Raw genomic sequence first — 125,284 nt, 5'->3', positions numbered from 1 at the left:
AACGGGGTGCTCCCACTTTTATTCAAGGTGCTTCCAGACACTTAACAATGGATCAAACGTTTCGGGACCGCATGGCCCTTCCTCAGTGATCAAGGGCCATGCGGTCCCGAAACGTTTGATCCATTGTTAAGTGTCTGGAAGCACCTTGAATAAAAGTGGGAGCACCCCGTTGAAATCAAATACAGGTATTGGCAATACTTTCTTTTCTGAAAACAATGACCACAGACTCCATATTCACAGGGGGGCAATGGTATTTTTATGAATGATCAGTTAGTGAAATGGAAAAGCATTGAAAGCAAAACATAAGGCTACATTTTACAATGTCATTTAGGGAAGTTTTTTTTGTTATGTTTTTTCAGTTGTAATGCCTCTAAGCACAAAGTGATGTCAGTACAAAATGGGGTAACTGATATGGGGAGGATGGAACCTCAATGCATTTTAACACATTAGTGAAGTATGGGAACACTGACTGCAACCAATGACTCATCTACATCATCCGTGCCCAACCTCAGCAAATCCCACCAATAGTGTATAAATCTAGTGGAAAAAGTTCCCAGAAGACAGTGGTGGGTGGACCAACGTCGTTAATGCCTGTGGATTGGGAAGAGATATTGGACAGGCAGGTGGGTGTACAATGTGAATGGCACATGAAAGCACTGGAGCACTTCCACACTCGCTGCTGCCACTTCTGAGCTTATGATTAAGGAATTGAGTCCTGAAACCCGTAAAGTGCACTACCTCTGTAGGATACTGCAATAAACCTGCCTCTCTTTTTATCAGAGCGCCGTCTCCTTCTTGGTTTTGGCAAAATATGTGCAGATCCCTTTTTGTTGGGTGCACATGGGTCAGGCTTGATGTATATACTACTACAGAAATTAACCCCAGCACTCCAATATATAGCCCCCTGGGAAAGACTATTTTGCACAACTTAACTGTAACATCTACTGTAGTTTAAAAAATAAAAAAAAAAGACACTTTTAGTTACAAAGTTTGTTCAAAGTATGCGTAAGCTGGCGCGCTCCGTGATATAATCACATCAATTATCGCCACTCGCCAAATATCACACCAAGACCCGGGTGCATCTCCCTGATATTTCCAAATAATTGTACAGATTAGAGACACTCACTCAAGTCGGTTCAAGAGGAACTGGAAGGCGTTGATGTGGGGGAACATGTGAAAATTTCAATAAATTCACTAGCGATTGTCCGTGAGTGCCTCCAATCTCTACAATTATACAATACACAAAAGCCATGAATATCTTGTAAATGATAGCCTTATAAACAGTGACTAGTGATGTCATCAGTTATAAACGGTGACTAGTGATGTCGTTTTTGTCACAGGACTCACTAAAACTTCATGACCTGTATAAAAGAATTCAGCCTAAAAGCATAGCCGCAAAAGGGGTACTTTTTTAGATTCTTTGAACATAGTAACACTTACAAATGACAAGCCTTGTATGTCTATAAAAAACCTGCCAAACGGCTAGTTAATTATACCAAATAATATCAAAATTTGTCCCAAATCAAGTGTTCTCCACTCCAGGACAGAGAAGGAGTCTCCACTTCCAAGTCCAAGTTAAATGGTTGCCACTGTAATGCTCCAACAAAAGAGGAAAAGGTAAAAAAGAAAAAAAAAAACATACTGAATCCAGGGATTCCAGGCTTTTCATAAAATGGATTTACTGTCATTTAGAATACTAATGAGTTTTTCATTGAGAAATATCTAATTAATTTCCTGCTTGAGGTATAGATAATATAGGGGATTTCTAAGATTTTCAATACAGGTATACAATCTTTTATCCAGAAAGCTACAAATTACATGAAGTTGTCTCCCATAGACTCCATTTTGATCAAATATTTTATTATATTTCCTTTTTCTCTATATAATTATATCTTACTTGATCCCAACATGTAATTAATCCTTACTGGTGAGACAACAATCATATTGGGTTTATTTATTGTTTTAGTAAGATTAAGACAAATTGTGTATCACCCCAAAATCTTGAGAATGCACCAGAATGGGGGACCTAATACCCATGCACAGTACCCTACACAATTATAGACTTTGAGGAGGACAGTGACATGTAGGAATTGCTGAATGAAAAGTGATTGAAAGTAATTGACTGCCCCGCCTCTAGATAGAGGACAGAGCAGTGGCGGTGCTGGTGCAGATCTCCTCTTCTCTTCCGGTCTGCGCACGGTGACATCATCACGCGACTGCGTGTCACCGTGGCGTCACTCGGTGAGGACGCGGCACCACTGCGCCAGCCTGATTTGGACTAGAGGGAGGGGAACTGGGGCGGCACAGTAACTGGGCCTAGGGGGGCAGGAAGGGTAAATCCGGCCCTGTTGACAGCGCAAATATTTAAACACCTTTATAACAGGTATGGATGTTTTAATGAAAAATAGAGTTTGGGTTTCATGTTTAATTTGCAATGGACTTTCCTTATACAGTTTTTTATGTGTAGGTGACAGATCCCCTTTAAGTGCTGTGTTTAGCTATTGGTACCCCCTATGTGGAGGCTCTACTTGGAAGTACACCTGTTTTTTATGCAACTAAAACTTGCCTCAAAGCCTAGAATTGAAAAATAAGTTCCTGATTTGAGGCCACTGAGAAGGTTTGCCATCAGGGGCGCACAGGGGTCACAGTTGTTTTGGGCCCGGAGGATTTCTGGGATTAAGTGGGGCCGGCCGCTCTGCAGAAGAAGCTGCTCCAGAGAAGAATGAAGAAGCCGAACCAGACAAGAACAAAGAAGCTGTGTCAGAAAAGAACAAAGAAAATTTGCTGTAGAAGAATGAGGAAGCCGCTCTGGAAAAGAACGAAGAAGCCACTTGTAGGCGGCCCTTGGCATATTTTTTTTAACTTGTAGGGATTATTTTTTAATGGGTAAGGGGCCCTGACACCAGTGTATTTTTTTCTAACTTGTAGGGATCCCTGGCACCATTTTAATTTGTAGGGGGCCTGAACGCCTTTTTTTTCATGGGTAGGGGGGCCCTGGCACCAATGCATTTTTTGTGGGGGGGGGGGGCTGGTATCATTTTTTCAACTTTTAGGGGACCCTGACCACCAGTGTTTTTTTAGAATGCGTAGGTGGGCCTGACACCAATTTGTTCTTTTTTAAATTGTAGGGGACCCAGGCGCCATAACTTGTAAGGGGCCCTGACCACCAATGTGTGTTTTTTAATGGGTAGGGGGGTCCTGGCATCAAAGTTTTTCTAATGTGTAGGGCGCCTTGACACCATTTTCTTTTAAGTTGTAGGGGGCCCTGACCACCAATTTTATTTTTATGTGTAGGGGGCTCTGATCACTGATGGCCCTTATTCAGACAAGCTATTTTTTGGCCACACGTCTGTGTCTTTATACACTGGGGGGCAGAACATTTTGTTGTGCAAGGCCCCATTAATTCTGATGGCAGCCCCCACAATGAGCAACATGTTGCCCACAAGCTATTGGTTGGGAATCGCTGTATTAACCAATGGACAACAGAAAACAGGTAGAGGATGTGCAGTCATTGAGTTCAAACATTTGTTTGTGTGAACACTTCATTGCGGATGTTTCATTTGTAACATTTTAACATTTTTGAACATATATTTGAGATGAGTGTGTATATAGATACAAAACAAAAAGCTGCCATAGCTATTATTCTACTCTCACGGATAAGAAGAATAATGTGAAGCAAACAATGGCTTGTTAATTGTGACCACTTTTAGACGGCTAAGGTTAATACCACATGGGCTGAGCCTTCATTTTTTACGATTATATCTGTGAAACAATGACCAGCTTTAGCAGGACTTGGATTTTTACTATTGCGTGTTATTTGCATATTTACCACTAGATGGAGCATGGGAGCATGTTTAGCAATGCAGGTGCCAGGGAGTTGTTATTGTGTTGCCTTCCCATAGTACTGTTGATCGGCTGCTGTGGGACCGAGGGGGACACCAGTCCAACTTGCAGTGCAGCAATATCTGCCATGAGGGTATGGTGACTGTGATCTATGAAGATATTGTCAATGCACTTGAATTAAAATGTTATTTTTGTTCACTATTTTCACTTTTGTATTCTTGCACAGTGTTTGGCCAACCTTGTCATCTAAAGTCATCTGCTAATATTTGCAATAACATATAGTGTAGAGCATCCTAACATGGTCCTTCTTATTTCTTCTAAAAATCTTAAAAATATGGTCTCCAGAATGCTTTTCAGTGAATTGCTGTTTAACAACTACACATTCAGTTGTGTTGGCCATTATTGCAGCATGCTCTGCTCTTTCAGTCAGGGCTAGAACTAGGGGTAGGCAGAAGAGGCACATTCCTAGGGCGCAGCAGCCTACCCCTGTTCTGAGCCCTTGTCCCCTTGCTGGTTTTAATCTGCACACTGGGTTGTCAATGTGCACGCTTACTCATATGTGCATTTGAGGTTGGCATAGGGTTGCCACCCGGCCGGTATTTTACCGGCCTAGCCAGTAAAACCCCTGCCAAGGCCGATATTACAAATTTTCCGGCACTGTAGTTGTCGGTAAATTTGTAATACCCTTAAAAAAAACATTGGCCCATCCCATCCCAATCCAGTCAAAACGTACCGTCTTCTGGCCATCGCCGCAACGTGGCTCCACCCATATTATGTCAAAGCACACCCCTTTTTTGGCATGGCAGGCCCCTTTTGTTCCCACCTCCACCACCGGGCGGTGAAAACTTTATGAGAAGGTGGCAACCCCAGGTGGGAAGGTCGGTGCGCATTAATGTGGCTAATCGTGCGTGCACAAGTGCATGAGGTGGCCGGTCAGGTTGCCTTGGGTGCTTTTTTATGACCATAATGTACAGCATTATCAATTTAACAGAGTTAGAATAAAAACTATTTTACTTCTGTTTATTTGTATTATTATGTTATTATTAAGTTAGAATTCCAATGCAAATTGGGTACTGACATTTCATGGCACCATGGGTATGAATGTTCATAGTATGAATGTTGTATTACAAATAATTCACTCTATCACATAAAATGTTATTCCTGTACCAACAGGTGTATTTTATTATCGGTAATCGTGTGTAGGCAGCCCCATCTCAGGTCATTGTACCTGATCCTGAGCTTTCAGAAAGAGCATTTCACAATGGAACTGCTTTCAAATAAGCTTTGTTTCTCCTATTCAATGTAACTGGAGTAGTCATGGGGCTTATATTTTTACTATTGAGTGCAATTTCCATATCTACAGCTTGTAATGCAGGTGTCAGGGAGCTTTTACCTTACCCATTGTTCCGTTGATAGGCTGCTAGGGGGAGAGGGACAGGGCGATATCACTCCAACTTGCAGTACAGCAGTAAAAAGTGACTGAAGTTTATCAGAGCACAAGTCACATAACTGAGGGCACCTAGGAGACTAACAACATGTCTAACTCCATGTCAGATTTCAAAATTAAATATAAAAATGCTCTGTTGAGTGTGCAGTATTCTGGTGGAGCAGCACTATTAACTGATGCGTTTTCATTTCCCATGATATAATCCCTTTAACAATGAATATCCCATCCCCTGACTGATTTCATTGCTTTACATCTGATCGACTGTAGGGAGGAATTGAGCAGAATCATCAGTGTAATAATAAGCAAACTATTTTATCAAATTGGCCAGAAAAAACTGTCAATATCTGCACGTGTATAGCTCCCCATAGACGCGACGATTCTTCTTGCCAAACGACCGATTTTAGGGAAGTCCGACCAATCCTTCGAAATTATCGTGTGGTTAGTGGGATTCGAACGATCGTACATCGTACGATTTTTTGGCCGACATCTGTCAGGAAATTGATCAGCCAGGTTAAAAAGTGCAATCTATTTATGTTTGCAGGGCCAAGCAGGCAGCTATCCTTTGTTTTCCTGGCAAATTGGTCTTTTTAGTTGATGGTCAATTCGTACGATCGTGGTCTCACAATGACGATCGGATCGTTTAAAAATCTCAACATCTATGGCCAGCTTATGGCAACCTTTAGTCTGTGTTGCAATCAGCTCCGCATTTTCTATCTTTGCCTACCATCTATGCACTGATATATAACTTTGAGGAATTAAAATGTGTTCTATATATTGCTTTTTGCAATAACCATGTAATAAGATCACGTTATGGTCACTATTACTCAGGGGTTCAACCACTTCTGGGTCATTCAAGATGACTAGATATAGCGTGGTTTCTGGTTGACTCCTCAACAACCTGTGACCTAAAACGGTCATGGGACAAGTTTATAAACTTGTTCCCATTAAAGGAGAACTAAAGAAGTAGGGTAGAAATGTTGTACATTATGTTTGGGCTTCTGTACCAGCCCAAGGCAATTACAGTCCTTGGCAGTATATGGCAGTATATAAACCAGCACAATTAGCATCAGAATTTAATAATCAGCCTTGTAGCATCAGCTTATATTACAGGCCAACCTCATTTTCTGCTGGATAATTTGCAACGACCCCTAAGCTTAGCTTCTCAACAGCCGCTCAGAGCCCACTGAACATGTGTGTTGCAGACACTCCTAACAAAATCCAAGATGGGAAATTGGCAGAAGGACGTTGAAGGCCTTGATCATTACTACTTCTATAGAGAACCTTTAAGTTGTTCAATAAGGTGAATATTTAAAATATGGCATTTCTAACCATTTTCATTTTTAGGGTTAGTTTTCTTTTAACTTTCCTGGAAATACTGCTGCTCCAGTGAATATCTGGGTCTTGAAATTCCCAAATATTAAGACTTGGCCAAAACAAGCAGCCGTTTCTAAAGATGCTGAGCCTCTTCCTCTTCCCTAGAGGAGGGGTCTATAATGTACCCCTACCATTGATTTGCCGAACTCTTTACAGTCTTTAAAAAAGCTCAACCAATAAGGCATCATCATTTCTGTGAGACTAAGTATATTTACTGCACTGACATGTGACTCATTCAGCCGTGCTTCTGCACTGCCAGTTCTCTCATTTTACCAGGCAGATTTCTTGCATTTGTAAATATGCATTTAATATTGGTACCAGCTTATATATAACTGAAGGAGTGCTGTGACTTGGGTTAGATGGACTTGGACTTCTCATTTCAACCACTAGGTGGGAGCATATTTAGCAATGCAGTTGTCAGGGAGCTGTTATCTGGATACTTTACCATTGTTCTGCTGAATTGCTGCTGGGGGGGTTGATATGATATCCCTCCAACTTGCAGAGCAGCTGTAAAGAGTGACTGAAGTTTATCAGAGCACAAGTCACGTCAGATTTTTAAATTAATATGTTTGTTCTTTTTAAAAATAGATTTCAATGCAGGATTCTGCTTGAGGATCGCTATTAACTGATGCATTTTGTAAGAAACATGTTTTCCCATGACAGAATGCCTTGAACTTCCCTTTAATTTCAGATTTATTTGCAGCAATATCAGCCATAACATAAAAAATCATATCATCATGAAAAGAACAGATCCGTTGTAACTTTTAGAAAGAACTGGCAGTCTAACACTCTAGTTAGGCAGGAACCTGGAGTTAGGGCTGCTGGCACGGGTCTGACTCTTCCATAAATTAGGAGAGCCCAGCAAGTCCCACATTTCACTGACGCCCTTTTGGGGCCCTGGAACTTTACGCTGTAGTTCTAGCTGGAACATTCCAACTTCATAGTTCAGAAGATCTAGGCGAGGTACAGACAAGGATCAGGCTAAGCAAGGTCAAAAACAGACATCGGTCGGGACAGGTAGTAAATGATAGTCACTGGACAGGCAGTATTAATAAAACAGGAATAACACAGTGAAGAGGCTTGGGCAGGATCAGAGACAACCAGAAGTCAGTTTGGGATAAGTAAGATTGACAGAAGGAGTTTTAATAGAGAATTCTGGGGCCAAAATGCTGGAGGAAATGAGCAAGAGGAAGGACAAAAATTAATTAAAAAATGGTCCCTACAGCTTCAGAATGATCCACTGTGCAGGTCATAATTGGTCCTATGCACAACATGTGGCAGTCACCTGACAGTTGCCCAGGAGAAGTGATGCAGTGTAATCCTGCTGGTAGAAAAACTCACCCTTGGGTAAGTAGAACTTGCATAAGGGACAGATTTGTCTTGTATTGAGATAGTGTTTTTCCTACCCATAGGAGAACATCTCTCTACAATAAGTGATCCCAATACATTTGCCTGAGGGAAAATGTATTTCCTCATCATCAATTCTTTTATTTTGCAGTAACTAGAAAGCCTGCCGTTTCCCTATATTTAGCCATGACAAAGAGCTATTTTATATATACACTTTTATATAATTGTGAATGTGAATAATTTTTGATCCCTTTATTTTTTCAGCAGAATTTTATAAGGCCCAATTAAAAAGGGAAAATGTTAGAGGTGGCAGATGACTTGGTTTGGATTGTTTGTAAGCCCAAAGTACTCAATAGATCAAGAAAAATGGGGGGAGGGGGGGATAAAAAAAAAAACCACAACATGCAGCAGTTGGGTGTCAGATGAATGATCCCATATATCTTATAGGGGGCTCCCTTTCCTAGCAAATGTGTTAGAGCTCACTCAAATATCCGATTCCCTCATTTCTCTAAAGGATAAACTGATACAGTATAAAATTATACACCATGAATATATAACCCCTATACGCCTTAAACAAATGGGCCGAATCCCTCTTGACAATTGTCCTAGGTGTCAGCAACCAGGCGCGGACTTCTTCCACCTAGTGTGGGAGTGCCAACATATTTTAAACTTCTGGACGCGAGTGGTAAATTATTTAGCAGACAACCTTGATTTCCCAAGGGTTATCTCTCCATCCGTTTGACTATTGGGGGTCTTAGAGGAACTAGTCCCAGCCAAATATCCCAGAATTGCCTACCGTATCCTCCTCTTTTACGCAAAGAAAACTGTAGCAATGCACTGGATGGGCAACTTCTCACCTTCTCTTAGAGCTTGGGTGCAATTGGTTAACAGTGTTTTACCCCTTTATAAACGTATCTATGAGTCCAAGGGCACCCAGACGAAATTTGACAACATATGGGGCCCGTGGGCTGACATAGATCCGAACCCCCCAGATTGAACCGTGGTTGGACAACCCTTCCAGGCAGAAACGGTGGAGGGTTAACTCACCCTGAGCTGCCCAAAAGATCACCTAGGCATTTTGATATAACAGTAGTCCATCTCTATCTAATAGCAATGCTTACCCTAGTATGCTCAGAGTCAACTTGTGTTTTACACCCACCTTTTGTACCTTATATGAATCAGTCTGCTTACCTCTTTGTAATGTATGTATGATCTATCTGTGTTCAAAAGGAAAAAAAAAACTTACCTTTTAAAAAAAAAATATCATTCCAGTACAAACAAAACAACTGCCTTTTGCACAAATTCTGCATGTAGAGAGACAGGATTTTAATAGAGTTAGCTCAAATACATCTTCTAGGCAAAAGGAGCCCCCCTATATGATATATTAGATCATTCATCTGACACCCAACTTCTGAATGACGACAGAATGAGGAGAAACAGATGATGAGAGAGGAATAGTGAAGATAAACTTGACTATTTCAGAAACAATACAGAATTTTTAATTGATTTTATTTAGAAAGTTTCTTATTCAGTATGCTGAAGCCAATATTAAATTATCCTTTTCGGGTAGTTCCCTTTTAAAATGATTTGATGTCAGCTCTTGTCTTAGCCTAGAAATGGACTGATGCGCAAATATCTATATAAGTTCCATTAGGATGTAACAATGAAGTTCTCTACCCTGACCAGTGCTGCTGAGAGAGAAATATACATTGAGAAAAGAACGTTGGACATTACTGGCAGACTATGGACTCCGAAAACAAGAGAAGTGCAATTTTTCTGCATCGTAAAAGAAAAGAAGAAAGTAATACCATGCCGGAGAGGTATTTATTAACCACAGATAAATAAATAAACAGGACTCAAATTAGTCTATGCCCTTATTTTATAACAATCATCAAAAGAAAACATATTAGAATGGTTTATCGAAGCACTAAAATAGAAACTTTAGAAAAACAACATTTTCTAACAAGAATGGAATGCCTCAGTAGCTTATAGTGCTGGCAGTAGAACTGTCCTAGTACTGCTGAATATTCAGGATGCAGGAGCAGTAATAGCGCCGATGGAAACTTGGCTGAAGTCTTGAAATCTGTAAACGTCGCACCTCCCACTAGTATGGCTTCTTTTGGCTTTGCACAATATCACAATAAAGAAACGTATACAGAATAATAGATCTAGATTATTAGTAAAGCAACTTAAATGCTCCATGTACAAAAATAAAAACGATGAAATGTGCCGTTTCAGACAAACACGCGTGCATCATTCTGCAAATAAAGGCATAATTTGGTTTGAACATGTACAATATCAGGGGATGAAGGAAATGATGAAATTCAAATGTTTTGGCTGGAGAATTTGAGGGGATTTACCCTTTATAGTAAGAGATTTGGCAATAACAATGCAAATGTCCTTATAGTATAAGGTAGGTCCGAGCAGCTTTTATAAATTAAGGGGTATATAATATATAATTATTAAATAAATAGAAATCAATCTCAAGTATACAGCACAGTATAATTTTACGTTACAGCAGTCCTTACACTTCAGCTCACGTTTGTACACACAAATAACAGTAAAAACATGGGAATATCAAGTCACAGCCCTTATAATAATCTGGCTGGGTCTTCGTTAAAACTAAAGTCACAGACTAACGACAGGTGATCGGAGGGATAATTGAAAGAAGGGAGCCTGTTGGGCCCAATCTGCTCTTCTGTTGGCAGACCTAAAGCATTATTTACCCTCAGGGCATGCTGGGAGTACCAGATGTAATCCAGAGTGTGGCATGACTCTCCTGTGGGGCGGATCTTCCAAGTAGTGTAGGGCGGTTCGGATTCTCCGTCTTCACTCAGTAACTTGTAAGCGCTGTTGAGGTTCAAGCTGGAGGAGGCAAATCTTTTGTATACTTCTTCTGTAGGCTCTGCATTGAAGTCTCCACAAATAATAAGTGGAACTGTGGCACCCTGGGTAATTGATTCTAGGTTGTGTAGCAGGTCAGTGCCTTGTGCCAGCCGAAACCTCTCCCATCCTGTCCGTGCCTTTAGATGAGTGACCGCAAAGCACAGTAGCCTTCCAGTTTCACAACACTGCAGGGTCTCAGCAATGGCCACCTGGTTGGTTTTTAAAGTTCTGGCTGACAGCCTGATTTTGGAACTGTTAACCAGTTGGAATCTATCCTGCAGGAAGAACAAGGCACAGCCATCAGGTCCATTGTTGTGCTCCACATCAAGACAAGGAGACCATGGTTTGGCTAAGAAAGTGCACTGGTAGCCCAATCTGCTCAGTATAGGCTGGAAGGTATCAAAGTAGTGATCTACCTCCTGGAGGCACAATACATCAGGTTGGTACATCAGGATTTCCTCAAGGATCAAGTATTTTCTTTCCTCCCACTTCAAGGCCTCCATAGGGCACATTATAAAGTTGTCTTTGCCTTCACCAAGAGCTTCAAAAGAAAAACCCAAATTAATTGGAATAAAAACTCGTATAACATAACATAAGTTTCAGATGTATATCTAGTAATAACCTCAGTGGATTATAGATGGGGAAAATGTTAGTCATTTCCACTATAGCAACATGCCAGTGATTGGAAACGGTCTCCCTTTCCTATTATCGGATGATTGTATTTTTGGATCAAGTGAGTCCCTATGAGAGCACAGAGAAACCTGAGACTATAAATTGGGTCTGTATTTTATATCTAGCGCTGTAGGTATGCCAGCCAACTCTCCCAATCAGGGTAAGTTCCACATAGGACGTATACAAGCATACAGACATGATGATAGTGGTCAGTAGCCAATCTAGAGGCTGCACCCTGCAGGCAATAGCACACAGGAGTAATGGAAGAATTGTTAGCCTGTGCGGCATAAAAATATGCCTGGAAATCTGGCAACTATTCTGTTTTCTGGGCCCAGATATAAATAATCATCCCACATCATTACCAGTGAAGAGTCTCACATCTCTTCACTCACCTACAGCTCACATATTTCTGTATTTATGTGCAGTGACTAATGAATTCTGCTCCCTCCTAGAGTGGCTGCTAGTTATTCTGTTCATTACCTTGTGCCAGAATGTTCCACTGCATCACTCTAAACGTCCGTGGCTGCTGGCTACTTGAGTCATTCCTTAGGCTCAAGAAGTCTCTTTGGACGCGGGCCGGACGCTCTTGCAGGGCCACTTGGCACTCTTCCAGAAGCTCCTTGGGATCAATTGGATCACACTGGTCATGCTCAGAGGTTTCTAATAACTCCTGGTGCTGGGACACAGTAGTACTACTGCTAAGCGTCTTGGCGAGAGCGCTGTACAGCCGGCTGGTGCTGTTTCCCATGGAACACACTGCAGAGGAAAAAAGTAATGGAACAGTTAAGGGCAGATTTATCAAGGGTCAAATTGAAAATTCTAATTTTCTGAATGTTTTATGGTCAAAACTGTCAAATTTGACTAGGGAGTTATTCAAATTCAATTAGTTTTTGTTTGTTTTTTTTTAAAAATTTTTTATTAGATTTTCATACTCTAGCACTTTAAAGGGGACCCGTCACCCAAAAAAATTGTTCAAAATCCTATTTTATCACATTAGTCAAGCAAAATTAACTTTAATCCACTTTATAAATTATTTCAGTCTGGGGATTCATAATTATAACAAGCAGGCAGGAGCCATTTTGTGGACACTGTTATTAAGACAAGTCTTGCATCATTTCAGAATCTTGTTTGTGCACCAGAATGGGGGATCTGATGTCCATCCCCATGCCCTGGCTACACAATTAAACGGTGAAGAGAACGGGGGAATGTGGGGAGCGTGACATCTAGGAAGTGCTGAATGGAAAGTGAAAGTCATTGCCTACGGCATAGAGGAGGGGCAGGCAATATTTGATTGACAGCTGAGATATTTAAAATGTACAACAGTTATGAATGCTTTAATAAAAAATAGGTTTAATTTGAAAAGGACTTTTATTATACAGCTTTTTGTGTCTGGGTGAAAGGTCCACTTTAAAAACTCGAATTACACTATTCGCCACCTAATACCTGACAAATTGCTGTTTAAGTCAATGGGAGAGGTCCAGGGATCAATTTAGAGTTGTTTGTGGCCTGACATTTGAGTTTTTTTCGGACAAAAAACTCAAATCGAGTTTCTAAAATTCAAATTGAATTTATTTCGAGTTTTTGGGTCGAGTTAATTCATGCAAGTTTAAAATATTTGATTTTATTAATAAATTTCGATTGGCAAAATTTTAAATTTATGGGAGTTTAGATACGTTTTTAAAAAAAACTCACATGAATTTGAAATTCGACCTTTGATAATGTCCCTTTTAATATGCTATTCACCGACTGTCATTACATGTCACATAATACGTATGGAGCCTATTGCATTGCTACCTCTAAAAGTATCACATAATGATTGAAGCAGGGAAAGAGAATTTGCCAATACTGTAGGTATTGGAGCCACTCGCCTATTTATACATTAGTATCATCATGGCAACAAGTTACACACTACTTTATATTTATTTAGAAGGAACAAAGTCTTATAATTTAACAAACAAAGATTACAGAATAATAATAGGATAAGAGGGCCCTGCTCAGAAGACTTTATAATCTAAAGGGGTTAATCCAATATGTAGCTAGAAACAGATTTTCTGCCGAAACATTATTCAGCTACCTGCCCCACACAAATAGAACTACTACTAGCCAGCAACACACAGCAGCTATTAATCTCCATGGAAAGCACAAGTCAATAAATGGGAGGTTCACCGTATCGTATTTGTCCATTCTTAGCAACTTTTCAATTATTTTGTTTGTGTACAAATAAAAAAAACTGGGTAAATAGATAGGCTGTGCAAAATAAAAAAAATGTTTCTAATATAGTTAGTTAGCCAAAAATGTAATGTATAAAGGCTGGCGTGACTGGATGTCTAACATAATAGCCAGAACACTACTTCCTGCTTTCAGCTCTCTTGTCTTCCCCTGATTGGTTACCAGGCAGTAAACAATCAATGACTTGAGGGTGGGGGCACATGAGTCATAACTGTTGCATTTGAATCTGAGCTGAATGTGGAAGATTAATTACAAACTCACTGAACAGATATGTACCATGTGGTCACTAACTAAGGTGGCCATACACGGGCCAATAAAAGCTGCCGGCAGACCGAGTTCCGACGGACCGCGGCTGCATCTGTTCGTTGATGCAGTCCCGCGATCCGACCACCCATTCCCATTCGTTAGGATCCGATCATTCGGGCTAGGGCCCACGATCGGATCAGCCTGATATTGCCCACCTCAAGGGGGGCATATCGGGGAGAGAGCTGCTCGTTTGGCGACATCACCAAACGAGCAGATCTCTCTGTGTATGGCCACCTTAACTCAGAGTTAGAGAGCTGCAAATCAGGAGTGATGTTCTGGCTATTATGTTAGACATCCAGTTACTCCAGCCTTTATACATTACATTTTCGCCTAACACCTATTTACACAGTTTTATTTTTACACTGAACGGTTCCTTTAAACTTCAACAGACATTGTCTCTTTTCATCTGCCATCATGGCTTCAAAAACACAGCCTTGATTCTGGGGTAACGGAGACTTTTGTGACCAGGTTATATTCCAAACTGGCCACACACCCATGAACAAATTTCTAGCCTTACCCTATGCCCAACCCTGAGTGTCTGCACTGAACAGTTTCTTGTGTGATACAGATGCAAAATAATTAGGGATGCGCCGAATCCACTATTTTGGATTTGGCTGAACCCCCGAATCCTTCGCAAAAGATTTGGCCGAATACCGAACCAAGTCTTCATTTGCATATGCAAATTAGGGATGAAAAGGGGGAAAACGTTTACTTTGTTTTGTGACAGTCACGCAATTTCCCTCTCTACCCCTAATTTGCATATGCAAATTAGGATTTGGTTCGGCAGGGTAGAACGATTCGGCCAAATCCGAATCCTGCTGCAAAAGGGCTATCCTGAAATGGATCCTGGATTCGGAGCATCCCTAAAAATAGTTGTAAGTACCATTGCACTAGTAACTCACAGTCTGCATGTGCTCCCAAACTGAAGGGTGAAGGGACAATTCGGCCCTTCGACCACATGGGAAGGTGGTTGTCATTTGGGGGGTACTATGGCAAATGGTTTGTCCCGAGGAATCTGCAGTTACCTCAGCACTGCTGGAGAGAGATTCCTGTTAAGTTCGTGAGCATTATGGCGATGTCTAAACTGCGGAGTGAGGATTCGTCTAAGATTTACGGATGGCTAGAGAATGAGGCGGGCCGTGAGGAGATTATGAAGGTGTTGCTTGCATGTCAGCGCGCTCTAGGAGTGGTTACCACAGAAGAGGCGGACGCGGAGACGGCGCAAGCAGCATCCCCTTCAGGAAGCGCAGTGTCAGTACTGACAGCAGCGTCTCTGAAGAAAAAAGCTGTTCATCGCAAGAGGCCTGCGTTACCTATTGGTGCGGGTAAGAAGAGACCGGCTAAGAAGGCTTCAGCAGGAGCAGCAACTAGAAGTGGCTGGCCATCGATGTCTCCTCCTGGGTTGCACAGCACAACTTTGAATAGTGCAGTCGTGACAGTGGGGGAGCAGGTTGTTCTTCCTTCCTATTCGGGCACTTCTGCAAGTGGCTTAATTGTATCTCCTAGTATCCCTTATCCCATTTTCCCTTCTGTATTTCCTACTACCACCATTGATGCTATTATGCCTTCCATGTCTCATGTTCCTTCTGCTTCTCATGTACCTTCCACTTCTCATGTATCAGCCAATGCTGATGCTATACAGCAGGTTGGCACTGTTCAGGCAGTTGAAGCTGCTAAACAATCTTCCTCATTATGAGCTGTGCCTATTGTTCATTCACAGGCTGAGAGCAGCTCTGCAGAGGGCACAAAAGATACAAGCATACTGCAGCTGTTAGGTAATATTAATGTTTCCTCCTTAAATGTTTTATTGAATGCACTTAAAAACTCTGGTACATTACAAAAAAGTGCAGGGGTTTCTGAAACAGCTTTTCATCAGGCTATAATTTGTCAAACTACTCCATTAAGGTTACACTTAAGTAGCTTGGTTAAGGAAAAGATAATTAGGGGTGAGTATGTTGATTTGTTATCATTGCTGCCAAGTGCTAAGGAATTCGTGCAAACTGAAAAAAAAGGAGACAGTGAGGAGGATAGGAGAAGGCCTGTGGCGAGGACATTTACAAACTGACTACAGGCGTTCTGTATCAATTGTAACATTTTGACAGAGAAATATCCAGGATTGGCTCCTAAATTGTTTAGACACCTCGATATAGTACTAGAGGCTTACAGAAGTTATGGCAGGGTGGCATGGTATATTTACGACGGTATATTTACGACGATCGCAAAAAATGGCAGTGCAGAAAACATTATCTTGGGGTCAAAAAGATGTTGATTTATGGATGGGCATGTTGATGCCCAGGCCATTGTCAAATTTTTCGAATCAAAAAAGTCAGATGAATGCTCAGGGTCAGAGTAATGCTCAGAATAAGTATAATACTTGCTGGGCATATAATGAGTCACATTGCAAATGGCAAGCATTATGTAGATTCAAACACGGATGTACTCAATGTGGAGGGGCTCACCCAGCATTTTGATGCATCAAGAAGTTTCAGGGTATCGGAAGAGGTGGAGCAAGAGACCAGCAAGGTAAACTCACACACCCCGGTGAAGCTACACGTAATGCTGCCTTATCTAAAGCTATATCCCAACCAACAGAAAACTCAACAAATATGGGAGGGATTTTATCAAGGTTTTGTTATACCCTCTGTTGATAATTCTGTTATGCTGCCATATCCTCATAATTTGAAATCTATTTATCAACCCACTGGAGGCAAGGAAAAAACTAGAAAAAGAGCTTTTATTTAATAGGATTTGTGGCCCATTTCCGTACCTTAATATGAGGATTTTACCTTTACGCTTAGTGCCTAAAGCTGGCCATAGACGCAAAGATCCGATCGTACGAATCAACGTACGATCGGACTTTCCCATCTCCCGACCCTCCACTAACCATTGAGATCAAAGTCTTTACCATTCCGATCAAATAAGAACAGATCACCCAATGTTCTGCCCCTGACAGCAATCGTACGATACTTATGTCTGACAACACTAGTGACAGTCTCCCTCTGAAAATCGTACGATCAGCAATACACGCAGAGATATTATCGGCAGCCGACAGAAATTTTCTAACCTGTCCGATCGACCAAACGACCGATCTCCGACGGACGAAAAATGTCGGGACTCTCCACACATGGTCCGAAAATCGTACGAATCCACGATTCGTACGATCGGATCTTTGCGTCTATGGCCAGCTTCAGAAAGAAAAAGGTTCTTTTCGTTTAATACATCATCTTTCTTATACCAAAGGCCTTTCAGTCAATGATGCTATAACACCTGAAATGTCGTCCGTTTCATATGAATCATTTGATGATGCAGTTGAATTGGTCAGACAGTGTGGCAAAGGTGCACTTTTAGTAAAAAGGGACATTGAATCAGCATTTCGTATTGCCGATTCATCCACAATGTTATAAATTACTAGGATTTCATTTTGAAGGTCAGTTCTTTTATGATACTTGTTTGCCAATGGGTTGTTCATTGTCATGCAATTATTTCGAGTTGTTTTCAAGTTTTTTGGAGTGGGTTGTGAAATTTGAATCGGGTAATAATTTTATCGTCCATTATTTAGATGATTTTTTGTTTGTGGGACCAAAAGGTACACAGACATGTTCAGAGAACTACCCGTCTCCAGATAAAGCATCAGGGGCCAATTAACAGTGAAAACTGTCCGGTAAATAATCATAACATCTGGACTATCATATTATCAATAATCATCACAAAATAAAGAAAAAAAGCATAAAGTGAAGCATAAAGGCAGATTATTTTAAGAACCATCTGCTACCCTCTTGATGTGCATTATTACTACTAATGATTTTTATTTAGTGATGAGCAACTGGCTGCCCAAAATATTGCTGAACTACAACTCCTAGAAGCATCTCACAGCAGCCTTGGTTTGATTAGCTTTTGTTAGAATGTTCACATTTTGCCATTTCCCTATCAAATACGAGTAAATGTATGTATGGGGTGGTGAAGAGTAAGCGGCAGAAAAATAACGAGCAGGGTATAGAAGATTTGCTTATGCAGCACAGTACAGTGACCAGAACATGTGTTCCTGTGAAAGACACCTATTATTAATAGAGCTCCTAACAGATTCTGCAAGTCTCAGAAGAGATGACTCAGGGATAAGTCAGCCTAGTTGCATGGCATTCAGAACAAGGTAACCGGAAACATGGTTTAAAATGTAAGCCTGGAGAACTGGTCAGCACTACAGCTCCACATAACAATGGATTTATAGTTTTGCCCCAGTTAAAGGCACAATAAGAATGATCAGACTCGTACCTCTGTCTGACAGGTATTCCTTCTCCAAGAAGCCCATTGTGTGTGTGAGCTGTGCATCCATTCTACCCGTGTCTCAGCTTATGCTTCTCTCACAGCCCTTCTGCTAAGGCTCATGCCTTTCTGCCAATATATAAACCTTATGACGACTAAGCCTGTCTGAACCCACGTACAGGGAGAGGAAGTTAAATATCTGAAGCCACGTCACGCCACAGTCAAGGGCATTAGGACATCTGTGAATGTAAATACCGCACATACTTGCTGCTTTCATCATACAACTTTAATGTCACACTAGAAAGGCAACTTACATTCACATGCCCATCTAATTCAGTCTTTTATTTACAATACACTTCCCAAGCAGCAGAATTCAAATGTTAAAAAAACAAGAAAAAAGAAATGAGTTTGGAGATGTTTGACATCTAAATATACACAAAGTACATATTTATTAGCAGCAGCATGTCTATTGCTTCTCCCCTCCTAGGAGATCTTCCACAGTATTTTCTACCTCCCCTGCTGTTTATTTCATCATACATTCCTGTATATGCGCCTTTCATAGAACACACTGTACAAACTTGAAAGGGCAGAACTAAAGCCACTTCCTGTTCTCAACGAGTGCTCACATACTAAGGTGATGGCTCTGCTATCTATGATGCGTGTGGGGACTTAAAGGAACAGTAACAAACCACAAAATTAAAGTGTTTTAAAGTAACGACAATATATTGTTCTATACACAACAAAATTGGGACTTCACCCCCTGCCCATGTGATTCAAATATACGCAATTAGAAGTAAATAACACCTGAGAAATATAGTAAAATAAAAGGCAATATTTATTCAACACGATGCCAAATATGATGTTCTGCACTGGTAAAATTGGTGCGTTTGCTTCAGAAACCATACTATGGTTTATATAAACCAGGGGTGTCCAAACTACGGCCCGCGGGCCAACTGCGGCCCGCGACTCATTTTTAATTGGCCCGCAGGCCGCAGCATTTCACACCACCCCCCTCCCCAGTCGGTGCAGTGGAAGTGGCCAGCGGTGAAGAGGAAGTCAGCTGCAGTACCAGAGAGGGAGCCGGAAGAGGAGCAGAACGTCGCAGCAGGTCACACGCGCACCTGCTGCACTTGAGAATACTTGCTGCCGACTGGGATTCGACCTCCTCCCCATTCCCACTGCAGCAGCCAGCCTCCGTGAGTTTTTAAAGCTCTCCGTTCTCTCTCCGTTACACACTAAACTTCTGTCACTCCCCCTCCCTCTCAGAAACTAAAGGTGGACTCCTTGATTGTGACTTACTTCCCTGCTGCCGCACATTCATTTCTATGTGATCACTGAGACACGTGAGAAGTGTTGAAAATGTGCTGCTGCAGCTTGATCCTGCTTATCTCTGATCACATAGAAATGAATGTGCGGCAGCAGGGAAGTAAGTCACAGTCAAGGAGTCCACCTTTAGTTTCTGAGAGGGAGGGGGGAGCTGGCAGCTCCAGAAGGAGAGGAGCTTGTGTGTAACGGAGACTAGAGTTGTAAAACTATCGAGGGGGGGGGGTTTGAGTCAGGGGATAGAAAGGGTTTTTTAGTAGTGTAGCTTTTTTTTCATGCCTGGTTTCTGAGAGGGAGGGGGAGTTACAGAAGGTGAGTGTGTAACAGAGAGAGAATGAACAGTTGAATAAAAAATTACAAGATTACAGAGAGTGGGTGGGGCTGGCTATCAGGCCTGGACTGGGAGTCAAAATAGGCCCTGCCATTCCAAGTACACAGATGCCCAAACATCCCCCTACCAGCCCAAATAGCCCCCTACCAGCCCACTATTTGGTAACTTTCTATGGAACCATATAGCAGCCCCTCTGGTATTTGCAGAACCCATAGATTGCCAGTCCGGGCCTGCTGGCTATGGGGAAAGAAGGAGATCAGTGCAGTAGGGCACTAACATATCATAGTAGCTTCACATTTAATTTTGCCTGGATCCAGCAGCTTCATGAAAATAAACTTAATGGTTCGAGTCAAAGAATGTCAGGCTAAACTGGCCGGCCCCCACACATTTTCACCTCATCAAATCTGGCCCTCGTTGTTAAAAGTTTGGACACCCCTGATATAAACCATATATATCAAGCAGCTGTGTAGCCATGGGGGCAGCCATTCAAGCACAGGATACACAGTAGATAACAGAATCCCATTGTACACTACAGAGCTTATCTGTTAACTGCGGTGTATCCTGTGCTTTTTCTCTTTTTCAGCTTCAAATGGCTGCCCCCATGGTTTCACAACAGCTTGTTAATGTAAATTAATGTTAATGTAAATTATAGTTAAGTTTCTGAAGTAAAGTGAGTCATATCAGTGACTTACACGGAAACTTTAGAAATCCGAAGCAATTCATATGCCATCTTTCACTCCTATTCTTGCCGACGGGAAGGCATTTTGGGGAGTTTAGTCGCCCGAAGAAGAAAAGATTTGTCGCTGGGTGACTAATCTCCCCGTCTGCCAGCACCTTATAAAGGGTGAAGACACACAAAGCTACTAGTAGCAGCTACTTGTCATGGCTACAAAACTCCAGAAAATATCCTGCCATAGACAATGCTGAGAATTGCCTCTACTAAAACACATGTAGAAACAGGCAATTTTTTTTTTTTAATAGCACAAGCTCCAATTTACACAAGGGTCATAAATTTTGCATCAGTTGCTCAGGTGAGTTTAGAAAAATTATGACTTGTTGCTGAAGTTCATTGGGTATATATCTCAAAAATGTAGAAGACCGCACTCATGTAGATAGGTGAAGAATGGCGGCACTCACAGGATTTTCAGGAGAAATAAAGAAAACCTTTTTATTTAACTCGACATTTCGATCCCTCACAGGGATCTTTCTCAAGAGTATACAAACACATATATATATATATATATATATATATATATATATATATATATATATATATATATATATATTATATATATATATATATATATATATATATATATATATATATATATATATATATATATATATATATATATATATATATATATATATATATATATATATATATATATATATATATATATATATATATATATATATATATATATATATATATATATATATATATATACACACACACACACACATATATACATATACACATATATATACATATACACATATATATACACACATATATATACATATATATACATATACATACATATACACATATATATACATATACACATATATATACATATACACATATATACACATATACACATATATATACATATACACATATATATACATATACACATATATATACATATACACATATATATACATATACACATATATATACATATACACATATATATATATACATATAAAGGGTAAGGGGGTAAGGCATTTTTCAGTAGCAGTATGCACAAAATGTCTCTGTCTTAAATATATTGATAATGGGTTGAGTGCAGAGGAATCTTGTATTTGTCTATATGTATTTTGTGGTCACACCCTCATTGCACCCCAGCCTAATGATTTTAAAAACTAGTGGTGAGCACAACTTTCCCTTGTTTGTTATAGTTCTACAAGAGCAGTGACCAGCTCCATGTTGTAGCTCCCACCCCCTCCAACTATAGTCAGGTGATCCCACTGGTGTCTAATAAAAGGGCAGCCAAGTTTGTGAGTTTTACTTTGAAAGCAGCTAGTAAGTTGCAGGTAAAACGCATTCATCCCTTTTATAAAATGTATAATGAAACCATAGAATTCTTAATGAATCAAATGAAAATTGAGCATAGGACTGGCCAGATATGGGATGACTTTGACGTAGTTGGCCAGCTTAAATATATTGCAATATATGGACAAACAATCCCTGTTTTGTTTAAAGGGTAAGGCATTTTTCAGTAGCAGTATGCACAAAATGTCTCTGTCTTAAATATATTCTAAGTGACCTTGGAGTTATATGAACTGCATGAAAGTACTTACGGTAGCCTGTGGCTTCTTGTTTGTATATGTTCATGGAAATCTTCAATGCCTTCTAATTTTATTTTATGGCAGGGGAAGTTCCCAATTTATAGATAATGTACAACCTCCTAAAAATGTTAAAGGGTCTTTGTGTTGATAAGGGTGATAGAAAAGGGACAAAGAAGAATATCACTTATGATTTTTAATGACAGCATCTGAAGATTGCTGTTGGGTGCCTGGCCACTAGTACAGGCCATTGTCTTGCCCCACACAAGGCTAATAAGCTGTTGAATAACTCCAGAGGGGCAGAGTCGGCAGTTATTTTCAGTCTATGGCCGGCTGAAGCTAAATAACCTGCTGACTTGTAGCGTCATGCTTAATTATAGATCACTGTATGAGTTACAAAGGTGACTTTGTACATAAACACAAAGCCCTTAAAGGAGAAGTAAAGCTTAAATAAAGAAGTAGGTAGAAATGCTATACATTATGTTTTGTGCTTCTGTACCAGCCCAAGGCAACCACAGGTCTTTAGCAGTAAAGATCTGTGTCTCCAAAGATGCCCCAGTAGCTCCCCATCTTCTTTTCTGCTGATTCACTGCACATGCTCTGTGCTGCTGTCACTTACTGAGCTTAGGGACCCACTCACAATATACAGTACACATAGAACATAAATGTCACAATATAAGGCTGATTAGTTATTAATACAAATAATTACTACATGGCAGCACAGAAACCAGTGCGACTAACATCAGAATTTAATAATCAGCCCTGTAGCATCAGCTTATATTACAGACAAACCTAACTTTCTGCTGGATAATTAGTGACGACCCCTAAACTTACCTTCTCAACAGCTGGTCAGAGCCCACTGAGCATGTGAGTGTCACACATACTTTCCAAGATGGTGACCCCCTGTGACAAGTTTGAAGTCTTGGATTATTGCTGCTATTGACAAGCTGAAACTTTAGGCTGGTGCAATAAATTAACTATATAAAATATGCCATTTTTAGCCACATTCAGTTTTAGGTTTTAGTTCTCCTTTAAGTTTTGCAAATGCTGTAAATGATCCTGGCTACATCCCTGGTACCTGAAATGAGGGGCCTGAATAATGTGTCTGGCACCAGAGAATGGCAACAAATAGCAATGGAAGTTATGAAGACGGCATGCAGATTAGTCAGTGATGCAGTTTTGCGATCACAATCAGGGAGAGGAATGTGTGTGCCAAAGATATTAGGAAGGCCGTGATCCCTACTAATAATATAGGAGACCTCTTCCAATATGGAGAATGTGCAGGCCCATGTACACACAGAGAGATAAGCTGCTTGTATAGAATAGGTTTCATTGCTCTATCAGACAAACAATTCATTAGCTTCCCACAGGAAACAACAAATAATGAAATGTCACATGGAGAGATTGCCTACATTATCTACCAGCACTCGCTTTGTTTACTACAAATTGTACATACAATATAAGCCTTACACAAGATCCATTTGTTGAACTGTAACACTCAGCACCACTGGACCATTCTCTGTTGCAATAGTGGGAGAGAGACAAAGGGCACACGTGCCTGTCCTAAACATAGCTAAATGGATTTATAAAAGCAAACAGTGCCCATGCTGCCCATCTCTTGCCCTTGGATCCGGAGTGAAGGACAGGGCATGGTTGTTATTAAGTATGTCTGATTGAAGCTCTGCAGGCATTAGAAGAAGCAGCGTGCAGACCTCTGTGCTGAATATATACACGGCCTCACCCACCAGCACTGCCCTCACGGGGTCCCCATGCAGGCTGCTAACATGCCAACATATAATGCCCACAGCTTGTGCTGGGATACCCACCTGTGAAAAGCAATTTATTCTGCCAGTCTACTGAACGCTGCTGTGTGGTAATGGGCATATCCATGAAATAGAAACTTCACGGTCACGTTAGTAGGATGGGCATGGGAATGTAGACAGCGGCACCTACTGGAATTACTGCACATTCTGCATAGTATCTGCCAAGCAGTAACTAAATTATACAGAACAGTCTCAGATATGTAACAAAGCGTTGCCTTTATAGCAATTAAAGGGGTGGTTCACCTTCAAACGACTAGTTGGGTTCAGATAGATCACCAGAAATAACGACTTTTGCCAATGACTTTCTATTTTCTATGTGTCACCGTTTTTCTAATATTGAAGTGTAAAGAGTCATGTTTCACCTTCTGGAGCAGCTGTGGGGGGGGGGGTCGCATAAATAATGGAAAGTAACTGAAAAAAGTCTTTATTTCTGGGGAACAATCTAAAAACAACTGAACTGAAAAAAGTGTTTGGAAGGCGAACAACACCTTTAAAGAAATGTAACATTAAAGGGATACTGTCATGGGAAAACATTTTTTTTTTTTTTTTTTAAAAAACACATCAGTTAATATAGTGCTGCTCCAGTAGAATTTTGCACTAAAATTCGTCTCTCAAGAGAGCAAACAAATACTTTTATATTTAATTTTGAAATCTGAAATGGGGCTAGACATATTGTCAGTTTCCCAGCTGCCCCAGTCATGTGACTTGTGCTCTGATAAACTTCAGTCACTCTTTATTGTAAATTGGAGTGATACCCCCCCCCCAGCAGCCTAACAACAGAACAATGGGAAGGTAACCAGATAACAGCTCAGTGAGCAGCCCATGGTTACTGTCATGTAGTTATGCTGATGGCCAGGCTTAATTCATGTGATGGATAGGCCTTGGATGACTGGCCAGGGATTGTCTGCCATTGTTGTTTGGTAATCCAGTGGTTATAATCATCAGATGATGGATAGAATATTATATATACACACACACACATTTTATAAAAATATATATATATATATATATATATATATATAATATATATATATATATATATATATATATATATATATATATATATATATATATATATATATATATATATATATATATATATATATATATATATATATATATATATATATATATATATATATATATATATCCAGGATTCGGCCGTATCCTTCTGCCCGGCCGAACCGAATCCGAATCCTAATTTGCATATGCAAATTAGGGGCAGGGAGGGAAATTGCGTGACTTTTTGTCAGAAAACAAGGAAGTAAAAAATGTTTTCCCCTTCCCACCCCTAATTTGCATATGCAAATTAGGGTTCGGATTGGTATTCGGTTCGGGGGTTCAGCCGAATCCAAAAAAGTGGATTCGGTGCATCCCTAATATATATATATATATATATATATATATATATATATATATATATATATATATATATATATATATATATATATATATATATATATATATATATATATATATATATATATATATATATATATATTGTACAGCATTCAAGAGAAAAGCATGTCTGTTTGTTATAGAATCATATGTATTTATCTGTAATCATAATGTGAACAAAGGCAGATATTCACAAACCTCTGGGTACACAGTCCATAACTCTCAAGGGGCAGATTTATCAAAATGTGAAAATAGAACTCGCATCAGAAAAACTCACTCACTTTCTAGTCATTCCTATGGGATTTTTATAGTTGTATTTATCAATGGAGTTCAACATTTGATAAATATTGCTTTTAAAAAATCCCATAGGAATGAATAGAAAGTGAGTTTTTCTGTTGCGAGTTCTATTCTCACATTTTGAAAAATCTGCCCTTAAATGTCAGGACAGAATATTCCTGATAAAGTAGATAGATAAACATAACTTTGCGCTCTAGTAAATGACAGTTGTGGTTGATTGTGACTCATATAAAACAAACACTTAAGATTGGAACTGAATACATTAACATTTACTAATAAACTGACTCACACACAGATCACCATTTCCGTCAGATCTTGCTTTGTTTGCCCCAGGCAGGCTGCTACTGCAAATGGCCACTAACACCCTGATAGTAATTACACATATTGATCAGAGACGGCAGCTCGGCACCAGCAAGGTTAAGCTATATAGAATTACAGAGAATGTATAGAATAGTTCAAAGAAAAGCAATGACAAGCAACAAGCAAACTGCCTACATCTGCTAAGTCCAACAGGTTAGCTGCCAAAGTCAGCAAAATGTAAAAGTTTATAGATGAACCCCTGATTTAAAGGGCACCTGTTGCCAAAAAATATTTTCCCCAACCAAAGGTGCGGGTTAATAGAGCCCACACTCCGGTTGGGGGTAAAAGTATTTTTTTTCTTAAACTGCTCCCGTCTGCACTAGAACACTGGCAGCCATGTTGCACAAAACGCGCATGCACACAACGAACAAGTTGCTCATTACGTTACCCTCCAACCGGAGTGTGGGCTCTATTAGCCGGCACCTTTGGTTGGGGATAATATTTTTTGGCAACAGGTGCCCTTTAAGGCACCTGTGGGGTATTAATAGTGGAACAGCACATTGCCAGCGAGTGAGTATCAGTCAAGAACACAGGAATCCGCAAGGAATGACTGTTAGACTCATGAACACACAAACACTGCTGCACAAATTCTTAGAAAACATAATGGGAATAGCTGTAGGTAACATTCTGTTATTTAGTGGATTCGTCATTGCTCGGTTGAATGGGATTGTAGCAAGTATTAAATACGAGAAGAAGTGGTTGGACTGGGTGCAGCATAAACAAAGAAGAACAAACTGTACGTGGGGACGAGGTAAAATGATCAACATTAGTGACACCAAGTACTTCAGGCATAGTACACGGTGTCCTTCATTTCAATGATGTAATAATAAATAACAGCTTCTTGCAGCCTGATCTGGAAGATTTACCAAACAGGCTGAGCAAAGGGTATCCAGAATAAATCTCAAGGGCATCCATTTTTTCCAAAGGATGCAGAGATGTAGGGTTGTGTTGGCACAAGAATATTGCAGCCCTTATATCTGTTCAGTTTAGCTTTAGGGTAGAGACAGACGTATAGATTCAGGGAGGTTTAGTTGCCCATCGACTAATAGCCTATTCTTCAGTCGAATAATCTCCCCGAAAAGCCTTCCCGCCGGCTACAATCTAAATCGCCGGCGGGATGGCACTCTGAGTACTTTGTTTTCTTAAGTCGCCCGAAGTTGCTTCACAAGGAAACTTCGGAAAGCCAAAGTGATCTGACTGTCACACCGCCGACGATTTACATTCTAGCTGGCGGGTAGGCAGTTCGGGAGATTAGTCGCCTAAAGAAGAAGCGATTTGTCACCAGGTGACTTATCTCCCGAAATAGCGTGTGCCCTGGTCCTAAAGGGGTAGTAACCCCAAATAGAGCATTGTGCATAATGACGGCTATGTGAAACACTGCAGGGGTCCTTTACCCAAATCTCCAAGATCACCACAGCGTGTCCTGCAAAACATGCAGTTTCATGTTTTGACATATCAGCCACAGTCGTATCAGGCACATCAGCCCCTTGCAACTACAATTACAATGGAATTCTGGAAAAAAAGCATGCTGAATATAAATGAGTCCATTTATCAGAAATCAGATATACTCCAGCCAAGACTTTGACTCACAGAATGTCACACAAGTGCTGTTAATAATATACACGTAAAAAACAGAAATCTGCAAGGTATTGTGGGCAATGGAGTTTGGCCAGAGGAGAGTTGAATGATGCAACAGTGCTCAGTACCTGTATTCAGAACAGACAGATACTGCTTTTAATAGCAGTTACATTCACAGATATCTTTTAAACTGTGTAATTAAAGCATACTAAGGAGCTTAGAATTACATTTGGTTTTTACTGTATTTAATATTTTTTATATTTTGGTTTACATCTACCTTAATCAAATACAAGGTTGAGCTGAAAAAGATGCTCAGATCAATGGTCAAATGTTTTCAAGAAAAGTCCAGTTGCTTTAGACTTAAAGGGATTCTGTCATGATTTTTATGACGTTGTTTTTATTTCTAAATGACACTGTTTATACTGCAAATAATTCACTCTACAGTATAAAATTTCATTCCTGAACCAGCAAGTGAATTTCTTTTTAGATGTAATATTGGTGTTTAGGCAGCCATCTCAGGTCATTTTGCCTGGTCATGTGCTTTCAGAAAAAGAGCCAGCACTAGGATGAAACTGCTTTCTGGCAGGTCCATTGGGACCTGGATTTTACTATTAAGTGTTGTTCTTAGATCTACCAAGGAGCGGCTATCTGGTTACCTTCCAATTGTTCTGTTGTTAGGCTGCTGGGGGAGGGGGGTGATATCACGCCAACTTGCAGAACAGCAGTAAAGAGTGACTGAAGTTTATCAGGGTACAAGTCACATGACTGGGGGCAGCTGGGAAATTGACAATATGTCTAGCCCCATGTCAGATTTTAAAATTAAATATTAAAAAATCTGTTTGCTCTTTTGAGAAACGGATTTCAGTGCAGCATTCTGCTGGAGCAGCACTATTAACTGATGCGTTTTGAAAAATTTTTCCCATGACAGTATCCCTTTAATCCTATTAAATGACCTGGATGAATGAGAATTTTCATAGACATATTGCTTTAAAAGCAGACTGTTTCTGCAAACACTTTGTGGGTTTATTGTGGGAATGATCCTGCTTGTAGTAGCTCCTCCAACTGCCCAGAACATATTGTGTATGAGCACCTGGGGACCCAGACAGCCAGACATATTGCCCAAGGGCCACACACAGGCACACCTAGGTCACTGCATGAATCAGCTGCTGCTACATAACATGGTCATTTCCTCTCTGTATTTAGTGTGGTAGAGTGACCAAAACAATGTGGGAAAATGTGTGTTTTACCTTTTAAGTTCTCCTTAGTGGGAGAGGTAGGCACCAGGAAGGGTGTTCATAAAGAGAGAATAGGTTCTCTCATTAAAGGTTTTGGCAGGCAGATTCTGGAAGCTGGAGTATTCTGGAAAGAACAGGCAAGCCAGGTACTCCGATCCAGAAGTCCAGCTCATGGATTAGAGCTCACCTTTCACAGGAAGGCTGTCCTGTGGAAAGGTATTTAGGTCTAGTGAGGCTGTTAGGAAACTCTCTCAGAGCAGGACACAGAGCAGGAAGGATACCTGCCTGTGTGAGGAACTCCCAGAGGGGCTGGGGGTGCCATTTGCTACTGCAAGGTACAGAGAGAGGAGACCAAGTGACAGTGTCTGTCTGTCTGACTGAGGAAAGCCAGGAGGCTGAGCAATCCCCCAGGAGATTCGTGAGTACAGGGGTGACCCTACTTATGTGTTTGCATACTGGTAGTCCACAAGGGGCCCAGTTTAGTAAGGGAACTCTTCATGTGTAAAGGTAGAGCCCAGTGGGCAGGATTTATTTTTATTATTTGTTTTGTATCCTGAAATGGTCACCCCTGTGTGTAAATAAACTGCCTTAAAGAGAAGAGAAGTGTCTGTCTTGGATCCCGCAGCTTACATATGGTGGAGGATGCGGGCAGAAGTTTGTTAGGAAAAGCAAACTTTGAAAATTTAAAGTGACAGACACCATCTTAAAGGCGAGGTTAAAGGTTCACCAAAAACAGTGAAGTTGGGAAACCGTGTACCGTGAGTTTAAAATACCCATATTGTGTGTTGCAGTTGCTGTGGGACTGTGTAAAGTGAACTTGGGCTAAAACAAGTGTGAAAGTCCTGGCAAAAGTGTGTTTGAATCATTGCTCTGTGGTTCAGAAGCTGCTGCTGAAAGTCTGCTCACATGTGCAAGTTAATTAAAGTGGCTAATTGTATATGCAGTGTTCACAGTGCAGAAATGGGCAAGAAAAGCAGAAAAGGTTCTGTGAAAGCAAAGTGTTTGCTGAATGTGTGTCCTAAACAAGAGGAAAGTTTGGGAAATCAAAGTTATGCTGCTGGAAAATGTTTAACACAAAATAATATGAATTGTGTGCCTAAACTTAAAAATGCTGTTGGTGTTAAACAAACATGGGGCATAGACTGTGCATTGCTTGGAGATGGCAATAAATGCGATTCATGCAAAATATCTCCGTGTCAAGGTGAAAATTGTGCAGCTAAAGTGGGTAGGTCACAGCCCAAGGAAATTAACACTAAAGCAAACTTCCAGGTGCACCAATGGTTAAATAGAGTGAAAACTGACAGTGAGAGTCAGAAGCTGCAGTGCCTTACTGAAATGGTTCAGTGGTTACAAGAAGGAACTGCAAAGTATTTACCAGAGTTTCCAATAAAGAGTGTTGTGTTTGCACTTATAAAACTGCTGGGAATGAAACATAATTTTGATATGATGAATTTTGCCTGCCAAGCATTAAAATGTGTTTTGGAAAAGTTGCCTGTCTCTTCTGAAGTAGTAGTTGATGCAGTTCCCATATTACTGGAAGAGGTACAATGTGTAAGAAACTTGGATGTGGTAGAACAAGCTTTTGCTATCCTTGAGATTATGTCTCATACACATGGCAGGGCCATATTACAGACTGGTGAACTGGGTGACTGTTTCTATGACTTAGAGTTCTTCAGCATCCAAGCACAGAGAAATGCTCTAGCCATGGCTGCCAAATGTTTACAGGAAATTCAGCCCAGTGAGTTTCATTGCATTGATAGAGCTTTGCCAGAGTTGTCACAAAGGTTAAGCCATCCTGACAAGGAGTCAACAGAAAGCATACTTCTGTGTTTCATGCACCTCACCAATAACTTTAAGTTTAACCAAGTGCTTTTGGAAAAAGTGTTGTGCCCTGAACTGGTAACCTACATCTTGCAATGTGATGGCAAGGAGAACAAGATGGTAGCATCCCTACTCCCACTGGTAAAGGTATTAGCAAATCATGAGAGTGAATCCTTGGAGGGGAGTGTGCCAGTTATAAAGAGAGAATGTGCTGTAGCCTCTCGGGAGGTTGATGCTTCTACTGCATACAAAGCAAAGGAGGTAAAGACGGCAGCTAGAGTGCAAGTGCCCACTAAAGCTGTTGTGGAAGAGGCTGAAAGGAGGGATCAGCCTGAACAGGTAAAATACATTGAAAAGTTGAAAATGATGTATGCTGAACTGGCCAAGGCTTTTAAAGAGAAAGAAAGACAGCTTGAACAGTGCCAAAGAGAGGGTGTCACACTTAAAGAAGTGCACTCTGTAAATGTCCTTGATCTGGAAAGAAAAATCCAGTCACTAAAGGGGAGCCTTGCTTCAGAGATTGAGAATAATGCCCTGGAGTCAGAGCGGAAAAATGGAGTTGTGACAGAGCTACAGAAGGAGGTCGCTGACCTAAAAATCAGGCTTGCAGAGGCCTCAAACCTTCACAAAGAGACTGCTGAGAGAGCACAAAAATATGAGCAAACGTGTACAGAATTAGCCCAGGCAAATGCAGCACTGCACACACAGGTAGTAAATTTGCAAAGGCAATGTACAGAATTGACTGATGCCAAGGACCTATTGGCTGACGGCGAAAAGAGTCTGCAGGAACAGTTGAGAAGAGACACTGCAGAAAGAGCAACATTGAAGTTAATGTTGGATGACCTTTCAGAGTCACACAGGTTGCTGGAGAAACAACTGTGTGATGTGCAAACCCAGAAAGAGGATCTGGAGCAATGCATACAAGCAAAGGCCAGAGCTATAGAGGAGCTTCAGGCCCACCTTAAAGTGAGTCAAGCTGAGAGTAAGTTTTTGAGGGATCAGAACTTTGAGTATAAAGCTGAGAGCGATTCTCTAATGCAAAGACTTTACACGTTGCAGGCGAAAGAACACCAAATCACATTACTCCAACAGAGGGAGTGTTTACAATGTAAAGTCCATCAGAAGGATGTGGAGATTCAATTGTTAAAGGAGAAGTTCCTACAGACCAAGTTGAAGGGTGCGTTTCAAGACCAAAATGGCTTGATGGTGAACAAGAAATCTGAAAGTGGAGTTACTCCTGGGATGAAAGAAGTTGTAAGCTTTACTGACCAACTGCAAGGGAGTGCAGTTGCACAATATCCTAAGCTTGAGGAAACAGGTGTGCCTAATTGTAAAGCCTTACATTCTGGTGAGCCAACAAAGCTATCTGCAGTTGGGTCCAATACACACCTGGAAAAGAGCCTTGATGTCAAGCTTGCAGAAGTGAAAATACCTGAAAGGAAAGTAGGGAAGGACTTTGGGACAGAAAGTCCAGTTTGTCATGTGGAGCCAGTCAGTGTGGCTGATGAAAATTGTATTGATGCTATAGTTCCGAACAGAACTGCTATTGAGAATTCAGCTGTTGATCCATGTTCTAGAACCCTGATGTCGGAGAGTACTAAGGAAGTACCTCATGCAAAAGAACAGTTTAGAGACTGTGTTTATGATGTGCTGACTAACAATATTTCTCCACAGGTTTCGGATCCAGTTGTGCTACAACAGAAAAGTATGGTAAATGTGTTACCTATGATGTTATTGCAAGGAGACTTTAAATTGCTGTGGGGGTCACTAAGTAGGAAAAAGGTACCCCTAGGACAGGTATCCCAAGCGGTAGGGATTCCAACAATGTCTTTAAGTCTCCTAAGCCAAAATGGAAGTGCTGATGACCAAATGAGGAGTAAAAAGGTTTTCGCTTCAAGTTCCACTTTAAGTAAGCAAATGTGTGTGGAACTAAGTTCAAAAGGTCAGAAAACCCCCACGATGGTCAAGTGCCTAGAGCAAGAGAGCAATGGGATGGCTTATTGTGCTCACCCCTACGGGCTGAAGCAGAGGGGGAGGATATGTGGTAGAGTGACCAAAACAATGTGGGAAAATGTGTGTTTTACCTTTTAAGTTCTCCTTAGTGGGAGAGGTAGGCACCAGGAAGGGTGTTCATAAAGAGAGAATAGGTTCTCTCATTAAAGGTTTTGGCAGGCAGATTCTGGAAGCTGGAGTATTCTGGAAAGAACAGGCAAGCCAGGTACTCCGATCCAGAAGTCCAGCTCATGGATTAGAGCTCACCTTTCACAGGAAGGCTGTCCTGTGGAAAGGTATTTAGGTCTAGTGAGGCTGTTAGGAAACTCTCTCAGAGCAGGACACAGAGCAGGAAGGATACCTGCCTGTGTGAGGAACTCCCAGAGGGGCTGGGGGTGCCATTTGCTACTGCAAGGTACAGAGAGAGGAGACCAAGTGACAGTGTCTGTCTGTCTGACTGAGGAAAGCCAGGAGGCTGAGCAATCCCCCAGGAGATTCGTGAGTACAGGGGTGACCCTACTTATGTGTTTGCATACTGGTAGTCCACAAGGGGCCCAGTTTAGTAAGGGAACTCTTCATGTGTAAAGGTAGAGCCCAGTGGGCAGGATTTATTTTTATTATTTGTTTTGTATCCTGAAATGGTCACCCCTGTGTGTAAATAAACTGCCTTAAAGAGAAGAGAAGTGTCTGTCTTGGATCCCGCAGCTTACATTAGCTATATGTCTCAAGGTGAGTATGTCGGTGAAAGATCCACTAGTTTTGTAACCTCACAAGAACTTACCAGATCGAAATCTGGCAGAAAATTTGGCAGAGAACAATTGGACAGGTTTAAAAATTCGGTGGGAACAAAGACCCCATAGGCTTGTTCATGCCATCCTCATTGTGACAATATGGCCCTAGGGTCCAACGACCTGATCAACACATCACTCCCCTCAAGGTGGACACATTAGTAAAAGATCCACTTATTTGGCGACTTTGCCAAGGGAGCAGATCTTTTTAGGTATGGCCAGCTTAAAAGTGTACAGCAAAATCAGATTGACGCTGATGATTCAGGCCCTTCAGACAAATCAGCCAGTTAATCGGCCAGTCCATGGGGCCCTCTCTATGGTATCTGTGTTTCCATATAAAGACACAAGGCTACAGGCTGAGTTATACAGGGAACTCTGAGTATCACTCATGTATTATAAGGGATAATGTACCCCCTACTGTAAATGATAAGGATATTAGAAGTCACTGATGGTTTCTGTTACCATATAAAGACACAAGGCTGCAGGCTGAGTTATACAGGGAACTCTGAGTATCACTCATGTATTATAAGGGATAATGTACCCCCTACTTTAAATAACAAGCATATCTATATATACATATATAAAATATGCGTGTGTATAAGTAAAACACCAGCACACATTTAAGTGTGGGCTGCTTTGATTTTTTTTTTTGCCTGGGCTGTTTTTTACTCCCAGTCCGGCCCTGCTTCTATGTGATCTGATTGTTTGGCTCCGGGGCCAACGATCGCATTAAGCGTGTCACTGACCTCACAAACGAGCGGATCTTACAGTGTATGGCTTTAAGGCGGCCATACTGGCACCAATATTATTGTACCAAACTAATTTTCATACAATATTTGGTGGGTGTATGTACAGAATTCTATTGTTTCTACCTCTAGATCTGATGATGCAGCTTCAGTGTATTGAAACGAACTATCTTTCCTGGAAGTAATTGTTATTTCTATAGCACCTTTAGTTTACAGGGGCCTCTGTGAATCTTTAGACAGACAGACAGACTACTAGGCAATGGCGTTACTTGTAGAAGAAAACGAGCAGGTTGGACTGTGATTATATGAGCCAACAAGTCAATGTGCACGTGACCTCACTCACCAGTTCTAGAGGCAGCTCTGGCCGCTGTCCCTGTTGTCGCACTTGCGGCTGCCGCTGCGGAACAGTTGTGTCCTCCTCCTCCTCCTCCTGCTGCTGCTGGGGCTTCTCCGATCCAGCCGGCAAGACTGTGGCAGCAGCTGAGGCCAAACACGGGCCCCTGTCCTGGAGTCGGAAGGGCTCTCCTCCTGACGGGCGAGTGTTGGCGCAGAGAAGATGCGCACGGAACTAGCACGTCTCCTAGCGCCGAAAACAGTCTGCTCGCCGGGCCTTGATACATCACGCGGTGCACTGGGTAGAGGGCGGATACCAAGGGTCTCACTATGCTGGTGCAGGATCTAAGAATAACGTGTTCAAATGGTAAGGGCAGCAAACAGCCCGGGATGGAAATAGCGTGCGAACTACAGATGTGGGACTTCTCTTCTCATACCGGCTGTTACATCAGCGCGCCAATGACGTCACCAATTCCAACCCTTGGGAAAGACGACTAGTGACACGGGGGTGTTTCTCTGTGACAGCGAGAACGAGTTACACAATTCACTCCCCTTCACCCCCTACACCCTACAGGTGGTACAGGCCAATATTGGGTTTCCCTTATCCGTAAGCACAATGGGATCACTGAAAGATATGAGAAGTGGGGGAAAGGTTAGAGCTATTTTAATGTGCGGGGAGTGGCGTCTAGAGCTGGTCTCACAGAGTGAATGGGAGTGGAAGATTAGCTTCGTTGTTGATAAATCTTATTATAAAATCACGTGCGTGACCACTTGTTTCTGTGCGGAGAAGAGGACTCATTACCTACCTGTCCTCTTGTGCCATGTCAACACACTCTCTCTTCTTCTTGCTTTCTTATATATTCTTATATACAGTAGAACCCCCATTTTATGTTTTTCAGGGGGCCAGGATAAAAGTGGTGTAAAATCCAGGAAAATGTAAAATTAGGGAAATGTATTATACACACTATATAGGTGGGACTACAAAACACAAAGTAAAATGAGGGAAAACTTGGATGTAAAATGGGGGTTCTACTGTATTCTCTCTTTAGGAGGCCTCATTTGATCATATTTAACATTATATCTTATAATATCAATTATATCACATGACATTAGATCTATTTATACATCTTTTGGTTAACCACTGACAGACCAGACCTCCAGGGCCATTTCAGTACTATATGTCTCCCAGCTGATGCCGACCCCAGTGCTGCCATCAGAAATCACAGGCCGTACTGCAAACATTTCTGCCCCCCCTCCCACACACACACCACAATAAAAAAAACCACTCAAACATGGTGCTAAAATCTTATTGATAACCAGGGTCCCCCCTACAAGTTAGGGTTAGGGGTTCCCCATAATAGTAAAAAAAAAAACAATTTGTGTTCAGGGGCCCCACAGAAAATGAAAACAAAAAAAAACTGGTGGCCAGCCCCCCCCCCCACTTACAAGGTGGCCAGGGACCTATAGAGTATTAAAATAATAAATTGGTGACTTTTGGGACTTCAGCTTCGGCTCCTTTCGCGGCTTCAGGTCTTTTCGTGGCTTCTCCATTCGCAGCTTCTATGTTTTGGGACTTTGGGTTCAGCTCACACGCTGTCAAGGGAGCCTGGTTAATTCAGAAAGGGCAGCACAGCCGGACCCCCCTTTAGGCTCGGTACCCCGTGCCCCCCTGATGACAGCCCTTGGTTACTTTTTAAGTCATTGGTGCAGATCAAGGCGGTACTGCATAGCTCTGTGCACTAGCAATGTGCCCTCCTCAGTTCCTAAAAATTTCACCTCTTAAAGGGCACCTGTTGGCAAAATATATTATCCCCAACCACAGGTGCGGGCTAATTGTGCCCACACTCCGGTTTAGGGGTAACTAGTTTTTATATTTAATTTGCCCCCACCAGCACTTAATGGTTCATGCACAAACCTTTTGTGCACATTGTCCCTCTTATTTGTGTCGTTATAAAACAACTTAGATTGTAAGCTCTATGGGACAGTCACCTCCTTCCTGCTATCTATCTTACCACAGAGTACTAAATCTCTGTACATATATTTATACTTATTTATTATAATGCTTGTCCTCCCTGTATGTACTTCTCTACACTGTAAAATTGTACAGCTCTGCTTACACATTTAGTGCTATACATACAATAAATGCATACAGACTGCTGTTTAGCCCCTGCCCTCAAGACAGTACTTGAGTTGTCTCTTATCACAGCCTTGGTGAGCTACAACTTCCCATACAGACATCACTCTATGTAGCAAAGGAGGGTTTTTCCACTTTCCTAAGTGACTGCTGCCTTTTCATAGATCATGCATAACACTGATTCACCAGATTCTTAAAACACCGTAAACCATTCTATTGTTGGAATTGTCAACAGGTTTCTTTAGGAAGTTCATTTCACAGCACATAATATATTTACTTGCATGGTGACTTGAACACAGGTAGGGCATTAGCCAGTGGTAGTACACATTCAGCAGGTGTCCAGTCCCTAGAGCAGGGGTCCCCAAACCTTTTTTACCTGTGAGCCACATTCAAAAATAAAGAGAGTTGGGGAGCAACACAGGCATGCAAAAACTTCCTGGGGTGCCAAAAAAGGGCTGTGATTGGTTATTTGGTAGCCCCTATGTGGACTGTCAACCTACAGCAGACTCTGTTTGGCAGTGCATTTAGTTTTTATGAAGTCAAAACTTGCCTCCAAGCCTGGAATTCAAAAAATATGCATCTGCTTTGGGGCCACTGGGAGCAACATCCTAAGGGTAATAAGGGTTGGTGAGCAACATGTTGCTCGTGAGCTACTGGTTGGGAATATTGAAAGTAATGGATAGCACACCCAGATGAAAAAAATTAAATGTATTACAAAAAGGAAAAAAAACAAACAATACAAAAATTCATATTTGGTGAACCCAACACATTTCACCCTTAATGGTCTTCCTCAGGGGAACAAATAATAAAAAAATCAAAAAAAGGCAGAACGAGTCTTACTGTCCATGCAGGTTATATAACCCATGTAGTTGGTTTCCTCGTAATTCAGCATCTGATGTCACTTCCGCTTCATTGGAAGGCAGGGAAACAACAAAACGTCATCTGGGTAAGCAAATTAGGCTCACCAAATATGATTTTTGTATTGTTTGTTATTTTTTCCTTTTTGTAATAAGTGTAATTCTTTTCAACTGGGTGTGCTATCCATTACTTTCAATATTCCCAACCAGTAGCTCACGAGCAACATGTTGCTCACCAACCCTTATTACCCTTAGGATGTTGCTCCCAGTGGCCCCAAAGCAGATGCATATTTTTTGAATTCCAGGCTTGGAGGCAAGTTTTGACTTCATAAAAACTAAATGCACTGCCAAACAGAGTCTGCTGTAGGTTGACAGTCCACATAGGGGCTACCAAATAACCAATCACAGCCCTTTTTTGGCGGTTTGATTTGGAGACCCTGATGGGGAGCCTCCTATGGATTAGCACCCCTTATCTTGCTTTTGAGGTTGTGTGCCTTCTCTCTTATTTTTCTACTGGTTGGGAATCACTGCCCTAGAGTATAAAGCCCTCCAATTGGTGCTCCTCTTGGGATCTCTCAGTCCCCAAGTGAACTAACCCTTTCTGCTCTCGACATTGGAGCCTCTGGCTGCTCTACTAATGACCCTAATCTTATCTTTCATTCACATTGTGAGCTATTGCAGGAACAAACACATATGCAGATTATCATCTCCTACTGAAGACTCTCACCTCGGGCACTTCAGATTTTCGGGTTCCTCTACCTTGAATGGAATTAGGGAATCGCAGAATACCCCTTGCCAATAAGAAACTATCAACTCCATAGAACATGCCTAACCTGTATATTCTAAGAGTCAATCCCTGGTCAGAGAAAATCTGTATGGGAGGACAGCCACCCCTGACATGTTTCTATTAAACAAAAACTATGATATACAGGGATGTTTCTTCCATGACAAAAACTGAAAGCTTAGAAGGTGGTTTAGCTAAATACCTTGTCCCCCAAGCCCCCAACTTTTTACTTTAAAAAAAATCCTATTCTGCCTATGAATCATAACCACACAATGCAAGGAACGTCCGCTACCCAGACCCAGAGTACATCCCTGCTCCTCATTATACATGAACAGCTCAAACACACAGACTTCATGAGCCGGAGATGCATTTTAACGGCTTGTTGAATGCATTGTAGGAGGATAAAAGCCTGTGTATTACCAATCATCTGTGCAATCCTCATGAGCATTTATTCAAGTGTTTCCAATTCACTGCAACTGCAATTCTCTAAATGCAATATACTGAATTTTCTAGTGTTTAATGCATGTTGAAATTATTATGGCAGTCAAATATAGTGAAAATAGTCAAGGCCGGCGTCACCTTCTCCCACGTGGCTCTTCCCCGCAGCTCACCGTTCCGTCCCCACTGCCTGACGCGTTTCGTGTTTTCGCCTCTGAGGAAGCTGATTGGACAGCGAAACGCGTCAGGCAGCGGGGATGGAATGGTAAGCTGCAGGGAAGAGCCACATGCCTAAAGGACTTGATGATCATCCAAATGGAAAAGCACATGGAATACCCTCTTTTAGTTGAAAGAGTGAACTTTTAAAGGGGAAGTAATATTGCACATTGCCTTTTCCCTATTCCAACACATGGTGTTAAGTGGATAATTTCTCAAAAAATACACTATATTCTGCTTTTTGTTATTTGTTTTCTCCGTTGCCAGAGGCTGGGAATCACTGCCCTAGAGAATATAAAGCCCTCCAATTGGTGCTCCAATTGTGAAGCAATATTACAGTTGAGCAGGATTTAACAGGACTAAGGGGACTAACTTTTTTTCCTCACTTCTATATATTTTTCCTGCACAGTGTTGCTGTTTTTATTTCGTTTTTAAGGCCCTAAATAGCATGTGGGCCATCCAATGCTTCAAAATTTCCATTGGCTGCATAGTCCAAAGCAAGTTTAGACAAACGCAGGCAGAACATTTACATAATTATTACACAATGGGTATTTACAGCCATTTGATTATTTTTCTAAAAATAAAAAATAAGACAACTGCTTTGTACGGTAGCTAGCTTGCAACCTCCTTAAAAAAAATGCAAGGAAAATGTACAATTAATGACAATACCAATATTTATTGAATAGAAAGAAAATACTTTTTGAGCAACAAACAATTTTCATGTTCAAAGCTTGTTCATGTACACCTAAAAATAAAAACACATATTATAAGCATTACCAAAGCAAGTCATTTATTACATAAATAATCAAAACTCTAACCATTTATTTAAGCAATGCTGATTTTACGTATCTGCTTCTAATCTATACTATGCAGAGCCAATATTTAGTGAGCTATAGCAGACAGAAAAGATGTCAGCACTAACTGCGTTTAATATTTTTTGTTGTTGTAGTTATTTCATTTTAGCAAACCTAATTAATTTGAATTCACATTCTGCAGCAGGTTTTTCTGGCATCGTCAGGAATGGGGGGGACACACGAACAGGCTGTCGGACAGATGTAAGCGAAGGTTTAAAGGGGTTGTTCACCTTCCAACACTTTTTTCAATTCTGTTGATTTCAGATTGTTCACAAGAAAAATACTTTTTTCAAATACTTTCTATTTCCAACCGTTTTTCTAATAATGAATCTAAACGTTAAAGGGGAACTCAACACAAACATAACTAAGCTTTTTGAAAAGAAACATAATTCAAGCAACTTTGCAATAAACATCAATAAAAAAATATGCAGATTTTCATGATTTTTAATGGTTTGGAACAGTTCCGTAAGCCTAGCCCCCTGCTCTCTTGCTGATCTGACTACTTTGCTGAGCTGACTGACTACTATTACTTTGTATCAACAGCCATCTGTCCTTAGCCTGCATCCTCCAAGCCCCACAATTCCCTGCACATGTGATTTCAATAAGGAACAGAACATCACAGTGCAATGCATTATGGGTTATGTAGTTCCTGCATGCTGTCTGTAAGCTGTGGAGAAGTTGTTACAATTTTTCATCATCAGTGTTTAGTCCCTCCTTCCCTGCCAGGATTTCACATGAGAGAAGAACTGTTAAACAGCTGGATTTCAGCATATGAAATGGCATTTATTCATATTTTCTGAGGAGACAGGTAACTGTGATGGGTATATTAGGGGTTTCAGTATTATGTGGCTTCTTTATTAAATTATGGTTTGAAAGCCGAGTTCCCCTTTAATTTTTCACCTTCTGAAGCAGCTCTGTGGGGGGGTGCTGAACCTGTAAACTGTTCTAAACGGCTACTAAGTTGACAGCTTTTAAGTTGATACATTTCTTATGTTTTTCCCTGCTGAGCAGAATCCCAGAGTTTCATTAAAGGCAGCTGTTAGAATTGATACAATAGTTGCTAATATTCCACAGATACAGCTAAGAAATGTATCAATTAAATGTAACAGTTCAGAATCTGCACATAGATCACACGCAGCCACACTGAAACACCAGAAACAGGAACATTCAACCTTCAATTTTGGAAAAACAGTAACAAATAAAAGATGGAAAGTCTTTATTTCTAGTGAATAATCTGGAAACAACTAAACTGAAATCATATTTGGAAGGTGAACAACCCCTTCAACTATCAGATCTTGTTCCTGTTACACTTTTGATCATGTCAAAAAGAAATTCTAGAATACCGTAATTTGATGTTTTATAATAGAAGAATCTACATAAGAATTAGGTTTATGAAAATACAGTTACTCCAGGGCACCAGTGCATGTGGTTTATAAGATGGCATTAAGATTTAAAGCAATTTAAAGTATGCTGTGGAATCAAATCACATATGAAGAAAAAAAATGAAACTATATAGGATATAAAGACAGATCTAAATTTTTTAGATGTCAGCAAAACAACGCTTATTGTGCAATATACTTCACCTACTATGTGGTAAGTTGTCATATTTGCTCACTGTAATCCATTTCTCTTTTTATACTCTGCAATATCTTCGTTACGCTGTTTGAAAAGCTGAAAAACATAGCAACACATTTCAGTAAAGATGGATTTTGACCTGTCTTAATCACAGCCATTAAGACACCTAAACACCATTACTAATGCTCTGATATATATCTTTGACTTATCTTTAGCATGCAAATAGTCACTTTGTTCTATGAAATCCCCCAAAGTGACAAAATAAATTGGCCATCTATCCCAACTAGGGCTTTAGCACATGGGCATATTTGGGGGGATTTAGTCGCCTCTTATTTGGGGCGACAATCTCCCGGAACTGCCTTCCGCCTGCTAAAATGAAAAATCGCCTGCGGCGAAGCACTCGTGGCGCTATATTTTTAATTTCAGCAGGTGGAAGGCAGTTCGGGGAGATTATCGCCACAAAGAAAAGGCGATTAATCGGCAGGTGACTAAAAATGTGATATTTTGTTCAAAAAAATGTTTCTGGGTGCAGGCACTTTGGGCAGAAGCTTTTACTCGGCTTGGTTTTCTTTGCAGGTTGACATCTGACTTGTCTGGCCCTAGCATAAGTGCCATGACAGATAGTATGGGTTCTCATATCTAACCAACATAGTAGAGAAGTTACATGTTCATAAAGTTGAGCCTTTTTGTTTAAATTAAACCTACCTTATCGCTTACTAATCCACAGGAAGGTAAGAAAAAAAAAAAAAAAAAACATTTTTCATTTTATGATGTACTTACAAGAGCCCATATAGCTGCAGTGCTTCCTAGTGCCAGGCCAACACGCAGCCAGTTTGGGCTGGATGTATCTGGTTTCCTTGCGGTGTACATTGAGCGACTACATACTGAAATAGAAATATATATGAATATGATAAATCTCTACAAGAACCATATATCAGCACATTTAGAGAAAACCTATTTGAATAAAAACAATGAATAGAAATATAGACCCCTGTAAGAACATTATTGTAACATTTATTAGATACAGAATTTATATGAGTGTGTGGTGGTAACTGATATAAATTTGTCCAAATACAAAGCATTTTGTACGTAATTAGGCTGCACAAGTTTAAAGGGGACCTGTCACCCAGACAGACATTCCAGTCTCTTATTCAAATCAGTGCATGGATTTGGACCCTGGCAACCAGATTGTCGAGACTGAAAACTGGAGAGCTGCTGAATAAAAAGCTAAAGAACGCAAAAACCACAAATAATAAAAAATGAAAACCATTTGCAAATTGTCTCAGAATATCACTCTCTACGTCGCAGTGAGCTCCAAGGAAATCTAGCAAAAGTCTCATATGAGCTATCAGGAAACCAACCTGAATGCCTGGCCCAGACTGGCAATCTGTGGGTTCTGGCAAATGCAAGAGGGGCTGCTATAAGGTGCCATAGACCGTCACTATTTAGTGGGCTGGTAAGGGCTGTTTGGTCCTCTGTGTACCTGAATTTCCAGGGCCTATTTTGATTCTCAGTCCAGACCTGCTGAGTGCCATTGCCCTAAAATCTCACATAACCTCTGCAGGTCTACTATGTGAATGACAAGTATGGCTTCAGCCTTACGGGTATCATGTTCTCACAACACTTCATCATAGTGTCTATGATGAAGTGTTGTTAGAACACGAAACGCGTAAGGCTGTAATCCACACATGTACTTCAATAAAGACCTGTTTTTACTACTACTGCCTGGAGGATTGCTCTTTGAGTGCCTACTAGGGTTGCCACCATTTTAAAAAAAAATTACCGGCCAGTGGTGGGGGTTAGAACTAAAGAGGCGGAGCCACTGGGGGGTCGAGCCACGTCGCCAGAAGACGAAGAAAATGTAAGTTTCCACTGGAGGGCAAGGGCTTTTGTTAAGGGTATTACAAATTACCAGCAGCTACATTGCCAGTAAATCTGTAATACCAGCCCCGGCAGGTGTTTCACAGGCTAGGCCGGTAAAATACCGGCCGGGTGGCAACCCTAATGCCTACCCTACAAACAATACGGTGATGTCCACTCCTTTATGCTGAAGGCTTCGGGCAGAGCTCCTGAACCTTTTTTTTTTTACATGGTGAGTCTCTTTAAAAAGAAATGTTTGTGAAGCATGGCTTCAGCTCAGGTCTGTATAGGTTGCACAACAGGACCAAGACATACATATAACTTGAGCTATTCAGAATTGCTCTAGCAAATGAATTTGTCCAATTTACACTGAATACACGAGCACTGGTGGGGCTGTTTGTTATTTCTAATAAAAGCACATGAACTTTAAGATAATAGGGCATCCGCCTGAGATTTCCCTCTCTCTAACCTGTATTTACATTCTGTCAGACCTGTATTATTATTATTGAATGTCAAGGGAAACTTGCCATGTCAAAAGGGTCACTCAGGCCTGAGCTGAAGGAAAGTGCTCTCAGCAACTCTACTCTGACTTTACTCTGTGTCATTCAATGATTCCATGGCAGTACAGTTATACAAGCAGCAATATCGTGAGTGTCAGTGACACATTTATACAAGGCAGACGCTTTCTAAAGAAGGTTATACATTTAAGCCATAACTCACGTGCTAAGGGCAGTCTCAAAGTCCCGGTTGCCCGTGACACCAACATGGCGGCTTAACCTAGGTCTAACTCGATCGATTTCTCTGCTCTCGCTTCACCGCTCAGGCTTCAGGCAAGACCAAGCAAGTACCGAACGACAAAGGCTTCCTGCCTCCGAGAAGAGGCGTGGTACCGGGTCAAGACGCACGCGCTACACTACCCCTGACCCGGGAAGCTGTCCCTCCTCCTTCCGCCATTTTGGCCTCTGCTTCTTGTCGGGTCTGTTCTGCTACCACGTGAACTGACCGGCCGGCGGTATTTTGACAGGCCTGGGCATAGGAAAGTCCGGAAGTAGACTGGCTCGCCCCTTCCATTGTGCTGCGCATACAGCAGCCGGCTACTAGCGTGTGTTCTGGGATAGTGACTGTTCATCCTTATCGCTCCCAGCGGCCCCAGGCAGCCGAAACACGGCACGCGGCCAGTGCCCATAAGAAGGGAGCGGGTGGTGTGAGGGAAGAGCAGCTCGTGCAGTGGGAGCGAGGATGCCGAGCGTCAGCCTCCCGCCTAAGGAGAACGCACTCTTCAAGCGCATACTGGTAAGAATGGGATAAACCACTGAATGGAGGGGGTCCTTCCTGCATGTAGCTTTTCTGAGTCTCTGATTTATTACTTTTTCACGGCTAACAGTGGGCTGGGAAAACCACCAAAGCACCCTGTGCTCCTACAGCACTTGTTGCTTGTTATTTTCAGCATCATCCAATATGAGGGTGTTAGTGGGTAGCAGGACCAGGGAGGCCTCTGCTTGGACACTCCCATACCAGGCCAAATGCCTGTGGAGAGAGCAGACACCCTGCTGCTTGGATTGTGAGCTGGAGGGACAAGTGAGTTTGTGGGGTGAAGGTATTGGCACAGAGCCTAGTGCATTTACCAGTTATATTGGCAACTGTAGTGGCTCCCTCATATGGTCTTGTTCCCCATCATAGTCATCCCTGCAGCACTACATTGCTCTATCTGTCAGGAAATTCCAGCCAGTGAGGCTGCGCATATGTCAATTCCATCACCCTGGTACCACTTGCTCTGTGTCCCATTGGATTGTGAGCCTAACAAATACAGGACAGAATCAACCAAATACAGGACAGAATCAACCAAATACAGGACAGAATCAACCAAATACAGGACAGAATCAATCAAATACAGGACAGAATCAATCCCTGAAGGCAACTCATTTTAACTGGAAAACTGCAATAAGTAGAGCAAAGGGGTTTATCCAGGCAATATTGTAATCTAAATGTGGAAGTGTATAGGATGAATATCTGTAAAATTGGGCAAAACCATAGATTATAGTTATACTGCAGGTAAGGGAGGGATAACTATCATTTTGGCGGTGATAGAAGCATGAACGCTATACATGGAGATGTAGTGAGGAGGTTTGATGATCAGACTTCTGTGGCAGCTGAAGACTATTTCTCAAAATCATGTATGGAAAGAGGCTGGCAAAATATTTTGTTGAAACAAGCCATTGATCTACATATGAACAGGAAAAAATACTGCCCAGTTGTCTGGTACAGGTTCAGGCAGCATGTCAGCATATTGCATATGGTGTTTCACTCATCTGACTAATCTGCAGTCCTGGCCCATGGCCAGTAGTTTCATTCACATAACTTTTCCCATAGTGACTAGTGGCATTCCTACAGAAAAATATGTACCTTCTCTCTTCGTTGTTTAAAGTGCTGGTGCACCTTGCAGTAAACTTTTGGATGTTATAGAATGGCCATTTTTTAAGTAGCTTTTTAATTGGTCTTCATTTTATTTATTTTTTTAAATTCTTCTTCTGACACTTTCCAGTTTTCGAAGGGGGGTCACTTATCCCATCTAAAAACCAAATGCTCTGTAAGGCTACAAAGTTAATTGTTATTGCTACTTTTTATTGCTCTTCTTTCTATTCACTCTCTCGTTCAAATCAGTGCATGGTTGCTAGGGTAATTTCAATCCCAAATAAATAACAATAACTCAAACAATAGAAAATGAAAAACAATTATAAACTGTCTTAAAATATTAGTCCAAATGAGCATATCAGGCAGCACTCCGGCCAGGTTTGAGGAGGTTTTATTGCAACATTTGAGGTAACAGCATCGCCTTACGCGTTTCGGGAAAGCATTCCCTTAATCATAGGCAAAATATTCTCTCATCATCATACTTAAAGGTGAACAATGCCTTTAACGAGACATTGTGGAACATCTTTTACCCCACATAAAGATACAGGAACACCAAAAAATAAGTGTTTTATATAATATACTGTTGTGCTGCACAGGTAAAACAGGTGCGTTTGCTTCAGAAACTCTACTATATTTTATATAAACAAGCTGCTGTGTAGTCATTGAAAGGTGAAAAAGGCACAGGGAACACAGCAGATAACAGATAAACGCTGTAGTATTCAATGGGATTCTTTAGAAATTCCCTGTTAAGTACTGTGTATCCTGTGCTTGAATGGCTGCCCCCATGGCTACACAGCAACTTATTTATATAAACTATAGTTGTGTTTCTGATGCAAATTCTCCAATTTTACTAGTGCAGGGCTATATTTTCATTCCTTTAAAAACTTTAATTTTATGGTGCTAGTGTTCCTTTAACAAAAATGTTTCATTTTGACTTACATTGAGTTTTACTAGCATTTTTTAAGTCATCCATTGCTTGATGTTTTGACCTTTCCTTTTCCTCTTTTTTTTGTATTTTGTGGGTGCCTCTCATTGTGTCTACTAAATAATGATGTAAATCAAGTGTCCAAATCGAACGATAATTTGATGTATTCTTCAGAATGAGGTCCAGTTCATCTTTTAATCTCTAGGAGTTTATGATCCAACTTGTCCAAATAAGTTCAATAAGTTCAGGGTTTGAGGCCATGATTATGCTTTGTGTGCAAGCCCTGACATTTAAAATTGTACTTATTTGCCTGCTATGTGGGCTACTTTGGGCCTTTTGCACCTTTCTCTAAATTAAATAGATCACTATTGGTACTTCAGAGTGTCATCCATTGATTTACATTGTTGCTTGATTATGCTTTATATTAGATTGAACAATGTTATTACAATTACTTTTTATTTTTTGCATTAAAGACCAGATTCAAATGTGGGATTTGGCAGGTTCCCAAAATTTGTGGTAGGTATTCCCTGGTGATATAGATGCACAGCATTTATATTGATTGTACTCCATAGGCAGTCATGCAGTTTTTATTCATGACCGGTACATACGCACTGTTGTGGGCTTTATCTCGCAATTTATTGTATGTGCACTGAATAAGGAAATTTCGGATTGTTGTTGGATTGTAAATGTTACGTAACTGTCACATTTATTTTGTATCAGAACCAGTTGCCTTCTTTTTACTGTAACCTAGCCTCAGACTACATTACATTGCTAATGCCATTTTAGGCCTAGTTAATCTGGTAGTATAGTTTTAAGCATATCCCAATCTCTCTTTATAGGGGTTGTTTGCCATATTTTGTACAGGATAATGTATTTAATTACTAACATAAAAGCATCTATAAATACATTTTTCCCTTGTTCATGGTCCTAATTGAAGGTATTGTATTCTTTAGCCTGTGTTCTATCTAATCACTTTTAGTGTTGGAAAAAGTGGAACTGTGTTGTTTTGCTAGTAATCTGATGAGCAAATCTAAGTACCCTGGCAGTAGCAAGCAGAATGCACTGCTGTGTATAGTTAGTTATTCTTTCAGCAGTGAGCTTGCCAGGTTTTGTTGTTGTCCACCCTGTTTGAACGTTGTTAGACAGCACTCCCTTATGCTTAGCCTTATCAAAGGGAATGCTAAAACCTGTCATATAGCTACCCATAAGCTATGAATGAATTGTTACTTTTCTAAGTAAACTTGTAATCTTATTTGCTGTTAAAGGGGTTGTTCACCTTCAAACAAATAGTTGGTTTCAGATAGATCACCAGAAATAACGACTTTTTCTAATTACTTTCTAACTTCTGTGTGACCGTTTTTCTAATATTAAAGTGTAATTCTTCACCTTCTAAAGCAGCTCTGGGAGGGGGGGGGTCTAAACTGTTCTAAATTGCTACATTTAGTTGATACATTGATCTCCCTGATAAGCAGAATCCCAGAGTTTCATTAAAGACAGCTGTTAGAAATGATACAATCGTTTCTAATACTCCAGAGATGCTGCTGAGAAATGTATCAACTAAATGTTGCAAAATTGTAACCGTTCAGAGTCTGCACCTGAATTACTGAGCTGTCAGACTCAAACACCAGAGATGAACATTCAACTTAAAACTTAGATTTTGGAAAAACTGTAAAACATATACTGTATAATGGAAAGTAATTGAAAAAAGTCTTTATTACTGGGGAACAATAGGAAAACAACTGAACTGAAAAAAGTGTTTGTAAGGCGAACAACCCCTTTAGGGTCAGGGCACAAAGACAGATTCAGGGAGATAAGTCGGCCGGCAACAAATCTCCTCTTCTTAGGGGCGACTAATTTCCCCAAACTGCCTTCCCGCTGGCTAAAATATAAATCGCCGGCGGGATGGCACTCGGAGTGATTTGTTTTCTGAATTTGCCTCGAAGTAGATCTAAAATCCCATGGAATGGCCAATATTCATTAGATGGACTGAATGCCTGATGGTGTGCGTCTCTGCCCTAAGAGAATCAAGTTAACATTGTGCTTTTTGTAAGCAGATTATGGTTTGTTGCCTAACAAGTTACACTGCTTTTTGACAAGTGAGGCTGTTCCCCATGCCTGGTATACCTACTTCGTTTATTAGCGCGCTGTGACTTGCACTAATGCCGCCTTTTCTCAACCTGTCAAAGATCTGCTCCACCCATGGGAAGCCTCATGAACAAGTCTGTCTCTAACATTTGCAGTGTCAGCAGTCTCTTCCGCTACACTTGATAGATTGGGTCCTAACGTTTGTCATTTTGCCTGTGCTGTTTTTGGCAGTGTTACTCCCACACATTGTGACTGATTACATGAATATTCTTTCCTTTAAATTATATAGACATGGCAGGTCGGTCCAAATGACCGATTACTAAAGCCAGAGCTTCTTGTGCTTTAAAATGAAGAGGAAATCTTTGCTACCAGTGTTCCTTTCCAAGAATACATTGTATAACAGGTCCAGCTCTCCTCAGTGTTGCGGCCTTAGCCAAAGAGTGCTTAGCAAATACTTGTATTGTTCAGTTATTTGTATTACCTATCCTTCAAAGATTTTTTTTTTGTTTGTTTTTAATAACTTCTCCATTTAGATAAGCCATTTGCCCTGTACTTGTAGGCATGTGTATCTTGAAAACTGAAGCCATAAGACATGCAGGGAATGCACATATTCTAAATGTATTCTTTAACGCTTAGCCGTATTTAGTACGCTAAACAACAATCCAGACGCTGCAAGTATACATGGCTGCACTGTAGAATATTTTTTGCTGTGTTGTAGTGTTTACGTTTGTGTATTTCTTTTAGTTACTAAATTTGTAGTTCAACTTATACTGAATTGTCATTTAACAGTGAACAGGTGTCTTGAGAAACCATTTTATGGAAGGATGCTCTAATGCTGAAAATCAACTCCTAAAGTTAGTCTTTGTATTCCAGCATTTCATATTCTCCCCTTAATCTGTTAGAACAGTGCTTCGTAACCTTTTTCTGCAGGGAATCCAAATTAAGAATTAACTATGGGACCCAAACACTTGGTTATGTTAATTTTAATAACTAGTTTAATAAAATTTTAATTACTATTATCTTTTACTGTGTTTAGCAGATCATGGTGACCTAACTAAACACCATGGAGACCCCTTTTTTTGCATCCCAACCCCTTTCAGAAAGAGCCACGACTGGGATGGAACTGCTTTCTGGCAGGCTGTTGTTTCTCCTACTCAATGTAACTGAATGTGTCGCAGTGGGACCTGGATTTTACTATTGAATGCTGTTCTTAGATCTACCAGGCAGCGTTCACTGTGCATGTCTCCGCTTCACAGATGGTACTTTTCCGAACTCCCTAGTTACCACTGACGCGTTTTGCCGTTTAGGCTTCCTCCAAGAGCGAAGAAGAATAGTCATACAGTGTACTCAACCTGTGAAATACCAACACTGAATAAAAAAATCTTATTAAATGCTGCCTTTAAATTAGAGGCTTTATTTTTATTTATTTTTTTTGCAGAGATGTTATGAACACAAGCAATATCGAAATGGGTTAAAGTTCTGCAAACAGATCCTCTCCAATCCCAAGTTTACAGAACATGGAGGTGAGATTCAGAAAATAACTTGTTTGTTATGGATTACAATTTTTTTTGGTGGCTCAAATAGAAATTGGGGATACCCAGGGGAAAAAAACGTTCATGTTTCTTACATTTCCTTGTCGTCCCTCAGAAGATTTAGACTTCAGAAGATTTCACACTACTGCATGTGTGGGAATCTAAGTTTGCTCTAGGGATGTCTGGAAACCGCAAGTACAATGGTGGTGCTGTCTTAGTTCAGAAATCATCATTTTGTTTTCGTTGAATGTTTATTATAAAGGGGACATAAAACGAATGCCGGCTAAGTATTGTGTTTTACCTTTGAAGAAGCATGCACAGCTTTATTCTGCTGCAGTGTTTTAAGTCAGAACCAACAGTGCACTAGAAGCTGAAAAGTACACTGAAAACAACACTGAAAAAAATTTAATGAATGCTAATTAGAATTCAATTCAGTTTCACTATTCAAAGTTTTATTTTTGCTCTACATCATCGAAGTAAGACATTTTGTAATTTACACCAATTAAAATGTTAATTATTTCCATTAGCTCTATGCACTGTGTATCTTGGGCAAAGTCTTCAACAGGCTGCTCATTGCCAGTACAGAGAGCTTATCCAGGTGATTGTCCTGGTGTTAGAGCAACATTTTGTTCTTGCCCCCCCCCCTGATTCTGACATGACAGAATCTATAGAATGCGGTTAAGAGACTCCGCTGTTGCATTTTTAGATGGCTAGGCCACTACAGACTGTTTGTCCTGGTGTTAGAGCAACATTTTGTTCTGGGCCCCCCCCCCTGATTCTGACATGACATAATCTATAGAATGCGGTTAAGAGACTCCGCTGTTTCATTTTTAGATGGCTAGGCCACTACAGACTGAAGCCATTTTATAAGATGGCCAGTCACGTACTAATAATATATAGGATAGGTATAGGATCCGTTATCCGGAAACCCGTTATCCAGAAAGCTCCGTATTACAGAAAGGCTGTCTCCCATAGACAAATGATTTCCTTTTTCTCTATAATAATAAAACAGTAGCTTGCACTTGATCCACTGGACGCAAAACAATCCTATTGCGTTTATTTAATGTTTACATGATTTTCTAGTAGACCGAAGGTATGAAGATTCAAATTATGGAAAGATCCGTTATGTGGAAAATACCAGGTCCCGAGCATTCTGGATAACAGGTCCCATACCTGTACAATAATTTGTTTGATTATAATGCCTTGCCAAGCCCAACCAATATGCATGTCTATGGATATTGGTCTGTTCTGGAATCAGGCAGGTTAGAAAGTTTCAGAACATTAGGAAGGCAGCAGTGACTTGTGTTGCCCTGGGTACACTCTTTGGAAATTTAGATATTGTTACAACTGAGACATTTCTTGTGCTGACAAAAGTACATTTGCAATGTCCATTTTCATGTGTGTGAACTTGAAAAAAATGCATGTTGACTACTCCTGTGCGACATGTTTGTTGCACATACAAATTGATCTATGGATGCTATAGACGACACCATAAAATATTTTGGAGTACTGCATATGGCCCATCATTTAGGTGACCCTCCCTTAATTTATGTTCCAACCATATGCAGTATGTGATTGGTGCTAATATTCTATAACTTAATTTTGATTATGTTGGTGGTTTTTAGATTTTTCTGCTTTTGTAACCCTTTCTTGTTTATCTGGTTTAGAGACCCTGGCTATGAAAGGATTGACTTTAAACTGCCTTGGGAAGAAAGAGGATGCCTATGACCTTGTTCGCAGGGGCCTGAGGAATGATCTGAAGAGCCATGTCTGTATCCTTTCACTGTGAAAACTGAATATTTTGGATTGGAGTTCGTTAATAAATTTTGACTGCTTAATTACAGTAGTTTTGTGTCTGCTTGGAGGAGGTAAGTCCACTACTGCCTCCTCTGATTACCAAGTTTTGGTTTTTAAACTCGTTTATATCCTTTTATTCTTTTGGCGCCTCTGTTCTTTTTATACAATACTAAGTCCACCCTGGGTGGAGGGTTGATACCCCTTTTCTATCTACAGAGAGCGACTTCTTAATCCTGAGTGGGGTCAGGACAATCTCCCCACCTGCCTTTAGGGTAGGGACACACTGGGCGATTTGGGGAGTTTTAGTCGCCTGGCGACTAATCGCCGCGACTTTTCTCCCCGAATGCCTCCCCTCGCTCTGCGCCTGGCTAAAATGAAAAATCGCCTGCGCTAATCACACGCGGCGATTCGTTTTCCGAAATCGCCCGAAGTTGCCTCACGAGGAAACTTCGGGCGACTTCGGAAAACGAATCGCCGCGTGTGATTAGCGCAGGCGATTTTTCATTCTAGCCAGGCGCAGAGCGAGGGGAGGCATTCGGGGAGAAAAGTCGCGGCGATTAGTCGCCAGGCGACTAAAACTCCCCAAATCGCCCAGTGTGTCCCTACCCTTACAGTGGTTGCCTATTGGTAACCCTGGTTTGTGAGTATATGTTATCTACTCTTATTTCATTATCCCTTACCAATACATATTACACTATTGGGGCTCTTGGTGTTCCTTTTGTTTACTGTGAAAACTGAGGCCCGAATCCTGTCATTCTGCTCTGGGAATTAGAGAGCAACATAGAGTATTTTTAAAAATCACCCCCATCATGTAGGCAGTGAATAATCACCTGGTAACGGATTTCAGTCTGGACTAAAAAACAATTACAGCTTTACTGGAGCTTTCCATACATCCGCTCTGGTTTCCGTCTATGATACGATTGTGCGTTGAATGTTTTTGACCTTCAAGATAACAGTAGGAAATGGGTAGACAATTACCCAATTCTTGAAACAGGGAATGATAAAATGCAGTTCCCTGTCTTTTCTGCATAACTGCTGATAGGCTGGCATCCTACATCACAAAATGTTGAGCGCTGCCAACTTCTGCGCAACCAGGGAAAGAAACCAACAGGAAGTGGAAATAACGGGAGACGTTGGCAAGGTTTTTGCAGAATATTTAAAAAGAAAAAAAAAAATGTAAACCCCCACCAAAAATAAAATTTTAGGATAATTTCAGTCTTTGCTCTTTCTTGCCTGCATATAAGCCAATGCCAATTGTGGCATTAGCCTAATGGCAAGTTAAAGTAAAAAATGTAATTTGTTAAATTCATGATATTACTGCATTAAACTCGGCGATTATAGCTTTGTAGTATGGAGATTGTCTTCTTTAGATCTCAAATTGAATTACCTCTCCCTTCAGTTTTTCCCCTTTTATTTGTTCTTTCTAACTCTGCAAATAACTGGCCGTGCTTTTGTGCTTCCAGGCTGTCTTATGTACACAGTCCATGTTGCCTGGCACCAATTAGCATTGCGTTCCTCAATTTGAAGGTGACTTTTTTTTTGTTTACATGAAATCCATAATCATTTAACTCTAACATGATTTTCTGTATCATGGAGGCAAGGTATTCTACATCCCAGCTTTAGTTAGAATATATGGGCAGCAGATTAATTATGTTGTCATTGCATGAAGACCGTTTCCCTTAATGTTATACAACTAACCAGTACTTCTGGAGAGAATGTTATGAATATATTTTATCCAAAGGCACTCCAATTCCTGTCTGATTTGATCTGTTTGGAATGTTAAGATGGAGCAGATTCCAGTTAGATGTGTTCGTAATTCTTTTTTCTTAAACATGCCAATATGGTCAGCTAATAATTTGCCATCATTTGAGTGAACATTAAAAAGCTAACCTGGGCTTTAGATGTAAGTCCAAAAATCTAAATGCTTTAGCACCCCGTGTGTTGTGTTTGCTTTGTGTTATAAGAAACAACTGTTACCACAAAGCCGTTATCCGCATTCAGTGTCTCAAAGGCCTCTTGGATGTTGGTCCCACTGGTCTCAAAACATTTATTTTATTTTTAAATTCCAGGCTTAGAGGGTAGTTTTGGTTGGTTAAACAGAGCCTTATGTAGTCTGTCAGTCCACATAGGGACTACCAATAGTCATCATCCCATAACTGGCACCACCGGGAACTTTTTTCATGCTTGTGTTGCTTCAACTTTTTTTTACATTTGATTGTGGCTCGTGGGATTCTTGCCATAAAGGCTGTCTATCAAAGGTTAAATGCTGTGATGGAACCTTTCCAACCAAATCTGCCCATTGTTGTCACCCTTAGGCTGTCTGCCATTGCAGAGAATGGCAAGTGTTTTTATGCTGCTATATAAGATATGACCTGGGTTCTGCCAATATCTGTGTGTAACTATAAAACTGGGTTAGTAATGTTATAGCAGTTATAGGACAGCCTTTAAAGGTTCGTTATTCTATTCAGGCTGAGGTTAAAAATGGAAATTATGAAAACCATTGTGTTTTTTTCTTTGCTGAGGCTAGCAATAAGTGTCTTTCAATCAAGCGGTTAAGGAAAAAGTCAAAATGCTTGATCAAATCTGTGTATCAATGACAAAAATTTTAAAGCCATTTCTGGGATTTAAAGACACTGATTTGATCAGGCATTTTGACTTTTTCCTTAACCACTTGATAAGGTATTGCCTTATAAACATTGGGTAAATTTGCATATCAACAGTAACCCATAGCAACCAATTAGTGACTGGATTTTTTTCAGGCAGCTACAAATTTATTAATGTAAGTAAACTTGTGATTGGCTGCCTTGGGTTAATAATAACAAATAGTTTACCCCAAAAATTCCCGGGGTCTCCTTCTTTGCCAGCTCCCAAAAAGACTCGTTCTCCTCCTAGTATAGTAAGCCATACTTCCTTCAAATAATATATTAATAATATTAGATAACTTCTTTCAGGTCAGCATATACGGTCCCACAATGTAGCTTAGAAAGTGGAGCACTAATATAGCATAAAATCCTTTTTATTACGTGCTATAAAACTTTTTAAAATACACTCACAATTGTAACAAGGATTCTAGCATTGCAAATTCCCCAGTTGATAATTCACCAACGCTCACAGCAGTCGACCATCCTTTTCCGGGTGCCTGGTGACGATGTCGGGTGCTCGCTCATTGCTACACCTGACGCGTTTGGTCGATGACCTTCCTCCGAGGCTTCAATAGCAATGTGCCAAAACCAACGTAATTTTCTTTTCCATTAGTCTGAGCTATTCTAGTGCTGATTTGAAGGAAGTTTGCCGTGGGTTATTGCCATGATGGAAAGAGGGAGCTTTGTCCCCTGCAGGACAGTCTTGACATCAAACTTGGTCTTTAAATTGCTTATGTACTATTTTACTGTTGTGAGCTTGCACACTCAAAAACAATTATTTGCATACTCTGGTTGTATTGTAAAATAAGTCTCTTTATAGATAGAATGCATTATTAATACAACATGCTCTATACAGTTAGTGTACATCAAAAACTTATCAAACCAATAATGATTTTTGAATACATACCACCAAATTGTAAGCAGAATGTACAAGCAATAGACAGAAGCAGACACCCTTGCCATAGAATAATTACTTCTGTTTCTGTAAATTGTTTGTCTCATAAGCTTCTGAGCTTCCTCTGAAAGGCATTTGAGGTATGGGATGCCTTGCACCACAGTCCTCTAAATCACACTGTATGTTGTGTTTATTTGAAGATGCTGTAAAAAATTAAATGGAGATATTACAGGGGCATTATTATTTTCACAGTTTTTCAAGTTTAATTACCTTGACATCCGTTTTATTAGGCTGGCATGTGTACGGTCTCTTGCAAAGATCAGACAAAAAGTATGATGAAGCCATTAAGTGTTACAGGAATGCACTAAAATGGGACAAGGACAATCTTCAGATCTTGAGAGACCTCTCCTTGCTGCAGATTCAGATGAGGGACCTGGAAGGTTACAGGGTATGTTTTGTTTGCTGGTAAATGTCATTTAGAGCATTATTAATGACCCCAATGTATTGTTTTCACTGGTGAGCCTTTGTCAGCATAAGGAAACCAAAACTTTAGTGTCTTTCGCGATGCACTAAGCATTTAATTCAATATCAACATTATGAAGTCCGAAGCGAAACTGTGACTATTTGTATAATTTCTTGTTTGTAATAATTGGAATAATTGTTCTTTTTTTTGACAATAGGAAACCAGGTACCAGTTACTGCAGCTGAGGCCTGCACAGAGAGCCTCTTGGATTGGATATGCAATTGCTTACCATTTGCTTGAGGATTATGAAATGGCTGCAAAAATACTGGAGGAGTTTCGTAAAACCCAGCAGGTAAGGTTACTTGTTTTGTGGCAAAACAAGCAAAAAAAAAAACAAAACATGAATGCCAGTATAGACTTACAAATAGCACAAATAAGCAGATATTTGTCTGTGTGCTGTAGTGCTTTTGAATCTGTGTAGTAAATTTTTAACACAAAGTAAAATTTCCAAGAATTAGAGTTAAACTTAAATGTTGGTTTCTAATGCTTTACCACACCTTAAGAATGACTGCGGTTCAGGAGATTGGTTTAATTAGCTTCTCGATCTCCGTTTACACCCCCACCTCAGGTGTATAATTATACCGAATATCTGGAGTTGCTGAGAGAAAAAACGATGACGCAGTACTAGCTGGTAATAAATGTATTTATTTACCACAACATGTTTCGGGCACAGGGCCCTTTATCAAGTGTAATAGTGTAACAGTGAAGACACACACATTTATACATGGTGTGAATAAGACCATCCCCTGAGGGGGTTGTGATAAGTCCATTATGGTCCATTAGTCCAGGGATCCCCAACCTTTTTTGGCCCGGGACCAAAAAAGTGCCAATTTTTTTCCAGGGGGGGCCCTAGTAGTGGAGAGGCAAGGGGTGGTTTGGGAGGGGTCGGCATCCAATCTGGGTGCGCTGGCATACAATTCGGCAGACCACGTTAATTGTTCGGCGGCCCAGTTCAGGACTGTCCGCGGCCCGGTGGTTGGGGACCCCTGCATTAGTCCATTACATCTATCTGTGTAAGTTCACAGTGCAGGAGTGGTAAAATTCAAAGTCTGTGTTTCCATCAATTAAAACCTGGGTATTGCCATTTACACACCTGAAAATAAACATCATTTGTTTGACTTACATATTTTTCCTTCTGTCCTACTTCAATGGACATTCTACAAATAGCCAGGTATATTTTTTACAAATAGCCAGTTATACAGTATGTAGTTGCCCATCTTACCATACGTAGTATTCGTGTTTAAAAAAAAAAGGCAAACTACTTATCTGAAAAAGGAAGCAAAAATAAACATCCGTTATGTTGCAAAGAAAAACTTTTGCTAGTAATAATATACTTTGTTGCAAAAACCCTTTGTTACAGATAACATTTTACACTCATTCATACATTGTGGGTGTAAAGGGTCTAGTCTTGTTATCCAGAACGCTTCTCTTTGTAGTAGATATTGTCTTGTATTACCTCCCCTTTGTGGGTGCTGGATAACTTCTAATACTGTTTTGCAACATTAAAATGTCTAGATACAGTAGTATCTGTGGGAGAACCTTGTTTGAAATTCCAGGTATTACCCCTGTGTTCTTTAATCCTGGTTTTTATGCTCCTGCTTGTTTGGCCAATATACCCTTTACCATATGGACATTTTAGTAAATATGTGACATTTTCTGTCACATGTGGCGTAATGTCTACATTTTATGGGGGTACCTTGTGTTTGATGTCTCATTAGTTCCCCTTTAATGATTGAGGAGCAGCAGATACACCCCATACATGCGAATATTCCTGTTTTGGGTTCACAGAGGAATTTTTGGGTACCTGGTTGTTTTGGGGTGGTACAGTTCTGCAGGACATAATTTATCCCTTATAGTTTTGCCATTAGTGTAGCTAAACAGTGGGGATGTGGCAATTTCCTGTTTCAATGTCTTATCTTGCAGATACTAGTGCCTTAAGGTGGCCATACAAGGGGCCGATGAAAGCTGCCGACAGACCGAGTCGGAAGCTTATTGGCCCGTGTATGGGGCCCCCTGACGGGCTTCCCTCTAGGTGGGCATATCGGGAAGAGATACGCTCGTTTGGTGACATCGCCAAACGAGCGGATCTTTCCGTTTATGGCCACCTTTAGATTTGTTTGCTTTGGCCGCAAAATTGGCAGTAGGCATTCTTTTTTCTCTTGCCTAGATTGGGGGACACAGGCACCATGGGGGATAAGGATCCTGTTGCTGGAGGATGGACACTAAACAGTTAACGAAGCTCCTCCTCCGGCACTGGGCTTTATCCCCTGCCTATTTCCTGCAACCTTCAGTTTTTCTTTAGTGTCCTCAGAAGGAGGACGGATACTCTGGCAGGGAGCAGTGGTATAGAGGCATTCATGTACCATGCCAGCTATGGGGGTCAGGGTTACCTTTCCAGAACCCCCCCAGCCGACATCACCCTATTTTTGAGGTTGATTTTATTTTATTTTGTGCCCCTTAGAGCCTTTCCGCTCCACGGAGGTCTGCAGGCTGAGGCTCCCCTCATTACCCTGTGACTACTGGATCCCGCTCTACGGAGGCCGCCCCAGTGGTCTGTTCAGGGTCAAGGCACCAGCATGGGGCACTATTCGGTTGGCGTGGAGGGGTAAGTAGCCTTGTCTCTTCCCCTTTCCCCACTTATATAATCTCCCTAAGGGCATCTCACTAGGTACGGCGTGATAGGTTTTCACCTTGTACAGCGGCAGCTTCAGCCCTTCCTAGGATCAGTGCGCTCTGCGGCCCAGTCCTTAAGGATGCGCGCTCTGGCGCGGCCGCCATGCGGTGCGGCTGCCATGCGGCGCGGCCGCCATCCGGCTCTTCCGGTGCGGCCGCCATCTTACTGAGGGCCGGGTCCTTAGGAGGAGGCGCGCGTCCGCCATTTTTCTTGTGGGCTACACACGCGGCAGCCTCTTCCGGTTCCTCCGACGTCATCGGCGGCCATCTTGCGCGCCTGTTCCACGCGCCACTCGATCCGGAGCCTTCCTACTGTCTCTGTGTGAGAGACTGCGGTTGCTTCAAACTGTAAGTTTTACTTACAATGCTTCCTTAACTCTTCTTTAGCTAGTGAGAGGCTTATCCTTTTCCCTTTCTTTTTCTGCAGATATCGTCACTGCTGCTAGAAAGGGGCCTTTTATTCCCTGCCTACTTCTAGGGTCATATCAGTCAGGGACTCCTCATTAAACATGGCTGACAAGGTGGACACTAGATCCACTCTTAGGCACAAACAGGCAGTTTCCTTTTTTGCATGCACTGGGTGTAAGGCCAAATTTTCAGGCGCTTCTGCTGAATCGTTGTGTGTATCTTGCCAAGAGGGTTTTATCCCTGCCATTTCCCAACCTAATGCCACCCTATCATCCGGAATAGCGGCAGCTTCGGCTAGCCAGGGTAGCTCGGATTCTGAGCTGGTGCGAGCGCTAACCTTATCGCTGGCAGGACTTCAGAACCTCGCCAGGATACCGGAGACCTTAGACAAGGTACTAGAACACCTATCTGGGCAACCACCCAAGATAGGAGCGCAGGCCCAGGCTGCCACTTCCAAGCGACAGCTTCCTTCCCCACCGGACTCCCCTGAGGAGCAGGAAGAATTTTCAGGAGAAGAGGGCCAGATTCTTTCAGGGGACGATTCTGATCAGGAACAGGATTCCCCTCGTTCCCATAAGGAGGTAGAAAACCTTATCCAGTCTGTTCTTCAGACTTTAAATATTGAGGACTCTGTGACTAATGCTGAACCAAGCAAAAATATCTTCAAAAGACAGAAGAAGTCTTCTACAGTCTTTCCAGCCTATGAACAGCTAGAAGACATTATCAAGGCACAATGGAAGACGCCAGATCGTAAGGTTCAACTCTCCAGGCGTTTCACTCAGTCTTACCCTTTTCCACAGGAGTGTATTGACCTCTGGTCCTCTCCTCCTACTGTAGACCCTCCTGTGTCCCGGCTGTCCAAGACCACAACCATTCCTGTGGCGGATGCAGCATCCTTTAAGGACCCCATTGATAGACGTCTAGAAGGTTTCTGCAAAGCCATCTTCTCAGCAGCAGGTGCGGCCCTACAACCCATCTTCGCAACTGCATGGGTGTCACGAGCAATGGAGGTCTGGGTCGAGCAAGTAGCACAGCTCATTGGCTCGGAGGACCCATCTACTGATCAGATCCTGTCCCAGATCGCTGACGCAAATGCCTACATCTGTGAGGCAGCACTAGATGCCGCTAAACTAATTGCTAGAGCCTCAGCTCAGTCCATTGCAGCTAGGCGTTTTCTATGGCTGAAGACATGGTCAGCAGATATTACGTCAAAAAGATCAGTCAGTCTTCCCTTCGGTGGAAAACAGCTCTTCGGGGCAGAGCTTGATAAAATAATATCTCAGGCTACTGGGGGTAAGAGCACCCTTCTTCCACAGAACCGACCCAAGCGTCCCACTTTCAAGAGGAGGCCATTTCTCCGGCCCTTTCGTCAAGGACAGGGGCAGAGACAGAGGTCACAGACAGATAAACATCAGTCGGCGGGTCGTTCCAGGTTTCAGTCCAAGCAAAGCTCCAGCTGGTCTGCAACTCGACATGCCAACAAGCCCTCTCAAGACAAGTCTTCCTCCGCATGAGGGGGTGCCCACCCCCGAGGGCATCCTCTTAGGCGGCCGCCTAAGACACTTTCGGGTGGTGTGGGAACAGCAGGTACAGGATCCCTGGGTGCAGAAGATTGTAGCCCAGGGTTACCTCATAGACTTTGTTCAGATTCCCCCACCACGGTTCTTCGTGTCCCGCCTGCCACCAAGGGAACCCAAGCGCTCTGCATATCGGTCTGTCGTTCACGACCTTGCAACCTCGGGGGTCATACAACACGTTCCTCCCCGCGACAGAGGTCGAGGCTTCTATTCCAACCTTTTTATTGTACCCAAAAAAGACGGTTCTTACCGTCCGGTACTGGACCTCAAGAGGGTGAACAGATACGTCCGCAAACAACATTTCAAGATGGAGTCGGTGCAATCAGTTCTTCTGTCCTTAGACAAAGGGGAGTTCATGGCGGTACTCGACATCAAGGACGCATACCTACACATACCTATTCATCCCAACCATTACAGATTCCTTCGTTTCTTTGCCGCAGGAGAACATTGGCAATTTGTGGCTCTCCCCTTCGGACTCTCCTCCGCTCCACGAGTCTTCACAAAGGTGATGGCTGCAGCCCTGACAGAACTGAGACTCCAGGGAGTGGGGGTCATTCCATACTTAGACGATCTTCTCATCAAGACCCCGTCTCTGTCCCAAACCTCAATCCACCTTCACAGGGTGATGACAACTCTATCCCAGCTGGGTTGGCTCATCAACCATCAGAAGTCAGTATTCACACCCTCACAAAGGACGGAATACCTTGGTCTAACTTTGGATACATCCAGGGGAAGGGCCTTCCTTCCCCCAGACAAGATAGCTTCCTTCCGCACTCGGCTCTTAGCCATTCAGAGGAACACTTCCATACCGTTACGGATCGCCATGAGAGCCCTGGGAACGATGGTAGCCTCTTTTCCAGCAGTGCCTTATGCTCAACTCCACACAAGACCGCTGCAGAGATTAATACTGCAGCACCAGAAGATGGTTCACGGGAACCTGGACCGCAGAATATTGGTGACAGGCCCAGTTCGAGATTCCATGTCATGGTGGCTTCGACCTCTGACACTACAGTCCGGGAAACTCTTCCCCAACCACTCGTGGACTGTAGTCACGACAGATGCCAGTCTCCAGGGCTGGGGAGGGGTCCTAGACAACCTCACTGTTCAGGGCAGGTGGAGCACAGAGGAAAGCTCCCTTCCCATCAACATCTTAGAACTCAGGGCCATACGGCATTCCCTATCCCATTGGACAACCTGCCTGAAGGGTCGGCCGATTCGAGTACAATCAGACAACATGACGGCAGTAGCCTACATCAATCATCAGGGAGGCACAAGAAGCCAAGCTGCCCTAGCAGAGGCTCGAGAGATTCTTCTGTGGGCAGAAAACAACGTACCAGCCATATCGGCGGTACACATTCCAGGTGTGGACAACTGGGCAGCAGACTTCCTCAGTCGAGAGACAGTGGACCAAGGAGAGTGGAGCCTTCATCCCGATGTGTTTCAGGAGATCGTGGCACGATGGGGTACGCCAGAGGTGGACCTGATGGCCTCTCACTACAACAACAAACTGCCAGGATACATGGCGAGAAGCAAGGACCCGTTCGCGATAGCAGTAGACGCGCTCGTGGCTCCATGGCCATTTCAAAGGGTGTACGTGTTTCCTCCCCTGGCCCTACTTCCGAGGGTCATCAGAAGGATAAAGGAACAAGCAGTAGAAGCGATCCTGGTAGCTCCCTTCTGGCCCCGAAGACCCTGGTTCGCAGAGCTCATGCTGCTAGCAGCAGAGGCTCCCTTCCAACTCCCAGTCAGAGAAGATCTGTTGTCACAAGGACCGCTGTTCCACCCGAATTCTCCACGGCTGGATTTAACGGCGTGGCTCTTGAAGCCCTCATCCTTTCCAACTCTGGGGTTCCCACGGAGGCCATACCTACATTAATGAAGGCCAGAAAGCCGGTGTCTGCTCGCATCTATCACAGGGTGTGGAAGACCTTCATTGCTTGGTGCGAGAACAACTCAGAGAACCCACAGGTCCTGCATGAGGGAAACATATTGCGGTTTCTACAAGAAGGCTTGAATAAGGGCCTGGCTCTTAGTTCTCTGAAGGTTCAGGTTTCGGCCCTATCCATCTTGTTCCAACATCAGTTGGCATTGCGACCTAACATTAAGACTTTCCTTCAAGGCGCCCTTCGGCAGGCCCCTCCATATCGTCGTCCTGTCTTTCCGTGGGATCTCAATTTGGTGCTATCTGCTCTGCAAGATCCTCCATTTGAACCTCTCCGGGAGATCCCTCTATCTACCTTAACCATAAAGACGGTGTTTCTGCTAGCAATCACCTCGGCCAGACGGGTGTCGGAACTGGCAGCCTTATCATGCAAGCCTCCCTTCACTGTATTCCATGAAGATAAGGTGGTGCTGCGACCAACTCCAGAGTTCCTTCCCAAGGTGGTGTCGGACTTTCATATTAATCAGGATATGGTGGTGCCGTCCTTTTGTCCACATCCCAAGTCGGCACTTGAGAAGAAGCTTCACACCCTAGATTTGGTGCGCACCTTGAGGGTTTACATCTCCGCGACTAAGAGTATCAGGAGAGTGGATACTCTGTTTGTCATTCCAGAGGGTCCTCGAAAGGGCCTCCGCCCTTCTAAGGCTACAATCTCAAGATGGATCAGGTCAGCCATCATCAGAGCCTATGCAGCTAAGAGTAGAACTCCGCCTGCCGGAATCCGGGCTCACTCCACCAGATCCCTCAGCACTTCTTGGGCGGTTCGCCACCAAGCTTCCGCTGAACAGGTTTGCAGGGCGGCAGTGTGGTCCTCCATTCACACCTTCTCCAAATTCTATAAGATACATTCCTTCGCTTCAGCAGAAGCAAGCTTTGGGAGAAGGGTACTTCAGGCTGTTGGTTCCTGAGCCCTGGGGATTCTAAGTCCCGCCCTCATGGGTAGCTTTGGGACGTCCCCATGGTGCCTGTGTCCCCCAATCTAGGCAAGCGAAAATTGGATTTTTGTACTTACCGTTAAATCCATTTCTCTTGTACTACATTGGGGGACACAGGCCTTCCCTCCCTGTATTTCAGATGTTTAATCATTTTGTAGTTATAGTTCAAGTTTAAGGGGGCGAGGTTTCTCCTCTGTTTGCAAGTTGACTTCTCCGGGTGGTCCTTCCTTCTTCGGCCAGAAAACTGAAGGTTGCAGGAAGTAGGCAGGGGATAAAGCCCAGTGCCGGAGGAGGAGCTTCGTTAACTGTTTAGTGTCCATCCTCCAGCAACAGGATCCTTATCCCCCATGGTGCCTGTGTCCCCCAATGTAGTACAAGAGAAATGGATTTAACGGTAAGTACAAAAATCCAATTTTTGTTTGTCCCCTTTGGTTTATATTTGAAAAGATCCTCCCTTTTAATTACTTTTGCTGCTTTTTCACTATTTTCAATCTTGAATTTATTGTAGCCCCTGGTTTGAAACCTTATCTTTAGGGTATTATCTGCTTTTGTATAGCTAGTTTCATTTGAAACGATTCTTCGAGCGCTTATAAATTGCCCTCATCGATTGCCCGGATTACGATTTGAGGGTGTAAACTGGATGCCAGTCTGTCTGTTTCTTTTCTAAACAGACTGGTGCTTAAGTTACCATTATTTATGTTAATGGCCACATCTAAGAAGTTAATGCTATTCCCTCCCACTTCTGTAGTGAATTGAATTGTGGGGTGGGCTTTGTTAGCGATATTAATCATTTCTTCAAATGTTGATAATGGGCCATCCCACATTACAAGGATGTCACCCACAAATCTGTGGTAACATATTATATGCTTTTTATAGGGACTTTCCAGGAACAATTCATTTTCTATATGGTGAACAAAAGATATTGGCAAACGAGGGAGCGACCGCAGCTCCCATCGATGTTCCCTGTTTTTTTGCAGTAATATGTTCCTGCTTATCTAAAGTAATTTTTCTTTACTACCATTGTGAGACAATCTACTATAAAATACAGAAGGTGGTGTATCTGTTTCTAAAAGGGCTTCTTCCACATACCGTATGCCTTTCTCCTTTGGGTTGGAGGTGTAAAGTCTTTGTATGTCTATATTGCACATGAATGTAATGGACTAATGGACCGTAATGGACTTTTCACAACCCCCTCAGGGGGCTAGTACTGGGTCATCTGCTTTTTTCTCAGCAACTCCAGATTTTCGGTTTCTAATGCTTTATTATGTTATAATTTGTTTTATCCTTCCTTTTCAGACTTCTCCAGACAAAGTGGATTATGAATACAGTGAACTTCTTCTTTATCAGAATCAAGTTCTCAGAGAGGCAGAGCTCTATAAAGAGGCTCTGGATCATCTTTGCACCTATGAAAAGCAAATCTGTGATAAGCTAGCCGTTGAAGAAACAAAAGGTAGGAAGTCTTCCTAAGAACATAAAGTAAACTAACAACTGCTTTGGAGTACATAATATGAACTAGGAAATGATAAAGTGAAAACATTATACAAATATCTTCGGATTTAAGTTTATTTGTAACTCTAAACAGGATCACCTCATTAACATCAACTACCCTAAGGGCTGAGACTCATCTGCTGGGTTTCAAAGCATAGCCAGGGCAGGTGATGATCCCCAAATGCAGAATGTTTTCACCCTCGTTGATGCTCATAATTGCATCGCAGGGGTAAATGTGCAGTCAAAGAAATCGTTTTACAAGAGCAGCTATTTGTAGTTGTGATCAGCACTTGTGACACTGTCATTATTTATTGTCATACTTTATATCCATTTCCTTTAGTCAGAATCTTGAAAGAATTTTACAGTTCTTTTTTTTTTTTTTTTTTTTTTTTTTTATTTTTTTTAAGCACTCGTCATTTCTCTACTTCCTGGGCCTTCCTTATAATAAAGGTGGCCATACACGGGCAGATAAAGCTGCCGATATCGGTTGTTTGGACCAATTTGACAGCTCATCTGCCCGTGTATGGGGGCTTCTGACGGGTCTTCCCGATCGATATCTGGCCACGATATCGATCGGGAAGGTTGAATTTTTACCTGACCAACCCGTCTGAGCCCCTTGGCGCATCCCGAACGTTCGAATTACCCCCGATATAGCCATGCAGTTAGTGGCATATCGGGGAAGATCCGCTTGTTTGGCGATGTCGCCAAACGAGCGGATCTTTGAGTCTATGGCCACCTTAACTGTGCTTTACGATTTACTTAACAACCTGTCCATGTGCCCTCCCTGTCACTATCTCTGACATCAATGGGGATGGACAACTAATGGAAGTAATCTCAAATTACTTCTACCCCATCACCTCTGTGACTTAAGAAAGGAATGTGGCTAATCACTGCAGCCTGAAATGGTTAAAATGTCAAAGCGTCATGTCTCACTTTCATGTCTAAGTGAGACTGAGGAAACTATTTTAGCAAGTTTACAGGATGACTGTGGCTGAGGCCTTTGATGAGCTGTTTTTTAAGATATATATATATATCAGCCAAGCAGATCCGCACTCACTTAGTTAACCCTTTCGTGGTCCGCCCGGGTGCCGCTCCTGGGATCCAGATAAACATAGAGAAGAACGGTAGCGCACTCCAGGGACTTGAATAGAAATATAATTTATTTAAACATGGTATACAATCGACGTTTCGGCTCCCCTCTAGAGCCTTTATCAAGACAAACCACCATTGCCATTACACCCCTTAAATAACCACATAAAAGCCGCTCCTCCCCTTGTGCAAAATACCACCCACAAATTAGACACTTTCCCACTGACACTTTACATAAAATGTATCCTAAGTAAATTATTTAAAAAATCTTTTTATAAATACTACACAAGTAAAGTCTTATCACTGTAGCAAAGGACAACCTGAAGCTCTAGCGTGTATTTAAAAAACATTTGAAAAAGCATTGCTCATTAAGGCCCTTCGGTGCCATGGTGTTTAATCTTCTAATCCAATAGGTTTCACGCTGCAGAAGCAATTGTGATCTATTACCCCCTCTCCTAGGTTCAGGTACATGATCTATTCCAATATACTTAAAGGTGGGTAATCTATGGTCTTTTTCGAGGAAATGCTTGGCCACCGGTTTAACTGACTTCCCATCCCTGAACGCCGTGCTAATCGCAGACCTATGTCCATCCATTCGGATTCTAAGAGTCAGGTCTGTCTTGCCAATATAGGCTAAACCACACGGGCAGGTAATCATGTAAATCACATGAGTAGTCGTACAACCTATATGGTGCTTGATCTTGATTTTCTGTCCTGTGTGGGGGTGACAAAATACTTCTCCTGGAGACATATATCTACATGAAATACAGCTAGGACATCGGAAACTCCCCGGCTTACCAGCTGACAGCCAAGTTGACTGCTGCCGCTGGTAACACTTCACCGGATCCGTCGCCACTAGCAGATCACGGAGATTTTGTCCACGAGTATATGCCATAATTGGAGGGTCCGGGCAGATTTTAGCCAGATCCTTATCAGCTTTAATAATCGACCAATTATCTCTCACTAACTGGCCTATTTGGCACGAGGAAGTATTAAATCTAGTGGCAAACATCATCCTAGTGTCGGATGACTCAACACGTGATGTTTCCACTTTCCTTTTAGCACGATGTAATGCTTTATGTAACACATTGGCCTCATAGCCTCGTGCTTTAAATTTATCCCACATTTCACTAATTTGCACTTGACATTTTTTTGGGTTTGAATTATTACGCAAAACACGGCAAAATTGTGAAACTGGTAACGATTGTTTTAGAGTGGGAGGGTGACAACTCGACCTATGAAGGAGAGTGTTACGATCAGTACTTTTTCTAAATAAGGAATAGTGTAATTTGTTTCGTTCACGCCAAACCTCAACATCCAAAAATTGGACCTTATACTCATCACATGTGGCCGTGAACCTGATCGGAGTTTGTAAATTATTGAGATACTGAAGCTTCTCCCCAAAGGACGACATGTCACCATCCCACACCACAAAGACATCATCGATAAATCTTTTGTAGCAAATAAGCTGCTTACCAAATTTCTCTCGGATGTTGACACTTTCATAATGGTGCATATATAGATTGGCGTATGCAGGGGCCATCGAAGCCCCCATCGCCGTCCCAGTCTTCTGCAAATAAAAATGTTTTTCAAAGCGGAAATAATTAAATTTCAAGCATAACTCTAAAAGTGATAACACAAACTGTATTGGTGGACCCATAGACCCATTGTGTTGTTCTAAGGCTAGTCTTACTGCTTCAAGTCCTTCTTGGTGAGGGATACAAGTATATAAACTTGCCACATCTATTGTGGCTACACAAATCCTTCTCTCAACAGGTAGTTCTAGTTCCTTAATGCATTCCAAAAAATGAGGAGTATCCCTAAGGTATGACCATGTACCCTGGACCACTGGTTGCAACAGTCGATCTAGATACATTCCCAGTGGATGTAACAAACTATCTCTGGCCGACACTATGGGCCTCCCCGGAGGGGGATTCAGACCCTTGTGTATCTTCGGCAAGGTGTACAAAATTGGACATTTCGGAAATGGTTGTAATAAGAACGCTTTTTCCTTCTCAGTAATCCACCCGTTGATACAAGCCTCATTAATAAGTGAATCCACCTGTCTTTTAAAACCTGCAGTGGGATCAAAGGTTAAACATTCATATACATTAACGTCATGCAATTGGCTTAATATTTCTTTCTGATAATCAGTATAATTCAAAAGCACTATGCCTCCGCCCTTATCGGCGGGGCGTATCACAATGTTCGTATCATCACATAACGACCGTATTGCTCCTCTCTCATCCTTTGTTAAATTCAAGAAATGACTCTTGGTCTCTTTCTCAAGTTCAGCAACACCATTCTCAATCGCAGTTTTAAATAATTTGATGGACGGATTTACTGTTTTTGGACAAAATGTACTTTTTAGGCGTAATTCATCGCCACCTCTACTTGATTCCTCATGATCCTTGAAAAGATCCGGTGTTGTATATAGTCCTCTTTAACCCTTCGCAATTTCTTACGTTTAAAACGCAACAAATCATTCTTATAGTTCTCAACCCGCAAATTTACCTTCTGTAGCATCTCACTAGAAGATTCCGAGGAAATGGCGTCCTGGTGTTCCAATTCGTACACAGACCTTTCCTTGCGTATCCTGGCCAAATCAGTCGCTACCTCTCCAATAACCAGGATCATTAAATCCAATGAGCATCTGTTCAAGACACCTATCCATTTTTTGCAGAACTCAGGGTTTGTTCGTCCGATGGTAGGGACATTGCGGATGCGTAATCCTTTAGGTATGTGCTTCTCCCGATAATAATCAGAAAGAAACAGTCCGTGCAAATCTAAATCTATCTCACGCTGTCTCAACCGCGTCAATTCATCGCAGACATCTTTGAGCGTGTTGTTAGACGGAAGATCCGCCTGTGAAGATTGCCACAATACCTGCTCCGCTTCTTCCTCCGTTACATGCCAGGTCTCCGCAAGTCCGGTCAGTGCACTGAAGCTTTCCACCATTCCTTCTCGCTGGGGAAACAACTGCTCCCAATTGTAAAGCTTTGAGGGGGTAAGTTCTCTTGCTCTTTCACATTAAAATTGTCGGGTGCCGGATCCAATAGTGCCTCCCACTACACAAATTCACATCAGCCAAGCAGATCCGCACTCACTTAGTTAACCCTTTCGTGGTCCGCCCGGGTGCCGCTCCTGGTATCCAGATAAACATAGAAAAGAACGGTAGCGCACTCCAGGGACTTGAATAGAAATATAATTTATTTAAACATGGTATACAATCGACGTTTCGGCTCCCCTCTAGAGCCTTTATCAAGACAAACCACCATTGCCATTACACCCCTTAAATAATCCACATAAAAGCCGCTCCTCCCCTTGTGCAAAATACCACCCACAAATTAGACACTTTCCCACTGACACTTTACATAAAATGTATCCTAAGTAAATTATTTAAAAAATCTTTTTATAAATACTACACAAGTAAAGTCTTATCACTGTAGCAAAGGACAACCTGAAGCTCTAGCGTGTGTGTGTGTGTGTGTGTATATATATATATATATATATATATATATATATATATATATATATATATATATATATATATATATATATATATATATATATATATAGACACATACAAGAGTCCTCTGCACTCAACCCATTATCAATATATTTAAGACAGAGACATTTTGTGCATACTGCTACTAAAAAATGCCTTACCCTTTAAACAAAACAGGGATTGTTTGTCCATATATATATATATATATATATATATATATACACCATATATACTAGAGTATAAGCCGAGTTTTCCAGCCCCCAAAATATGCTGAAAAACTCTACCTCGGCTTATACTCGGGTCATGCGAAAAAACGGTTGCCAGCGTCTAAGAATAGTCTCCAAGAATATTCGCCCGCATGCAAGAATGGTCGCCGGCATCCAAAAACGAGACGCCGGCACCTCCAATGGGAGCAGAAACCCTCAATTTTTTGATTGAAACTTACCAGAAGCTGCTGCATTTCTCACCCTCGGCTTATACTCGAGTCAATAAGCTTTCCCAGTTTTTGGAGATAAAATTAGGTACCTTGGCTTATACTCGAGTATATACGGTATATGTATATATATATATATATATATATATATATATATATACATATATATATATACATACATACATACATACATACATACATACATACATACATACATACATACATACATACATACATACATACTTGGGGTACCCTTTTTAATGTTTGCTTTGATTTAACCACATTTATTTTCTGTGTTTTAGGAGATTTGCTGCTACGTTTAGGCCGACTTGATGAGGCAGCGGATGTCTACAGGGGGTTGCAGGACAGATGTCCTGAAAACTGGGCATATTACAAGGGTTTAGAAAATGCACTTAAACCAGGTATGAATACATGACATGTTAACGGCTATTTGGTGATATTAATATGCTGTTAAAGTGGTACCTTTTAATGTGTCAAAATCATTATCTTCTAATTAATACATTTTTTTGCTTGCATTTCCTATATAGAAAGTATGGAAGAAAGACTCAAAATTTATGAAGACAGCTGGACAAAGTATCCCAGGGGATTAGTTTCAAGAAGATTGCCTTTAAACTTCTTATCAGGTATGTAACATACACACACGTTTACCATCTTTCTAGTCATCCTAGAGCTTTAAATGTGATGTTCTATTCTGTTTCTTTCAGGTCTAAAATTTAGAGAGTGTCTGGATAAATATTTGAGGATGAATTTTAGCAAAGGATGTCCTCCAGTATTTAATACATTGAGACCACTATACAGCGATAAAGAGAAGGTATATAAAAGATTTCATGTGATTAGTTTTGTACTGAAGCAGATTCTCAAATGATCTAAAATTAATCATACGTAAAGGAAAACTATACCCCTCAAACAATGTAGGTCTCTCTCTAAAATTATATTGCATAAACAGCTCATATGAAAAACCCTGCTTCATGTAAATAATCCATTTTCATAATAATATTCTTTTTAAGTAGTATGTGCCAACTTTTGAATAATTTAATAGTTGTACTTTTGTTAAATTTTAATTGTTTACAGTTAGCTTTAGCATTTCTTCAGCTAAGGTTTGAAATTTTCTGATTGGCAGTCACTAGCTCTTGCAACCAGGTTTAAAATATAAAAAAAAAAAAAAAAAACGCAAACACATAAGGATACTTCTACAATATATTTTCTCTGGGGCAAATAGACTTTGGCTAATTTGGTTAAATTTTTTGGCAGTGAAAACACTTACCAACATTGTGTGCATAAAAAAAACCCTTTAATTCTTGAATTTTAGATTTAAGAGATCTATTATCTCATTGTGATGTAAATGAGATTCTGTATAAGATTTGTATCTAGCTGCTTTTTGCTGGTGATTGCTAAAATTGTTTTCATTATGCTTTCTTAGGTAGAGATTATTGAAGATTTAGTTGTTGGTTATGAAACATCCTTGAAAAGCTGCCGTTTATTTAACATGAATGGTGAGTATTCCATTTATAGCTTTCACTTATAGATAGAATGTCTGCATCACCAGTGAAGGATTGCTGCCATAAAGTAAGGCTAGTAGATCATGTGTATATTCTCTGTGAAACGCTGAGGGATATTACAGCACTATATATATTTTACTATAACTGACAAATTGCAACACTTGAGAACATTTAGATAGTGGAACACACTGTTTCTTTTTAAACTAGTTAACAGGTCATCCTTATAGATGTAGAGCAAATTACTTTGAAATCACAGTGGTATTTTCACAGTGGTATTTAAAGGGATACTGTCATGGGAAAAAATGTTTTTTTTTTCAAAATGCATCAGTTAATAGTACTGCTTCAGCTGAATTCTGCTCTGAAATCAGTTTCTCAAATGAGCAGATTTTTTATATTTAATTTTGAAATCTGACATGGGGCTAGACATATTGCGAGTTTCCCAGCTGCCCACAGTCATGTGAATTGTGCTCTGATAAAATTCAGTCACTCTTTAAGGCATGGACACGCATGCGTTTTTACACTACAGTAACAATGTGGTTTTTAAAAAAGCCGACCGCCACGTAAATACACTAGCCTAGTGTGCCATTGCCTAAGCTTGAAACCTCTTAGCATACCTATGTGGCAGACCACGCCGTAAAAATGCCTGTGTGTCCATGCCTTTACTGCTGTACTGCAAGTTGAATTATCACCCCTCCCCCCCCCCCCAGAACAATGGAAAGGTAACCAGATAGCAGCTCCCTACCAGCTGCCTGGTAGATTTAAGAACAGCACTTGCTGGAACATTAACCAGATAGCAGCTCCCTACCAGCTGCCTGGTAGATTTAAGAACAGCACTTGCTGGAACATTTTATACTAATGGTGTGCATGTACACGCAACCATGATAAAATATTCACTTAATCAAAGAAGCGTGTTTAAAGAATGAATGTTATGTTATTAGAATGTGTAGTTACCCCTGGATTGCTTGCAAGAGAGCACAGGTTAGCAACAGGAGAACATTAACTGAGGTTTCCTCCTTCATCGTTTAGCTTTATGGTGATTTTAGACTTAACTTTTCAATCTTCCTTCACAGATGATGGGAAAGAAGAGCCACCAACAACTTTACTGTGGGTGCAGTACTACTTGGCACAACACTATGACAAAATTGGCCAATCATCAATTGCTCTGGAATATATTAACGCTGCGATTGACAGCACACCAACGCTTATTGAACTTTTCCTTGTCAAAGCTAAAATTTACAAGGTATGCAAGTGGTTGTATATATTTGTGGTGCCTAATAACTATGTGAACAGCCAGTAACATTGCTCTTTATGCATACTTGTGTAAACTGCTGTCATTTAATATTGTGTTGTTGAATCCATTTTATTTTCTGCAACACTAACCATTTATAATATTCAGTGATATTGTATGATTACTTCTGTATTTGTGCCTTGTAGCATGCCGGGAATATAAAAGAAGCTGTCCGATGGATGGATGAGGCGCAGGCACTGGATACAGCTGACAGATTTATCAATTCTAAATGTGCAAAATATATGTTAAAAGCAAACCTGATTAAAGAGGCTGAAGAAATGTGCTCGAAATTTACAAGGGTATGTTATGTTTTAATTGATAAAACTGCAAAATTATACTTATGCCATTACCTTGCATGAATTAAAAGGGGCATAACCCTTAATTTGATTATTTAATCAAAATGCCTTCAGGGCAGAGAGCCACGTGGAGATTCCGGGAGATTAGACAAATCGTCTCTTCTTCGGGCTACTAATTTCCACGAACTACCTTCCCTTCGGCTAGAATCGAAATAGCTGGCGGGATGGCACTCGGATCGCTTCGTTTTCCGAAGTTGCCTCACGAGGAAACTGGTCGACTTCAGGAAAACGAAGTGCTCCAAGTGACATCCCACTGGCAATTTAGCTTCTAGCCAGTGGGAAGGCAGTTCGGGGAGATTAGTTGCCTGAAGAAGAGGCGATTTGTCTCTGGGCGGCTACATCTTCCCGAATATCCACGTATGTCTCTGCCCTTAGAGTGTGTGCTGTCTTAAAAGATGTTTGCTGATTATGACTGAAAACTAATCCCTTTGAGTTGCACTGGTGTTATTATAAACCTGAGGGCATATCTATAAATGTATCTTTGATCTAAATTAAATCTTGGCCAGTCTAAGTGAAATGCATTATTTATTTTATATTAGTAAGGTTATACCTTGCCAATTAAAGTGCTGAACTTACACCTAATTTTGGTATATTTCAGCATAACCCTTGAGTTTGCTAACCCTGTCCCTGCTTTACATGAATGTAAACCAATCCCTACTTGTTGTTTTCTAATTTAGAGGTGACTGTATCCTATAGAAAATATTTGTCGGAAATCCAAACCAAATCATTCCCCAATTTGCATATGCAAATTAGCTAAACAGCAGGGGGGGGGGAATGGGAAAAAAATCCACACCTTTTGTCATCTAGTGCTCTAAAGTAATGTGATTTTAAGCATTCAGATTCAGTTCAACCATGCACTTGAATTCAGCCAAAATCTGTGTCTTGTATCCAGAAAAGGTTTCACTTTAAGCCAAATCCAGAAGTGAATCTAGGATATGGTGCATCCCTAAACCTGAATGAAGCAGGAGGACAAGGGGTCCCTATAGCTGAAGGATAAAACAAAGACCCTGCTTATCATAAAAATCAGTGTAGAGCTACATGATATAAATAGTTCATGGGTAGCGGGTCAGTTTAGATAGTCAAGCATGAGGGTGTAGTTACAGCTGCACAAAAAATGTTTTGTTTACCTTCACTCTTACATTTTGTTTATATAAGGCTAAACTGCCATGGATACTGACTGAGTACTTATTAGTTTGGTGTTGGATTTATTTTCTCTAACTGCCCTTTTATATCAGTTTCACTTACGTTTAAGACCATTTAGGATGCCATGTTCTGAATGTGAATAGCCCTTCAGCTTAAGACTTAAAGGAGAAGGAAAGCTACGGAGGCATTTTATTGCCAATAGATTAACTGCAATAGTGCAAGCTAGAATGCTATATTTATTCTGTAGAATGTTTTACCATACCTGAGTAAAAAGCTCTAGAAACTCTGATTGTTTAGAATAGGAGCTGCAGTATTAATGTGGTGTGACATCACTTCCTGCCTGAGTCTCTCCCTGCTCTGGACTCAGATTACAGTAGAGAAGGGAGGGGTGGGGGGAGAGGCGCAAACTGAGCATGCTCTTGCCCAGGGCAATGAGGTTTAAGCTGAAGGCAGGAAGTCTGATACAGAAGTCCATGTGTAGACAATAGAACGAAAGAAATGCAGTATTTCTTTTGACAGGGGACTCAGAGCAACATTACTTTGGGAGTTTACTGGTATATTTAGATGGACCTTTCTGATAAGGCTTACTTAGTTTTAACCTTTCCTTCTCCTTTAAACTTTGTGTCTTTTCTGAGTATTGCTACGTCTTGGATCCCATCCACAAAAGATGACAGAACAGTTATGGGACCAGTTATCCAGAATGCTCGCACCTGGAGTTTTCTGGATAATGGATCTTCCTACCTTAAATCTACTAAAAAGTCATGTAAACATAAAATATACCCTATAATAAGATCTAATTATATCTTAGTTTGGATCAAGTAGGATTATTTGATTATAAAGGAGTCTATGGGTGATTGGTGTTCCGTAAGTTGGAGCTTTTTGAATAATGGGTTTCCAGATAATGGATCCCATACCTACTGTTCTTTTAGAGAAATTTGAGATATATTCACAGAATTAAAAAGAAAATACAACCTTTTGGTGTGTTTGTGTGTACACAATACATAGCATCATTGAATTGAATTGTTCCATTTACATAGGGCAATATTGGTTTTACTTGAGAAAAATGTTTGTAAATATTGCTTGAATGGTCTATACCCATTATTGCACAATTTATTTTGGCATATAAAAACTACATTTTGATGTTTTTATATCTGTTTCACATGGTTATTCATTGCAGGAAGGAACATCAGCAGTGGAAAATCTGAACGAGATGCAGTGCATGTGGTTCCAGACAGAATGTGCACAAGCTTACAAATCCATGAATAAATATGGCGAAGCACTTAAAAAATGCCATGAAATTGAAAGGGTAAGTTAAATAAGTTAAATATGAATTTTTAATTGTTATATACTCACTCTTGCTGCTGCTTCTCTTTTTTTTTTTTTTTTCTAACCCTTCTGAGAGTAATTAATATTTGAAGGGTTGCCCGATCTAAAACATTGTATTTGTTCAAATGGTGAAAAATAGTGGGAATAATTTAGATAATGGTTATTTGGGAATCTGATACCACACAGAGTGTACTGTTAAATATTAATAATTTTCTAATTCTTTTTCAGCATTTTGTAGAAATAACAGATGACCAGTTTGATTTCCACACTTACTGTATGAGAAAAATTACACTCAGGTCATATGTGGACTTGTTAAAATTAGAGGATGTACTAAGGCAGCATCCATTTTACTTCAAGGCTGCACGGATTGCAATAGAAATTTATCTGAAACTTCATGATAATCCTTTAACAGATGAGAATAAGGAGCATGAGGCAGACACAGGTATGGAGACAAATATAGTGCCAATTACAGTATATTGGCACGAAAAAAGTGAGCTACCCAATATGGTAAAGAATATACAGGTATCAAATAAATGGATTGATTCTTGTTAGAGGTACCACTTCTACTGACAAAGGGGGAGAATATTTTTGACCAAGATAAGACCTGTGATTGTGGGTTTCCTTCAACACTTGGACATTAGACATAAATACATATTATGTTTGAAAGGCGGAAACAATCAATTTAAAATCTTTGTATAATGCAAGGCGGGAGATTTTAAACAAATATAAAGACATTTTTCCAAGAATTGGGTTCTGTGGATGACGCAATTTCTTTGTATCTCAATCTCTGCTTTACATATTTCTTAGCTGAAATGATTGTTTCAACAAATAAATGATTTGTAGCTTGTGAAACTGATGATGGAAGTTACAGGGATATTTTTAGTATCATTTTTGTCTTCACAGCCAATATGTCTGACAAAGAGCTAAAGAAACTACGTAACAAACAACGGAGGGCGCAGAAGAAAGCACAGCTGGAAGAGGAGAAAAAGAATGCAGAAAAAGAAAAGCAACAGAGAAACCAAAAGAAGAAAAAGGAAGATGATGATGAAGAGATTGGAGGACCGAAGGAAGAACTTGTACCAGAAAAGTTAGCTAAGGTAACTGTTCTTGGCTAAATGAAAGCATTCTCAGGAGTCAAATACAGGGTTTTGCCACCTCTTTATGATCAGGAACTACTTCCTTTACATAATAGATAAAATCGAAAAACGTAGCAATCAAGCTCAACCCCCTTTACCAAATACCCCTAACTTCAATAGAGAGAAGTGATGACATTTCATCTGAAGTCATGTTAAATCTACCTCCAAAAGAAAAAATATTCTTCTTGACTCCAAAGGAAGTTGGATCAAGATTGCAATAAGCTGCCACTGTTTTTAAATATGAAAACCACATGTGTTTTGGCACTAGTGCTCCTGGAGAGTAATGTACTTTATTCATTGAAATGGTGTTTGATCTTTGAATTGGAAGGAAAATGGCTTTCATTAGGGAAGGCGATAGGAAGTCACTACTTCTGGTGTAAATACTCTATAAAAATATTTGAGTGTACAGGGAGTTCTCGACTTACATTCAACTCACATATACAGAAGGGGCTATTACAGTAACATACTGTGGTTTGCTTGACTTTTATTAGCATTTAGCTTTAATATACCACCCGCCCCAATCCCCTCTGGTGTGTGTTGTCTACTGCAGAGCAGAGAAAGGTAAAAATAAATACTATATTTATCACAGACATCTGTCAAAGTTGCATTTAATAAGTAAATGTATATGTTTCTACTTACATACAAATTCAACTTAAGAACAATCTAGAGTCCCTATCTCGTACGTAACGCGAGGACTGCCTGTATTTACAATCTTCTGCCTTGGTTCCATAATTTGTGTAGTATTGATTGTATGGGGAAATGCTTGTGCTGTGCTTACCTTCTCACTCTTGCCCTCATCGCAAGTGTTTTTTTTTTTTTAGGTTGACAGTCCTTTGGAAGAAGCTATTAAATTTTTAACACCTCTTAAGAATCTGGTGAAGAACAAAATAGAAACACATCTTTATGCCTTTGAAATTTACTTCAGGAAAGGTGAGCAAGGACAGTTTTTATTAGCTCTCTATTTCATGAAAGAACAACAGGGGTGGAAAATGTAGGCGAGTGTGTTTGGGTGCAACATTCTTAATACTTTACTAGTAGCAGCTGTGAGTAAAAGAAGTTGGGTGAATTCATTGAACTCCCCCCCCCCTGTTTTTTTTCTTTTAACAATAGAAGTATTTCCAGAGTAGAAAATTCATCAGAAACAGAATGGTGTTAAATCAAAAAGCATTAAAGACCACACTTTGTAGCTTTACACAGATGTAAAGGAAATTATAGGAATAAAAAACATTTAAACATTACAATTCCAAGGGGACAGATGCTTCTAAAACAAATACAGTAGAAGTGGCAAGTGGGGTCTTTTATTATTATTTTTTTTTTCTCCCGGGATATACTTTGTTTTGACACAATCCCCTGGATGGCTTTTTAGCAAGGGTAAATATATGAATACTGGCTTGGGTGCTAGAGCAGGCAGGGGGCTTCTTTTTTTTTTTTTATTTATTTATTTATTTTTTAAATACTACTGTTTCCCCCAGACTCTTTATTAGCCTGAATCTCTGGTAGGAGAAACATATTTTCAGGGACAGGTGCCTTTTATGTCCTTGAAGGGGGATCTCAACAAACTTAGAAAGTTGAGGCACAAGTGGCAGGTGAGATTCAGGGTTAATAAATGTAATGTTATGCATTTGGGAAGTAAGGCTTTGCAAGCCACTGAAATTCCTTTTTTTTAATCCAAAAAAGAAAAACGATATATTAAGATTGGCAATGTTAACGTTGTTTATATGTGTATACATATATGAGGACCCTATAGTAAACTATCTAGTGCTTTATTTGCCAGTAGAGCCTTTCAGCAGACATGAGGGCACCCATTCCTGTTAGAAGAAAGGAGGTTCCAGATTGTTTTACAGTGAGAGCTGTGGAGTTCTCTCCCTGAATCCGTTCTACAAGCAGATACATTAGATGGCTTCAAAAAGGGTCAGAAAGCTATTTAGCAAGTGAGAAAATATAGGATTACTGATATTTTGCTCTTGCAAGTATGGTCCTCTAATCCTACTCTCTTTCTGTAAACCTTTTTGTTACATTTTTGTAAGATCCTTCTTCTTTATTAATTAATGTAAAGTGCAACATAATTTTATGCTGCAATATAAATAAATGATGATGATTAGTTATTAGCACAAAGTTAATCCAGGGACTGGTTTGAATGCAATTTGGAGTCAGGAAGGAATTCCACCCCCAAGGATGTTTTCATGAAGATTTGTAGACAAATCATGCCTTCTTTCAGTGTACATAAAGCTTTCATAACAGTGGACAAATGCTCCCAGCACACTCCAGCATAGGCCAGTGCATGCTGGGAGCTGTAGTAACATTAGGTTGGATTCTTAAAGGAACAGTTTAGTGTAAAAATAAAAACTAGGTAAATAAAAAGGATGTGTGAAATAAAAATTGTTCTAATATAGTTAGTTAGGCAAAAATGTAATGTATAAAGGCTGGAGTGACTGGATGTCGAACAGAACACTACTTCCTGCTTTCCAGCTCTCTAACTCTGTGTTAGTCAAAGACTTGAAGGGGACATTTCTGTTTAGTGAGTTTGCAATTGATCCTCCACATTCAGCTCAGATTCAAAAGCAAACAGTTGTGACCCATATGCCCCCCCCCTCAAGTTACTGCATGATAACCAATCAGTGGAAACCAAGAGCGCTGAAAAGCAGGAAGTAGTGTTCTGGCTATTGTGTTAGACATCCAGTCACTCCAGCCTTTATACATTACATTTTTGGCTAACTAACTATATTGAAAACATGTTTTATTTTGTACAGCCTATCTATTTACCAACTTTTTATTTCAACACTGAACAGTGTCTTTAAAACATTGCTTCCACAGAGCTAGAGGCCTATGATTCTACCCAGAGCAGTTAGTCTTATTGGAGGTACCACTTGCTCAGCACCCCCTTTGTTCATGCAAATGTGCTTAGAAGCATTAAAAATAAAGTCCAATATACTGTAGAATCCAGAATTCAGTTCAAGATTGACATACTTGTTATAAATCCTTCTGCATCAACTCTTGCATTTAATTAACAATAAAGCAGCTTCTACAATGTAGGCATTGCAATGGCAGCCTGATCATGTTAATCTGCTGTACAGTCCAACATATTTATGTAGCACTATATGTATTAAAATGTATGTACATACAGTTGTCAAATTGTGAAAAAGAAGTCTCACTAATGCATTTGTAAAGTGGATTGTAGGCAGCAACTAGAATTGTAACCATCCTATGCAAGTTGGGCTTGGAACATCATGGCTGCTGCTCATTGAGTTGTAAGTAACTGCTGGTTAATTCCTATAGGCTTGAGCAGCCAGTGCTGGTGGTGTCCTCAGCTACAGGATAATGAAACAGTGGCCCCTGGTGGTCAGAATGTTTATGAAAAATGCATAGTTTTGCAAGCCTATTTTTAAACAAGTGGCGTGCTATTGCACACAGGAGCCATACATTCTTTTCTAAATTTACAACTGCTCACTATACTGTGCCTGCCAGGCTTTGTTTTTCTGTAAGTGCAGCTCAAAGTAGGCTGTAGACATTTTTTAATGATTTGTTTCTGTTTCTAATTTTTAGATAAGTTTCTTTTGATGTTGCAGTCTGTGAAGCGAGCATATGCAATAGATCCAAACCACCCTTGGCTTCATCAGTGTCTTGTCAGATTCTTTTGTGCAGGTGAGTGTAGAACCCTCTTAATGCACAAAATTCATAATGTGTCTGTGTCTCTTACTGGCAGTTCTGAACATCTCACGCTCTTGTAAATGCCCAGAAGTTTTCACTCAAGTATAAGGTCTTCAGTAACCTGGGGATTTTCTGTAACTGAATAAGAAAATGCATTGTTTCTTGTTGTTATGCAGACTAATGATGTTGGCACTTTTATGTTACAGAATGTTTCTTGGACGTTTAATCATTCATGTAGTTTGACCCGCTGTACTTTTCTTTTTTAAATGTTTGATTTCTTTACAGTGGATTTTTTTTCTTTGTTTCACCAGTTTCAGAAAGTAAAGAGCTAAATGAATCTGTTAGAACAGTGTTAAAGCAAGAAATGTGCAGACTTTTTGGAGAAACAAGCCCTGCAAATTTTAATAGTTCCTTCCTGAAAGAAAATCTCAACTCCATACCACACCAATTAGCAGGTATGTTCTATCCATTCATGTCTAAAGATGGAAAGTATGTGTCTGTCATTTCTGTTCAATCCCTTTGTTGATAGTCTTATTTTTATGGGAAGTTAACTGTGCTCAGCATTTTCCATCTATGCACTAGGCATATAACCATTACTGCTATTCTGACTCCATCAAGAACCCTTCAACATTTCAGGATATTATTATTATTATTATTATTATTATGTATTTATATAGCGCCAACATATTGCGTAGCACTGTATATATAATATGTTATGCTCTGAAGAAGTTTTTTGTGTTGCTTTGAAATGGCAGTTTTTCATATTTATGTAAAGTGTTGGGGTCATGCTGCATTTCTATCTGGATATATGTGCAAATAATGACCAGGGAAGAGGTGAATAACTGCAAAATGATGCGTCTTATTTCAGACTGTATATTCCCAAAGCAAACCAATGTTCTAGCCACAAAACAAAAGTGGAAACATCATGCTCCAGTATAACTAAGATTCACTTACAAAGTTGGATATACAAAAGCCAATCCACCGATCATTGGTTACTAATTTAGTGGGCCAGACTGAACTGTGCAGATCCAGATCCCATCTGTGCAACCTCAGAATCAAGGAAGAGCACCAATAATTCATCAGATATTAATGGATTGCAAACCCTAATGCAAACATCAGACATGTGGGTTTACCAACATGATGAGTGGAAATGTCCTCTATTGTAGGGGTATTTGTGCATTATTTACCTTGCACCAAACATGGAGTACCTTCATTTTCCCTATTTCCCCTGTTTAACAAATAGCATGGATATTTTTTTTTGTGATTACAACATTTGTCAAAAAATGAACTCAGCAAAAGCTCTATCCATTGAACTCATGTTGAATTAGGGTTATTACAGCCCCTTTAATCTGGATATGCTTTACAGATATAGTTCAGATAGATAATGGTAAGCACAAGGGTCTTCTCCAAAACCCAGAAAGCCAAAGTTGATAATAGCTGCTTTTGTACACATCCCCCCTTTCTTCTAGTTTAACAACATTTGCCTTGAGTCCAGTAAGCTATAGAGAAGCACTGTGGGAAAAGTGAGGCAGCTATTGGTATTCATGTATAATAAATTACTGTTTTTGCCACCATTCAAAATATGTTGAGTACAAGTCATGACTCTGTCAATGTTTCACTTGTTAACATTGCATAACAGAAATAAGGTAATTGGTTTTAAAAACACAGAGAAAACCTTTATTTTATCCTCAAAGCTGCCAAAATGATGTACTATCTGGACCGTTCAAGTCAGAAAAGAGCAGTAGAGCTGGCGACCGGATTGGATGAATCGCTCAATAACCGAAGTCTCCAGGTAACTTGCCAGATTCTCGGAAGAGTTTGCCATCTTTTTTTTTTTTTTTTACCATAATGTTTCAAGACTAGTTCTGCTTTTGCTTCAACAAAGTACAACACTCAACAGGTCTTGTGCAAACCAAAATAAGCTGTTTTTGTTTTTATTTTCATTTACTTTACAAACTGGAAGTTTTGGTCACTGACTGTGACCTTTCTTAGGGCAGGGGCACACAAAGCTACTGGGGGAGATTAGTCGCCACCGACAAACTAATCTCCCCAAACTGCCTCCCCACCGGCTAGAATCTAAATCGCCGGCGGCATGGCAATCTGAGTACTTTGTTTTCCGAAGTTTCCTCGTGACTGAAATGTTGGGTTTGTAAATATATATGGGCTGCACACCCTGATCAGGGGCAATACCTGGGTGCTCATGTAATTAATTACATAGCAGGTAGGAGGTGATGGCACTCAGGATTTGAAGAAAAAACAAGTAGAGGATAAAATAAAAAAAGTAAAAATAAAAAAGGTTTTAATAGTTTATTAATAAACTTTTTTTATTTTTATCCTCTACTTGTTTTTTCTTCAAATCCTGTGAGTGCCATCACCTCCTACCTGTTCCATGACCATAATAAAAGCACAAGGCCGAAGGAACTCAGTTTACTTCTAATATCTTCATATTTTCCAACAAGGGGTACTTTATTTATTATAATACACAAGTTTTAGTGAGTCATGTGACAAATTACATCACTACTCACCGTTTATAACTGATGACATCACTAGTCACCGTTTATAAGGATATAATTTACAGCATATTCATGGCTTTTGTGTATTATATGAATATAATGAACAATATATTCAGTGAACATGATGTAGTTGCATTTCAGTATGAGTGATGCATAGTACGGATGAGCCTCTGGAGCAGTCAGTGATAAAAGGGGATTTTGTTGAACACATGTATTCTGCTAATCTTTATCCATAGGTTTAAATGTTGGTTCTCTGTTTCAGACATGCACTGATGTTCTGGAAGCCTTGCGAGACGGCAGTTTAGGAGACAAAGATGCTGCTGAATGTTACCGAGCCAGTTGCCACAAGCTCTACCCTTACACATTAGCTTTCATGCCTCCTGGCTACGAAGAGGACATGAGTATCACAATTAATGGAGATAACTCTGCTGAAACAGAAGAACTGTCTAATGAAATGTGAATAGCTGATAAAGAAAAGACATTGGACCATATCAACTATCTAATATTTTTGTCACGCACCTGCTGTATCGCTCTGTAACTTATGTGGAGAATGAAAGGAGTAAAAGAATTGTTGCCTTTAAATATTGTTTTACTTTTTTTATATCCTGGCGGAGGTAGTCTATATAATGTATTACAGGATATGGAAGGATTGGTTTCTTAAAAAAATAAATTTGCTGCTAAACATTTGAAGAGGGAGAAACATCTGTTTGGAGTTCCCTGTTTTAAATTAATTTATATGCGAGATCAAGGTGGTTACAGTAACCGGAGCAGGTGTGTGGCACAAATATTACTTACCGTTTGTCTTTTAGAGAGATTCCTTATCTTCAACAGCACACTCCTAGCAGTATCTGAGGGGCCTGCATTGCCCTTTCGTTGCAGACCCTTGGGCCATAGGGCGAGAGGAAAGTGGGGGGGGGGTGGCAATTTGCTGTTTTAGCACTGGATTTTTTTTTACTGAGAACGAGAATTTTTTTTGGCTTCTGTTTCTTTCTCTCGGTATCCAGGAGAACTTCTTACAAAGAGCAAGTAATGCAGATTCCCACACTATGGGAGACGGAGAAGATAGGGCTTCTAGTAACACTTGGCCCATGCAGTTCTCTGGATACTTTGCAATTGTGGCTTCTGCAACAGGTTATTTTTCCTTCCGCTAAAAATATTTTATGAACCATTTAAAAAAAACAAAAAAAAAAACCTTTACTTGGGGGGAAAAAAGTGTACTCCATTATACTATTTAAAGCAGTTATGTTAGGCCTCCAGCTTTGAAGCTGCTGTGAAGTACAGCTCCCCATGTCCCTTTTGAACAAATGAAAGATTCTCGAAGCCGTAGATCACAGCAGCTCAAAGACACAAGTGGGGACTTGATGCTTTTTAATAAAAGGATGAGCCCTTCAATATATGGTTTGCCAAACATGTTAAACTGTATTGCGAGAACCAAAAGAAATCATGCACTGTGTTTCGGCACTAACAGGAGGCGACTTAGTACGGCTTTTTTTCTTTCTTTCGATGCAGCAGGATGATCTTTATTGCTGGGATTGGACAAGAGCTCCATTGTCCGACAACCACTTACCATTTTTCAAGACAACCTCTGTCAGTCGTGCTCGTATTATGCAGAACTAGCCCATACTGCAGTTCAGATACCTCGTCATCTTTATGCACACACCCACAGCATCGCACCCACAGCATCGCACCCACAGCATCGCACCCACAGCATCGCACCCACAGCATCGCACCCACAGCATCGCAAGTCTAGAATACTTGAAACCCTTTATTTGTATGGCATATAATTCTTGCTCAGTGAATACCAGAGAGGAGGCTCCTAGGTTTGTAATAAGGAGCATCCATTTTTTTTATTTGACATTTTTTCCCCCAATAACAGACCAGCTTCTTTTTCCTGCTGTTAAACTTGTCATTTCCTTTTTGCTGTCAGCATAAGGTACCAAATGTAATGCAATAAAATCTTTTGAAAACACTTCTGATAGTTTAACCCATCAGTGCCTGACTTCTTTAGTTCCTGGGTGCAGTGAGAATAATATGGCATCATTCTGTATCAGATTGCATTGTAGTAGTTCTTAGCTTTGGGATGTACAGCTCCTCCTCCACCTACAGAAAGGCTGTGGTTTTGGTGCTCATTTTAAAGTGGGATGTATTTGGCGGAGCAAATCGAACAGCCAAATGTGATGATAAGGAATTGTCAATGTAACTTGAGTTTTCTAATGCATTTTTTTACATTACTCTTCTGTAAAGTATTTAAGCTGTAATTGTATTTGGCTACCATTTTTAAAATGAATGAGCACCCACACTTTGTCTTGAATAACCTGTAGAAATGGAGATGTGGTTTGTTACTGTTGGGTGAAGTGGCTCATGGAGTAACCATACAATCTCAATAGAAAAGCACCTCTCTCTCTCTCTGTTCTGGGGGACTGCTCTCATGGATTTAAAAGCTCTACTAAATAAAAGCATTTAGTATAGAAATGTGTAGGACAAAACACAATATAAATGGTATGTGTAATAATTTCTGCCCATTAAATTCAACCCATCTACCCCTTTGCTGGCAATGGGCATTGCGTGAAAATACCAGCACTGGTGATTTTTAAAATACTTCTTGCCTTGGAACACGCTTTCATATTCCATAGACCTTAGGTTTGTTTTTGTTTGTTTTTTAAGCAACAAAACAGCAGTGCTATTTTATGATTGCCAGGAAATCTATGTGAAAACCAGTAAATACAAGCTGTATCTTCTAATCACTTTAGATTCCTGTTAGCCAGGAACACCAGCTAAATGTTTGCTTTTCTTTATTAAATGGGTGCTTCATATTGCAGCATCCTTAAAGGGGTTCTGTCATAATTTTTATGATGTCATTTTTATTCCTAAATTATACTGCAAATAATTCACTCTACCATATAACATTTTCATTCCTGAACCAGCAAGTGTATTTTTTTTTTTAGTTTAGTAATACTGGTGTGTAGGCAGCCATCTCAGGTCATTTTGCCTGGTCATGTGCTTTCAGAAAGAGCCAGCACTTTAGGATGGTACTGCTTTCTGACAGGCTGTTGTTTCTCCTACTCAACGTAACTGAATGTGTCTCAGTGGGACCTGGATTTTACTATTGAGTGTTGTTCTTAGATCTACCAGGCAGCTGTTATCTTGTGTTAGGGAGCTGCTATCTGGTTACCTTCCCATTGTTCTGTTAGGCTGCTGGGGGGGGGGGGGCAGATATCACTCCAACTTGCAGTTAAGAGTGACTGAAGTTTACCAGAGCACAAATCACATGACTGTGTGCAGCTGGGAAACTGACAATATGTCTAGCCCCATGTCAGATTTCAAAATTAAATATAAAAAATAAAAATCTGTTTGCTCTTTTGACAAACTGATTTCAGTACAGAATTCTGCTGGAGCAGCACTATCAACTGCTGCGTTTTGTTTTGTAAAAAAAAAAGAAAAAAATCGTATCGCTTTAATTTACTACAGGATAAACCAAACACATCATCTCAAGATCAAGATGCCACTTTTACTAAGTTAGTTCTAAAGAAAGACGAGCTTAGTAGTGGTTGAGGTGAAATAACTATAGACAAAGTTTGTACAATAACGTCTGGTGCCTTAACCATCAGTGGGTCAGAGGACATAAGGGCATCCTTGAGTTCAACAATTTCCTTCCTTAAAGGACATGTAAAGGCTACATTTTCCCAGCACCATTTTCTCTCTGACACATCATCAGTAACATTGACAGGAGCAAACATGTATTCTGTAAAATTCATGCAATGCAGATTTACACAGGCACAACATAACTTGATAAAAAGTTCTGCTGGGCTTGAGCACTGTAATGATTAAGCTGAGCTCAGGAGAAAAAAAAAAATAGGATCAGACAGCAACAGTTTCTATGGGAACCAGCAATGCTATCTCTTCATTGGCTGTTCGACTGGAGGGTATGTTTAGTAATCTGAGCTGAGAAGAAATGAGCATGCTCAGAAGTCAATAGCCAAAGTAATTTCCTGAGGGAAGGGGCAGAGTGAGTTAGAGGAGTAGAAAGATTTCTAAGTTATTATGGGGATGCTGCAGCCTTACTATTAACCTTTTTAACAACCGAAGTGTCGGGTATCTAAAGATTGCAAATAGGCTGTTCACTGATAACATTTTTTGTGGGGGTGGGGTTTACATGTCCTTTAGCCACCTGTATCGCTTTTATATATTTAAAAGGCATCCTTCTCTTTCTTGAACCCCTATAGTAGCCATGCAAGTTGTGCTATTAGCAGGGATAGGTCTTCTACATCTCCAAGTATGTTTGGACCTTATATTAATTTAAGACAAATACTGATTTGACATTCTAAAAGAATTCTGTTGTTTGACATAACCATGTACCAGAATTACACACAGTTCAGTCCTTCTAAAAGGCCAGGCTTTTCTATTTTATTTGGTTTTCCGAAGCGGCCAGGCTTTTCATTAAAGCTGGGAATTGTATACCCATCAGCTGGACATTTGCAATAATACATTTGTTGCAAGAGCTATTGATTTGTGTAAATGCAAAGTCATCCTTTGGGTTTCTTGTCATTGCTACAAAGCATCAGGAACTATTTGAACTTGTGCTGCACAATAAGCTATAGTAGATAAGGAAATTCTGCACTGCTACACTTTGACTGCTAGTTTACACTCTCCAATCTCATCAACAACAAAGAATCAATTGGGTTTCAGTTGTTGGCCATATCCCTATAGCAGGGATCACCCAACCAGTAGCTTGTGAACAACATGTTGCTCCCCAACCCCTTGGATTTTGCTCTCAATGGCCATAGCAGGTGCTTATTTTTTAATTCCAGGCTTGGAGGCAAATTGTGGTTGTATAAAAATCAGATGTACTGCCAAATACAGCCTCCTATAGGCTGTCAGTCCACATAGGGGCTACCAATAGCCAATCGCAAGCCTTATTTGGCACCATCCAGGAACATTTTTCATGCTTGTGTTGCTCCCCAACTCTTTTACATCTGAATGTTGCTCATGGGTGTAAAAGGTTGGGGACCCCTGCCCTATAGCAACAGTCAGCAAATCTATTGGCCCCCTCCCATCTGGACTGAGTAATGAGAATAAATACTTAGATTTGAATATTATCTATTATTTCATTTTACTATAACAACTGATTTTGATCTTCCGTGGTGACTGCCTGTTTTTTTTTCCCAAAGGAGCTGGGCTTTCCTCTGTTTTACACAAGCACATTTAATTTTGCCACTGAGTTTCATACAGACTGCAAGGAAAGTGATTCTGCTGTGTGAATTCCCAGCAGGCAGGGCTAGGAAGTTGGATAATACTGGAGTTTTTTTTTTTTAAATCGCTATCCAAGATGTCCAAGTTTCTGTGCCTAATGTCAACCCAATAACACTACAGTCATTATGATTTATAATCCTAATGTAAGAATTGGGGCAGACCCCAGTATCTTTAATAGGTGTACCTGGAAAAGGTATATATTATATCAGTTTACGATAGGGATGCACGAAATCCACTATTTTGGATTCGGCGAATCCTTTGCAAAAGAGATTTGGGCAAATACCGAACCAAATCCTAATTTGCATATGCAAATTAGGGATGGGAAGGGGAAAACATTTTTTACTTCCTTATGTTGAGGCAAAAAGTCACGCGATTTCCCTCCCCGCCCCTAATTTGCATATGCAAATTCGGTTCGGCCGGGCAAAAGGATTCAGGCGAATCTGAATCCTGCTGAAAAAGGCAGAATCCTGGATTAGGTGCATCCCTAGTTTAGTTGTATTGTTTGTCAGAAGCAATAAAATGTGACCTGCCTGTTACAGTGATTAGGAATTTCAATCAGGATTCTTATAGAGAAGAGCTGTGTCACTTAAAGCACATGCTACAGCAAGATGATATGATTTACAGAAAAAGTTACATCATCAGTCCCTGCCTTGCAGAGCTTACAATCTATCTTTCCAACCAATGCAATGTTAATAAACGCTAGGGTAAGTTTGATCATGAACCAATTCACTTGCCATTAGCTTTTTGTACAGGGAGAGAAAAGCAACACAAAAAGAGGCCATGTCATTGTCATTTGATGCGGCAGAAGGGTAATGTTAAAAACCCAAAGATGGCCATAAGTTAAATCAGGCCTAGTAGGAAAAAAAATTATATAAATAACTGTATTGTGAACACAGCCAAAAGCACTTTAGCCAGGCAGCAGAGTGATCCTTGCAATTGGAATTGGATTTCCTATCAAAAGTATAGACCCCCTTAGGAGTGTTCCTGTTTTACTTTCATAGAACATGGAATCACTGTGGATTTAATCTAGTTTTAGGAGTTTCTTTACACTGATCAAGAGAAATAGCACTCATCAGTGTCAAAGGAGAAGTTGACTAGAGGTGAAGCGATCAGCCTCAAATGTTGGCTCTCATGCTAGAGACCCTTATTGGTTCCCTGTGGCAAATTAATTCATTTTCTACTTGCCCCTAAAATGATGATTTACTTGTGGTGTCTCCTGGACATAAAAGTTCAATACAAATGATTCCCACCCCCCCTTTATCTTTGCAAAGTGATTTAAATAAGTAAAATATTCGTATTGAGGCATAACCTTGAAGAACACTCCAAGCCAAGATGATTGAAAAGCACAAGTTGAGATGAATGCAAGAAATGTTGATCGCTAAACTGTTACCCTTTATGTGAGTGTGGGAAAAAGAAAGCCACTGTTAACTAAAATTCCCATGACATCCCATGACATCTCCACTAAAGCAGCTAATAAAGGGTTTTATGGTCTGATGAGACTACAAATTTGTTGCCATCAAACTAAACCCCATGTTATGCATAAACTCCTAACGCAATGTAAGGTGGTGACCATCATGATGTGGGGGTGCTTCTCTGCAGGAGGCCCTGGAAGGCTTGTTGGGCTGGAGAGTAGAATAAATGCAGTAAAATAACAGTGATATTCTAGAGCAAAACCTGATGCAGAAACCTGAGCACTGGGATACGTCTTGAGCAAGACAAAGAGCACCAGTTTAAAGCCAAAACTACACAAAAAATGGTTTGAATACAACAATGTTAATGTCCTGGAACAGCTGAGTTATAGGCCAGTTCCCAATCCAACGGGACTTGGAAAAAATGTTATGTGGATAGGCAGCCTACATTGAGGTTCTGTTTGGCAGTGAAACTGGTTATTATACAACTAAAACTTGCCTCTAAGCCTGGAATTCAATAATAAACACCTGCTTTGAGGCCACTGGAAGCAACATCCAAGGGGTTGGAGAGCAGCATGTTGCTTACGAGCTACTGGTTGGGGATCACTGATCTAAAGACTGATTTGATGGGGGTGTATACTTATGCAATCAGTTCATGGTAATTCATTTAAATCACTTGGCAGATGTCAGATTTATCTTTGACAAGAGTCAATTTCTGTGGATCAATAGTCAGAAATAAAATTAAATCCGTGAGTCCATTTTTATGAGCAATGTCCAAGGGGGTGAATACTTGTGTACCCTGTAAATTAAGAAAACGTTGTAACTGGAAGCACTATGGAAGACTGCAAATAAAGGTATACACTGTATTAACATAATGGTTTATTAGCCACAGTTTTTCCAGAATTCTGATTTTCATGGTAGCCATACCACTAATTAAAGACTATACATGTAAAGTAAGAATTTCCATTATCACATGGCACCTCCAAGAAATGTGTGATCCAGGTTCAGGTACGTAGTGATGAATTCAGGAAAATCCCTTTTTACAACAATTTCAAGAAATATCTCAGCAGCTACATGAAGCCTCTGCTTCTCCCTGGAAAGTAGAGAAATGGCAGTCACGTGAACAGCGCAATGTTATTTGTAATTTATTTTTGCTGTAATCATGGCAGCTCACTTGTGAAGTGTAAAATACTGCAGTCTTCTCCTAATTTATTAATTTAATGTAATTACAGTATCTCCAGAGCAAGACACAGAAATTCGATTGTAGGCAGGCACCACTCCGGAACACCAAAGTCAAAAAGTTAATAGAATCCAGGAGCCCAAAATTTAAATAATACAAAAAATCTTTATTTTACATTATGTATAAAAATAAAAGCCTTACGTTTTTCGTGTCCCCCAAGGACACTTAATCATAGGCTCTTAATAGCAAGGCATAAAATGTTTCCAAAGAGGGGCCATATCACACCACGTGTTTGCTCTGCTGAGGATAAAACTCTCATGTTCTTCTTTCTGACTCAACCAGAAGGGGCACATACTGTAACTTGGGGGGTGGGGTGCTAGGCACATACCTCATAAGTAGCCTACTACTAGTCTATGCCCTTGTCCCTACATCTCCTGCAAATCAGATAACTCCCCATCACGTCAGCAGCAAGCATGTGCCCATTTGTTCTTGCATGCGCAAGGTGGCCATTGGGTTTGCCAAGGGTGCCTGGCCAGCTTGCCCCAGTGCTGAACCCACAGTTTTGTCCTGTTAGTGCACAGATGGATTTTAGTGTAAAAATGCATATGTTAATGTTTTGTGCACTGAAATCTGTGCATTAACAGACCAATGATGTGCCTTCACACTGATGTTGGGGCAGAAAGAATGGAATCAGTATTTTCATCCCCCCAACGGTGAAAGGTTTAGTTATTAAAACAAACAAGTAAACTGTAGCTGAAAACTGCACTCTATAAAATGCACAATAATGTATTCCTTAAGCACTCTAAATGTATGGGCCACACTCATGGTAATCAGCTTCACTGGCCAGTAGTGATGATATAACCACAGATTCTCTTCCGGCTTCTTCTTTCTTAGAGCAGCTGCACATGCGCATTAGAGTGAAAAGCTGAACTTTAACAAAAAAGTCAGCTATTTCATGCTACTGCACACTCCGTGCTGCTCACTGGTATAACCCCAGGCCGGTGCAGTTTTCTGCTGATAAAAGCACCGACCCGGGGTTTCAGGTAAGTAAATACATTCACTTTGGGGTGCCTAACATTCTACATATCCTCAACAGATGGCATCTGGAAAAAACTCTATACACACAAACAGCCATTTCAATTCAGATGGGAATTAGCAAGTTTTAGGCAATAACAAAGTACTGTACTTACGTGTGAGAGAGGCCCAACTCTGTAGCCAGCTCACTCTCTGCTTCCTTCACCAGGAACTGCACCAGGTTACGCGTGACAGTGCGATTATCTTCCTCTAACCTGACTTGGTGCCTGATCCATTGCCAGACCTGTAGCGGTATATTTAGCAACAAATCTATGAATGTTCTGTGCTTCATCTAGATATTAATCTAGGTATTAATGCAATACTAATGTACTGAATATGTACTGAATATAGCACAGTGTCTTAGAGATATTTTATTGGTATTTAGGAGCATTTCCCACCTTCAGTTTTAAATGATTATTATTATTATAAACTATATGTGATTAGATGCCTAATATAATTGTATTATAATGCATGAAAGTATATGAAATGCTCAGAATTTGTATTCAAGTACAGAATAAGATAATAGGGAAAGTTTTTGTATGGATAACCAGATCATAAAAAACTGCAAGTCACTTATAGTTGGACATATGCAGCAGCATTATGGTTGGTATAACCATTGTCAGGGCCCTGAAAAAGAATATGTTTATTGTTTGATACACAATGACCACAATGGATCCTAAATGCTTCTATTGTTTGGGGCCTCAGGAGACAAAGTGGGATTCTAATTGTGGCCCGAGGAATGGAAGTACAAGTGTACAATCACAGATGACCTGTTTAAATCTAAAGCCCAATCTGCCAATCCCAGAACATATAAGGTACTGTATGTGCAAGGAGTAACTCCTACTAGAAGTCACATGGGTCACACTTCCCTCCCAATTCCCTAACAATCTACTTCAGCCAGTTAGTGGCATTCATGTGTTTGGCCAACTCATACACAATGTGCTTGTTCAGCTCACAAGGCTGTGTGTCACCCGTCGGATACCGGTTGAGTCAGCACTGAGAGGCACGAGAGGCTTTTTTCCAGCTAAGCGAATGGTTCTCTTCCTTTGTGACATAGTAACTAACTCATCAGAATACAGCCGACAAACCAGATCTATTAATGGCTAAGCCCTAAAACATTCTATACAAATGAAGAGAGTGGTGATACAGTATTTCTTGAACTGTGACAAACCCTATTTTCACCATTTGATATGCCTTTCTGTTTGATGTTTAAGTGTTGAGACTAAAGGGAGCATCTCATCATACCTGAGATCGTGAAATCTCTGCAGTGGCCGAATCCTCCACTTTCCCACAGTAAAAGAAATGTCCTTCTCCTAAACACAGTGCAAATAACAGAAATATATGTATATAGAGCGTTCTTCTTTGGGGCCTTGGTCTGCCACAGTGGGAAATGTTGAAGAGTACAATAGAATCAAATGTATATTACAGAAAGCTTTAGGCCTCATGCACACATTCTAACCCCCATATGTAAAAAAAGGCACTAGGTTTGCCCAGGAGCAGTAACCCACAGCAACCGATAAAATCTTTTCTTTTAAACAGGGGACCGGTAAATTCTGCCTGTTGATTGGTTGCTATGTGTTACTGCTTCTGGGCAAATTTAGTGCATTTTATTACATAACTCCAAAACACTTGAATCTTTGCATTGCTCTGAAGTCCTATGTAGGCTGCATGGAGCCATGCAAAATAACTGCAAGGGTCTGAATTTGTTAGAACAGTGCTGTCCAACTTCTGAGGGACTGAGAGCCAGACTTTTAATGGCTTAGGTCAGTGCTGTCAAACTTCTATGGTACCGAGGGCCAGAATTTTTCCAATCTACATTGTGGAGGGCCGATTACGGAAGACAGTGTTAGCAACTCCCTGTTTTTAGACCACAACCACTTTAAACCACACCCATCTTACCGCAAGACAATGTCCACATTAATAGCACACCAAAAACCAAATGGTTGGTGCTCACTGCAGGGATCAGGGCCGGAACTAGGGGTAGGAGGCTGTCTAGGGCACCATCATTGAGGGGCGCACTTTTTTCAAGCGTTTATTTATAATAAATAATTTGTTTCATTAATCATGGTCACCCAGTTGGGTGGAATCCATCTCCTTCACCTTCTCTCTCTTGCCGGCAAGTAATAGCTCCTTCTGTGTGGTGCACCACGACATGCATACACGTGTCAATGACGTCACTGATGTGTTGGGTGACAGAGAGAGGCAGAGAGCTGATGGCCTGCTTGGTGTGGCTCTTGCTGCTCTCAGCCTTGCACAGTTGCACTGAACTGAAGACATTCTTTCTATTACTGTAAAGTGTGAAGCTTCCTGCTGGCACAGCCAGGTACAGATTTGGGGGCCATATGTTTGCTGTTGCTGCTGGGCTGGGCGCTGGCACAGGTACATAAATACTTGGGGGCAATATGATGCGATCAGATTTATTTTTGTCTGTTGCTGACACAGTTAAAGATTGGGGGCAATATGATGGCTGCAGGAGGGCTGTATGATGGATGGCTGCTGGAATTGCTTGCACAGGTACAGGGGGCAGTAATATAAATGAAAAAGTGTTGTACATTTTCTTGCTTTCTTTATTTTAAAACCATCATGGTAAGGAGGGAAATTGTAATGCAGGACAGGGGGGCACTGATTGAAGCTCTTGCCTAGGGTGCCAAACTACCTTGTGCCTGCCCTGGCAAGGATGTCACTCATATGTGAAAAAAGCTAAGTCATATCAAGACACCACCATAAATCCATATGCCTCCTCCTCCCCCGTCCCTCCCCTGCCCTACCCCAGCATATGATTAAACACTTTAGGGGGCACTAACAATAATTTTCAAATGCTAACAAACCCCAGAACAAATACCAAAGTATGACACACACAAGTAGCATAGGGAAGGCAGAACAGAGCAGGAGACAGGGAAATCAGGACCAGTCTAATATGTACTACATACAGTGACACAGTGCTGGTGCCCCATTAGCATTTTGAATAAGGTGTGAACAGGTGAACAATGTGGGCAGTTTCAGTCTGGGTCTCAGGTAGAACAGTACAGGCTTTAGGGGAGTGAACAATAGAGGTGTCACAAGTTTGAACAATACAGGGGGATCACAGGTGTGAACAATACAGGGGATTAGTCTGAATTTGAGGTTTAAACAATGCAGGGGCCAGTTAATCTCTGTAGTGATACCTTTTAAATCTTACATATGGTAAGCAAACAAAGCAGGCAGACTTTGATGTGGAGGGCCACATGAGGGGGGGTGGCCAGTTGGACAGCCCTGGTTTAGGTAATGGAGGGACAATAATGGAAGCCAGTGTTGACCATGCCCTTTTTTGAAAACCACAACTACTTTAAAAAACACTCATGGTAACACAAGGGTGTGCTGCACGTCACGCGAGGGCTTTTTTTAAGTGTATTACAAATTACCGGCAGCCGGTAAATTTGTAATTCCAGCCCTGGCTCTGGCAGGTGTTTTACCGGCTAGGTGAGTAAAAAAACGTCTGTACGGCAACCCCAGTCATTGCGCACATGTACGCGCGCGACCAGCAGTCGCCGGCACCGGGGGAACAATGCAGGGCTTTTACAGCCTGAATCTGACATGTGAACAATGCAGGGGCCAGTTAATCTCAGAATACCTTTTAAATCTTCCACAAAGGTAAGCAGTCAAAGCATACCAGACTCCAATGGAAGGCTACACGGGGGTGGGGGCACTAGGTGGTCAGCACTGTGCTAGAGCATTTATCTCTGTGTAGATGCATGGAAATTAGTTTCAATTTGAGATCAATGTAACCATCTGGGTAAGATTTTATTTTCACATAACAAAATGAATCTCATTGTGTTAAAGCCAGACGCTTGTTCTAGGAGGGCAGGGCCATAACACAGTTATTCATACTGTAGTACTGAAGTACATGTAATACATATAGCACACAGGCAGTAGGGATGTAGCGAACAAAGCAGGCACTGAAAGTGGGAAGGAGGGTGGCGTCCGGAAGGTCATCAAAAGCGGTGGAGCCAGAAGTTAGGTTAAAACAGATGAACTTTAATGAAATCCTTAAAATCGACAGTACAAGCAGGCAGGGTGAGTGTAGCTTGACGCGTTTCGTGACCAATATGTCACTTCATCAGAAGCTCAAGCACCTCCCCGTGAAACAACAACTTTATAGACAACACCAATAAAGGAATAAATTAACCAATTAAAAGATCACGTTATTGCATATAAGCCATATATTATATATATATGTTGTATTGAAAGTATATAACAATCATAATAATGATAATGGTAATAATAATTATTAATTAATTGCAGGGAATGGTCCAGACATTAGAGTTTTATTTGGCCAATAAAATTAATATGGGTGTGAAAAATGATATACTGAACTCAAATCCAAATTAGTTCTGGAAGATTGGGTCCTGAACCATAAATTAATTAATTGTAAATTAAATTAAATTAGATCAAATCAATTTAAATCAATGCAGTTCAAACAGGCCCTCCAAAATCTAATATGATAATAATCATAATGATGATAATATAATGATAATAATAAGTGCAAAGAGAGAGACATTAGCCGAATCTGTTATATAATAAATGGGATCCTCAAAGAAGATAACAAAGTATACATATTTGAAAATGTTGCAACTCCCAAGAAAATGTAGATGTCTTATCAGTTGCTGGTAACAAAATAGATACAAAAATGAAAACCTAAGCAATTAAGCTAAAAATAAGGAACAAAAACGCAACACAAGAAAAAAGCCAAGAAACAAATATGAACCACCAATGTAACATATATATAGAAGACTAGTAGCTTTTACGGCAGGATATTCTTGAGAACGCATAAAAAGATCAACACGAGCACAATTGAGTAAGGAACTCGAACAATAATGTTAGCCAAAAGTGACAATGATAGTCATGATGGTAATTAATTAGAAAAATAAATAAATAATTTGGGCAAATAGTTTAGTCCACAAAACAATTTAGTTCCCATTCTCTGTTTAATCCTTTTGGTGCAACAGTGCATAATTTATAGATCCAGAAGGCCTCCTTCCTCAGAAGTGAGGTCTCCGTTTCTCCCTTACGGACCCCCGGAACAACTCTATCTATAACCTGAAAATGAAGGCATAAATTGCCATTATGATGTTCCAATAGGTGTTTAGCAACTGCAGAACTGTGATCACAACGTGATACACAACCCAAATGTTCAGAAATACGTTTCCGGATGGGTCTTATGGTTTTTCCTATATACTGCAAGCCACACTGACACGTAATGAGATAGATAACATTTTTGGTTCCACAATTTGCATAGAAATCTATTTTGAACCTGCGGGGGCCATTGTTACCTACAAAGTCCTTAGATGTCTTCATATATGTGCAAGCACCACAGCGAGTAACCCCACACCTGTAACAGCCCTTGACATCTAACCAGTGTGTGGGTTTCTGTAACCTTGGATCCACAAATAAACTGGGAGATAAAATAGAACCCAAACTGGAGCCTCTCTTATATGTAAATTGTGGCCGTGAAGGTAAAATATCTTTAAGATTGGGGTCCAATTTCAAAATTTTCCAATGTTTTTCAATTGTTCTGCGGACAAATGAACTATCATGTGAGTAGGAGGTAATTAAGCGAGGGAAACTATCAATTTCGCCTGATGCCTCATCTGGAGGTCTTTCAGGTCTCTGTATTCTTCGAAAATGTCTATTGGATCTTGTTGTGTTATTTACAGTCAGAAGATCCTCGCGGCTTGTACCCACGGCCCTGTCATAAGCTCTCTTGATATCCCAAAAGGGGTAACCCCTTTGGACGAAACGATCCCACAGGAGCATGGCCTGATCATTGAATGAGTCCCATGAGGTACAGATCCTGCGGAGACGCAGGAACTGTCCTGTAGGGATCCCCCGTATCACATTGGAAGGATGACAACTGGCCGCATGCAATAAAGTATTGCGTGTGATTGGTTTGCGGTATAAATCAGTGACTATCCTGCCATTGTCAATCGAAAAGGTAATATCCAAAAATGATATATATGCAGGATTTTGGTCACACGTAAAGGAAATCCCGCAATTAGTACTATTGCAATATTTCGCAAAGGCCTCCACTGAAGAAACATCACCATCCCATACTATGATCAAATCGTCAATGTACCTGTAGTACTTAACTATTTGGGTACGGTAAGGGTTGCCTTCACCATAAATGAATAACCGTTCCCACCACCCCATGAAAAGATTCGCATACGAGGGGGCAAACCGAGCACCCATCGCAGCGCCTCTTCTCTGGAGGTAGTAGGAGCCATTGAACATGAAATAGTTAGTATTCAGGAGATAGTGCAAAGAGCGCAAGAGAAAATCATTCTGTATTGTTGAGTAAAGGTTCGTGTGATCTAGCCAAAAACGGACGGCTGATGTGCCCAATATGTGATCTATGGAGGAATAAAGTGCTGCCACATCCATCGTGACCCACAAAAAGGAAGACTTCCAAGTCATATTACAAAATTTGTTAATACAATCCGTACTATCTCTGAGGTAGCTGTGTAAGCCCAACACAATCGGAAGCAACAAACGGTCTACATACTCTGACAGGTGTTCATTGAGAGAGCCTATGCCCGACACTATTGGTCGACCCTGTACATTTGATGTACTTTTATGTACTTTGGGCAACCAGTGAAATATAGGAATGCGTGGAGTCGTGCATTCAAGATATACAAATTCTTTTTCATTAAGTATGGACTCACTTTTGGCCCAATCTAGAAGGCCACGGAGGGCAGATCTAAATCTGTTAGTGGGATCGTGATCAAGTGACTCATAAGTGTTGGTATCTTGAAGCTGTCTCATGGCCTCGGATATATAATAGTCAGAGTCCAAAACTACCACTGAGCCTCCCTTGTCAGCACTTTTCACTACAATAGATGTATTAGCTTTCAAATCAGCGATTGCTTTTAACTCCTTCCTATCAAGGTTACTGTTAGTATTTTTCTTGCTTCTATGTTTCGACAAATCACCAATAACCAATTTCTGAAACATATCAATATGCATGCCTCTACTCTGAATGGGATAAAACCTCGACTTGTTGCACAACTTGGTATGAACGACATGATCATTGCTCCTCAAGGAAGTAGGGATGTAGCGAACTGCCGATTTGGTGTTCGCGAACGCCGTTCGCGAACACCGGCAAAAAATTCGAACGTTCGCGAACAGTTCGCGAACTTCGAACACCCGCTAAAATCGTTCGATCGAACGATCGAAGGATTTTAATCGTTCGATCGAAGGATTTTCATTCGAATCGAACGATCGAAGCCATTCGATCGAATGCTTTTCATTGGATCGAATGCTTACAATCGTTCGAACTAATGGAAATCGTTCGATTTTTAGCGGTCGAAGGAATTCGAATGGTAGAATGGTCGAACGATCGAACGCGAACTCAAACTGCGAACGTTCCCAAACGTTCGCGAACATTCGGCGGACGCGAACGGTCGAAGTTCGCGCGAACTAGTTCGCGGGCGAACAGTTCGCTACATCCCTAACAGGCAGTGCTTTCAAGGAGAGCAGCAGTGTTCAAAATGCCATTCTCCACCTTTATGGGAGATACTAGTAATATAAAGTGGCAATCTTCTGCTTTGCGTGTTTGTAAAACTAAAGGGCACATGTGCAGTGAGTAATATGCAATTTCAAGTGCAATCACCATGTTTTTCCCCCCACAATTCTGGCATCATTGTGGTTGTCAAGGGGTTGATGCTGTTGATGCAATTGTGCTGCTCCTATCACAATTATTAACACAACTGCGTGTGGTCTACATTGTAAATCGGCCACTGTTGTGCCAAATATTTTAAGTCTGCCTGGCGTCACTTCAGGTGCAGTGATAGCTCAGGGTTGCCTTGCGTCATTAGGTGTTACATAGCTCATTTTGGAACAGAAGGCAGTAAGGACTGAGCAGCACCAAGCACAACTATGTGGAAGTGCAAGGAGCGGATTTTAATGCAAGTAACTTTAATAAAAGTGGTGTTATGCAGAACTGATTGTTGGGATAGTGATGGGAGCTACACTCGCAGATTTACAATACTTGTGACTTTAAACCTTGACCTTAAAAAAAAACAGCCTGTTACAACTTTTTTTAAAACTGGATTTGATAACATAATAATTTGATTCTGTCACCTCTGGATTCCAACTACATTTCATTTTATCATACCTTTGAACCAGGCGTCAATGAATTGAATTCCAACAGCAATGTTATACTTCAAGCCATAAAGTGTGACACCTCCCTAATAACAAGAAAACAAGGAAAGCTGGCTTAATATCTAAAGTACAAGAGACTAGGTTTTGTTTCTTGACCATTTTTCATTTATTTGAAAAACAATCTATACTTTGAGGGTTATGTATAATTGTGGTGCAACAGAGAAAAAGCTTTTTGACCATAAAGGTCTTCATTACAAAGAGCTTGGGCTGAATTCTTACCTTATGGCTTAAGCACTTTCCAATTGACCAAAAAGATACATGTGATCTAAATGCCTTGAGAATGTCTGAACCCCAAAGGAATAACATTTGTTTCTATGACTTCAGGTGTAAACAAAAAAACAACGCTTTATCTAGTTCAGGTGGATAAGAAAAAAAGTAGAAAGCTTTATACATACTGCAGGCATTGTGAGCAAGTCAGACTGTGACACAGAAATATCTGGAATGACATGTAACTGGTTGGGGCCTTCTAATTGCGTCTGGAAAAGCTGAAAAAAAAGGAACAATTACAGTATGTCTTTTTTTGCATACTGGTCTCTGCTGCAAAGTTATTTTAGTATTTGCCTCTGTATGAATTACTGATTTAGATTTGCTCCTACTATCTTTTTGTATTTATTTGTGATACCCCCCTTGGTATATAGCTAATAAATACATTGAGATCAATAACAGAAAAAGTGTCTCTATCTCTAAGAAATAACAACAGCAATCTGTCCCTAGCCTGGTGATTATGGAAAGCTCCAAAACCCTGATGTGCTGAACTCTGCAAAGCTGGAGCTTAATCTTTGGGTAAAGCTGGACAATGCCCTTCGAAAACATTAATTGCAGAATAACACATTATTGTACATATTGACTGTTTGTACCTTCTGCATTGGTGCTACCAAGTCAATATCATATACCATGAATCCATCTACTCCAGCCTCGATTTCAAACAACTTTAACCTAAAAGTGACAAAGACAGGAGAAGTACACCATTATGCCTTAAATACAGCGTAGCCTCAAAAACCTTCTTTTTAACTTTTTAAAGAATGTGGAATCTCAGCCGAACATATCTAGAGAAAACTGGGCAAATAGGCTGTGCAAAATAAAAAATGTTTCTAATATTGTTAGTCAAAAATAGCTAGGACACAACTTCCTGCTTTCAATCTCTTCAACTCTTTGTTAGTCAGTGACTTGAAGGGGGTCCATGTGTGACATAACTGTTCAGTGAGTTTGCAATTGATCCTTAGGATGCAGCTCAGATTCAAAAGCAAACAGTTATGACCCATATGCCCCCCTTCAAGTCACTGGTTGGTTACTGACTGGTAACCAATTAAATAACTGCAAAGTAAGAAGCTGAGTTTTGGTTACTGCCTGGTAACCAATTAAAGAACTGTAAAGTAGGAAGTTGGGTTTTGACTTTTAGATTAGACATCCTGTCACTACAGCATTTATACATTACTAACTATATTGAAAACATATTTTATTTTGCACAGCTTATCTATTTACCCAGTTTTTATTTTTGAGCTGAAAAATTCCTTTAGAGAAGAAGGAAAGGTCCAATCAATGGGGGGTTCCAAATGCACCCCCCCCCCCCAAGGATTGTGAGCACTTTCCAGGCTGGTTCTTCTTTTACCAAAAAACTGCACCAGACCAGGTTAATACCACGGCTCTTCCTCGGTGGGCAGGCATGTGCAGTAGAGTTAATAGCCAGACATGAAGAAAAAAGCCCTCCATATCACCCTACTGTACATGCATGGCCGCAGAATTTGACATTTGGGGACACTTTTTGCACTGATGTACTATGCGGAAGCAGGGAGGGGGGACTATGGGGGGTAGTGGATGGAGCTTTTCTCATTGGGGGGTTTAGTTCTCCTTTAAAGAAAGAAGAACGGAGGAAGAGGATTGCTTACTTGCAAGTAACCTGGGCCAGTGAAGTTTTCTGCTAACAGGAGCACTGGCCTGGCGTATCAGGTGAGTGATTTTAATTCTTGAGGGTGCAGCAGATAGACTACCAATTATAACCATTCACATGTATCTGCTTACCTACACAGGTATGATATTCTAAACATTGTTTTAAGCCCAATAGAACACTTGCTTTCAGTATATATTTTACCGTGTGACGGCTTCAATGACATTCTGGTACTCTTGGCTTGCTCGGTTTTCTGGCAGTAAAAGTGCAGCCATTCCTCCTGTAGCCAGAGCTCCTCTGCGATGACAAGTCTGTACCAACAAATCCATGTAACTTTTAAGGAAAAGCTTCTCCATATTCACATATTTACTTCTATCTGGCAGTAAAAACTCCTGTCTGTGCCCTGGAAGAAAATTGATTTGTGAGTTGGATTGCTATTCACAGTATTGTCCTAACGGGTCTGAAAATAGCAATTTACTCTTTTTGATCAGAAGATCGGGGCATGGGGCTTTGCTCCCTTAGATGGGGTCTCACTCAAATGTCTCATATTGGGTCTAAGCAAGCGCCCCATACTTTATAAAATTTATCAAGGCAGTTTCTTCTTATATATGTCAATTTGTATAAAGGTGTAGCTTTCCGGGTAAGATCTAGCCCGTATAGGACTGTTGGTCCAGAGGTAGCCTTCCAGAGCAGGGCTATGGCCTTTTTTGCATGCATAAGGAGAATAGATAATAGGGTGCACTGAGCTCTCCTGACTGATACTTCCTCTACTCTGTTCAGGAGAATTATGATAGGGTCCAGTGTCGGCCTGGCCCACCAGGATACCAGGAAAACTCGCGATGGGCCCAGGTGCCAGTGGGCCTCTTGCTTCTAACCATTTGGCCTATTTCATGGTCATTCCCTATTTCTTTATGGCAACATAGAGGCTTAATAATGGAAGAATAGAGTTTAGTATGTGGAGAGAGAATAGACTAGAAGAATTAAGAGGTTGAGTGAGGAGAGGAGATATAATAGTTTGGAGAGTAGGCCCTCAGCTTAAGGTTTTCTGGTGGGGCCCAGGCATCCCAGTCCGACACTGATAGGGTCCATGGGTACTATTATGTCTATTTTTGATTGAATATGCTGCAGTTCCTGCTGCCAGAAGGTGTTTATTACTGGGCAGGTCCAGACCATATAAAAGTAGTCTGCAACTGCAGTGGGGCACCTGGGGCAGGTCTATGCTAGAGTAGGGTGCATTCTAATGAAGTCTTTGTGGGGTAAGGTAGGTCCTATGTAAATATTTCAGGTGGATAGTTTGTCTCTGCTGCAGACCATTCCCTCAACCCGGAGTCTAAGGCATCTTATCTGTCATTTAGCCTGGAGTTTAGCTATTGGGGGATTGCTAGTTGTAACTAAGTGACTGTAGAATAGAGTTTTCTGGAGTATGTACATCCTCTTCCAGTCTCCTAGGGGAGATATCCACTGGTAGGCTACAGGTATTTTTAAACACAAATGGCATGGTTTTATTTAAATTCTGCTAAGATGAAATGTAGATACCTTTTGGACACTCATTTTCTGGGTATTCCAGGTAAAGCCATATGCAGAATAGGAAAGGGCATATTTTACAGACAGATGGACAGAAGGGGAAGGAGCATCTGCTCTAAAATACTAAGGTCACTAAGACTAAAGGTGCCTTACACATGAATGACCACCTTATTATGTTATAACTAGCTGACTAATCTCTCCCTGTGTAAATAAAAGAAAATTAATTGGCATTACAATAATAGTATAAACTATGTATTTATTAGGGATGCACCGAATCCACTATTTTGAATTCGGCCGAACCCCCGAATCCTTTGGCAAAGATTCGGCCAATACCGAACCGAATCCAAATCCTAATTTACATATGCAAATTAGGGGTGGGAAGGGGGAAACATTTTTTACTTCCTTGTTTTGTGATGAAAAGTCAAGTGGTTTCCCTCCCTGCCTAATTTACATATGCACATTAGGATTCGGATTCGGTTCAGCCGGGCAGAATTCGGCCGAATCCTGCTGAAAAAGGCCGAACCCCGAACTGAATCCTGGATTCGGAGCATCCCTAGTATTTACACAGGAATACACCAAAGTATTTTATTCTTTTAAACTATAATTTACAGCTCCTGGTTTGAACTATTTGGTCCAGGTGTTGGCCTGCAGCTGTGTATTTCTGTGCAAACTCCCTCTGCTGAAGGTCTGGGGCATGTGCACAATTACTTGCAGTAAGTATACACTGATATCCACTGAACTGATCTTTTACATTTTGAGTTCTCACCAAATTTATTGACAAAGGAGGCTGCGTAATCCCAGATCCCACAGTTCAGGCCAGCAGAATGTTCTTTTAGTTCATACAGGATTTCGTCCATTTCGAACGAAGCCAGCACACTCTCTATTAATACTGTAGCTTTAATACTTCCAATTGGTAAATTCAACTGTGCAGAGAACGATGAAAAGAGAAATTTCATATTTGATGAAAATGGGTAATGTAATATTACGTGGGTAATGTAGGAAAAAGTGCAACATTTGTCCAGGCTTCGCTATAGCAACAATCTGGTCAGTGGCATAACTAGAGTTTGTGGGGCCCCCTGCAGAGGAGCTTTCAGGGGCCCCCCCGGGAGGTGCCCCCACCAAAAATATTTAAACTGACTGAACTTCAATTAGAACAAGAGAAACTGCTTTTTTGGGAACTTTAAAATCAAAATGATCTTCCTTTTGTGCATTTCTAATGGTCCATCTCTATACGGGAGAGCATCTAATACTTATAGTCTGTGCTTATGGAAAAAAAATCTGTGACCTAGGAGCTTCTCAAAAACACAAGTCTAAAATTTGCTAGACAGACATTGCTTTAAACCTAGCAGAACTGATAGCTACTTTTTATTCTATATAAAATTGTGTATGTTCAACTGTTATGTTATATTGTAACATGCGCTGAATACACCATACAGCTGTAAGTTTGTTTTAGAAATATATGGGCAAATTCAACAACTTTTGACTCTAGGGAGCCAATTATTTGTACAGGTCAGTAGACTTACTTTCTTCTCTGTCCAAACAAAGATATCGTTCCAAAGCTTGGCCTCTAGAGAGCTTTCCACCTATTAAAAATCAAAAGAACATGCTGTTATAGAAATATATGTTGGCTTTAATTGTGCATATGTTGCAATTGTCAGTTTCTGTATCTAGAACTTAGATGAATCATGCATGCAAAATGATGTAGATTCCCACTCTCCTAAAGTAGTGGGTCTGTCTGTCCAGTATTTATCTTTCTCTGTCTCTATGGATTTAAGCCAGTTTAACATATTTCTATTGTGTGATAAATCCAACCCACCAACAAATCTAGTAAGTAAAAAAATAAGCACCTGGCATGGTATTCATATATATCCCCCCTGTGGGGGATCGAAACGTTGAGCTTCAATAAAGATTCTTTCTGTTTTCGAACCTTTTTGCTTTCTTTTACTCTGTGTGTGTATATATATATATATATATATATATATATATATATACACACATATATATATATAACATGAATACCATGCCAGGGCATCCTGTGAGTGCTGCTTTCTTTACTCTCTCTCTCTCTATATATATATATATATATATATATATATATATATATATATATATATATATATATATATATATATATATATATATATATATAGAGTAAAAGAAAGCAGCACTCACAGGGTGCCCTGGCATGGTATTCATGTATATATATATATATATATGTGTACACACATATATATATATATATATATATATATATATATATATATATATATATATATATAAAGAATCTTTATTGAAGCTCAACGTTTCGATCCCCCACAGGGATCTTCGTATATCTATATATATACACATATATATATATATATATATATATATATATATATATATATATATATATAATATATATATATACAGTATATATATCTAAGGGCTTATGTGTGGCACCGTTCCAAACCAAATCATTTTACAAGCAACACTACCTTTGATAAGTAGAAAAATGGGCCACTCTCACTTTCGTAAAGCATTCTTCCAGTATGGTACATCAGCAAACCGTAATCAAACAGGGGTCCTGGTACTTCTCTGCCATGTATCTGTAAATGAGAACCAAAAGGAGCAAATGTAGTTCTGGCTAAATAATCACATAATGGGACTTCACAGTAAATACAACTATTTAAGTAGTAGAAAAGTAAACTGTAGAAAAGTAGTTTATATGGACAAATATTCAAAAATAGAGTAACCAAATACAGGTTATTTCTAATGCAATTTAATTTTTAAACTGATTGTCTCGTCATAAACAAATGGTAAATAAGAAAGGACAAAAAATAGAAAATTAAAGTCTTCTTTTTAAAAGATACACACTGTACAGTTGCCCCGCATTGGAAAAAGTTATGTGTTTGCTTTATAAAGACTACTATAGTTTATATAAATAGGCTGCTGTGTAGCCATGGGGCAGCCATTTAAACTGAAAATGATAAAAGGCACAGGTTACTTAACAGATAAGCTCTGTAGTAAAATACAATGGGATTCTACAGAGTGCATTTGTTATCTGCTATGTAACCAGGCATGTATTACATGCCTGGTGCCCCCTCAACTTTGCACCCTAGGCATGTGCCTCTTCAGCCTCCCCCTAGTTCCGGCCCTGTTGGAAGGGATAGAGAACATAAGCATAAAAAGCAATTGAAGTGAGGTGACCCTCTCTACATTTGTATACAAAGCAGAGGGAATCCAGGGAAGGGAAAACCTGCATTAGACTGATGAGACCCAATAAAGGTAAAACCAAATCAGCAACTTCCCTGGCTCTGCTTTACAACCTATAGGTTATTTTATGAACATGGAGAATCAAAACTGGATTTCTTTCCCAGGATTTCCGCTACTTTAGATGAAAAAGATTCCTAAGGTGCAACATACCATCATGTTGTGTTCCACCATATTCCATGCTCTCGGTCTAAGCATCAACACAGGGACTTTAGAAATTGGGGGTATACCTATAACAATCACAAAACAGCTTGATATTAGCATTTGAAGAGAAATAAAACAACTGTATGTGTTAATTTCTGCTTTGCAACTGCTGTCCAGTAAGCATTAACTAAACAAATACTGAGTCTATAACTAGTAAATATCCACTGAACATATTTTCACCAAGACCAACCCAACCCTTCTGTAAGACCCCATTATTTGGGTTATTACATAACTCATGTACATATCCATTCATGAAACAGATTTTATTATTCTAATAATAATAATACATCTCTCTCTATCTGCCTTTCCCCTTTTACTTAAATAGTTGTAATCAGTTTCTGTTTGCAAACATCTCACCTGAAACTTTATTGTGAACAACCTGGTAAATGTTGAAGATGCCTTTGATTTGATTAAAAAATGTTGGACAATTGCCATCATCAAAGTCCACCTAAAAGAGAGAAAAGTGGTGGAAGATTATAGAAGAGATATGTACATGCCAAATTTAAAGCAGTACACATTTAGGACAATGAGAGCCCTAATTACTTCACATTATTGGCCCCCTTCCCATCTTCTAAAAGTACTCTTTCAGCAGCACACTGAAAAAAAGGAATGAACATTTATTTAACCCAAAACATACAAAAAAGTCAATGTTGTGGACTTCCATTTATCAAGCCCAGGAGGCCCAAAACATTGCCTTTCTTGTGGGTTTTTAGGTTAAATAAACTTTTGCAGTACTTCAACTTTTTCATTGTGCAGCTGGTACTCTTTCCAAGTATGTACCTATCTCTATGTGGCAGGCGTGGGTCCTCCAACATAGCACTTAGCCCCACAAAAAGATGTATATTCAGAGGTTTGAGCTCTCCACGTATGGGTTTTGTTCTTCCCATCTTCTGTGAGGAAATGCCTATGGCAGGAGAGCCCATACTTGACTAATGTGAGGTTCTACTTTTAGTCATGATTTCCTATTGTGATCTACATCCACAAAAGTTTGTTAGCATTCTTCTCCATGGAAAATAGTTATAATAAATGTATACCTTTGATATAAATGATTTATGAGAAAATTAATATTTAACAATTTCTTATGTAACCTTAACATAATAAATATCTGAATGAAAATAATGAAATACCATATATACTCGAGTATAAGCCGTCCCGAGTATAAGCCGAGGTACCTAATTTTACCTCCAAAAATTGGGAAAGCTTATTGACTCAAGTATAAGCCTAGGGTGAGAAATGCAGCAGCTTCTGGTAAGTTTCAATCAAAAAATTAAGGGTTTCTGCTGCCATTGGAGGTGCCGGCGTCTCGTTTTTGGTTGCCTGCAACCATTCTTGGACGCCGGCGAATATTCTTGGAGACTATCCTTGGATGCCAGCGACTATTCTTGGATGCTGGCAACCGTTTTTGCGCTTGACCCGAGTATAAGCCGAGGTAGAGTTTTTCAGCATATTTTGGGGGCTGAAAAACTCGGCTTATACTCGAGTATATACGGTATGAGGGTGATTTAAGTTGTTTGTTGACAGTGTCAGTGTCTACTGATCACCAGATAAAGGTCTACTGGTAGATCCTGATCTACCTTTTGGGCACCCCTGGCCTATGTTCAAAAAACTATGCTATTTCTAAGGCTCATGGCACACAAAATGTTTTCTCTGTCAGCAGAAAATAAATTCCTGTCTTCACTCATGCCACTTGTCATTGACATGAACGGCAATAACCTGTCTCCAACTGTGACAAGAAGATTTTTCTCAAATGTATGTTTTTGGGCCAAAATATGCTTGCCTCTGTTGGAGCGAGGCCGTTGCAGTGACCCAACCAGTGGAAATACTATCCTATGGGGCAGATTTATCAAGGGTTAAATAGTAAATTCAAATTTGAACACACATTCTAATTTTAATCCCCCTATTGAAATGTAAATTTGAATGTGAGATTTATCACACCTGGACCAACGGAAACAATCCTAATTTGAATATTCACCACCTAAAACCTGGCAGAGATCCAATGAGCCATTTGGAGATTTAAATAGCCTTCCTGACATTGAAGTTTTTTTTCGTGAGAAAAAATTTGATTCGTATGAATTGAATACGATTTGAATTTCGGGTCGGTACCATTCGATCAAATATTGGACATTCAAATTTTTTCTTAAATAACCTCCCAGTCGAATTGTGAGTATATTCGAATGAAAAAAAAATCACATGAATTCGAAATTTGACCTTTGATAAATGGGCCTCCCCATGTATGATTGGTCTTGGGGAGTTTCTAATTTTAGTTAACCTCCTCTTTACAACTTGTGTTTCTGAATGAAAAATATATTAATAAATGTAGGACTTTGTTCAATTTAAATGAATTTGAAATAACAGGATATCTCAGCTTGCTAAGGTTAATGTGGTTGAATTACAATTATATCTCCACCTTACCTAAAATGTGTATAGTGGGCAGAACAGTTTCCCCTTTCACTATTCCTTTGTGAGAAAATTAGCATGTAATGTAAACATATATTATAACAGTACAAAAAGAATAGAATCAGCAATATAGTTTACATTAATAATGTGCCAAAAAACTGGAACTAGCATGAGTCCAGAGGGGGTAATTATATAGTGAATAAAGTACCCCCTTTTGTAAAATATAGGGATATTATAAGTTACCGAGGAGTTTCATGACCATATAAAAACACGAGGCTGAAGGCCGAGTGTTTTTATACAGGTCATGGAACTCCGAGGTAAGTTCTAATATCCTCATATTTTACAACTGGGGGTACTTTATTTATTATAATACACAAATTTCAATGAGTCATGTGACAGAAATGACATCAGAACTCACCGTTTATAACTGATGACATCAGAACTTACCGTTTATAAGGATATCATTTACAGGATATTCATGGCTTTTGTGTATTATATGTTAATAATCACTATTTGTAACACTATTTTATATAGATAGATTATATTATATGTCTGTAATATCTAAAATCTCTTGATAGCTATTCAGCACCAAATTTTTCTCAAGACATATGAGAGCACTTTACAAGTGTCTGTACAGGGGTCATTTATCAACACCGGGCAAATTTGCCCATGGGCAATAACCCATGGCAACCAATCACATTGCTGCTTTCACTGTTCTACTTGCAGCTGGTTTTAAAAACCTAATCACTGATTGGTTGCTATAGGTAACTGCCCATGGGCAATTTTGCCCAGTGTTGATAAATGAGTCCCAAAGTCATTTGAGTAAGTTATTCCCCATACATACAGTACTTTGGTTACTGATACAACAATATGCTTATGAATAACTATAATGCTTGTGCTGTACCTGAATGCCTTGTGCAGATGAAAGTAATGCTCTGTGAAAACGTTCAGTATTGCAAGGGGCAGTATCCCCTATATCCACATGTCTGTTCTGTAGCCTTCTGGGAACAGGGGATACTTTCCAGCTGGGATCATTCCTTATATGTGCATTGGCAGATGCAAAATCAGGAAAGCTGTTAGTGAGGTCAATTTGGACTTTCCGGGCAGTTCGATGCCATAAAATCTGCAATGATTTCATAATTATTTGTATTTATTCATTATTAGTTTATGACATTATTGCAATGCAATCATTGTGAATATCATTATCATTTAGAAGCAGAACATGCCTAGATGGGCATGGTTGCTTTAGGGAGGACACTGGTTGGTGGAATGTAATTTCTCCTACCGCACACCTGTAGTTCACCTATCCTGCAACTGGTGGTGCGTTTCTTCCGTTGACCTGGCTGGGTCCCTTAGCAACACATGTGTATAGAAAACGAATCCGCACACACACTGGTTAATGCAGTCGGGGAGTATCCCCTTTTATTCAGCCACCAAACATTCAACGTTTCAGGGGGGAACACCCACCCTTCATCATGATGAAGGGTGGGTGTTCCCCCCCGGTTCCCCCCCGAAACGTTGAATGTTTGGTGGCTGAATAAATGGGGGTTCTCCCCGACTGCATTAACCAGTGTGTGTGCAGGTTCGTTTTCTACACACAGGTTGCCAGGGGGTGGGCAGTGGGGGGGCGCGATAGTGAGCCCTGTGCACTGGACCCCTCCAAAGATTTTTCCGTGGGGGAGGGGCCAGCACACACTAAGGGGCAGATTTACTTAGGGTCGAATACCGAGGGTTAATTAACCCTCGATATTCGACTGTCGAAGTTAAATCCTTCGACTTCGAATATCGAAGTCAAAGGATTTACCGCAATTCGTTCAATCGTTCGATTCGAAGGATTTTAATCCATCGATCGAACGATTTTTCTTCGACCAAAAAAGGATTGCAAAGCCTATGGGGACCTTCCCCATAGGCTAACATTGACTTCGGTAGGTTTTAGGTGGCGAACTAGGGGGTCAAAGTTTTTTTTAAAGAGACAGTACTTCGACTATCGAACGATTTTTAGTTTGAATCGATCGATTCAAAGTCGAAGTCGTAGTCGAAGTAGCCCATTCGATGGTCGAAGTAGCCCATTTAATGGTCGAAGTAGCCACAAAAAAACTTCGAAATTCTAAGTTTTTTGCATTCGAATCCTTCATTCGAGCTAAGTAAATGGGCCCCTATGCCTCTGTCCATCTTGCCCAAGCGTAAAGCCTTCCTCTGCTCTTTGGTGAACTGGGCCAGAAAGTTCAGCCAGCTGTATCTTTGCAGCATAAATTATCAAAAAAATCAATTATCTGAACATTTTCTAAGTATATTCAGAAATCTATTAAACCTGCTAGAACTTAATAAATATGCACAGTGGCCAAATATAGTAGAACATTGACAGCAGACTTACTAAAAATGTATATCCAAGCCAAAATGCTGCAAACCTTTGGCTGCAAATCATATCTACACTGAAATGTAGTTTTCTGTGATATTTTATTTTAAAGCACATGTATTTTACTGTACCTGGGTCCTAAAATTAGAGTAGTACAGCAGGATTGGCAGGCACCATCTTGTGCCACTCTTCTCTCTTTTTTTTAGAGAAACAGCTGTGCATGTTGCTTTTGGGAGATTGCAAAAAGGAGGATCTCAAGCATCACAAGATGGAGCCTGGCAGTCTCACTACTCTACTTTTTAGAAGCAGGTATAGGAAACAGGGCAGTTTCAGGGCATCCTGGTGGTGCAGTTTTTTTTGGGGAGCGGGAGATTTTTCTTATATGAACATGTCTAAGCATTTCCATAAATAATGAAAATTATGCTCTATTGCAACTTTTTTTTTTACTTACTATGTACTTTCTCCCACTTATGAATTTAGCAATATTTGAAAGAATGAGTGAGGGTAGATTTACGTATATACATGTGTAATTACTGTATAAATAAGATTAAAAGGTTGTATTCTGTGCAGTTCCTATTGAAATCATGAAACAGGAGCAGCGGGGAGCAGACATTTTGCATTGTACACTAGTGATTTTTGATTTGGAAATGTAAAGCTTGTTCCTGAAATAGGGCTGAAGCTGTAGAGGACCAGCTAATCATCGACCCAAATCAATCCTCAACCCTGGTTTCTTATACCACTTGCTACTTCACTTCAGCCCCTGCAGATTTGCTTTCAATACAATTCATACCCCCCCACACACTTTTTTTCATCTTTTATCAATTTATCATAGCTAAGAGCTAAATCACATTGGTAAAAATCGGGTTACCGTATCAACATCTTTATTAAAACTGCTGGTAAGTTCTTCGAGAAACTGAATGGCACCTGGTGTAAGCAAGGTATTAAACTCATTCTCCAATCCAGAGGGAGGATCACTCAGCTCCACTTTTTCCATGACCTGCAAATAAATTACAGTAGTCATTACATTAAAGGGGTGTCTCCCATTGATAATTTATATATGCGTGTGTGATCACTTTGCTATTCCTAGTACTAACCCAATAAAATTTCATTCTTAAAAATAATTGTCTGCTGATTTTTGTACTTTACCCCATCACATTCTCCAAAATATTTCATTTACTTTACTGTTTTAATATCTTCCTGTAAATAATACTGATCTTTGCAAATCCTTCCTAATCCTGTTGTTATTATTGCCCGTGCAGTAGTTATAAAGCAATAATTCAATGAATACTTACTTTATTATCTGTAGCTGCAGCTGCTGTTCACTTTCTCAAAGTTCTTGCAGAAGCGGATGACTGAACTTTTCAAGCAAAATATGTCTATCAATTTTTAACAGGAATGTCCACAGACTTTGAACTTTGAATTTTTCTGCCTGGCATTCATTTAACACACTGTAACTAATATTAATCGATTGTAAGGATGTATTTAATATATGAAGCTGATTGTGACTGACTGCAAAGTGCATGTATTTAACCGCTGCGCTTGTTTTATGACTAAGCTGCTTCACTATAAATGATTTTCCCAGCAGCAATCAGCAATCACTTTTATCTCAGATGTTAAATATCAATACATGTAGACACCAGCTACCTTTCAAAGGGAAGATATAATCCATTAAATCTGATGCCACGAGAGAAGGAAATGAAACTGCCTCCCCGTTTCTGTTAACAGCACTAGGAACAGTAACAGCAAAAAAATGTGTTTTAAAAGTGTTTTAAAGGAATGACAATATAACATAGTTTTATCCTGCACTGGTAAAACTGGTGTATTTGCTTCAAAAACACAACTATAGTTTATATAAACAAACTGTTGTATAGCCATGGGGCCAGCCATTCAAAACTAAAATAGGAGAAAAGGCACAGGACACACAGCAGATAACAGATAAACTATGTAGAATAGGATGGGGCCAAAAGTTGCCCCGATATCGATCGGCTAGTTGATGCAGTCCTCATTGTGTTGGCGCCCATTGCCATAACTGTAATCCAATCTATGGCCCTAGGACTGAACGTGTACTGTGTCCTTACTACCAGCCACACATTGACTTTAATACAAGCTTCAATTTGATAATCATAAGGCCAAAGTGGATGAAGAACGGACAAACATATACCTGCATGAGATGTTCTTAACAGTAATGAATTTGGATTGATTAACATGTTCAGTGACATCACAGATACTTTTTCAATACATGAATTTGAACAAATCATTTCCATATATTATGAAATAGGATTTATATGTATACTTTGCTCACATGGTTGAGTTATGTGAGATGTGGAATATGATGTGTTATTTATAACTATGAAATTATAAGTGCAACATACTGTATATGAATTGATACAGGGTGGTTTTTTGTTTGTGAATTAATTGGCAGATCTCAAACAAGGATGAAGTAAAATTACCATGTGCAACAAAAATAGATACTTTTTAAATGTTTGCACTAGATCCTACCCAAACTCTGAACTTCAGCTACATCCAGGGTTCATCCTGCAGCCCCAAGCTGGTGTTGAACTACACCTCTCGGCCAGCTATCGATCAGGGAAGCCCGTCGGAGTACCCCACACACCAATAAACTGCCGTCTCGGTCTGTTGGCAGCCTTTATCAGCCCGTTTTTGGCCAGCTTTAGCTATAGCAAATCTGACCCATTTGCCAAAATGCATTGAAGTCTAGTGCAACATTTTTTTGATGCACAACAATTGTTTTTCACCCATTGGAGAATGGGAAGAAAATGTCGCTCATCACTAGTTAGTAGGGTTGCCACCTGACCGGTATTTTACTTGCCTTGCCGGTAAAAATAATGGTTGATCCCAATGTTATTAATAGGGAAGAAAGATAAATATATAGGAAGGTGGTATTTTTTTTCCAGAAAAGGTGGCAACCCTACTAGTTAGCAATCATAGCTTTAACACAGTAAAGCACACTGATTGCTCTTTCTTCTATCACATGCCCTGTGTTTACAGCATACCTCCCAACTGTCCAGTTTTTAGAGGGACAGTCCCTCTTTTGACAGCTCAACCTGCAGTCTCTCATTTGTAACGGAAAGTCATGTTTTTCTCTGCACTGAACAGCCAGAAAAAGAAACAAAGTTTCTAACTTAATTGTCTTTTGGCAGAGAGCCCAGAACAGCTACAACTAGGGTTGCCACCCGGCCGGTATTTTGCCAACCTACCCGGTAAACACCTGCCAAAGCCGGGGCCGGTATTACAAATTTACCGGTAATGTAGCTGACGGTAAATTTGTAACACCCTTAAAAAGACCCCTCGGTCTGCCCCCAATCCCCTGTAATCCTCTGTAAACTTATCTTTTGCCCTCTGTCTTCAAATCTCCAAGGCTGTGGCCACACCCCCTTTTACATCATGGCCCTCCCACTTTGACATTATACCCCGCCCCTTTTTTTTCCCGCCCACCACCAGCCAGTAAAAAATTTAGGAAAAGGTGGCGACCCTAGCCACAACAGAAGATAAGATACATTTGTAACAATTCAAATGTATCTAGATAAGCAAATAATTAATTTTAACAATATAAGATAACCGGTCCCTTGGGAAATGTTAGACTCACAGCTTAAAGGGCAATTCACCTTCATTAGCAAAACTGTAATTGAAAAAAAACACAGAAATATGTTCAAACTTTCATAACCTGCCAAATTTTGTAAAATGAACATGATAATTAGGGGGTGTGGCCAAACAATGGGCGTGTTCAAAAATGCCACGCTACACAATGCAACTTTTTTGTCCCTTTTTCATACCTCCCAAATGTCCCTTTTTCAGAGGGACAGTCCCCCTTTTGTCTCAACCTGCAGTCCCTCATTTGTACTGGAAAGTCCCTATTTTCTCTGCACTCAGCCAGAAAAAGAAACAAAGTTTCTCACTTAATTGGCTTTTAGCAGAGAGCACAGAACAGCTAACAGGTGCAAATAAGATACTTTGTAACAATTTAAAGACACAAAAAAACAGTTTAGATAAGGAGAAATATTTTCAAACTTTAATAACCTGCCAAATTTTGTAACGTAAACATGGTAATCAGGAGGTGTGGCCACATAAAGGGGCGTGGTCAGACCATTTCGCTGTTCTACGTGCAAAAAAAATTTTTGCCCCTCTTTTTACTTCCAAAATGTTGGGAGGTATGCTTTTTTAATTTCCAAAAATGTTTACAGGACATAATCAGAGAGGTAAAATCAAAACAAGGAATGATTTAGGTAGCATCCCCAGACCCCAAACACCACCCTCCGGCTCCGCCTAGTAAGTAAGCACATGAACACTTATGTTCAGGGAAGCCAACTACATCTTATCCAACTAAGCGCAAACTGCCCATCTTCAAAATGTCCGCCGCTGATCTGACGCACTTTCCGCCGCCGGAAAGAGGAGGGGCCACAACTAGCTAAGCAGGGAGCCGACGAGGGGGGTGGAGTGAAAATGCGGAATCACAGGGCAGTTTCCTATTGCTGGAAGTCAGAGCTGCTGTTGGTCGGAGGGGCTTAGGCTGAGTCGCAGAAACAGCGCAACTGGTATAATACTGTCGCTTCTGTTTATATATTTCATCCTCTGTGTGTGTGTCGGTAAGTCAGAGACTGCGCGCTGCTTTTCCAATCCTAACCTAACGCCCAAACTGGTTCAGGACGTGGCGCTTGTACACCGCTTTATACACAGCTTTATCCACCGCTTTATACACAGCTTTATCCACCGCTCCCAGCTGGATTCCCTTCCTCTTCACATATCTGCAAGTAGCCTTTGTATACGTGATGTGCAACTAATAGCCGCAATCCCGAGTAGATTGTTGCACATCAGTAGAGCCGCGACCGCAAACGCGTGGCTATCTCCCCGTGTGGACTAGCCCTTAAAGGTGTTATTCACCTTTGAGATAACAATTCTTATGATCTAGATTAGTGATTTTCTGAGACAATTTGCAATTGGTTTTCATTTTTAATTATTTAAGGTTTTTGAGTTATTTAGCTTTTTATTCAGCAGCTCTTCAATTTGCTTTTTAAGCAATCTGGTAGCTAGTGTCCAAATGACCCTAGCAACCATGCACTGGTTTGAATAAGAGACTGGATTATGAATAGGAGTGGGTCTGAGTAGAAAGATTAGCAATGAAAATAAGCATCAACAATAAATGTGTAGCCTTACAGAGCATTTTCTTTTTTAGAAGGGGTCAGCGACGCCCATTTGAAAGCTGTAAAGAGTCAGAAGAAAAAGGCAAATAACTATAAAACTGTAAAAATTAAATAAAAACCAGTTGAAAAAATGCTTAGAATTGGCCATTTTATAACATACTAAAAGTTACCTTAAAGGTGAACCACCCCTTTAAGGGTCAGGGCACACACTCAGATTCGGGGCGACAAATCTCCTCTTCTTTGGGGGCGACTAATCTCCCCAAACTGCCTCCCGCAGGCTAGAATATAAATCGTCAGTGGGATGGCAATCGGCGTGATTCGTTTTCCGAAGTCGCCCGAAGTTTTCTCATGAGGCAATTTAGGAAAATGAAGCGATCCGAGTGCCATCCCACTGACGATTTACATTCTAGCCAGCGGGAAGGCATTTCAATACAATTAGTCACCCGAAGAAGAGGAGATTTGTTGCCGGACGACTAATCTCCCTGAATCTGAGCGTGTGCCCTGACCCTAAAGGGGACCTTTCATCCAAAAAAAATATTCCAAATCCTAATTCATCACATTAGTCAAGCAAAATAAATGTTTATTACACTGCATAAATTATTTAAATCTTGTTCCTTTGGTCTGGGAATTCATAATTATAGCAAGCAGGCAGCAGCCATTTTGTGGACACTGTTATTATGGCAAGCCTTGTATCATCTCAGAATCTTGTTTGTGCACCAGAATGGGGGACCTGATGTCCATCCCCATGCCCTGGGTACACAATTAAACGCTGAAAAAAGATGGAGAATGTAACGTGCAGAGACATCTAGGAAGTGCTGAATAGAAAGTGAAAGTAACTGCCTACCCCACCTCTATGCCTAAGGCACAGAGGACGGACATTCAATATTTGATTGACAGCTGAGATTTTAAAATTTTACAACAGCTACGAACACTTTAATAAAAAAAAATAATTTGGATTTCATGTTTAATTTGTAAAGGGCTTTTATTATACAGCTTTTTATGTCTGGGTGACAGGTCCACTTTAAATGTTCAAATAATTTGCATAGATTGCAATTTGGATATGCTAATGGAAAGGGATGGGGGGGGTCATAGAATTTAGGCTGCTTGTGTTCACCCTGTATTCAGAGGACCCATTGTCATGGATGGTGTACATTCAGAGGATCCATTGTAGCAGTGAATGCCCTGAGCACTAGTTACTATGCATGCCTAGAACTGAAGAGCTGTTGTCTGGTTTTGCATAATCCAGGCCTAGGTTATGGCTCAATGTAAATGTTCCTTTAGTCTAAAATGTTCTAAATAATAGATTATTGATAGGTAAAAAAAATTTCCCTAGATCAGTGCACCTTGTAGGGTAAAAATGTACCAGCTCGAGGGAAAGAAAAACGAAAGCAGCACCTTTCTACCGTCTTACCTTTCCCAGTTCTCCCTAATTAGATTTTGTCTTGTGCATGCAAAGTAGAATAAAGCATTTGTATTCCACTCTACTGCAAGGACATGAATGTTATTCAGCACTAAGGATACCTGGGAAAGGTTAGCAAAATGGCAACATGGTGCTGATTTAGTTTTTACCTGGTCTGGTGCATTTATTTTCCTAAAAGGGCATTGGCCTGAGAAAAAACTTGAACTGGATTCACTTGGCGGTGCCCAACATACTAAACCAGTGAATACAGGTTTCCTTGCCCTTTAATTTGTAATTAAAGGAACAGTAACATCCAAAAATGAAAGTGTTAAAATTAATATAATTTTAATGCAGTGTTGCCTTGCACTGGTAAATACTACAGTGAAATACTACAAATGTTTATATAAATAAGCTGCCGTGTGGCAATGAGGGCAGCCATTAAGTGGAGAAAAGGCTCAGGTTGCATAGCAGATAAGCTCTCTAGAACATAATGGTGTTATCTGTTACCCACTATTTAACTTGTGACATTTAGTCCTTATTTAGTACGTGCCATTACTACAAAGCAGCTTGTTTATATGAACTATAGTAGTGTTTCTGAAGCAAACGGCAACAGTACATGATATTTTCATTACTTTAAACACTTTCATTTTTTGATGTTACTGTTCCTTTTAAAGCATACTAAAAAGTTGTTTAAAATTTTCTTTTAGGGTGGTGGCACACGAATCGTTGAATGTGAATCGCCAGCGGGATGGCACTCACAACGCTTAGTTTTTTGAAGTTGCCTCACGAGGAAACTTCAGGCGTCTTCAGGAAAACTGAAGCAATTCGAGTGCCATCCCGCAGCAATTCACATTCTAGCCGGCGGGAAGGCATTTCAATAATATTAGTCACCCGAAGAAGAGGAGATTTGTCTCTGGGTGACTAATCTCCCCCGAATGCTACGTGTGCCACCATCCTTATAGTGCAAAAAAAATGTTGGAGGAAATCAGATTGTCTGTGTATAGCATAGCATAACGGCCAGTACATGGGACTGAGTGGAGAGCTGACCTGGGAAAAAAAGAATGTAGGGGTTTAAGTGGCAGGGACAATATATCTTAATACTTCTCCTTTAATTCCATACTCATCTGTTCAACCGTTCTTTCAATAATTCCTACCTACTTCCTAAGTCACCCATAGGAAAGTTGAAACAAATATTAGAGTCTATGTTTTAGTTGGCAGTTTGGCTTTTTTGTCTCAATTACAGCTGTTCTCTATGTTTCAAGGTGTACATTGTGACCATAATGTCAGCAGGCTGTGGTGGTGATGGAGGGTTGGAGTCGTCGCTGGAGGCGAGTATAAGCAGCTCTTGTTCGTTCGGTGTCACCCGTGCCAGGATTTTCAAGATCATTGTGATTGGGGACTCAAATGTCGGGAAAACTTGTCTAACTTACCGATTTTGCACCAGTTGCTTTCCGGAAAGGACAGAAGCTACAATAGGGGTGGACTTTCGAGAAAGGAATGTGGACATAGATGGGGAGAGGATCAAGGTAAGGAAACCAATAGAGAAGTCAGTGGAAAGAGTGTACGCACCAGAGGAAGTTGCAGTTCTGCCTCACTTGCATTTCTACAACAATGATCCCCAACAATTGTTTTGTGAGCAACACAGTACTTACCAAACCCTTGGATGTTGCTCCCAGTAGCCGCAAAGCGGGTACTTATTTTTTAATTCCTGGCTTGGAGGCAACATTTGGTTTCCTAAAATACAGGTGTACTGCCAAACAAAGCCTCCTGCAGGCTGCCATTCCACATAGGGCTACCAAATAGTCAATCACTTATTTGGCACCCACAGGAACAACCTTTTTTTTTTATGCTTGTGTTGCTCTCCAACTCTTTACATTTGAATGCTGACCACAGGCAAAAAAGGTTGGGTACCCCCTTTCTACAGACTACATCTTCTTCCTTTAAAGGACAAAATACCCCCTTTTTCGCATGAGCTTATTCAGCTGGCCTTGTATAAAAATAAAAATTTCATAAACATTATCTCAAAAGTAAACATTTTTTTCAACCCAGGCTCACACACTCTGCTAAGGGAATAGTTATAGTCTGGCTATGGCTCCAGGGACCGTGTTCACATTCACCTTTAGGCTAGCATTCATTCAACCCCTCCCATACCTTCTACCATGTTGAAGTTCTAAAGTCTTTCTGCTTTGCAGAGAATCCGTATACTATCCACCATGTTTCATGTCATACATAATATGTATATATATTCTATAACGTGACTGTTCATGTCATACATACTTTCATGGCTTTCTACCCTTTACAGATTCAGCTATGGGACACTGCAGGACAGGAACGTTTCCGTAAGAGTATGGTGCAGCATTACTACAGGAATGTGCATGCTGTGGTCTTTGTATATGATATCACCAATATGGCCAGTTTTCAGAGTTTACCTGCCTGGATTGAGGAGTGCAAACAGCACCTAATATCCAATGATGTGCCCCGTATCTTGGTTGGTAATAAATGTGACTTGCGAGGCTCTATCCAGGTTCCCACGGGCACTGCTCAGAAGTTTGCAGACTCACACAGCATGCCAATGTTTGAAACGTCAGCCAAGAACACAAATGACCACGTGGAGGCCATCTTCATGACGCTTGCCCACAAACTAAAGAGCCACAAGCCATTGATTTTGAGTCAGCCTCCAGATAGTACAGTGGAGTTGAATTCAGGTCCAAAGACTTTGTTTCCATGCGGCTGCTAGGGTTTTTGTTTTTATAAGATTTATCACCAAAACGGAACCACACTAGAACTTTTTTAGACTGGTCTGCAAGTTATATGGAGAGTGCATGGAGTCTGTGATAATTGACCAAGGCCTTTAAAATCATTGGAATTTTCCTTATCTGCATGATTTTTAGGATTGCTACCTGCCGTAGCATTTGTGCACCGGATTGCTTGCATTATACATCAGATATCTCGGCATTGTGCAATAATTTCCCCTTGGATGCAGATGTGTCCAGTGTTAAAAGGTTTTGCTTACTAAGAAAGCCCTATTTTAATAATTAAAGAAAGGGAAGTGATTATTGGTTTGCAGTATGCTCTCATCATGACTTACAACTTGATAGTTTCAACATCGATTTATATTGATGGAGCTCCTTGATGGAAGGTCTCTTGCATGTATATACAAATTGTTAGATCTTCCTTTTTGTTGTCCTCCGTACTGTTCATTTTTGCTTCTATACAACAACACTGTATGTTTTGACTCATTAGATTAATCAGTGTCTGAACTGGCAGTATGAGAACAGAACTTGTGTTTACCTAAAACATTTCAATGCATAAGCATTATTAATGCTCCAAGACCATGCTGTGTATGTTAAAGCAGCAGTGCCCACATGTGCAGCTGTGGTGAAACAATATTTTCCTCCATCTCTATGCCAGCTCTGTTGATGAAGGATTGATGGGAGTTGTAGGTCAAGCAAAGCTGTAGTATCTTAGATTACCTATCCCTGGAACAGAGTGTAAACATTGATTTTAGTGTAAGTAAATGATCTGAGAGATGCTGTACAGGCCAGTATTTAAAGGAAAACTATACCCCACAAACAATGTAGGTCTCTATAAAAAGATATTGCATAAAACAGCTCATATGTAAAACCCTGCTTCATGTAAACAAACCATTTTCATAATAATATACTTTTTAGTAGTATGTGCCATTGGGTAATCATAAATAGAAAATTGCCATTTTAAAAAAAAAATAAGGGCCATCCCCTGGGATCGTACGATTCACTGTGCACACAAACAAACCAAACAAACTATACTTCTTAGGTCACGTGAGCCAATTAACATACAGAGTTGTCTTTTGCTTCAACACTTCTTCCTGTTACAGTTAGAGTTGTAGTATTTCTGGTCAGGTGATCTCTGAGGTAGCACACAGACCATCACAAAATGGGGGTTCAAGGCAAGAGATGTAAAAAGGCTTAGATATATATTCCAGTTTGGTAAGATTCTTTAATATGCCACTTAATATGATATAAACTATCTGTTGCTTAAGTATTCATTTTGAGGGTATAGTTTTCCTTTAAACAAAGTTCACACCTTTAAAATGTGTGCTGCCATGCTTACTAATCACTATACTATACTGGTTTCTATACTGTAGAGTAGTGATCAGCCTAACTGTAATACATGTGTTGACGAGTATTACAGTTATACACACGGATCGGTAAGTTGTACATTCTTTAAATCTGTATGTAGCACGCTACATGGGGAGGCACATTTATTAAGGGTCGAATTATTGAATTCATGTGAGTTTTTTTCAACTCCCATGAATTAGATTTAACTAGAAAAAACTTGAATATCAGGAAGGCCACAACATCACCAAATTGATACCCGGACCTCTCCCATTGACTTATACAGTAATGTAGCAGGTTTTAGGTGGCGAATAGTCAAATTTAAATTCTTTGAGGGCCAGAGTATGATAAATCTCGAAAATCTTATAAGACTTTTTAAAAAAACTGTTTTGACCATAAAAAAAATCAAAAAATTTGAATTTTCAATTCAACCTTTAATAAATCTGCCCCTAATGTCAGCAATTTTATTTTTACCTTTGTTATGAACCAAATCCATTTTACTTTCTGTTCAGAAACAAGTAGTGGTTTGAGTATGCCAGTGCTGGGCTAATTCAAATTATATTTTAGGAGAATTGGGAACTGGGAATTTGCTGGTGTTAATTTTGCTCAGGGTCAGAATCGAGCTCTGGTCAAGGATATTGGAATGTCACTGGGCCAGATCATTACATGACCAATCTGAGCATTCAGACATTAACAAAATAGTTTGAGAACCAACAACAAATCGGAGCATTTATTTATTCTTATTTATATATTGGCCTTGCTTCCAAATTGGCTTGAGTTAGTGAACCCAGCAAAAATGGAGCTGACATGAGTAGAACAAAATGTTAATTTTGTTTTGTGTGTTTTGGGAGATCAAAAGGATGGACTGCTCACTATTGATCTGTTGTGTATAAAAAAGAGGTTTATATTGATATAAAAGCTCTAGCTCCTTGCTGCCTTAAAATGAAATATTCATCCATAAATCAATCTTTGTAATATGCTTGCCTTTCCTTAACCCTTAAAGCAGGTTGGATAACAGCCTGAACAAAATGATATTGATTTTACTTTGTCGGTAAATTCTTAAGTGGACATTTTATGACATATTGAAAGACTGTGTAAGCCAAGAGCCAAGCTTAACTGGCTTCTATAAATTCATAATACAAAATCACCTGATATTTCATAATACTTGTTCTGTATATTTGCAAAACAGCTGGAAATCCTGCATAAACTGTCTATATTTTGCCAGGCAAAATAACACCGGCACGTCATTTTAAAGTATTTGAATTACTGTGGTGCTGTGCCATGTCCAAGCTTTGATGTTAGTGGGTGCACTTACCGATACGTTCAAGGCTCCAATGTGCTGCACGTATGCCGCAATCCCACACAGCTGAATCCTCACTAGATATCTTCGAAAAACTGAGCACCAAAGAGACCGAACGCCAATAGTTAAAAAGGATGTAATTTATTAATATCCGTTTAAAATTCGCATAAGCATACCGCACACATATTTTGGGCTGCTCGCTTGACGCATTTCGTGGTTTCCCAGCACTTCCTCAAAAGCTGGCAGCAACCATCACCCACCTTCCTTAAAACACAGACAAACCCCGCCCATATAATTCATCATTAAACACTGCAAGATACCACCTGTTCCTCTTAACTAGTGAAACATACCAATTAGTATAAAACGGCAACATATAGCAAAAAATAACAACACACATTAGAAGCATTAATATCAATTTTCCCCTCCTTAGATATGGAGTTAAACAATGTTACATACAGCCCCTAGTTGGTTCCATCAACCCATTTTACTTCCAAATGGGTTGAGAGAGAGAAAGTGTGGTCTGCTTATGGGGGATTCTTTATGTATTTTCTGAAACTTGCTCTTACCAAGTTACTTCTTTTAAAGGGGTTGTTCACTTTTGAGATACATTTTAGTATGGTGTAGAGAGTGATATGCTGAGACAATTTGCAATTGGTTTTCATTTTTTATTATTTTAGGTTTTTGAGTTGTTTAACTTTTTATTCAGCAGCTCTTCAATTTACATTTTAAGCATTCTGGTAGCTAGGGACCAAATTACCCTAGCAACCATGCATTGACTTGAATAAGAGACTGGGATATGAATAGGAGAGGCCTGAATAGAAAGATGAGGAATAAAAAGTAGCAATAACAATAAATGTGTAGCCTTACAGAATATTTGCTTTTTAGAAGAGTCAGTGACACCCATTTAAAAGCTGCGAAGAGTAGGAAGAAAAAGGCAAATAACTATAAAACTAAAATAAATTAGATAATGAAGACTAATTAAAGAGTTGCTTAGAATTGGCCATTCTATAACATACTTAAAGTTACCTCAAAGGTGAACCACCCCTTTAAGTTTCCCAAATGTAGTTTTAGGTGGTACACAATGATTGGGAGACCAAATAAAGTGTCTACTTAACCTATTAACCCCCACCCATTTTTTAATACCCCAAATTGAAAGGGATACATCTGACTGTAATGTACTTTTTACAATCCAGTTTATTTACATAAACTCTTTAATTGTGCTTTGTTATGACACGAGAGATAAATATTTCATACAGGTATGTTGTTTGTTTGTGCCGCCTTTGCTAAGCTTTGTTCTTTTCAGTGAGCCCTTCTTTGACCCATTTGACCTTTAATGCACTAAGTCAATCTTTGGTAGGTAGGTACTATAGACCTACAGTTACACGTAGAGTAAGAAAAGCGTTGGA

At 40.3% G+C, this 125,284-nt stretch overlaps 4 protein-coding genes across 5 annotated transcripts; 2 read left to right on the top strand and 2 right to left on the bottom strand.

The window, feature by feature from the left end:
• Nucleotides 1–9,880: 9,880 nt before the first annotated feature.
• On the bottom strand, nt 9,881–35,073 carry noct.S (nocturnin S homeolog; the record flags this gene model as incomplete). Its single annotated transcript, NM_001095793.1, is given in 3 exon segments — nt 9,881–11,438; nt 12,050–12,325; nt 34,695–35,073. Coding segments are annotated over 3 exon segments (1,389 nt in total). The 3' UTR covers nt 9,881–10,602.
• A 9,291-nt stretch (nt 35,074–44,364) lies between these two features.
• On the top strand, nt 44,365–83,778 carry naa15.S (N(alpha)-acetyltransferase 15, NatA auxiliary subunit S homeolog). Its single transcript, NM_001110714.1, is given in 20 exon segments — nt 44,365–44,695; nt 50,263–50,347; nt 52,024–52,128; nt 55,981–56,138; nt 56,371–56,505; nt 65,045–65,198; nt 70,569–70,688; nt 70,815–70,910; nt 70,992–71,098; nt 71,708–71,780; nt 72,857–73,026; nt 73,221–73,373; nt 75,751–75,879; nt 76,128–76,341; nt 76,803–76,996; nt 77,857–77,965; nt 80,579–80,677; nt 80,995–81,138; nt 82,378–82,475; nt 83,459–83,778. Coding segments are annotated over 20 exon segments (2,595 nt in total). The 5' UTR covers nt 44,365–44,641; the 3' UTR covers nt 83,657–83,778.
• A 6,941-nt stretch (nt 83,779–90,719) lies between these two features.
• Nucleotides 90,720–113,320, bottom strand: XB5866417.S (malate synthase, glyoxysomal S homeolog). Its single transcript, XM_018243301.2, has 15 exons — nt 113,216–113,320; nt 112,792–112,920; nt 110,472–110,690; nt 107,528–107,618; nt 107,120–107,196; nt 106,192–106,302; nt 105,238–105,297; nt 104,481–104,637; nt 102,395–102,593; nt 101,163–101,241; nt 100,701–100,790; nt 100,259–100,331; nt 93,355–93,422; nt 92,226–92,353; nt 90,720–90,948 (listed from the first exon to the last, which is right to left on the bottom strand). Exons 2-15 carry the CDS (start codon nt 112,915–112,917, stop codon nt 90,825–90,827), a joined length of 1,602 nt encoding a protein of 533 aa, XP_018098790.2. The 5' UTR covers nt 112,918–112,920; nt 113,216–113,320; the 3' UTR covers nt 90,720–90,824.
• Nucleotides 113,321–116,325: 3,005 nt separating this feature from the next.
• On the top strand, nt 116,326–121,649 carry rab33b.S (RAB33B, member RAS oncogene family S homeolog). Of its 2 annotated transcripts, none has more exons than XM_018243300.2 (3): nt 116,326–116,476; nt 119,744–120,007; nt 120,784–121,649. In XM_018243300.2, exons 2-3 carry the CDS (start codon nt 119,762–119,764, stop codon nt 121,216–121,218), a joined length of 681 nt encoding a protein of 226 aa, XP_018098789.1. In that variant the 5' UTR covers nt 116,326–116,476; nt 119,744–119,761; the 3' UTR covers nt 121,219–121,649. The 2 variants fall into 2 exon arrangements, with proteins under 2 accessions (XP_018098789.1, XP_018098788.1); XM_018243299.2 differs by having other exon boundaries at nt 116,342–116,527.
• The last annotated feature ends 3,635 nt before the right edge of the window (nt 121,650–125,284 follow it).

The sequence above is a fragment of the Xenopus laevis genome, chromosome 1S (genome assembly GCF_017654675.1).
Source record: "Xenopus laevis strain J_2021 chromosome 1S, Xenopus_laevis_v10.1, whole genome shotgun sequence".
NCBI classification, from domain to species: Eukaryota; Metazoa; Chordata; class Amphibia; order Anura; family Pipidae; genus Xenopus; species Xenopus laevis.
The sequence above is the reverse complement of the archived record's forward strand: the minus strand, read 5'-3'. Positions and strand labels throughout refer to the sequence as shown.

Coding starts and splice junctions, on each gene's coding strand:
- XB5866417.S (XM_018243301.2), bottom strand. CDS start 112,917: ATGGAAAAAGTGGAGCTGAGTGATCCTCCCTCTGGATTGGAGAATGAG. Junction 106,303..107,119: donor TGGTGGAACACAACATGATG/GTATGTTGCACC, acceptor TCTCATTTACAG/ATACATGGCAGAGAAGTACC. Junction 93,423..100,258: donor CATTGACGCCTGGTTCAAAG/GTATGATAAAAT, acceptor CACTGTGTTTAG/GAGAAGGACATTTCTTTTAC.
- rab33b.S (XM_018243300.2), top strand. CDS start 119,762: ATGTCAGCAGGCTGTGGTGGTGATGGAGGGTTGGAGTCGTCGCTGGAG. Junction 120,008..120,783: donor TAGATGGGGAGAGGATCAAG/GTAAGGAAACCA, acceptor TACCCTTTACAG/ATTCAGCTATGGGACACTGC.